The sequence below is a fragment of the Pelecanus crispus genome, chromosome Z, assembly GCF_030463565.1.
Source record: "Pelecanus crispus isolate bPelCri1 chromosome Z, bPelCri1.pri, whole genome shotgun sequence".
Classification (NCBI taxonomy): Eukaryota; Metazoa; Chordata; class Aves; order Pelecaniformes; family Pelecanidae; genus Pelecanus; species Pelecanus crispus.
The window spans coordinates 36,642,672-36,786,272 of NC_134676.1; the positions used below are offsets into that span (position 1 = coordinate 36,642,672).

General features: G+C 40.7%; 2 protein-coding genes across 3 annotated transcripts; both read right to left on the minus strand.

The window, feature by feature from the left end:
• Positions 1-10,727: 10,727 nt before the first annotated feature.
• Positions 10,728-12,940, minus strand: CER1 (cerberus 1, DAN family BMP antagonist). The gene is made up of 2 exons (XM_009481191.2): positions 12,413-12,940; positions 10,728-11,021 (listed from the first exon to the last, which is right to left on the minus strand). The coding sequence occupies exons 1-2, from the start codon at positions 12,938-12,940 to the stop codon at positions 10,728-10,730; spliced, it is 822 nt and encodes a 273-aa protein (XP_009479466.1).
• Positions 12,941-22,284: 9,344 nt separating this feature from the next.
• On the minus strand, positions 22,285-82,508 carry FREM1 (FRAS1 related extracellular matrix 1). 2 transcript variants are annotated; one of them, XM_075726564.1, is made up of 36 exons: positions 82,278-82,508; positions 77,818-77,912; positions 76,938-77,239; positions 76,233-76,429; positions 75,260-75,583; positions 73,374-73,482; positions 72,148-72,279; positions 69,258-69,602; positions 68,451-68,593; positions 67,507-67,703; positions 66,211-66,301; positions 65,051-65,218; positions 64,303-64,511; positions 63,370-63,463; positions 62,640-62,892; positions 60,583-60,780; positions 59,126-59,311; positions 57,985-58,181; positions 56,939-57,167; positions 55,162-55,306; positions 52,267-52,412; positions 50,686-50,877; positions 49,659-49,923; positions 44,540-44,954; positions 43,043-43,244; positions 42,412-42,556; positions 39,711-39,840; positions 38,222-38,294; positions 34,523-34,672; positions 33,112-33,350; positions 32,330-32,377; positions 31,874-32,056; positions 31,476-31,601; positions 30,651-30,766; positions 23,775-23,860; positions 22,285-22,484 (listed from the first exon to the last, which is right to left on the minus strand). In XM_075726564.1, exons 1-36 carry the CDS (start codon positions 82,506-82,508, stop codon positions 22,285-22,287), a joined length of 6,561 nt encoding a protein of 2,186 aa, XP_075582679.1. The 2 variants fall into 2 exon arrangements, with proteins under 2 accessions (XP_075582679.1, XP_075582680.1); XM_075726565.1 differs by lacking the exon at positions 31,476-31,601.
• Positions 82,509-143,601: the final 61,093 nt, after the last annotated feature.

A 143,601-nucleotide genomic window follows, 5' to 3' on the forward strand; every position in this document is an offset into this window, starting at 1 on the left:
AAGCAAAGCGAGCTTTTTCCCCTCTCCCTCTTGGTTTTTGTACCATATACAAATATGTGTTGGGGGGGTGGTAGAATTCTGATGATTAGATAGAATGTACTAAATTCCAATTTGACTCACAGACAAGGTGAATTTATAGGCTTCTCTTTTTAAACATACTTGAAAAAAAAAATCTGTATTTACACTTTCAAATACAATGTCAAAAGAAAGGAAGACTGATCTCAAATAATTCTGTTCTTTAGGATGCGTCATTTCTAACAAGAATAACTACACGTAGAGGAGAAAAGTCTATGAGCAGGTTTACAACAAATCAGTTGAAAAGAAACAATTAAGTGATTTATATCTGTATACACCCAGTATTCATACATACCACACCTAAAAATTTTCCAGCAAAATAATTTAGGATAAAATACACAACACTAATGTTTGAGGTTTTGTGGTTTTCTTCTCTCTTACCCTAATTTATAGCTATTTTTTCTAAATAAACATCTCAAACACAAAGCATTTGAAAGCAAACAGTAGCTGTGCCTGTGAAAAGCTTCAGATTTACCAAAATGGTACTGCGTCTTTCCTACATAATCAAAAATAGTTCTTGTCTTTCAAAAAAAATACTTTTACTATGGAATGCCTGGACAGCATTTTTTCCTAACCCTTTTCTTTCTGCCCAATTAATGGTACAATAAACTCAGTATTTGTTCACTACAATCACCTCCACTACAACTCCTCATGTGACGTCCACTGAATAATAAGACCGCAGAATGAGCTAGGCAGGCAGAAAGTCACTTGCAAGAAATAAGAAAGCTTTCCACTAACCAGAAATGTTAACATGAAATAAAGATTGTTTTAATAGCCAAACTTCAAAAAAAGTATACAATTTTGCATCATGACTGTCCCAAAACACTTAGAAAATTCTGTTTCCTAAATAAACCCAATACAAGCACTACTCAATTTCTCATCCTAAGAAGCATGACAACCAGCTTTGGTGACACCCTGCTCCTTGCACTTTAATGGCTGTTGCATTGATACACAACTAGAAACCAAGATCCTATATATTCTGTCTCACTTTAGCCCTGGACTTCTACTTCAGTAAGAAAAGTAAAACTTGTGAAATCTGACTGCCAGAACTTTTTTCACAAATACTTAAACAAGTCCAGAATGACACAGATCAATAATTCATAGTACTGTTCACTGTGAAAAACAATTTTAAGACCCCACACAAACTGAGTAACACTATGCTCTAGTAAATACACTTCTAGAGTGAGAAAAACACCACTTTCTAAAAAGGCTGTATTCTTAGCAGTTCAGACAGAAAAAGGAACAGAGAGTAGAAACATGAGAGATACACTTCCTGTAATATTTGTCATAGCTGAGGCAAGGCCATGACAATCAACAATCTCTGTCAATTTCTGGATCCAGCTGTGGTTTTAGATCTGTGACTTTCCTGAAATCTTAAGAATTGCTGCCAAAAATTACTGATACAAAACTAAAAATACACTTCACCAGGAAAAAAAAAAAAGAAGTGGACTTGAACCAAACAACTAAATTACTTTCAACTACGTTTCAAAGAAGTCACTTATCTGTTATCAAGTGGCAGAATGGAATTACCATTATGCCTTTCGCAGCTCTTCCGTTTAACAAAACTAGTATCTGAATAACCAGTTGATACAAGCAGCACCATATTTTTGCCATGACAAAACCCCTTGTACCTGTCATTGCCCATTTTTATACAACGGATGGTTGCTGGTAGAGACCTTGGCACTACACAGTTGTCAGGTGGCTGCTGACAGGTTGGTTTAGGCAAGACATTTCCACCCAGTTCTTTTGTTACAGCTCGGCTCCTGCAAGGCATACCTGTAAACATCTGCTGCATTTATGAAAGATGCCACACAGGCTTGGGCTGGGATGTGGCTTGATATTAAGGTACACGCACTATCTCCTCGTTGATCACAAATGCATGAAAACTATCTTCACCTACTGCTGACCAAAGAGCCACTAGTAGACAGGCAATATATGCTACTGAAGCACCTCACTGCTTGGCGAAGGCAACGAAGACCTACAATTTCATTTCACTAACTACTGGAGCTGGAAAATTAAAGCGTGAAACTAGGAAAGGTCCGAGGGCATTGGACGTCCTTGTGCTGGAGAGCAACTGGAGCCTGTAGATGGCAAAACCCACACACCTCTTCTACTACCACCTCAAAAGCAGCAAATGCCCTCCTCCTCGTTCAGCAAGGAGAGCAGCATTGCCGAGCTTCGTGGAAGTGACAACAGCGTTTATTTCGCAGGCAAGGAGATACTCATCAAGTCCGCTAAGGTTTTCCCTCCCTCAACTCTCCATACAGAACACAGCATTCCGGAAGTTAATGCAGGTAAAGCAGACATCCAGGGCTGGCAACGCAGACTTTGCACAGGCAAAGCTGGCGCCCGAGCCCGGCAACACGGAGGCCCCCAGCGCACCCTGGAGAAAGCCTGCTTCCCCCAGGGCCCCGCCAAAACCCGCCCCCCCATCGCCACAGGAGGGGCGGCAGCGGCCCCTCCGCCGACCCGCCGGCTCCAGAGCAGCGCCCGGGCACCGGCGAGGCCCGGCCTGCGGGACACCCCTCCGGGACACCCTCGGGGCCCCCGCAGCCCCCCCCCACCCCCGCCGCGGCGCCCCCTCCCCCCCCCCCCCCGCCGGCCGCCCAGCCCCTCCCCCCGCCGCCCCCTCCCCGGGGCGCGAGGCGGAACCAACCGTTGGGCGAGGCCAGGAGGAGAAGGGAGGGGCCGCGGTCACGCGCCCCCCTCTCCCCCGCTCTCCATGGCAACGGGCGCCCGCACGCCCCCCACCAACCAACCCCGGCCGCCGCCCTCTCCTCGCGCCGCGCGTGCGCGCTGGCAGGACGCGGGCGGGGCCCGGGCGGGGCGCGGGCGGGCGGCGTGGCGGGGGGCCCCCCGTCCCTTCCCCTCAGCGCCGGGCCGCGCCGCCCCGCACCGCGGGCGGCCCCCGGGAGCCGGGTCCGCCCGGCCCTGCCTCCTGCTGTTAGAGTCGCCCGCACAGCGGGTGCGGCAGGCCTTCGCGCCTCGCCTTCCCCGCGCGGGCCGGAGGAGCCGCACGGGAGGGACGGTGCCCCCTGCCCGGCGGGAGGCCGCTGAGGGCGTTTTGCCCGGCCGGCCGTTGCGCCTGCGGCCGTTTTTCTGCGGTGTGGGAGCGCAGCGGCGCAGGCCCCTTCCCGAGCACAGGCGTTAGGCACGATGAGCCCTTGTCTCCCCTTCGTCTCCCTTTGCAATTCTGAGGAAACGTAAGCGCTGCAGATGAGGCCTGTGCCTGGCTCTCCAGGCTTATGTTAGGAGAATCTTGTTCCCTAACTGTTGTACCAATTAGTCTTTATAGTGTGAAATTGCATGAACTTTCTTCGTAGTATGAAATCGTATTAGCTTTCTTAAGAGATAGACATTTTACCTGGTATACTGCATAACCGTTAAGTCAGAATAACTGAAGGGCCCCAGCTCACTGCAAGGAGGAGGAGGAGGACAGCGCCCACCTTGAAGATACGGACCTTTTGTTTCTCGGAGCCTTAAAGCCATCCAGGAAGAAGAACAGATATCCCTGGACTAGCAGGGTAGCACCAGCATCCTAGCCTGTCTAGCACCTCTCTGAAACCCTGCCGTTATCTGGCATCATAGATACATAACTGTAGCAAGACCAACCCCAGGGACACCTAGATGAAGAAGGAAGCGGATGATGGCACCATAGAATTATAGTTGTTTTTCAAAATAGTAGTATGTGTGGGTTAAGTAGCGAGGGGTCAAATCATGTTGTAGCTGAACTCTTGAAAGGTATAAGAACCATGTGTAAAACTGCATTCGGTGTTCCCCGTTTTGAATGGGACACCTCATACACATGAATAAAGAATTACTGCTGTAATTCTATGTTTCACATCCTAGCCTGTCCTCAGTCAGCAGAGGCCAGTTGCAAAATTTTCGCGACACTCAGATCCCCTGCTGTGCTGTGCCTGCCCCTGCTGTGCTGTGCCGTGCCCCAAGGGATTAGCAGTGGCTAAGAGCCACAGACAGCTTGTAACGGACGGCATTTTCAGCGTTCCCAGCTGGGAATCGTGCCTTGAGCACCCATTGCTGATGCACATACATGATCTTTTGGCTACCTAAAGCTATCCCCATCTGTCTGAGTGGCATGGTTCCCACTGTAAATTGATGGGCTCTTGCCCTGGAGCATTTTTCCTACACAATGATGGATGACATGGATGAAGAGTAATATGGTGATCACCACCGATAAGAAAACTCTTCTTTATTACTGATAACGTTCTTCCTAAAACTTAAGCGTAATACGATTATTTTGAAAAGAGAGTGCCCAAAAAGTCAGTTTAGGTGGATTTCAAGCTTTTGTCAAGACTTTTGGACCTTGTGCTAATTTATTTTTCACTGTCCACAGTCTTCTGTTATACAGGGCAATTGTTAACATTTCAAGCTAATGTTGCTTTGACCTGAAAATACATACTGTTAGCAGGAACTGGAGCTTGTCTGGAAAGAGAATGAAGCATGTTCCAGGTAAACCAGAAGATAGCACTTTCTCAAGAACAGCCTACATACATCCCTACGAACAGGTGACACTGAAAATAATAGACATATTAATTGGACTATCAAAAAACGTGGGGAAAAGAAAGAATGGGAAGGTTGTAACAAAAAACAGCATCTGCCTCTGTTCTGTGACAAATCTCACATATGAATTTATGCCTATAGGTAAGAGACATAGTAAGCTGTGAAAACTTCTAACTAATTTGAAGAGTAAATGTAGATGAGGAGAAAAAAAACCAAACCAAGCATTGGAAAAGAAACCAAGGACTTGGGATATAAAGTGGAAAGATAAACAAAGAGGGATCGATGAAGGTTTCTTGTAGAAAGGAAAAGAATCAGTCAATAATGTCACCTTCTAGTCAAATACCAGGTGTTTGCATTTCTGTAGTCAGTCGTACACTGATAATGGCCAGTCATTAGATCTGTAGTCTTGTCAAACAGTTTGTATTTTACTCTTTTCTACTCATGGATGTGCAGAGTAAATGCAGGTTGTGGAACAAGGGCAGTAGCCTGTTCTGGCTCAGTCATCAGCACACCAGTTCCCATTTGTTAATATTTCTTATGGGGAAGCATAGTGCAAGAAGAAAAGCAGGCAATCATGTGTTGGACTTCCCAACTGAACTTGCAAAGGCCTGGACTATAGAAATTACTTGACACTTTTGCCAGTGTCAAATCCAGATGGATAGATAACGAGTCTTTGTGGTGAACTCCATTCTGAAGAAAAAAACATACCTAGGGGAAATACTAACTTTGCATAATATGGACTTTATGTAAAGTCCAATATGGATGTAATTACACAAAGATTATTAAAAGTCTGCAAAATTAGAAAAAGACCCACATTCTTCAGTGCTGAATATTGCACAATGGTGTAGAATTCCTCTTGGAGTTTCTGATGCTGGTGTTGTGTTGTTGTTGCTGTTTATAAATTACCACAGGAGCCACCAGCTGTCATCATATAAATTTTATTGGCACTCTGTAAATATTAAATCAGCATGCTAAAATCGAGCCATGTGCAGTGGCAGCTGATGCTCTGTTATGGAGAGCACATGCGAGAGAGAGGTATGCACTGTGACTCCCGCCATTCTCACTGCTTACAAGCCCCTTGCTTTATGAGACTGTTTTCCAGGATTCATTTTGAGCCCAATTGTGCTCCTTGACCGATGTGCAGAAGGGGCACTGTCTGTGCACAGGTGTCTCTTGGGTTGAGCAATCAGCCTTCTCAACAGTACTCATCTTCCTGGGTTATTCTAAATGGTGCTGTTTGTTACTGCCACTTGTTTTCTGCAGCACTGTTGCATTGCTCACTTCCTTGTAAACCTTGCTGATGTACATAGGAGACACTTCTTAACCCTAGAATGGCAGCAAAATTCTTCATGTTGTGAAGATCCATGTCATGAAGATGGAGGTCTGTGTTAATGACCTGCTGTGCTGAAACAAAACCTGTCCTGGCCCGGAAGTTTTGTTAGGCACAATGTCCCATACAGAGGATGAGGCAATAGATGGTAAAGGAAAATGTCTCTCGGGCTCTATTTTCTCTCTGACCTAATCTCCAGAAAAATGAAAGGCAAGATATATTTTCTGATTTGTCCACCCCAGTAGCAGGCAGAGTGAAATCTACTGATCCCCCAGCCCAGATATGTTACATGGGGGCTAAGCTAGACCAGGCAGTAGTCTAATTTAGGGAGTTAATTTTCATCTAAGCACTTCAGTGGTGTGAGGAGCTCTGCTCAGCTGCAGATGTCCTAGCGTTAGCTCTTCTAATGCCTCTCTTCTTCGAGGAGTTGCTGTCTAAAGTCCAGGCAGGGCAACAGCCTGCTTGAGTGCTTCCATGTCTATTGCAGCATGAGGTGAGTTTGAACCAGCTTCAGCAGAGGGTTAAGCTGAGATGCTGCCTTGTTCAGAAAGGCAGCTTAGGTACATGCCTGCTCTGCTTGGACACCCTGACTGCAGGCTGCAGCCACCAGCAGAACATCAGGCTAAATGGCTGGTACTTGGCAATACCCTAAACCAGCAAAATGGAAATGCCTCATAAAAGGCCTTAGAGAAACATAAGGCTGTCCCTGACTACTACTACTATTATTATTATCATTATTATTATTATTATTATTATTCAGTGTAGCTTTTGGTCCATTTTTTGTTTTTCAAGTTGAAGTGCGTTTTGCTGGTGCCATGGAGCACGAGGCACTGTAAACAGGATGATTTTGTTCTCAGTGTGGGCCATTAAAATTTTTATCAGTATTGCAGCAGGCCAACCACAGGCTCTTCTCATCCCCATTCTTTCTCATCTGAGCAGAGGGAGTGTGTGCAGCTGTCGGAGAGATTTCAGAGGAACTGAAATTGGTGGCTGCATACCAGATATTCAAGGAGTTAGGTTTAGCAAAACAGCAAATGGAAAATATTTATAATTCACTCTTAGTATTTCCTGTTTCCACTGGCAAGCTGCATGAGGGAGGACCTGAGGTGGCCTCAACCCCACACCCCTTCATATGCACCATCTTGCGCAGCACATGCTCCCAGACATGATGTGATTATGCAGCTGTACTGACTGGCAGGGAGCTTCTCTCCGAGTAGGGAATCTCGTCATCCTACTATTGCAGCGAGGAGATAGTGCATTTAGGAGAAAGTACCACAAGAGATTTCACCACCTGTCAGTAAAACATGCTAAAGCTTGTTAGCCAACAGCCATGAGGTTAGCTGTGAATATTTCATAAATGCTGAACAAAGTACCAAGCACAGCGTGGAGTACTGAGTGCAACGTCAGAGACGTTTCCCTGGAATACATGGTTTGCGCAGAATTCGCTAGGAGTTTGAAGTAAATCTGGTGTTTGATGTAATTACAGACATTACAGCCAGTTGCATAAAATCCTTACTTAAGAGAGTAGCCTGTAATGAAGATTTGTTTTGCTTATACAATTAGAATAAACAGCACTTCAGTTATTTTCAAGGTAAAGCACACCCATTTGGAAAAGAGGCAGTAGGTCAAATAAAATGGCAGAAGTGTACAAACCCCACTTGGGATTGAGCTGAATTTTCAGCGAGCTCTGCAACTGTGGCTCAGTCTTGTTCTTTAAGATACGTTTGCACAAGGAGTGCTCTGAAATAGAAGAGATCACATTAACAGCACTTCCATTGTAAGCATAGTTACATTGGAAAAGCTTTCATTACGGAAAGCATGCAACCTCTGAATGGACACAACTGAATTAAAGGCATGCAGGTTTGCTGCTATAATGGCATTACTACTGGAAGTATCCATACAGTGATATGGATCACACCCCACACCTTTCTGACCTGCGTCATTATACTAGTAGAGGCTATCATAGTTGTGCTGAGAGAGCAAAATCCTGTTAGCCCCTAGGCAAAACTTATCCCTAATACGGCATTTTTAAAGGCTGAGAAATCTGATCCAATTAACACATTCTTGATTTTGCAGAATACTGTGCTAATTACATGCAACCAGTCATTGCTGGGTTAATTAAACATTCATCCAAAAAACCTACAGCACTAATCTAATTAGCAATTACTACAGCTGTCATTACCTCTTTTCACCTACTTTTAAGCTGTGCAAATTCACACTAAGAGTCTGGTCCTGCAGCCTCCTTACATGAATAGCTTTCTTTGAGTGCAATAATGCTTCAGCACACAGAAGGAGCTTTAAAAATTAGGCTGAATACTTTACAGTCCACAATATATCTTCAGTTCTGCCATCCTTATGTGCAAAAGTCACAGTTTAGCAGTCAGTCATGTCAAAATTACAAGACTGGAAGATTTTTTCTTTTTAATTGACTTGTGATCTTACTGGAGTGTATGTAGGTCCTACCTTCAAGTGGTTTTCTGCAAGTATCAAACCTAAAACATACTTGCATTTCAGAAAAAAAGAAAATGCAGACAAACATTCTTGTATATTCACGCAGCTTTAAAACATAAGTGGTTAGAAGCCTCCGAAGATTTAGCTTTTTCAGATTAAAAAATAAAGTTGGGAATAAAGAGAAAAAAGTTGGGAACTTTGATGCTTTGTGTGCTTTTCTTCCTTAGGCTTCGTTAAAAATGAGCACTAACAATCACACACAATAACTCACAGAGGTTTGAACCTTATGCTAAGGCAGGGAGTTGTTTCTTAGCTTTTCCACTTGCGTGCAGCATACTTTAACAAAGCACCAGTCGTTAGGGCTGGCTGTGCAATTGGACATGCCCAGTGAGGAGGAATCCTTACTGAAAAAAGCATGAGCCATGAAGAATTACTTTGTTCTCTGAAACTATACAGTTGCTAGCTGGTGCTACTTTGCCTGTTAGAAAAGCTTTTCTTTCTTTGTTCATAACCTGAGCCTATTCCTGCTCAGTGCAGCCTGACGTGAAGGTAAATTTCTGAATCTGGGTGCTAGTTCATTGCACTAGCATCCTGAGAATATTGATCAGCATTATAAAGCTAAAATAAACATTAAGTGAAAATAAGTATTTCCTTTATTGCATTCAATGACAGGGATGATAAGACCTGGACAGCTTGTTACTTGGAATGACATCATATATCATGCCATAACATACAAACAGCCATACACAGTTTGCACATCAGTCCTTACTGTGAAAGGATAGAGAGAAGGCTTTCTTCAGTTCTGGTATACAATTTTTATTATTTAAAAACAGGTTTATATATCATGAAAGATAACAATATACTGATCTTCAGTGTGCTCGCTGTAAGTGATCTGCAGAAGCAAACAGCTATTGCAGCAGTTCAGATCCAGTATCAGAATATCATTTAGATGCAATTTTCAGTAAATATTAAATGTGGGCCTTGCACTCCAAAGCCATGCTGTAGATATTTTTTGACAGGAAGATGCTTCTGATCACAGTGCTGTTCAAATACAAGGAATCATTTACCCAACCCTTGAATTGACCAGCTGTATCAATACTGATTTCCAATACGCCAAAAAGAGCTGTGGATAGTTTAACAACAGGGGCCCAGGTCTGAGAGTTTGGCAATAGCAGTGGAGCAGATTCCCAGAGGCCTGAAGGAGCTGGGTTAGAAGTAGGCTGAAGTCTACTTGCTGGAAGCTGATCACTGTCTCGTGTGCCACGGTCACAAGACAAATCCAGAGAGAAACAGCTGGAGAGAGCAGAGAAGCCTGCAGTTTGGCTAAGAGCCACTGGTGCTGTGTTGGCTAGCAGTAGACTCAGACCTTTCCTGACAAAGAGTTTTCTGTTGTTCCTATAAAGCTATACAGGTATTGCCATGCTGATAAAACTCTTCTGCAGATTTTCTAGCACACGAATACCTTTTCTGCTTTAGCTCAGGTGTTGAGAACAGCACTTAAACTTTATCTTGGTGTCACTGACAATGTTAAAATTCATCAGACTGGGTAAAATGTGTATTGTCTTTCCCTGGTGAATTTAAATAATAATAATAATAACAATCCATTCATTTATGACGTTTTCTGTGGGAGTATACCATTTTTTATATTTTTTTTTCTCCTGCCACTATGTAACACTTTCAATTAAAAAAACATGCAGGGCAAATGCAGGTGCGTAGAAAGAGGGTAAGTGGTTTCTACAGCCAAATAAACTTTGCAACCAGTATCTAAGTTGGTAAATTGTGAGGTGCATCAGTTTTCATGGGGAACTGAACTCCAGCTGGGAGCAATCAGAATGACCTTAACTAGTCACAGTTCTCTATCTGCCTTATGTCTATTTGTATTTTACACTCTCCATCCACTATCTCGATGTAAAAGTAGACCTGTTTTTGACGGGACTAAAGCCTCCCCTACGTTGCCGATAGAGCTATATTGGCAGTCTCTGCAAGCAAAGGCAGTGTAAACTAGCTAATACATTAGGGTTTTGCACAGATAAGTCATGCTAGTTCTTCAGCTGTTGTTTACTAACATCCTATAAACAGTGATAGGAAGGGTGGAAAATTTTTTAAAGTTTTCCCTTGTTAAAGTAAGAACTGTACACATAAGCCCAGTACTCTCATCTCCATTTCTTTAACAGCTGCAAGGAAACATCTGTTACATTTCAGGTAGAGTTATTGTTGAAGCAAAGAAGCAGTTCAAGTAGAAAGTCTACATTTTTAATATTTTTGTGTACCAGTGTGATGGAAGCTTTAGTTCTTTGAGTTTTTTCATTAGAAAATACTTATGATGGAGTTAAGAAGTACTTTGCACAGGTTAATGGTGCTCATGTACATTTGCATGCAAGTCTGACCGTAGAGATCCAATTGCAGGGTCTTTAATCTTCTGAGTCTCACACTTACACTCTTCTACAATCATGACTTCTTTGACCACTGGGACAGAACTGGTGCAGTTGAGATCCAGACGCTTCATGGAGAACTTGCTGGGCAAGCAATGAGAACAAAAGGTGTAAAGACGATCTTCCAGACCAGGAACATGAAAGGAACTACATTTTCCAAAACACAGATTATTCTGTACCATCACCTTCTCACAGCTCTCATGAGTAACACCCTGAAACAGAAAGCAGTTTGAAGTTCCTGGTACATGAATGGCCCGCAGACTTTGCTAGAAGGCATGCAGGCAAAAAACACCCCCAAAATACTATATTTTTTTCTTTTTTTTTTTGTGTCAAGCAAGCAGTAAAACATAAGAGCTTTTAAAAAGCAAGCTTTAGCACTCCTATGGGCAATTCTTAGATTGAATAACAAAGGCAAAATCTGCTTCAATCAGAGGCTTTGTGAGCAGATAGGGAAAAATCCAGTAGGTGGGTTTGTCATATTTACCTCTTAATTGCTCCTTGAGTTCCACATTTCTGACATGGTTAAGCAGTCTTACCCACTTAGCAGGGCTTAAAACATCATTTTGGCCCAACATTCTTGTATATAAACCACAACCTAGACTCAACTGTAATCTTGAAGATTTGTCTCCATGGAGAAGAGGCATAATGTTCTTTAGCAGGTGGTTTTTTTAATGAAAATCTTAAAAGTGCAATGGAAGTTCTGTAATCTCTTTGTTTGCAGGAGTAACAGTTCCTTGTATCAGGAGAGCCTATGTCAACGCCCAAGCCATAAAAAGCTAGACTGAAGTTAGCAGTTTTATATTGGCATAACTGCAGCAATCCTGGAGCAAGTTTGCCATATTACATGGCACAAAAAGTAAAATGATACAAGTTTCTAGGCCATATCTATATTTACATATGCCTGCCAGTGAAATAAATTTAGTGAGGAATGTGAAAAAGCACGGTCCTTGATGGACTGTGATTATAGGAACACTGAGAATAGATGTTGCATTGTGAGGAATATAGCACTTTTATCTGTACTGTTTGCTTGTCTTGATGTTACAATATGACAGAATGGCTTCATCTGTGCATGGGACAATTTACCAGTTCTCCAGCATTCTTAGCACAGAATTAGATGTATGCATCAGTCTTCTGATTAATACAGCAGAAAGGGATCCTTGCTTAGCTGTAAGAAAACAATCAGCTTCTCCTGTAAATACTTGCCCCGGGACTCTTTTTGTATATACCCATATGTGTGTATGTATATACATATATATAGGTAATTCATGTATACAAACTGCTTAGATGTATATTCATGGAATAGATAATTACTCACCACTGCCCTGCTTGCTCAGCCTAGGTCAGAACATCTTTGCATACAAAGAATACATAACACACTGAAAATTTAATCTGTGGCTTTCCAGTACTGCAATTTAGCAGTTTGCCTTATCAGATTAAAGCTTTTTCAGCCTTTTTCAGTGGTGTTTTTCAGTTACTTATAATGTGTGAGCATTCTGAAGTAGCCCTGTGACTTACCAAATGAACTAACCTGTGTGTCTTTAGGTGCTGATTACAAGACGCAGGGGAAAGGACATGTTTATTGATCTTGAACAGCTGTTCTTACCTGGGAAAAAGGCAGGGTTCTGCAGTTTTCTTGGTGCATTTCATTGGTCTTGATTGGCAGGACAACCTCTTCAGACGCCGAATTTTTCTTTAACATGAAGTGGTCCCAAAATTTCTTGGCATCTTTTCTATAGGGAGGTTCAGCCTCCCTGTTGCTGGAATAGTGTGATGGGGAGAAGTTTTCCACAGGAGAGATCTCTCTGGGTGCTGCCCACGTTCTCAGGGCTTGGTCTGCATGGAGTTCTACATTGGGGAGGATGAATCTGGACGTTTTTTTCTCCTCTTGCTTCTCACTTTCAGATGCCATCTGTGGAATTGCTACAAAAAAACTTGGTTCTCCCAGGCTTTCCTCAACACCTAGTGGTTTTTCCCCAACCAGCTCATGAAAACTCTGACTTCCAAGCAGATTTTTGTCCAGATAGAAAAGGTGTTGAAATGGCCTTCTGCTTTTCCTTTGCGGTGAATCTCCCTGTAGCTCTGTACCTCCAAGACATGAGAGCACTAACAGCTGAAGGAGAAGCAGTGACATGATCCTGTAAAGTGCAACCCTGTAGACCTGCTGCTCTTGCAGTGAACGCAGTGTGCTAGCTTTATATGAGAGCCTGGTGTCAGCTTATGGCTGCTGTCTGTGTGCAGAGGAGGGGAGGGCTGAGGGGAGACCCTGGTGTGGCTAATTGCATTCATTTGCTGTAGATTACAATTATGATAGGGGAGTTTGTGCTAATGAAACTCTGCTTTCAATCTGGATTATGTGTATTAGAAGTTCCTATCTAAAATCTAGTGACCCGGGATAGTGTGGGGGATAGAAGGATTCAACAGGAGGAAATGTTTGGATAAGCTGTCTAGTTTAGGCCTAGGAATTAAGGAAACATTTGAGGTTGTGTATTAGCATGTTCATTGTGGTCTTCATTGTTTGTTTTGACTTCCCATTCCACAAAGCCAGAGACTGTCAAAACAGGGAGTGTTATTTCATCGCAACAGGAAAGGGCAAGCTGATTAAAATTTGCTAAAACATGAAGCTGGATCTGGAGACATCAAATCAGCCCATGTTTTCAAAAGTTCAGTCTAATTTTGGTCTTTCAGATTTGGGATATGACACAAGGCCTGCAACAGCACCTCTGCAAACTGGCAGACTGGTGCTCACACACCCAGAGGAATCTGGCAGAGAGCACTAGCTCTTGCTTCACCTCCTTCACAGCAGGTTCGCAGCTGCTGGAGTGCAGACGTATCACTAGCACGGAATAAAAGGTCCCAGGGTGAGGAAACTCTGCACCCCAGATTTTCAAAGATTAACTAACACTGCTGCATCCTGTTCAGGCACCAAAGCCACTGCAGCATCCTATAAAATTGGTAAACAAAATGAGGATTTAAGCAAAACATGTTAGAACTGACATATTTTATGATTCTAGACATCAATGTCTTAACAGAAATATCTAAAGACTACTAGACCCTAAACCAGAGGTGTCTTCTGCAAAATTATCATGCTATGCAACGTGTAAGAAAAAAAAATCTGATAGAACATCATACAGAGGGAAGTTTTGGGAGAAGGAAAAGGTATTTTTGATAAACATCACAGACATCGATCTTAATCTGAAAATACTAAAAAGAAATTCTGCTTCAGGTAATTTGCCATTTAGGTACTCTAATCTCTACATACTCCTGTTTCTACCAGAAAGAGTCTATCAATGGACTCTTAAGTTTGTAGCTAATCTGTTTGTTAGTCTTGAAAACTTAGGTTGTCTGTATTACATGTACAGAGTTATTTGACTTTCATTTCCAGGGAATTAGTTTATTGCCTGATAAAGTAAGCTAATTGCCTAGCAACATCCTTTTGAGGCACTGACTTTTATAGCTTTAGCAGATAGTGTAGATCTAGAGTTTTTCCTTACTGCATAATCCACTTGAGTTAAAATTTGTTTTAATCCTGAGGTCCATCCTGAGACAGAAGTGCGTGGCACTCCAGCAAGAGCGAGGGTCACACACCAACATTAAAGTGTATTTGTGCCTTGACCTCAGTGGGAAGCACAGCCATCGAGCACAAGCTTTATTGCTCTGTAATTTCATCCGAGAGTAATTTAATTCCACCACTGGTTTGGTGCCTTCCTGAAGTGTCAAATGTGTCCTGGGAGGGCAGATTCTCCCACAGTTACGAGGAGTGAAATCATAGAAAATACTGGCATCTGCAACAAGATTGGCTCTGAGGTGTGCCTGCAAAAAGTACCTGCATCATATTTACACAAGGATGTGTGGCATTAGGATGGAGCAGCAATGAGTCAAGAGGATTAATTTCATGGTAGATAGCTAATTAAGTAGTCTAAAAGTGCAATTTGAATCCTCACATCCTATTTTTATTGGGTAACAAGTTGAACTGAAGCAGCTGACCTTTGGAACTAAAATTCCTTGTATCAGGTGCATGTTGGTACTAGTAATTCAAAATTATTCAGCAAAGATAAGGACATTACATTTTGAATTTTCCTTCTTTTTTTCTTCTTTATTTTAGTTGCTTAGAGAGTTACAAGACTGGGCTGATACTCAGACCTATGTATTATATTGTATTATATTGACACAGAAGGGTCTGACTCATTTGGCAATGTCTTTCAAACATGAGATTTGACTGTTTGAAGCAACATATTTTTGCAGCTCTTTGCTTCAGAATTTAAAAATACGATATTAACTTAAACAATTTAAAGATTATTCCTTCTGGATTATAGCAACACAACAGAAGTGTCATTTTTATTTGCTTTTATCTGTTTCAGCTATTTTTTCCTTCCTTTGCCAGGAAATGCCTTTTCTCTGAGTCTAGACCAGTGGTATACCAGCTCTTTCTGCTTAGAAGTTCCAGCTGTGGTCTTGATCCTGTAATGTCTGTATTTAACTTTATCCATATAAGCGAAATTGCATTAAATTACTCGTATGTATGTTTATAGAATTGAAAACTAAGTGCCTGAAAGGCCCAATTTACCTCCCTTCAAAGCCTGCTTAAAAAATCCCACCACCTTCAAGGTAGAAGAAAAAAGGCTTTTAAGTCTCAGTCACATTTTACCCCAGTCTGCCCTGAAAGAAAGAAACTTACCTGTATAGGTGAAGGTGTATTCTGCCTTTCTTATCTGATGTGGCTGAAACATGATTTGGTGCCCAGATAACATCTTAGTTTCTAGTGGAGGGTTCTCTTCTTTGTAGCAAGAATATAAGCAAAATCATTTTATTACTGCTGTTTACAGAGGGTTCTTTCTGCAGCTCTTCACAAAGAATAAATCATGTTGCAAGCAGCAAATATGGTGCAAATGATTTAAGGATGTCTGTGTCAACGCACAGATAAAAATTAAGTAAATGGTAGTACTGGAATGGTAGGGCTGTGCAGACACTTCCTGTCTAATCTCTAATCTAAACTGGTCTGGGTTATTGGTACAATGCAAGTATTAACAAAGAATGTATAAAAACCTTAGTATTGGCATATATGTATGCCAGTGTAAGCTGCTAGTGTTATATTTGCAGTGCAATGGCACTGAAAAAAAACATGTTCAAGATCAGTATCCATTCATGGTACATACCGCTCTATCCTGTAACATACAGCAAGAAAGAAGGCCTGCTTTAGAGGGCTTCAGATGTAAAAGCACCAAATATTATTTACAGAAGGGTAGGAAAGAAGGCTGAAGCAAAGCAGTGTCAGCAAGTCACTTCACAACCCAAAGGCAGAAAACAGGGCTCTCTTCTCCTCTAGGTCAAGCCAGTTCTAGTTCCTGGGTTTTCTTGGATGGTTTTACCTAAGATCTGCTGAAAGCCACAAGCAGCATGCCAGCTCTGGTTCTCCCAGGCCAGTCTAACGCTGTTCCTTCATGCCTACAACAGTAAGCTGTGGCTGCTTTCCAAGAGACAAAGTTGGTAAGAAATGGGACCTGGTGCATCTGAGCACAGTTTCTTCTATATTTACACCCGGTCTAAATCTGTTTTGGAGTCAGCTGCCTGTATAGCTGTGCACAGGTAGCAGATCTATCCTCAGGCTCTCAGCTCAGCCAGCAGCCTGCCTGCATTACAGCTCAGACAGTGAGTTTGGAGAATCATTCTGAAGTTAAAAATAGTAAGTATTTGTAAATCTCTTTACGGCGACATCAGCTGCATAGACTAGTAATTGACAACAGAGGTTGGACTGGGCATGTTATCATTATGTTCCAAATACAGCTAATCTCAGATTTCTACAAAAAGCAATGCTGTATCTTTTATAAAAACTTGTTTTCCTGCCTGATTACCCTTTCATATAAGCATAGCACATGTTGTCACTGTATTTTGGTTGTTAAATCTTGTGGCTAAATGCAGCGGTGTCTTTCAAGCAGGCTTTGATTTGCCTTCATAGTAGCAATTTATTTGGGACATTCTGTTTTCACTAGAAATAGTCACCGTGAATGTTTGCCCATCCTTTTAAAACTGTAAGGTCTATAGATGACAAGTGCTATGCAAATGCAAAGTGGTATTATTCATTTGTTCCAGAGCCGTAGTTTATTCAGTCATTATGGACATAAACTCAGTAATTAGTTACACTGCCAGTTGATGCCTAAAAATAATTCTTAGGCAGTGTTTGAATTACTTGCCTTCTGTTGAGCTAAATAGTCTCATCATAGCATTATTGATGATTAAATCATTAAAATTGATTTTATATATTATAGCCCAATTCAATATCCTATCATTTTTGAAACACATCCTATGTAGACAAACTTGTATCCAGATATATATTTTACAGAACCCATATGAAGACCTCAGAACTAATGAGTTAGCACTATGCAGTTTATTCTCCAATTATTGTACTTATCAAAGAAAGCCATCTGTGGTCTTTGTTTTACTGAGTTTCAGGGAAACAGATCACATACAGGCCTCATGGGAAAGTTATAATTATGAAACCGAAAGGCTTTTTACAAGGTATGATATGAAAGAACAGACAATAAATCTCTTCAGTTTCGTACCTTCAACCTTAGATACTGTACATCATGAATTCCCCCCTTTGCTATTCAGTTTCAAGTCCTCTGTTGCATTGTTTCTTTCTTCACTCATTTATACCTTCCTGTTCACAGTTCTCTGTTTCTTTTCTCTGTACTGCAGCAACAGAACTGGAGTCTTAAGTTTCAAACTGCTGCCAAAATGCAGATACTCACACTTGAAAATATTTGCGTGTGCGTCCAGCAGGGCTAGGGTAAGTGTGCTTTCATGTGTATTGGCCCATGTTCTCATGGCTGTAGGCACATACACATGATGCAGTGGATGTCTTTCCCTCTATTATAATTCTCAGGCTGGTAGATTTTGGACAGGTGTCCGCCTCCTGAAGCATCTCTTGAATGGTACTGGCACATACATACTGCCTAATTTAGAGTGAACCCAATTCCAAACCCAGCCCAAGGAGATATGCTGGTTATGTGCTTGATTGCTTCAGCTTGTTAAGCTGTGGGACAGTAAGCCACAGGAGAAAGAGACTGGGCAAAGAGACATTTCAGTCTTCAGGAAGACACATCTTTCTTAGATTGACATGAATAATTTGAGAGGGCAGTGGTGATTCACTGAAGAGTTTGACAACGCCAATAAAATGTTTGTAGCGTAATCCAAGGAAGAAGATGCAGATAAGGTTTCTTTAATTAAAGTAAAAATATATTTAGACTTACCTGAAAATTTCATCTGTATGAATAACATTATATTCTTTTTCTTACTGTGCTTATATCCAGTACTTCAGATACCAGATTCCTATTCATTAGGACTACTTCTGACCAAAAAAAATACATTATCTCAACACTATAAAAATAAACAAACAAACCCTATTGGTTTCTTGTCTTCTAACCTTACACTGCTTGTGTACTGATGTAGAGGTTAGTAGTTAAGCAATGGAATTAGAGTAGCAGAGTTCTCCATATTACAAGCAGCATAGCTACTTAAAGGGTAATAAGAGAGGAGAAGTGACATCTGCATCTCTTCCATGAAGATGATTGAGGTTACTGAGGGATGATGAGGGTTTTTTTCTCATTCTCCTTTAAATCAAGTATCATATTAAAATTCAATTTTATGGACTGACACTCTTTCTTGAATTCATTCTTCCTCTTGTGTATCTGTTTGCAGATCTGCAACTCTTCTTAAATTTACTTCTCAAAGTAAACAGCATTTTCTCTTTTAAAAATGGTTTGCTCACAATACAAATGTCCTTTGAATATTAATTCAGGAATAGACTCATGCATAAGAAGAAACAGAATTCAGAAACTGCATAAGAGTAACCAGCAGGTATATTATGCTTAACTATAAGTACATTTCTACTATGCCCAACGCTATGGGTTTTATCACTAGATAAAAAGCTTTTGTGAGATTATGAAACTGAAGAAATACATATTCACCAAAATATGTTTCCATTTTGTATTAACACACATTACAAAGTTAAACATAACAATATCTATAGTGTTCTGAATACAGGAATTACAATAGCACCAGTCTTGCGATGTAAATAATCTAGAATCACAGTATTCAGTGAATTATATATATAATTCTCTCAAAGCTATTATTATAATTTTAGAATGAGTGAATAAAGACTTGAAGGCATTCCTTTAAGTTGCAGTGTATACAAAAGCGATCTGGAAAACTTTTCTGATTTTTTTCAGATTAAAAACTTGATCTTCATGAGGTTAATAACAACACAAATGGTTTAGAATATTTTGGTTTGGAAGAAGTGCTTGTGTGGCCAATTGCCTATCAATTTTTTTCAAAGCCATTGTCTTTGAGTTGACTGCTTCTCTGTAAAATTTGTTTGAATTTGGTCAACCGATTTAAAAGATACTTGACAGGGAGAGAAGGTGGTTAAAAGTGACAGGCACACAAAGAACTCGCATTGCCCATCCCTTTATAGAAATCTAGGCTAACCGCTGGGTCTTTTCACTGAGCTGCTGCGTCTTGGTTCTGTTGCTCTTAAAAGGCATTTGGATAATTCTGGTGAAAAAAATCCTCTGTTTATCCAGAAAGTGTGGCATCCGTAGGTGAACACCAGAATTTACATGCTCCTTGTTCCTACTTTCAGCCTCTTGAAATTCCCCTGCTGATGCTGTTCCTCTGAATACTGTTTTTCCCCTGAGTTTACTCAGAGTCTAATTCAAAAATATTGAAGACTGGAAAAATTCCCCATGACTTCTCAGGATTTTAGGCCCTTTCTTTACTAAAGCCCTTAGAGACAACAACTTCCTATGGCAACGGAAGAAGTGATTTATTTGTGCTTTCTCTGATCTGAGCGTGTCCTATTCTTTGAACTCCGGTATTTTAACAAAAGCTGTAAAAATCTGTGAAAAAATACTTCATTTTTAAGGACAGACAGATTAAAAATTATGAATAAATCTTTGGAATGGTTCATTGTTTTGAAAAATAATTCAGCAGCCTTTCAGGGCAGAAATATCCGTGTACTGCAATAATGAGAATTTTAGCTTCATTAGTGTATTGTATTAGATCTAATGAAACCAATAAACACATACAGTTGGCACGACTAACAGTCTGTTGTGTACTGAAATCTTCATACTCTTCAATTACTTTAAAGTAGCTCAAATGAAATACAGAAAAGGGAAATTCTCCCCTCTTCTCACAAAAGCAAGCCTCCGAGATCACTGTTGTCTCAGACTAGGTATGAGTCATTTATTAGTTACTGGTCAAGTAACAAGGACTTTGGTCAAAATTCCCTCTCTGTTCATGTCATTCATTTATTAAATAATTAGGAGAGGTATTTAAATAATCTTGACAGGTTTTGTCAAGATAGCACCAATAAACACAGCAGTTTTTATAAAAAGAAGGCCCTAAAGAAATAAAAGTTTATGTTTATATCTAACCAAGCTCTCTTAGTCAATTTTCCCTGGAATTCCAGAACGCAACAGCAAGTGCTTTTTTAGATCCTGATTTTTTTTTTCAGTGAAAACTGTCAGAAATAAAAGCAGGTCTAGATGGGTACACAGAGGTACTTAGTTTGGGGAATTCTTGAAACAATTAACCTACCTATGTTGATCTAGAAAACTCCTTAAGCAAAATTGTTAGTGTCTAGAAGTTTGGCTTAAAGATTAGCATGACAAAAAAGAAAAAATCCTGGAGGTATTTTTGTCTGTATCTGTTGATACCAACAATAAGGGTAATGAGGTTCTGTCCACAGTATTTTTCCTCCAATTTTGCCATGCACTCGTGCTTATCTGCAACAGTCCTTTCAGAAAAGTTCTCTCCTATATATACTGTTCAGCTGCTGACATGCATATTCATTTAACATGTCACAGGCAAGGGGGAAGGATAAATAACCCACACATGCCAAAGGCGAGGAAGAGGGATAAAAAAATCCCTGGAAAAGCATCCCTCAGTCTTCATCAGCAGAGGTGATTCTGCTGCATCTGTCCCTCACAGGACTGAGAAATTGCTGTGAGGAACCCCAGAAGGAGGTTTTGCACCTCTGGTATAGATGCAATTGATCCAGAGGCTGGCCGAATAGACAAGCTGACAGGGGACAAGGGGAGAATCAACTGCTGGCAGCAGGCAGGCAGGCAGATGGGAAGGATGAGAGTTAGTAAGGTACAGGGCAAATTCACCCTACTCAGTGCCACACCAACTGTCACACATGCATCATGGGCAGAAGGAGGGTGTGAGACGAGCTTTAAATTTTTTTAGAAAGCTTATGATTTGTTCCTTTTTTTAATTTTAAGGGTGGCAGTAAGATGGTCCTAAAGCAAGATTTTTGACAGGTCAAATATAAATTTTCTATAATGTTACAAAATGGTAACACTGCAACTGCATGTATTTAAAATAAGTTAAAATTAAGTTATGGACAGCTGTTTTTTCCTATTAAATGCTGATTTTTACGCCTTTCTCAGAACTAAATCTGGATTTTTTTATTATTATTTTTAAAAACCTCAGATCCCTAATAAGGACTTAGAGTAATACTTTTCAAAAGCCATAGCTGCTTTAGTACAAAATATGTCTCACGATTACATTGGTTTATACACACATATAAATCCTATTGATGTACATGTATCTCTGCATATCCCAAGATAATATTCTAGGATTAAGCTTCAGTATTAATTTTTTTGTGTAATCGTCCTTTGATATAGCATTAAATTTACAGAGGTCCCATTATTTAATTACACTAAAAATTACAGCACCATCCTGCAACTCCAAAAAACATTGAACAATTTTGGTTAGGAATGTGAAAAAATATGCAGCTCTGTGTGAGCAGATCTACTAGGATCTGAAGCCGGCTTTGGGAGGTAGAAAAAGAAACAGAAGGCTTTGCCTCTGTTGGTACTCTATCACTAAATCTTGCTGTTGGTATTTTCATAAGGCATTGTACTAGGCCATCCACCAAAGCAGCCCCAGTCTCCTGACATAATGTCCCTCCCCTCATCACCCAAGAGGATCTGTTTTTAGCCAGCACAGCCCGCCTTCATTTCCACCCCAAGCAGTCTTCCTCATTTTGTAACTGCAGGGTAAAAATAGTTTTTATTGCAAACGAATTAAAACAACAGCCAATTCACAGCCCTTCCTTAAGAGTGAAGCAAATCAACTGATGTACTACTTTCTTTTTTTAAAAAAAAAGTAGGTATTTTTACACAGAAATGTGATTGAAGCCTTCAGGCCTAGCTCTTTGGTGTAAAAATACATATAAGTGACAGAACAAAGTCTTTGGGGAGAGTTCACAACCTTAACCTGGACTTAATCTCTGCAACTGACCTCTATTCCGTAGTTAGGGTCCAATGCATCTGCACCTCTGGCAGCATATAAAATAAACCTTGCTGATAATTAGGACAGTTTTGTAACTGCATACTCTCACATGTCTGCAGATAAAGAAAACTGAAACAACATGAATGTCCACATGCTTTCACAGGGATCCTCCATTCTTTACAGCTTTCTTGAACATATATAGCTGTTCCGTTTGACCTTCCTGCAGTCAGTTGCTTGCCATTTTCCTCGCTTCTGCACCAATGCACAGTTTCTTCCTCTCTTTGGAAAGTGGTAGGAGCCTCTTCTCCAGTTTACGTATGTTACAGGTTCTCCTCCGTTCCACTCCCAATGTCCAGGATTGACTTGGTCATTCAAGCCTGTGTGAAATTGGTAAGGCCAAATCAGTGATGTTTATAATTTCTGTAGCCTGATGCCAACAGAAGCATATTGTTCTATCCCTTTGTTAAAAAATGCGTACAATATTGTCCTGAGAGAGAAAAAAAACATCTGGAAGAATACAAGTAAAATAAAATCTAGTATTTCATAAGGCAATTAGTACCATCTGAATAAGGGAAATGTACTTTTCCTTATTATTGCCTATCTAAAATGTTTTCTCTGTTTCCATCTATCACCTCCCAGGTTTCTCTTTTGATACTTAAGATGCCAAGCAGAATGTTGTACTCAAGTTTGCGCAGCCTCAGAAGCCTTTGGATGCCTCCTGAAAATAAAATCCTACAGATCTTTTTCGACCTTGTTTACACTGTTGAAATTAACAGTTGTAAAATTAGGTTGTGCTAATTAACACAGAGTAAAACATGTCTTTTCACTTAGCCTCTGAGTTACTAAGACCACCATGGGTGGCATATTTTCAGACATGACCTGTCAGAATCATGATACTATTAAACATAATCCCAAACTAACTGTAGTTTTTAAAGTTAATTTAGTATAGCTAATAAATCAATCTCAGAAAATTACTAAGAGCTGAAAATGGCAGTTCACAATTGGAAAAAAGAACATAAAATGTGGACAGTATACCAGAAGCAAGACAGGTTAGAAGGCGGCAATAGCACTGGTCCATGCGCTAAGGCAGTTGTTCACAGAAAGGGATCAGGAGGTAGAGAAAGCCCATCTCAGTTCTTCCCATTTCTCATTAAATGAAAGTTGCATAGTAAGAAATAGACAGCTAAATCTAAAATGATGTGATGAAATCTTATTTAATTGATCATCTAATTAATTCACAAGATTTCTGATACAAGATGACACCACTGAATTAGCAGTAAGATAAGTAATTATTTAAAGCAAAGTTAAAAAAAAGGTAAATTAGAGATAAATAAAGTAACAGTCAAAAGAAAGGTGAGAGAAACAAAAGAGTAGGAGCTCCACTAGAACTTATTTTCCCAGCTATTATTAAAATGGGAAAAGTTTCAAGGCAAAAACAACCCAGCAATAGATAACATGATAAACTCTTCTTTTTGATAAAGACTTATAAAATTGGCCAGGTAAATTTTGGCTTTCAGTTTAATGCCTTGCTCTGAAATAATAAAAGCAGCAGAAAGTTGAGGACAATGCAACATTTGAAAACTGGGCTGGATCTGACGCAGCAGTTTCTGCTTTCCAAGGTGCACAGGAACTGTAATGCTCGGATGCATGAATCCTGATGTACTTGCCTATCCAAAAGGGCTTCCTCCCACTGAAGTCCCACAGCCACTGCATGTGTTGTTCATTAGCCACACTTGCTAGACTCCCCAGGTATCTAGGCTCAAGGAGAGAGGACAGAGTAATTAGCATTCCACAGAGTGACAGACATCTCCCGTCAACTTATCAACAAGGGGCACTGATTCTAGTATAAAGCATATAACTAATGTTTCACAGGAAAACCACTACTTACTGGCATGAAAGAATAATTACACGAAGATAAAGTCTTAAAATTCTGGATTACTTGGAGAGGGACCAAAGTCCTAGTCTGATATTTCTAACAGAAAAATTAAATCAGCTGGGCAACTGAAAGAAGTGTATACAGGAAATGTGTACCTCATACTCATAAACTGTGTTTTAAACCATTGACACAATCGTTGATACATTCCTTTGTTTAAAATAACAATCTGCCCACACTAAAATCCAAGCCAGTGAAAGATACAGCTTCACCCATTTGGTAGTAAGGCAGACTATATCTTTTTAAAATCTTGTTCTGACAAAATGAAAGCTTTGAATAACACAGTTAAAATCTTGGCCATGTTTCAAAACAGAACTAAGTGCCTGTAATTTAGGGGTCTGGCTTAGAGTGGTTCTGAGAGGTAATGTTGGGTTGTCTGCAATGAGTACGCATTTAGTTCAAACCAGAGAGCAGTTGTGTGTATTAACCAGACTATTTCAGAATGAAGCCAATGCATAAGCTCTGCTCTGTGTTTGTATTTAAAGTATGCCAACCCCAAAGGAGGACTTCCAAACCCTAGCCACTGAGTGGCCTTGCCACTGTGAAGTTTTCCAACTAGTACCAAGCATGCAAAGCACCAGCAGGCTGTTCTCAAGCCATTTAGAGATCAGGCTAAATCCTGAAGCATCAGGAGACAAATGGCATCCTTCACATTTACCAGGAACTGCTAGCCATCAGTGGCTCCGCTTTCTTAGTTACCCATCTTTTTGCCTGCCTTGATATCATGTCACCATTCTGTCACATCTGCTGTTGCCTTCCTTCCGATGCTGAGCCTCTGCCATTTCTGTTGTCCCATATTTCTGACTGCAACTCAGTCTAACAGTGATGCCAACCCCTTTAGCCTCCGAGAACATCCTGGGTGATGCTTGATAGGGCCCAAGCAAACAACACAGCTCATCAAAACGTGTTTAAGAGAGCCAAAAACTTTTCTAGCAGCAGAAAAAGTCAATGGCATTATGACGATTTTGCTAATTTCATGACTGTTGCCAGGTAACAGAAACAGAAGGTCAGTATTGCTCCAAAGGAGGTAAAGACTCTCTTCTTTAAGAGCTGGGACAAGAAGCAGACCTCAGGGGTGGCGTGGCAGACTTACATCCACTATGGAGGCCATGAACAGATCTTGGGGTGCAAGCCCACCAAGCCTGCTGCCCAGTTAGAGACCCATGCCTGGAGCTCCATTCCTGTTTGCTGCCTTATATCTCTTCTAAGAGTACTGATCGCGTGGACGCCATGTTATAACGCCACACAAGACAGGCAACTTATACATTAGGAGGAATTCAAAGTAGTAGCCCACAATATTCTGCACAGTCCCTACTGCACAAAATCTGGGCCATTCCTTTATCTGGGCATACAGGGGCATGGTATGGAACAAATTCATTGTCATGCTGATGGGATGCTCCTGCTGCAAAGGCCTTCTCCATTATCCCTGCAGCAACCAAAGCAGCAGGGGATTTGCCCTCTGCTCGGCTTTGCACGGTGGATCCACCAAGGCCTGCAGGACAGCTGAGTGTTAGCCCTCACAGTCTGTGTAATCATGGCTGCCCTAGACCAAGCACCGCACAGTAACGTGAGTCCCATCAAGGGCCCCTTAAGTTCAGGGTCTGCCAGAGAAAGTGTAAAGGATCTCGTTGGCATCTGTGTACAGTCTCCTCAGGTAGAGGTGTGGCAGGATGGCCTCAGAAACGTTGATCGTGACTTTGAGAATGGCAGACTGTACCAGCACACAGTGGTTAGCAGCTGTCTGGTAGGGGTCAGAATTGTGCACCCACTTCTGGTACAGGCTACCAAAACTTCACCCAGTGAAGCTCCCACAGAGGCTTTGACTGTGCTTCTCATCATCGTAAAGTTTCATGCATGGTGTGTCCCCAGGGTGACATACTTCCACACCTCTGGGCCCATCTGCCAGGCACCGAATCTGCAGTGAACCAGGAACAAAGTTGTTACACTGACAAAAGCTCTTGGAAAGTTTTGTACTCCGTCTCCATCCTCAGAAAAAAGGTCCAGGAAAGCAAGCTCAGTTAATTCAGGGTGTCCTCCCAAGGTAACTGATTCAGCGGCAGGATGCCATTCCCCCTCACAGTCACTGTGGTTGGCCAGTGACCAAACTTGGGGCTAAGAAGAGATTTGGGCAGCAGTCTCTGTGGTATTGCTACTAGCTGAGCAAGAACAAACCCACAGCATTTTATCTGGCTTCTGCTTAAGGACAATCAAAGCCCTGGAACTACATCATTTACTTTAAGTAAGCATAGCTTACTCCTGTTGTTTTAATTGTTTTAGAACATGTGAAAACAAAAAGCATCGAAGTGTATCAGTAACTGCTATATCATTTATGACATACAGGGGTGGTCTGAGCAATAACAGTTTCAGACTTTTACTTCAATCTGAGTACCAGGGAGAGACTTCAGCACTGTGAAAGGAAAGCACTGCAATAATTATAACGTTATCTAATCTTTTCTCCATAGGAGTGCTTTCTAAATACAGCCTGAGAAACACACATGACTGAAGACAGAACAACCGTTCTAATTGTTACACCTAGTCAGGGGGTTTGATGTATTGTAGGGAAATGAGAACAGTCCTGAAGGAACATACCACTTACGATAATATTACTAATGGTACCTCTAGGCAGAGCGCCAGACACAGGAAATGACAAGATAATGTTATTTATGGAGTTATGTAAATCTAACACTTCCTAATTTAAATTACTCTAGAGAAGAGGTCATAATGCCGTATTGGGGAAAAAAAAAAAAAAACCAAACAACCCACACCCCACACATCACTGGTTTCTGTGCTAAACAAGTCCATTTGAACTTATTCCTGTGTGCTTTAAAATTTTTGCTATCAAGTCAAGAGCATCTGTCATCTTAGAGCAGTTGCCCAAACTAAAGAAATATTTTGGGGAGCCATTGATCTTGAAGTATTATATGCAAAACAGCACAAAGACTTTGCTGATTTTACATTAAATTATCCAATGCATTTAAAGGAGCTTTGTACCATTGTGATAAATTTAACTTCAGCAAAAGCACACTTGACTAGCTATGAAGGTCTCCACAGCACAGACATTTAAGTTGAACTGCTGTAGTAAATCCATGTCCTATACTGACAGGGAAGGTGGGGAGTGAATGAGAGGCTCTGCTTATCCCAGGCTTTCATTTGATCACCTAGGGAGTAATCCTGGTGCCTTGAAGTAGGTGTCCAGTGTTGCTTATGATGCAGTCACTTACAGAACTAGCACCGCATTAGGAGAGGAGGGCAGCAGGGTCCATCCTGCTTTGCACTAGGCAACACTGAGCCATCATGAAGGATCTAAGCTATTATTTTAGATGTGGTTCTGTGTTTGGTTTATGTATTTTAGATCTGGTTCTGTGTCCTGGTTTTGGCTGGGATAGAGTTAATTTTCTTCCTAGTAGCTGACATAGTGCTGTGTTTTGGATTTAGTATGACAATAATGCTGATAACACACTGATGTTTTAGTTGTTGCTCAGTACCGCTTATGTTAGTCAAGGACTTTTCAGCTTCCCATGCTCTGCCAGGTGCGCAAGAAGCTGGGAGGAGGCACAGCCAAGACAGTTGATCCAAACTGGCCAAGGGGCTATTCCATACCATGTGACATCATGCTCAGTATATAAACTAGGGGGAGTTGGCCAGGGGACAGCGATTGCTGCTCAGGGACTGGTTGAGTGTTGGTCAGTGGGTGGTGAGAAATTGCATTGTGCGTCACTTGTTTTGTATATTATTATTATTATCATCCCTTCCTTTTCTGTCCTATTAAACTGCCTTTATCTCAACCCACGAATTTTACTCTTTTTTTCCCCAATTCTCTCCCCCATCCCACTGGGAAGGGGGGAGGAGTGAGCAAATGTCTGTGTGGTGTTTAGCTGCCTGCCAGGTTAAACCACAACACTGTGATTCCCGAGGACTGAGGCCACATGCTGCTAATATACAAACACCGAACAAAATAACAGCCCCTGCCTTACAAAGCTGGCAGAAAAGGATGTGAAATCTGACCATATTTAGGCTTTAAGAAAACATTCACCTCCAAGAAGATGAAGGTGTAATCTGACTAACACAGCAAAACACGCAACTGTGGTTCTGTCTATCCAGTGGAGAGTCCCTTCAATGGCAGCAGTGAAACCATCTCACACACGAGTCAGCCTGGCTGCACTGACCCTTGGGGAGGACATGTTCCTATGGGATAAACAAGAACTGTAACATAAATCACCGAAATTGCTGCTAAATCAGGCTGCTGGGGGATCACTCAGCCGTAATATCCCCCAGATGCTTCTCTTCATGTTGCCAGGGGCCTCTTCATGCATACAAAGCAAAGCTAGGGAAAAGAGTTCTTAAACAAACTTCTCTCCAATGTATTGGAGAAGAGTTAGAAATGGTGCAAGATTTTCATGGCAATTAGCTGAGATTTTTTCCACCCACACTATCACCGTGGCATACGGCAACTTGCGTCAAGTCAAGCACATTTTTGTGTCTGCTTCTATCCCTGCACATGGAAACTGAAGAAAAGGTTGGTAGGCCACCTGCAACAAATGGATGCAATGTAAGTCATAGCTCATTAGAAGCCCAAATAGGTTTGCATAAGCCCATGTACATGTAGTTACAACCAGACAGCAATTGCTTCTGCAACAAATTGATAGCATTGCTTTGATGGAATAGATTGGTCTCAAGTCCATTGTCTCAGGATAACAGTGTTTTCTCTAAGAGATCAGGAGGTTGGTTAGTTGGAGACTGTTACTGAAACAACTTTAAAAATGCTTCTGCTTTTTTCGTGTTCTATATAATAGAAAACATGTAGCAAGAAAATTGAATAGAAGTTTAAAATGGTGCCATTTTTTGTCATAATAAAATTATTATTTTTCAGTGAAATTGGCTGATTTATTGAAAGTCAGTTCTAGTATTTTCATTTAATGTCTAATGTTAATGATTCCTTAAAAAACTGAGGATTGACCTCCATGCTGATTTTGTTTGTTTGTTGGAAATATCAGCTATTTAAATGTCAACAGTAGAAGTATTAATAACAGAAATACCACAATTGGTGGCAGTGGTGATTGCCAGTGGGGAGCTGGGCAAAAGCACAAAATAAAATTTATTAAGCTATCTTCTTGTACCACTTTTAAGCATGTGCCTGGGGTCTTACTTTTGTAAATCAGTTCCAGATGGAAGCCAGGAGTACTCCATTTACAAGGATAAAGCTTCCTTAGTCTGTGGTAGTCTGACATTAATTGAATCATCACTGCCCTAGGATTCATTTGCTTGTGGATTCAGCGATATGCCTTGAGTTTTTGTGTAGGTGTTTAACATTGTCATTAATTTACTGTTATTCAGTTTAGCTTCTATATTGTACACTATAGCCTTCAGCAAGAAGTTACCACCTACAAATAACGTGGGTCACCAGGAGCACACTTTTTTAGGAAATGGGGAACACCTCCCAGAAGAGTGGCATGTGTTCCCAAGGGATCAATTAAATGTTGAAGCCTTTGGGCGGGGGGGGGGAATTCACAACTTGCATCTTGCTTTGAATAAATAAGAGAATAAAAGCAGGTGGTAGAAAACCATTTCAGGAGCTGAAATTTTAAGTAAACCAATTAGCAATGTGCAATTTGTGGTGAGCTCACAAGAGCAGGTAACATTTACATTTTAGGAAAGTAACTTCCATCAGCTGGGAGGTATTAGAACTAAGATTTCCCTTTTTTGTGTTGCCAAGATGACATAATCTGGCATGACTGAGTAGAATGAATCAGGGTTTGTTATGCATGCTTGTCCATGTTTCCTGCATGTCCTTCAACCACTTACTGAATATATTCTGTTTCTTTCATCTCCAACTCATCCCTGTTTCAGTTTTCATTTCGTGGAGTAAAGGGGAGGTCTGTTAAAGCCCATCCTATTGTTCACCTTCGTCTTCAACCTGGTGCTCACAATTCAACACAAGGTACAGAATATGTGTGATCCCAGGGCAAGCTCCATGTTACCATGGCTAGCATTTCTTCCAGTCCTAAGCTATCACTCCTAAAACCAAAATCGCAAAGCAGGCCTCCAAGGAGGAAAAGTGGTGGATTTTCTATTAGTCTCCTACTTTGGGACAACTATTATTATTATTTATTAGCTTTTATTTATCCTTAGAAGTCAGACATTTACTGTTAAATTGAACATTAAAGTTTTCAAGTAGTTACAGAATCTGAAGAGCTGCATCTTCAGAAGAATATGGTGAGGCACACAGGAGGTGGCAATGTTGCACTGTTGCTATATCAAGTGAAGGTAGAGCCAAGGAAGTGGTGGGTCAGAGAGGATGAAAGACTGAGTCTTTGCTGTATTTCTCTTCTCCCAGACTAACTTTCCCATTAGGAAAGCATCCTCACTGCATATGGACAGCTTTGGGAATTCATGTTGTGAATAAGGTAGCATCACCACCTGAAACTTTATGAGACTAATAATACTTCTATTGTTCACTGGGTCTGAATCCCAGGGCTTGTTCTATTTTTGGGGGAGTTGTGCAGCACAACCAAAGTGGGGCTTATCCGAATGAACTCTGCCTTGAGAGCAGCATTCAGCTCAGGGCAACGGCAATGCACAGCAAACACATTCAGTTGGAGAAGTCTCTTACTGTTCTCTGCAAGCCCGAGCAGCAGTGTTCCAGGTGACCTTGTGATTCACTACTAGGAGGTAGCAGCTGCCCTCATGACGACTCCATCCGGAGGGACATTTCTTCATGCTTACCTCCTAAAATAAAAGAGGAAAAGGCAAGACACACTCCTGCTTACAATGATCTAGGTCTGTGTTCTAATCCTCACACTGAAGGCTGGAGGTACTGCATATGGCCTCCCCAGAATTAAATTGAACTTTGGTGTGTATCAATAAAGCTACAGCATTGCTTAAAGACGTAAGGAAATAAATGCCTGCTAGCAGAGCCTACAATTTATAGTAAGTAGCTTTAAAGGTGACATGAGGTTTCAGTTCCAAAAACCCTCTTAAGAGACCACAGTAGTTTGGATACCATTTATTGTCTGCTGCAGTCTCTATAGGGAATACAGTGCAATAAAATTCAGCATGACATCTTATGTGGTGGAGGGGTTGTATGTTTACAGAATACCAAAGTGAGCTAATTTTACTAACTCCAGCTCATTCTTTCAGAGATTTCATTCACTGACTGTCTCTTGCCCACGTCCCCACAAGCACCAAGACATCAGGGCTCGCAGGGTTCGTCCAGGAGCACCTATGGGTGACAGAGAGGAAAGACAACCCCAGGAATCAGGCCCCCACCATGTCTCTGGGATTCTTTTTTTCTAGTGACAGTAAACTTGACTCTGGACAACTCTTTTATTCCCTGTACAAGTCAATAGTTGTTACAGGAAGGTCCTTTGCTTGAGAATCTCACTCATCATAGACTCCATGCTCTGATTTAGATGCATGCTCATGGCAACATTCTTACCTTGCTTTGGGAATTCCAAAATTTCCATATTATCCCATCACACTGAAATAACGTTTGAGTGCTTTCTTCATAATGCAAGAGACCCTTTAAATCTGGTGTACAGGCTTTTGGAAAAGAGTAAAAGTCCTGGAAAGAGAAATGTCATTTGAACATTTGAAGGAAAATAATTACACAAAACAAACAAGCTATGTGAAACAGATTAAACAAATCTTATATTAAAACTTTATGACATGAAAACTCTTCAAGGGCTGAGTTGTTAATTTATCTGTGTATTGGTTAAACTCAGCTTTGGAGTGGGAAGGGTTAGGCTGCAGATCTCAGAGGTGTTAAATCATTTTGGAAAACAGCATGACTGAAAACAGATGGTGAAAATGCCTGTGAAACAAAAGGTTTCATACCTGATGTCTTGAGCTTGGTTCAGATGCCAGTTCTGTCTTATCAGCTTGTGGGATTTCTGTGTTCTTGGAGGAGACAACATTTATCTGTGGCTGTGCTTGGTTAATTACTGACACTTGAGCTTTCTTGTTTGCTTTAGCTGATGAGGTGTCATCCTCTATTTTGAGTGATACCATCCCATGATACTTCATTTTACAGTATCACACACACACAAGCAGAACAGGAGAGAAAAGAGAGTGTTAGCACATACAAGCAACTCTTAAACTCCACCAAAAAAAAAAAAAAAAGGCATTATAATACAAATTGTTGCAAATCAAGGGGAAGTGACACTAAAGAAAAAGATACATAGAAAAATAAAGTATTAGTCATAATGAATTATTAGCAGTGATAAAGCCTGCAAAGAACACAATCAGAAAGAAATCACAGAAATGTCTGAGCGATATGCATAATACTCTTACTTTGAAAACCACATCCGTTCCATTTTTAAATACAGATGAAGGATGAACCTGGAAAAGGTAGAAGAGCAGAATGAGATGGGCATATTCATGCATTATAGAAACAAAAAGACTTTATTCAGGATTTACTACAAGATCTAGGTTACAAATCATGCAGAAGATATCTTGGGGTTAGTTCTTTCTCTTTCAGAATGGAAACTGATCACGTCTGAAAACAGCCATTAAAAATCACACATTACAAGTGTGTTTATAAACAGATTCCATTAACTTGTAAGATCACAATAGTGTAATGTTACTAAACCACCTAGTTAAACTAATGTAGCTTAAGCAGGAAAAGCAATGGGCAAGTTTTAAGTAACTGTTCCCTGTTTAAGCTGACGGTATTTTCAGCTTTACAACTTCAGGAGCAGATGCACAGCTTCTATACCTTGGCCTGGCTCCAGTGACTTCTTTCTTCTAGCTGACCCATAATTTATACAAGATTAGAAGCTGCATAATTGCTCAAGTTGCTTGATGCATGTTTCCTCCCCCAACTGTTTTTCCTTGTCTCTTGCATACACAGATTTTCAAAATCAGGATTTTTTTTAACACACACACACACACACACACCAAACACACCCCGTATTTTTAAATAACTCTTAGGTCTGACTCAAAGCAAACTGAAGTAGTTTATGGTTATTGTATGGTCAGGTAGGATCACTACAAAAATACGACAACTAAATGAAGATATCAAATCCCAATGAATTCACAAATCAGTCCATCCCTGCACTATAGAAGTGTCTTACTATTCTGCCATTTCCAGTCACTCTCAGCCTGGTTCTTGACTGATTTGCCAAGCTGTGTTCCCACCACCGGTCCTCTCCGTGCTCTCTCATCCCTTTGGAAGGAGGCAGTGGGATCCCTTCCAAGGGAGCATTGCCAGGCTTGGGAGGTGATGAGGAGCCCGGGGAAACTGGAAACAGCATGCCTCTCCCCCTGAAGTCGTGCTTGCTTTGGCCAGAAGAATGGGAATAGCTGCACTGACCTGAAAGCATAAAAAATGGCAGATGGTCAGTCGTAACTGCATGAGCAGATAACTGGTCACATTGACATGGGCCCATAAACAGCTTGTCCATAGAAGTTAGATGATTCTTTCACTTGATGTGGTTGATTTGCTGTTTGTTCACTCATCTTCGTTTGTGGGGTTTGGTGCGACTACTACCTGTATATGTATGTTTTTATACGTAATGCATCTGTCTACCCACAGATCAGAATTTCAACCAAGCATCTGCTGAAAATACCTGTTTTCATGCATAGATTGGGGTTTGGAATGCTGGTTTTTTGGTCATGGATAGACAGATATCTTTAACTAATATTGGTGGTACTTCCATCATGCCCAGACAATTTTCTCTACAGAAATCCAGGACACTATTGTTCCTACAAACTAGTTGTGTCAATTAACTCATGATTTACATTATGAATGTCAAAGAGAAAACAGATCTGAAATTTTAAAAGGATTTTTTGTAAAATGAAGCCTAATTCATTGCAACATAGGTATTTAAGATATTGTTTCACTAAGCACCAGAACAAAAAACACTCTTCAGCTTTCAGAGGACTCAGCTGTTTTGCTAGTTATTTGTATTTTTCTACAGTTGCTTCTTTTTTGGTGCGATTTTAGGCACACCACATTTGATCACTGAAAAACACAATAATAATGCAGACATAAAAGCCTAAACTGTGTAATGATCATTGCTACATGCTGTAACATTGTGGACTGTGTTTGTTAAGCATTAGAAAATGTATTTCTAAGAGCTGGGTTTAGTTGTTAGGTTTCTTTCTGAGAGGAAAATAAATCTTTTTTATAGGTGTATAGCAACTGTTACACAATAACTGGAAAAAATGCTAATGGACCTAAAAAACATTTTTTCCCACTTTAATAAATGAGAACTGAACTCGTGTTATTATGAAAAGTGGTTTCTTTCCTTGCACCCTTCTCATTTTGTACTTGTTGCTTTCTCCATGCTGTGTTTCCCAAGAGGATGAATATGATTGTGTGAGAGGATAAAGGGTATGCAACTGTCAAGCCTGTTTTCTCTAAAAAGAAATTAAGCATTTTGATCTGAAGGTGAGTGTTAGGAACAACTTGTGGTTGAAAATAAGTAGCTACTCAGCCAAGATTGTCCCACCTTCTTAATGATGAAGATCAAAAGAGAATACCTCCTTTTGAGTCCAAAATTTTCACTACAGCTTTTGTCCGGGTGCCAAGAACAGCATTCACAGGGGAGTTCAGAACTACTTCAAAGACTTCATCATCTTCCTCTAATCCATCATAGGTAATTGCTATATTCCACATCTTGGTTGACATTCCTAACAGAAATAAACATTTTAATTACTCTTTAAGTGCTATTTCAATCAATCAGGGTGTCAAAGAAATATATTAATTAACATGTCTACAGCTAGAATGGAGTAGCTGGTGTATGCTATTGTGCTCCTACTAACTGACTGGACTCCTGCTGTTCTCCCAAACAACATTAAGTTCGAATTTGTTCCTGGGTAATGATGATTCAGTTCAAGTGCATACACTGTAACAAAAAGCTGCTGTAGATGTGGGAAATTACATTACAATACCTAGATTTAGGACTTCCACTGAAATTTTCAAGACAAAATAGATCATGTGCTGTTTATCTGGAAAGCTTGATTTTAAAGATGGAACAGTTATTTAAAATACCTGCAATGGATCAAAGACTATGTTAGATTCAAGTACAACCTTTTAGGCAGATTCTATACTTGGTTACAAAATTTTTACTTGGTTGCCTGCCTTTACTGGGTAACTTCAGGCTTGCATTATGGGAATGAGAAAAGATCATTCCAAGATAAAGGATTAGGCTGCTTATTACCTGAAAGGCTACAAAATTTGTTGAGGAAAAGTCCGAGGCAGCAGGACAGAAACAGATCTCAATGTACACACTGCTGTCAACAAAACATCTTGGGAACTGTTTCTGCATCACTGTCCTGTTTCAGCTGGGATAGAATTAATTTTCTTCCTAGTAGCTGACATAGTGCTGTGTTTTGGATTTAGTATGAGAGTAATATTGATAGCACACTGATGTTTTAGTTGTTGCTAAGTAGTGTTTACACTAGTCAAGGACTTTTGCAGCTTCCTATGCTCTGCCAGGTACAGAAGAAACTGGGAGGGGGCACAGCCAAGACAGTTGATCCAAACAGGCCAAAGGGCTATTCCATACCATATGACATCATGCTCAGTATATAAACTGGGGGGAGTTGGCTGGGGGCAGTGATTGTTGCTCAGGGGCTGGCTCAGTCAACAGGTGGTGAGCAATTGCATTGTGCATCATGTGTTTTGTATATTCTATTATTATTATTATTATTATCATTATTATCATTATTATTATTATTATTACTACTACTACTACTACTACTTTCTCTTCCTCTGCTGTCATATTAAACTGCCTGTATCTCAACCCACAGGTTTTACTTTTTTTCCAATTCTCTCCCCCATCCCACTTTGGGGGGGAGCACGAGCAAATGGCTGTCTGGTGCTTAGTTGCCGACTGGGGTTAAATCACGACAATCAAAAAATCAGTGCTAACATACAAAATGAATATCAAAGATACATATGCAACATTGTCAAAAAAAATGTCTACACCCTTATGACACTTTGCATAACCCCTATTTCCTTGCTCCTTTCCAGTATGAATCCTCTAGCCAAGAGAAGCTGTCAGTACAAACAGACCCATAAACTTGGATACAGTCTTCTTCTGCTCCTTTCCATTACAATTTTGTTGATTGTAGTCTAATGTGCCAATCAGTCCAGTCAATTAACGTAGTCAGCCTTACAAAAACATAGCATATCAGCCTTACTAATTAATAAATACTACTAATTAATACTTACCAAACAATTTGAATTTAGAACTGAGAAACTGATGCCTTGAACATAATAGTTTGGAGGGTCCTTCCCTAAGGTTAAGCCTAAGCAATGGGCTTTTGAAGAGAGCCACCCAAAAAAGACTGTGTGAGGTAGCTCAGCTGGCTTAACTGAGAAACTAGCCAGAAAAGGGAAACAGTGTGCATCTCTCCTGTCCATGTTCACTAGTTAATTTTCATGTGGCTTACCACCATATTCAGAAAGACAGTAGCAGAAACTCCAAACTGTCCCATGCTTGGAGAATCTGCACGGACCAGCAGAAAAGGAATATGGTAGTAAAGGGCCTTGCACTGAAAAATCTCTTTGCAACAATTTCTAGCCATTTCAGTCCAGAGGCTGGTAAGTTTGACTGCATAGTACGTTAGAGGAGAGCTGGAATCCTGGGCAGCACAGTATGAAGGGCTTTTTACGCTGATATCTCAAATCTTTCTTCCATCTTCTAATTTAAAACAAACAAACAAACAAAAATCTAATGATAAAGGATCTCAGAGAGTGGCTCGTTGGTTTCAGAGGTTTCATGTGTGTTCCAGAAACACTGGAAATTAGGGCACAATTCCACCTTTCTGCCTAGTTTTTTTTTTTTTTTTTTTTTACTGCTGTCTGCTGGGTGTCCTCCCTTATCCATCTCGGAAAACTAACTAGCCATTGCTCATTCTACACCTTTACATAAAATTTGCCTTTCTCAAAATGGGCTGTAGTGGCACATTTCCAAAATAGATTTGTGACTCTAACTGAACTTAAAGCTACAAGTTTTCCTGTGGGATAGCCAAGCAAGCCTGGTGTATATATGAGTTAATCCGTGGGATGCAGTGCTACGTAATCTCTGTAGCATGCAATGCTTTGTTTTCAAAAGAAAAAGCTTAAGTCCTAAAGTAAAAATCCTCAGGCTTCAGCTGGAACTGACTTATTACATTCCCCATATCTGTTTTTCAAATGCAGGCAAGCACTTAGACTAATTTTTACCATCAAACACATGCCATCTATTTCAGCCTTTCACAGATGATATATTTTGTCTCTTCTGTAGTCACTGTGACTTTCTGCCATTGAAATCTTACTGCTGGCAGTCTTGGGATAACCTCTGCTGGCATTGCAGGCAACATCCTGGGAGGCCTATGTGGACTCCATTTCCTAAACTCAAATAAATCCTGGACTATGCCAACAGGATGTGTTCCAAAAAACCTCGGATTTGCGTATGCAAAGGAGGTGATTATGATAGCAAATGGGTTTTCATTCCCAGAAAATCTACTTATATGGGCAAACCCAAGTTTTTCAGGTGAAGCTAAGTTTCTGAATGGTAGATTGTGAAACTCTCACCTGGACTGTTTTTTCGCTAGACCCAGGGAGATACCCAAAGCATAATACTAATAAATTGTGCAGAACAGAGGAAGCTTTTTTCCGTATCTTCATATTTGTATTCACTTTTACTATTGATTCTCCCCCAGGAAAAAAAAAAGTCAAGCTCCTCTTGATAATACAGTTACTATAATTTCTTTCTATTTACAGCCTCAGCCAAGGTCAGACTGCTGTTATGATTACAGTGCAAGCAGAGATGAGGTTTGACAATTTTCAGGTTCTTTTGCACCTTTCTGGTCATGGATACCTTGCATAACTTAAGTTGTACTCAATTTTGTCTAAATTTGACCAGCATCCTGGTCAAATCTTTAATCTCACAGCTCAGCTCAGGGTGGGTCCTCCCCAGCCTAGCTGTGAGGAGATTAGGAGACATCATTTCAGTACTTTTGATATTTTAACTGATGTAAAGGGACCATACGCCATTTTGTCCTAAGTAATAAGGATACTGATTCACAAAGCAAGCCCACTGCACTTCCAGAAAATGAGCCCAAGTGTCTTTAATCTTGTTCAGCTCCTCTAGTTACACATACATAATAGATTTCACTCTCCAAAATGAGAGTTTGCACTTTCAAAATCAGTGAAATAATTTCACAATTATTCAGTACACTGGTCCATACCTGGATCAAACTGAACAAGCTTGGAGGGATTCACTGTAAAGTCCTTTCCCAGCAGAGCAGATATTTCATTGACCTGAGAAGAAATCAAATAGTAAATGCCGTGCTGTGACCTATTTAACCAAACCACTGTATTCTGCTGTGTGCTGAAGCTACTGTGTGCCTTTCTATGGAATCTCAAAAAGACATGCCAACTCATACATGTGCTTAGGCTGAAAAAAAAAGGTAAAGGCCTAAAGAATAAACGTTGTGATGTGCAACTGTCATTCTGTCTTTGCTTATGGTTTAAATCTCATAATCAAAGAAATCTGCTCATCTTAAACTTTTGCCTTGTCCCCTCTCAAATTGCTACTTGACAGCACCAGATAACGCTGCTGTTTACCATGCCTGGGGACCCGGCCATACCTGGCTCCCGGACAGGCACATCATGACATCCTGGAAAAGCAGCAGCAACCTGGCCATGTTTGCCCATGTAGCCCTCTGTGAGGTCTTGGAAGAAGTGTTTGCATGCAGAGTTCTCTTTCAGCCCCAAAGACTTGTTGGGATAGGCGTGAACACGTACATGCATAAGTATGGGGACTCCAGTGACTCCCTGAATTTTTACAGGACACCAGCAGAGGACACCAGCTTCCACACTGTGTTCTTGATGCTGGGGTCAGCTTCACTGGTCTTTTTACCCGAGTGACAACCAGAGTAGAGGCACTGGAGTCCGTGAAGGATAGGGCAGGATGGCCCCTGGTGAAGTCAATAGCAAAATTCCCACTGGCTTCAGTGGAAGAAAAATCAAAACTATGTTTCCAATTAGGGCTATAATCCTGAGAAACTGTGAGGGAAACTTCTAGTATTTTTCTAGGAAGGGGAGCTGGTAAAATCCTGGAATTCCCCTTTTACAAGGAAAAATAAAATTTGTGAAGGCAAGTTGCACAAAACCTGTTTTACAAAATTATAACCTACAGCTTTCAGTTTAATTTTTCTGACATAAGACAGAGGCTGTTACTGAAAATACAGGGGGTTCCTTGGGCTACTTCCAAGGCTGATGGCAGTGGGGGGAGAAAAGGGGGAGGCTGCCATGACTGTGGAGTTGAAGCTCCCATACCTCCTGGGCTCCTCCAGCCTGAGCAGGGAAATGAGAAGTCCCAAGGCTCCAGGTTGTCCAAAGCCTAGATTTTAAAGTGTCAGATCCTGGAAACCCAGCTTCTGAGTACAGTGACAGAGGAAACTGCCTGCTCTGTCACAGAAGGTCATCAAAACTGAAATGCTGCTCCAAAACATTCCAGTTTTGGTTAATCAGCATTTCTACTTAAAAATCAGACAGTTTTGTCAGAAATTTTTCAGCCATCTGGACTAGCAAGGACAATGTCCCGGCAAGTCTGATTTGAATTGCATGGCCTCTTTGCTGATCACTGAAATACCTTTCAAATCTGAGGAAGAAATAACAAGCTCCACTACTTCCTACTAAGTTTCCAGTTAGGAGCTTTGCTTTTAGCTTTACCTTCACCGCGATAAAGGCAGAATCTGCAGAGTGTCCTGCCCTGGTGATTTTCAGAGACACCACTCCCACGCTCTCACACACTTCATATTCAGTCTGTTGCATTTCAATGCGAGACCACCGTAGCTCCAGCCTGTGGGAGAGGAGGGAAAGCCGGTGTGAAGCAGAGCCATCTCCCCTGCTGCCCCCACCCCCTGCTGCTCCGAGGTTCAGCGAGGAGCCATTTCTCTCCTGACTGCTGATTTAGCCAATACACATACTGAGTCTTTGTTTCCAAATCCACACATCTGTGTGATTTGGCTGATTAGAAAGAGTGAGAGGCCGTTAATACATCTTCCAGTCGAGCCCTGGTCTACCCCAAACCAAGCCTGAACCTTCTTTCAGAACCAGAGGGGTTCTGCAACAGCTTTGAAGAGCAGAGTGTGACCATAACAACAAATAGGCCAAGACAAGCTATCAGTGTTCCTTCCTGGTTCCCTTTATCCCTGTAGTTTTATTTTACTCTCACTCCCTGGTGTTTTCTCTGCAATATCCTCCTTTCTTCCCACCTTCCTTCATCTATCCTCTAACTCTCCTCCTCTTAGAGTATAGAATCATAGAATCATAGAATCATAGAATCGTTAGGTTGGAAAAGACCTTTAAGATCATCCAGTCCAACCATTAACCTACACTACCAAGTCTACTCTAAGCCAATTAAGGGTAGACTAGACTAAACCATATCCCAAAGTGCCACATCTACCTGTTTTTTGAACACTTCCAGGGATGGTGACTCCACCACCTCTCTGGGCAGCCTGTTCCAATGCTTGACCACCCTTTCCGTAAGGAAATTTTTCCTAATTTCCAACCTAAACCTCCCCTGGCGCAGCTTAAGCCCATTTCCTCTCGTCCTATCACTAACTAAATGTAGGGCATGCTCCAGGACTTCGCCTCTGTGTGACTGACCTCCCCACTCCCTTTACTTGAATACTCTGTGTACTTCGTTCTTCAGCCAGAGAAGTGGCTGAGTCCAGGCATCTCATCCGCTGAATTTTAGAATTGTTTATAAGGGATGTGATCAAACCTCAGAGGATCGCATGCTGCACCAGGTAGCCAGTAAAGATCTCACCTTTTTAAAAGCTTTGATAAAGATTAGTGAGGGTCAGAGAGGAATGAAAGAATAAAAAGAAGGTAAATGAGCTGCGCTACTTACAAAACAATTTGAACTTCTCTAAAACAAACTTCCAGACCTTTCATGGTTGACAAGCTCTAACACAGTGGAAATTTCCTCATGTCTTCCTATATCCTCTGATACTCATGGTATTGGCAACCCGTTTAGAAGCTGATTTGCTTTCTTTTTGCTAAAGAGATGCATGTGCCAGATGTAGTACAGCAGCATTCAGATAAAAGCTGGACTCAATTTTAATAATACCAACATGCAAATCAAACTTGTATTTTGAACCAGTGACCATCAGGTGATAAATAGTTTAAAAAAAAAAAATCTCACAAGCTTTTCAATCCAATATTAAAAATGTTATTTTGTCCTTAAAAGCCAAATTCCCCTTTGTTCTGAGGTCCAGCACAGCTAAAAGATAAATTCTCCTTCTCTGAAACTCCTATTTTCTGTACAAAAAGTGGCTTCTCTTTGCTCTCTTCGTAAAGCTATGATGTTATGCATTGCTATTTATATACAAGAACCCACACTTTCCCACGAGGAGTGGCAGCATTTTGGCGGTGGTGTTAGTATCAGTGCACCTGTGAGCCAGCTCAGCGCAGCTGGGAAGTGCTCAGGCTGGCTGTGTTCGGATGTGTTTGTGTATGGGGACATCTTTTGGCACAGCGCTTAACTGCCGAAATGCTGTCTCCGGCGCTGCTCACGTCCCCATCTCTAGCATGCAGGGAAGTGCTCTGCAGAGGAGCCTGGCCCTTGGAGCCAGCTCTCTGCTCCTTTTCCCTCACCATGAGCTCTGGTTTGTGAGTAGCCAGTTTAGTCGAGGAAAATCACGTTAGTTATTTTTCTCAGTTACTTCTGATCAAATAAATTGGTTAAACATTCAGCTCTGTTTTCAGAAAGAAAGAGAAACATTGTCCATGCTGTAGAGCTACTCCTACTTTTGGTCTTTATCATCAAAGCACAGTTCAGATGATACCCTCATCTCTAATTTTTGTACATGAGGCTTATCATATGTCACAAGTAAATTTTGATAATATGCTTAATATGAATTTTGGCAGCGGATGACAAGATGCTGTGTGCCCTCTACCTTCTTTCAGTGATCTTTTGCAGAGGTACAGCTCTCAGCTTTTGCTGCTTGAGAGCATCCCCTCCATTGTGATCTCAAGCTTGTGAAAAAAGCGTTGCCATCAGCACAGGGCAAGAGTGACCTCCAGCTGCAGGACCGTATACATGAAGCAGGAGTGTGGCCCCTCAGCGCCCAGTATCCCAGATCTCCAAATGCCCAACTGCCATTTAGACTAAACTCCATTATCTTTTTCTGTGAGGCCCCAAAGGCCCTTGAGAACTGTGCCCCAGTCTAACCTGGAGCTAGCCCTTTGTATTTCACCTCCCTGAGGGGAAGAAACTTTCTCTACTCTTCGACAAAAGAAATGGCAGCTAGAGTCATAGCGACGTTCACGCCTGCATGGCTACAAAGCCCAGCACGAGTTCATTCGCCCTGGGGGCCAGCGCGCACCGTGCACCGCAGCACACGCCACTGAGGGTTGGAGCTACCTTTGGGGCACTGCGGAGTTTCCACTGGCATCCGTGACTTGAAACTCCAAGTTGTCTGAATTCACTTCCCGTGATGGGTTGATGACATAAAGTATGATTTTGCTGTTTAAATCCTTTTGGCTAAACCCTTCCTGAATAAATCCACCTGAGAAAGAAGAGAAACATTCAGGTGAATCAAAAGCCTGTTAACAAGAACCATGTAGCTCATATAGACTGTTTTCAACTTTTCTTTTTGTTTTGAACACTTAGAAAATTTGAACTTACAGAACCCTGGTTTTATAGCTAAACAGCAACATCCCAGCTACTTATAAGCCACAACTAATTTCTTCCCATGTGACATGTTTATCAAATGGCCAAGTTCAATATTAAACTTTTTTTTTTCTTGACGCAAACAAAAAACAGTTTCTCAATAGCGGCTAGTAACAATCATCTCAAACTCTCTGAGGATTCCTGAGGAACATAAGTGTAGTTTTAGTGAACGTTTTAGTGTAAAAGCTTTCTTACTACATTCAAACCTTGCCCAAAGTTTGCTAAGAAATTTTGATTTCATCTATCAGGCAAACATTAACCAGGTAGGTTTTGGAATCTGGTCTGGTATGTCCCAAAATACAGAAATTATAGAAGACAGCACCTGTTGTTATATTTTCCAGGTAGCCATAATGAGGACCTCGTAAAATCTTAAAAATTATTTTGTCGTCTTCTGTATTGGGGTCAGATGCCTTCAGGGACCTGGCAGTAATATAGATTCCATAATTGCCATTCTTCAGCAGTTCCACATCAGAAAGGCAATGGAGATGAATAATTTTTGGTGCCATTTTGTCCAAATGATCCACCTAAATCAAAGATAGACAAATGTGTATTAATTTTACAGTATCAGGATGTTCTCTGTCCTGCTTTTGCTAAAAGCACAGTAGCCTGCTCAAAGTGGCAATAGCCACTTTGACTCACAGTCTGCTCCAGAAGAAGTCTGATCTCCAGTTAAGTACTACTTGCTATTAGAGGTTTCCAGTCCCAGACTGCCCAGTCACTTGCTGCATGCAGCGGGATACAACACACACTGGGGAGGGCAACACAAATTCTGTGTACCTCTACCCTAATGTGCCACACTCCCCATAGTCCTTCTCCTTTTTGATGTAATTTTCTTCATAGCAAATGAAAAGTCCAGCAAAGGTTTCTCTCCTCAGTTTTACAATAACAAGCACGGAAACCTAAGGATTATGATAACCACAGTCATAGACCTGGCCAACATGTCTCCTTGAATCTGTGCCACCTTTCACAACTTCTGGTGAAACTTCTAGCACTCCGCAACAGTTGTTGCTTTTTCCATATCTCATCTTCTGCTGAAATGGCACTCATTGCTCATCATATAACTTCAGACTTTGTCATCAGGAAAAGTTAGGAGCCTCTTTGTCAGCATCAGTGTTTTGAAACATACACAATTTTGACATACAATGCAACCAGGCCTGCTTTGCATACTGAAACATGTCAGAGAGATAGATACCACAAGTCATAGCAAAGGCATCTGAGCCTGTGACACAGTGGGAAGAACTTGAAAATGAGGGAAATGGGAAGTGAACAGAAAGATCCTAGTAAAGGAGGGAAGAATGAGAGCAGGCATCTTACAAAGACTCCCAGAAGGAAGACACACTGTCCAGTTGTGGGAGCAAAGTGGCTCTAATTCAAGATTTCTGTGACATGAAGATCAACAGTCATCCTAGTGTCCCTCATATGCAAATCAGTGGGTCAGGTACCAAGTGGAGAAGTAGAGCAGGAGGAAGTTCGTACCTCCCCATAGCTGGGCTCAACTTTACGGTTGAGATTTCTATGTAAAATATTTTAGCAAGTCTAAGTATGTAAGTATATGTGCTTGCTTATATTTATATAAGCATGACGTCTCTTTTCTCTTAAATGCAGTCTCTGTCTTTGCACTCTATAAAATTCTTTGTGTTGCATTGTGGCAAGTTCTCCAGGTTATTTATTCATAGAGCACATAAAGCAAACATTTTAGCTCATAAAAACCTCAGTTAAATCACAGACTGCAGCAAGTACCAGTTCTCATCAAAATTACTACATTTCCCACCTTATCATGCTATATATCTCTTTTAAGTAGGCCTGTGGTCACACTTGCCTGAATGGTGAATGCCACTGGCTCGCTCTGCACCCTCCCATTCACGATGAAGCCTTGATTAGTCCTATCTGTTGCAACAAATGTAAATCTGTCAATCTGGGAATCCCCACCTCGGTGCTTGTATGCAACATCCCTGTTGTCCACATCTTGCTGGGTGAAATTGTACTGCAGTAGCATAGCCCCTTGATAATAGAGATGACCATACCGGGGGAGCTGAGCCAAGAGGAAGGTAAGGTTTTCTTTGGCAGTGTCTGGGTCTGAAAGCTGCAGGACATCAGGAGAAAGGACTGCCATAGCACCTTCCACTAATCTTAACCCCGTGTTCCTAGCCAGTGTGGGCAAAACTTGGTCGACTGCCTCCAACGAGATCATGAATGTCCCATGCTTAGTCCTCAGTCCATTGCTGATGATGAATCTGGCAAAGAGAGGCAAGGCAGTCTTCAGCATGTGTTCTTGATTCACCATGTACTGAAATGAAATGATAATACACACCTTTACTACAGGACTTGCCTGTGTTGATACTGCAAAAGTAGTAGAGCTGGATTGAGCTCAAACCCAGACTGTGCGTGGGATGGATGTATAACTTAAAAACATGAAAGCTGAAAGCATATGGCCAGGTATATGGCAAGAGTTACAATGCATGTGCAGGAATCTGAGCAGATGCCAGAGGAATGGCATTGAGGATGTACACATCAGTCTCAGCAGCCATAACAGAGCTGATGTAATCTTCTAGCTCAGATACGGATGGAGCAGATCTAAAATGGTGGGCTGGCTGGGGGCGGTTATTGCACCATCTGGCATGCATACCCATTTGTACACATCCTTAACTATAGCTTCATTTGGTGACCTGGCAGTGGCAACTGCCAGTGAAAGTGCTGGTTTTGTCTACAACTTACAGAAAGAGGTGTGTAAAGTACATGGACTGCCTGGACAATGGGTTTTTTTCTGTTCACTGTTACAAGCCTTTTGTACCCAATAGCCCCAAAACTATCTGAAAAAGCAAGCTGGAAAAAGATCCAACCTCGTCTCACTTTATGGGTTTGTTTAGGCACTGACTGTGTCTGTAAATTTCTGTATATTCAGAGGAACTGATTTATGTTTCTTTACAAAACTCAAGTAAGGTTCACTGAAATACTAACATTCTGTAGGAGATATTGGGCAGAACTATACAAGTTGCTAGGGTAACTTTAAAAATGTAGATGTCCATAGCATGTATTTATCAAAGGGTCAGGTCTGCAAAGTTCTTATTTCATGCTGGGAATTTCTGGTAATAGCAGCATAGTTCCTTATAGTTCGCAGTCAAGCAGTAATATTTCTTTAGATATACTAAAGATTTGATTTTTCTCTATAATTAATTTTCCCTTCCTAAACAAGAGAAAGATAAATGTGCCCAAGGCTGGAGAGAAAATCTGTTGGAAGCCTACCAGCTGGGTATGGGCTTTTGCCATACAAGTGATAGTAGGTTCTGCAGAAATTTATTATCAAATTCAGTTGTCAGTAAAAATAAAGAGAAAACCAATCTTTTAGCTTTCAAAATTCACCCTAGATTTCATTGTTAGGTTTTTACTTACATATTTTTTCTGAAAGCAATTACATTGCACATTGTCATGCCTATAATAAAAACTTTTGAGGGTATTTGAAACTAAAAATTGCTTTGAAAATGTCTCATGATCCTTCATGTCCCATCACGATATAGTATGTAAGAGTTACCTTTCTTTCTACAGAAGTTTCTGTAGTTATGCTGCATAGTACATGCAAAAGCATTTTGGAGAGTGGTTTTCACCACCCAGTTTGTTCTGCCTGTGCCAGAACAGGGTCTGCTTTGCAAAGAAATTTGCTTGTGGTAGACTATTCGTATTCCCCGACATTCCTTTTTCTCCCACCCTCAGTGGGTGGAGCCCAGTGCTTTGAATGCACCTACAGTTACACTTATGCTGTTGATCTTGTATGGGACAGTATCATGGGATGGTTGTTTCGGACAATATGAGGGCCAGCCTAGCTGGTTGCTTTCCACCTAGCATGCTTCATACATAAATTAAATGGGGACTGGTTGACATTTAGATTATCTGCCTCCTCTTGCTCTCTTGACTGCAGACCTCAAAGAAGTATTTAAATAATTACAGGGTCAGAACCTGGCCTATTGTTGCGTGCCTTGAATGTAAGTGACCTTCAGTAGGTCATGGAGTAGCTTACTGGGTCACACAGACTATCCATCTAAAACTCCTCACTGTCTTCACCAGTGCTGGATGATTAGGGCTTGATCAACTTGTAAGCTGGCACTATGCCATGAAACAGATGGGAATGAGCATAGGCAGACCAGGGACTATATAGCTGTTAGAAATATGTTTACTGAGGATGGTATTCCCAGCTGGGAACCTAGAGACATCTGTCTGCACTGACCTAATGCTATTGTGCCAATCGTAAAAGGGTTGTGCTATTAGTAATCTAGCTGAAATAAAATACAGAACTAGAATAATGATGATAAATACTATGCTAAGGTTTAAAAAAAAGGCAAAACATGGTCAGTCAAGACCTTAACTATCTCTCAAAAACTCTGGAAGATTGCAGCCAAAGTGAGTTTCTTCTGGGTCCTTTGATGGCTGTAAAATCATTTGGATGATGTCTCAAACAATATTTAAGTTGAAGACTTAGATAATTCAGTTCATCAAACTGAGGATTCATCCAGTCTTCTACAGAATACCAGACAGGAGCAAACCTCCTGTTTATACACATCAGACTGAAATTTACGATGCAAATGTCGTATGCCACTTGATTTCACAGGTGATGAAGCTGCCTGTGTCCAAGACATCCTTTTTTCTGCATTTTGGGAGATTTTGTTTGTTTATTTCTGGTTTATGGCTGCTTCATCTTTTCCTTGAGAATGGAAAGCAGCCAATATTCTCCTTACTCTGATGAAATTTAGGGGACAACTCTCAGGCACAGTTAGGAGGACATGTTGCATGGTTTGATTTCACCATTACCAACATTTCATGCTTTCTGCAGTTTGATGGCAACAGAGTTGGCTGTAGGACCTAGCATCTGTCATGGCATTTAAAAGATAAAAATGGAATCATAAATAGTGCCAGCTCATTACAAAATCGAGCCAGCGTGTCAAAATGGAGGACATTAGCATGTTCCTTTAGTATCCTGCTGCCAGCATCTGATGTCAGGTTGCTAATCACTTCAAGTCATCTGTCCAAACAAACACTGCCAAATCTTTCTTCCAGGCCAGCAGCACCAAACAATACAGGCAAATTTGTGTCTGAAGGAAGTACTTCAGTGGAAAGTAAAAATCTGATCAGTTAATCCGCCCCCCCCCCCCCCAATTACCCATATAATTAATGTAACGATTCCTTGTTTAAATAATAATAATATTCTGCCACAATATTTATATGTCAACACAAAACCAAGTTATTTTCCAAATGATAACATCAAGGAACATCAATTATTGTGATTAAAATAGTTATTGAATATCAATATTTATTAAAGCATCATAACCTTACTTTTATAAGGCTGATTTTCTAGTTTGGTTCTTAGCCATTGGCCTAAACAGAAGACATTGGGTTTATCCACATGCAGAGTTTTCCTAGAATTGTTTGGTCTGCTTTCATTAGTGTGGTATAGAAGTCATATTGATGAAAGCCACTCCTACACTGCCCAGCCTAGGGTTGGCATCACCGTAACCTTATTTGTCTAAGCTAATTCTAGTTTTGGTTATAGTGTTTCACAATAGAGAAACATAAAGCTAGAGAATATTTGTTCACCTTTTCTGTTATGATTACAAGTGGATCAGACAAATCTCCTAACTAGAATTTCCATCACAGTGAATTTAGTGAAAGGGATAGTTTAAAATGTTTCAGCTAAGGAAAGTCCCAAAATTACTTTTGGCTTAACTCTACATAAAGCTGCCTGAGCTGCCCCAGTGTCATAGGGAAGTTTATTTGATGTCTCCATGCCCCACTTGCTTGACTTCCCTGCAAAAAAGCTCTCAAATTGGATGACAGAGTATGTCCTTGAATCTACATCATGCATTATGGAAAATGCCATTCAGATGAGGAGTCTGTTAATAAGAGAGTGTAAAACAGGGTCTTTCCTGAATTGCAATTCTTAGGAGCTAAATCCTTCCTTTTTCTTAGTCACAAATGAAAAAACAATAAGCTCTTATTTTTATGTCTAAAATTTGAATTTTACAGAAAGTCCATTTCCTGTCAAAAGCTGCTTTCAGAGGAAATTGCCAGTGCTAACAAGAAGTTAGTGTTCTTCCTTTACAAACATTGTCCTTATTTCTCCACCTTTTTTTTTCCCCTGGATTTTCTCTCTTGTACAAAACTGTCCCCAAGACTTTAAGCAACAATACATCTACTCTGTCTTTACCTGATGATAACTCATTACATCATTCCACTCCATAACCAAGAGAGGTTCATTTAAGAACAAAATAAGGAAATATTCACTTTAGGCGTGTACCTAGTCTAAGCTGGTCTAAGGGGAAGGTTAAGAAGCAGCTGAAAGTAAACTTAAGTATCACTAGGCTGCTGAAGTGAACCTATAGGTAACCCTGTTTTCCCCAAAAATCCAATTGTCTGCACGAATTTCTGAGCTATTGTGGTGTCATAATAGGTAAGTGGACTGGTTTTCACTATGTCCAAGAACTAGTTATGGATTCAAAAAGCCTGGAACTGAATGAATATGATAAATAAGAACAGACAAGCAAGCAGTTATTTAATACTGGGATGGACCAGTTTTGCCACATCCAGCTGTAGCAAGAAACCAAAGGAAAATTCCACAAAGTATGTTCTTAGTCCTTCTCCCCCACTGAAATCATAACAGCTGTGTATGTTTGGGTGCTATAATAATATTGAAGCTAGTATCATTGAGTGAATGTGGCTCTGGCTACAGTTTCAGGATCAATTAGAAAATGCATTTATTACTAAAGCAGTCACAAGTATTTGTATTATAGTAGAAATATCTTTGCTATATAAATAATGAGAATACCCACAGAGCTTCCACCTCTTTTTAATAACTAGTTTGGGGTTTTTTTTGTTTGGTTTGTGTTGTGGGTTTTTTTAAATACCCAAGAAATCCAAGGTGAAAAGCTTGTGGGTGGGGTGTTATGCCTTACCTGAATGTATCTTCAGGAACAACTGCCTTTGTGTTCTGAACATAGCAGACTATCTGTCTTGCTACATCCATTTGACTGAAGCTCGTAATGGGGATGGCAGGATAGCCGACATACTCTATTTGTCCATACTGGGGTGGGGAGGTTATGACATAAAGGAGCTCCTCTGGCTTGCCAGTACCATCCAGTGCAAGGAGAACATCAGTTGTAATGTAGCCCCGATCCCCTTTCGGCACTCGGAGAGATTTTATGAAAACAGCAATGTCTCCTGCAGGACAGATAAAACAACACCTGAATAGTCATATTGAATTGTAAGTTGATCTCTTATGCATTATTTAGCCACATGCGAGCCATCACCAGTAGAAAAATCACAGGACTGTAGGCTTATGGGGAAATTCAGGCTGGAAGGGACTTCAGGGTGTCTCTAGTCCAATATTCTGCTCAAAGCAGGGTCAGCCATGAGATCAGCCATAACAGGTTGCTCAGGGTTTTATCCCATCAGGGCCTGAAAACTGCCAAGGATGGAGACATTGCAACTTCTCTGAACCCTTGTTCCAGTCTTAGGAGTGTCAAGCTAACTTAGTCTAATTTAGGTTTCTAATAGGGGTGCAATAAAGGAAGAGAGACCATAAGACTAGAGCATAAACCTGGGAGACAGAGCTGTTCTTGAACAGTGTTTTGCCTACCTTATTACATTCTTGCCATTTTTCTGTGCTTTGATTTACTCAGACATAAAGCTAGTTTCAGAAGGATATTTTCAACTCTATTTGAAAGTAGCTGGGCATCCTGGGAGGCAAGGTGCAACACATTGCCTTAGGCAGAGCCTTTTCAAATCCCAGGACCACTTCTTCACCAGCAGGAACATCAGGGCTCTGGCCAGCAGTGAAATCCAAGCAGACAGACTTTCGGAATCTGCAGTGAGACTTGCCAAGAGCCTATATAGTGCTCAGGGAAGGATCAGGACATGTACTCAGATCATCTTTGTTTCAGAAACAGGCACTGTAAAACGTCAAGTCTGGCAGATCTTTACCCTTTTCCATGTCCTTGATATTTATGTAGAAGTCCACAGCTGGGGATCTGTTGTACCCATCCCACAGATAAAATGTGAAGCTGTCTTGGTTCTTGGTCCCTATAGCTCCTGTATGGACATATCTCACAAGGTTCATATCCAGTTCTTCCTGAGTGCACTTCATTCCAGTTTGGAGAGTCATCCAGCCTTGGCCTCCCTAGAAAGAATAAACATCCTTCATTAAACAGAGAGTCTCCCATGCATCCTCCCCAGTTAACTGTGTTTCTTTGCAGTTATGCAGACTGTTAGTGGCAGCTACCTGGCTCCCCTTCTAAGCTATAGACTCTTTCCTCATAGTATGTTTTGAAGGGCAGTAAATAGCTGGAGTTGTTCCCAAGCAGCTGTAAGGGTGGAGAAGATAGAGTGATCATGAATAAAATGGAGTAAAGACACTTTCACTCCAGCAAATGCATTTCTGCACACTTCTCAATGAGACACCAACAAGATGAAAATGAAATGGTTCCCGATGAAGCTTATGTTTTCTGTTTCTTAATTTCACACAGCTGCTCTTGGTTCTATCTGAAACCATACCTAAAGGGATATCAGAAGTGAACCTATGGGGAACTTCAGGGAAGCAGAGAAATTTAGAGACCCAGAGGTCCTCTGATGGAAAAATGTGAATTGCCCAATAAGATTTCCTGCTCTCCTGAAGACAGCATAGTACCCTATATTGGCCTGATCTGTGTATTTGACATTTAGCCTGCAGTAACAGTGTCAATAGCTTTGGAGCAAAGATTATCAAGGACAGAGAGCTCAAATACATGGCAGGTACCCTATATGTTCAAACTGTCAGATTCCAGTCAGTAGCTATCTCTTGCCCCAGTGTATGGGACCCCTTTAATTCAGAAGTCTCACATGATCCACAGATTCTTGCAGGGATCCAGCATCAAAATACTTTACAGGATTGCAGGTCTTAGAAACTGATTTTTTTATATTATATATCTATGCAGTTAAAAAGAGGCATTTTTTCTGTCTTTGTTCCTGTAGCTTATCTTTGGTCAATAGATGGTCATCTTTCCTTCCATTTCTAATCTTATTTTCTGCCTTTCCTCTTGCTATATCCTTTCCATCTTCTTCCTTTTTTCCCTTCCTTCTTCCCATACTTTTCTTCTAACTCATTATGTATTCCTCACTCTTTCACACACTTCTCCCTCCATTCTTTCTGAACGCTGAAGTAACTGAAGTAACAGCTTACTTGTCACTTTTTTTGATCAAGGACTTCCCCACACCCCCCTCCCAGTGTTGACACTTGGTTTTCCCCCTCCATGGGCTGATTCTCCCAGCGTCTCTCTCCATTGTTACCCCAGATGATCTGCCATGCTTTTCACCCTCCCTCTCCTCCTGTTGAGGATCTGGTCTTTAGTGCCAAAGCCTCTGGGACAGCATCATTGTTTGGTTCAAACACTCTTTCAACAATCAAACTGGCCACAGCCATCTACTTCAAAACATGACAGACATTTGGGAGAAATGGAGGATGAACTTCATTCTACCCTAAAAAGAGAGAGTTCTTTGCATGCCTGCTTTTTGTTTAAGTACAAAGACTAACCTTGAGCTGAAGCTGACCATTTTCTGGAAGTCTTTCAAATAAGTAGTAAATTCTCTCTCTGGGGGTATCTTTATCTTCTGCCGACAGAACAGCACTAGAAATTATTCGAGTTTCACCCATGTTCACCTCTATATCATTCTTCCTGCAAAAATTAAAAGTCATGTATTGATGCAATACAAGAAAAGTAACCTTTCCAACACATCATTTCTGTGCCAGGAATATGGATTACCCAGATGCTGACAGAAATTACAATGGCAGAAAGAAAGGAAGGAGGGTGCCTATTTGAGTTCAGACCAGAAAAAAAGCAAACAGCATAGACCAGCTTCTCCTCACAATGGTGAAAAACAACAAAGCAGATACCTACAACAACCTGGGATTTACCACATCTGTCTTCTTCCCCTGGGCCCTATTCCACTTACCTTCATACAATTTATGAGAAGAGGACAATGTAAACAAATAGGCTGTAGTATATGTTACTGCTACTATAGATCACAGCAATATGGGCTGTAATGAACTGATTGTTCGTTAGAGAAAAGACTGTCTTTCAAATTACTAATCTGTCACTGCTCACCTTAATCTTTAAGAGACACTACAAAGACCTAACTGGCTTCTTCTCTGTGCTCGCCCTTGCAGAATTTTCCTGGGTTCTTGATTCAGAAAAGTAGGTCAAGGCCACCTGTTCCTTGGTAGAAATGACCATCACTAGCCACAAATAAAATTTCAGGCAGCTCTGGGGAAACAAATCCCACATAGTTTGAAATTCATGCAGAGTCTTGCTCCAGGATGATTCTCAGATTGCGCCTCCTCTGTTTCCATTCTCTAGCTGAGAATCCATCCTCCAGTTTGCCTCTGCACACCCTGCTTTATCATTTTGCTGTTAGTTATCTCACATTTTCACAATGTAGCACCCAAACAGTACTATTAGACTATAAAAAAGTTTCAAGGAGGTTGGAGGGGATTCAGCATATTCAGTCACCCCAGGGATGGGGCGTGCTCAAGCTAATCTGCCCAGGAGCCATGGAGCAGGTTGGAAAAGGACAAACTCCTTAGGCGTTTGGGCAGCTAAGCTCTGGCTGGATACAACTGAGCATGTGCAAGCCATGCTATTTTGAAGGCCAAATACAGATAGATTTTTACAAGAATTGCTAAAGACACGTTCTTCATATAACAGCCCTTTCCTCTGCCAAGCTGCAAGTGCCTGCTCCAAACCAGAGTGACAGCTGAGATTTCCAAAGAAGAAGTTGTCACAGTTATTTAGTGATTTTGGAAAATACATTTATTATTCTCAGAAAGAGTGGAGATTTTTTTCCTGAAGTTTCATATTCAAACTGACAGGAATATGAGGCACAGAAATTTCATGTTTAGCAAAATGAGAAGCAAAGAAAATGGAGTCATGACAAAGTATATCAAGCCATACTAATGACCGATCAAGCAACCTTTATGATTTGCTCATACCAGCAATAAACACAGTGGGACCATGCAAACATAAAGACCAGGTGTCTGACCCAAAGACTGTATGAGCCAGAAAGAGAAGATTCAAACAAAAAAAATAAGTGAAGATAAACACGTTTAGCTGCACCCTGAATACTGTCTCACCCCAAATAATTTTTCTGCGTAGCAGTTAGTTGGTTAAGTCCTTCTAGTACCCGCATGTCTCATCTTGAGAAGAAGCTTTCAAGGGGAATGTGTGAGAGCCTTACATTCCCCAAGGGCACTCCTCACTACGGGATGCAATCCAAGAGGTGACAGATTGAGTTTTTGGCAACCACTGTGAATAAGAGCCACTGTTTGTGAGCCAAAAACATCCCATCCCAGATTCTTCAGTCTGCTGACCATAGCTAATGGAGATGAGAGCTGAAACTCCCTGGGGTGGAAAGGTGCCCCCAGATTAAAAGGTAAGAAGAAGCTTACAGGTATTGTCAAATGTTCACCTGTAAAACAGTGCAGTGGCATAAGGCAGCTCCTACCCCACAGCAAAGATGTGGTGACATTCGTGGCAGCTAAACCACTTCAATGCCAAACTGAACGTTTCCTTAAAGCCCAACTGCTTAACTGAAATGCAAACTTTAGAGGTTCAGAGATATACCCCCAAAGCCTTCGGGCCCCCAGCTCCCCATCTGCCTGCCTGGGCCTGGAAAGCAGCCAGGATTATGGAGGCCCTGATGCTCTGTGGCTAAAAAACTGGGATCCCAAGGGACGAGCTACTTGTTAAAATGTCCAGGAGGTTCGGTTGTCTCGCAGCCAGCTGCCTATCTGCAAATGGTCTGCCAGGCAATTTATGACCACGTCTAATTCATTTATGACTCCTAATTTTGAACTGTAAAGAAAGCTAGCATGTACCTTGTCAGAAGTTGAATTATGGCTAAACAATAGATTTTTGTAATAGAAAAGAAGAGAATCCTTAAGGTGAAAGGTTTTCCCCCGTGAGGCAAGGAGGCATCAATTTTGTGGATTCTCTCATGCCAAAATCCAGAGCTACTTTTAGAAAGGTGTTTTAGACAGGTGGTTGCCCCAGGAAAGGGGAAAGCAAAGTAACTGCAGTCAATACCATGGTGGCCAGTGGCCAGCAGAGGTGCGCAAAGATCAGGGCTCTCTGGCAACCATCTTGAAGTAAGTTGTGAAAGACAAAACAAGCATGTTCCACCCCCCACCCCCCTTTTTTTTCTCTATTCTTTTAATATTGAGCAACATTAAAGCATGACCTTCTTTCACTAAAAATGTTTTTGTTAAACAAGCTGATAGAGACCCACATGGAAACATCTGTATTGACGTTAGTCTGTGACTAGTTATGGCATCCTCTCCCCATCAGTCACCAATTTGCTGGTTTGATCACTTTTGGATCATGTTGTCTGAACTCATCCCTCTGTCAGAGACAGGAACATGTGGCTTACTTGCTCAGCACTGGTTTCTCATCATTAACTGGAATGACCTTTACTGAAATGGTTCTGAGGACTTTATGTTTCCCATCTGATAGCTGGATTTTAAAGCTGTCCGTGAGGTTTTCGGAATTGTCATGCATGTACATCAGCTTCATTCCTATGCAGGGAGCAGGGGGAAGAAAAAGAAGGGGCAGGGAGGGGGGGAGCGGAGAGAGAGAGAGAGAAATTGAAAGAACAAATAAATCTGACTCCTGCAAAATCTCTCACATCATTTCACTCTGCTTCCATCACCCTTCTTCCATCTCCCCTCCCTACATGCCCCGGTCACAGCAAGCTTGTTTCAGCTACCAGAAGATGAGCTTGGCGAGCCACTGCTGGTCATTAACCTACAACATATTATTGACTCAAAGACACCAGCCTGACCTGAGTAAGGAGTGCCTCCCTTCACAAAAAGGTCTCCGTTGGTCTGAAAAAGGCACATTTCTTCTCCTCTCCACATTCCAATTAATTTTAACATGGACCATAGAAAGTGTGAGACTATCAGGCAACGCTTTTCTGTGCCTTAAATAATCCTCAGGGAGCTTTAAACCAGCCTTGGGGAGGACAGCTGGCCTTGTGGCTATGGCCATGGACAATCAGAAGATCTGGGCTTGGTCACCATTGTGGACAGGAAAAGAGAGAAGCCAAGCAATTGGAAGAGAGTCAAAAACAGGACTTGGGAAGGCTGAGGAATTTGGGGTGCAGGCATGATATTTCTGAAGGTTCACATTAGACAGGCAGAGAGAAGAAAAATCTTTCCTCGGGTTTTGAGGGCATAACTGTAACCTGAGCAGCAGGATTGAATTCATATCTCTCTTTATATTGATAGATTCCATATTTCACTAAATGGCCACAGTTTGGAAGAATCCACCATCTTGTCAATGTTAAAGATACTTTTTGATTACATGTACTAGAAAGAGCTTTGCTGCTTCAAAGCAAGTTAACTGATCATACTAAGCTACAGAGCTTCAGTTCATACCTTTATTGTTAGGTATATGAAGGTGTGATGAAGGTGTATTTTGTGGCCTTTCAATATGTAAAGGAGGCTTATAGGAAGGATGGAGAGAGGCTTTTCACCAGTGCCTGTAGTGACAGGGCAATGGGGCAAGGGTTTTAAACTGAAAGAGGGTAGGTTTAGATTGGACATAAGGAAAAACTGTTTTACAATAAGTGTGGTGAGACACTGGAACAGGTTGCCCAGAGAAGTTGTGGATGCCCCATTCCTGGGAGTGTTCAAGGTCAGGTTGAACAGGGCTTTGAGCAACCTGATGTAGTGAAAGATATCCCGGCCCATGGCAGGGGAGTTGGACTAGATGATCCCTAAAGGTCCCTTCCAACCCAAACCGTTCTAGGATTCTATGATTCTGTGATCATTTAAAGCAATATTTAACCCCATGATCAGTTAATGTGGTTTTAAGTCAGTGCCCTTGTCTCTATTCTAGGTGCTGTCAAACATTTTGAAATCTGTTTGCTGATATGTTACAATATTCCCTTTATTTTTTCAGGGCAGATGGCCTCCCTAGTCATATTACTACCCTTTCTGATATGTAGGCCTCTCGAGGTGATTTTATTGACAGTTCCTAAAATCAATAGACAACGTTAGCATTAAATAGGTTAACTTCTGTTCCCAAACATTGTCTTGGAAATACACATAAGGCAAGTAAATAAATAAGTGGCGAAGGTTTCTTACTGTGCCACCTTGCCTCATTAAAGGAATGAAAGACCAATGTCAGAAGAATGCTGCACCTACCGCTCTTCAGTAGCTCCATGGAAAAGTCATGAACAAGCAGCCCATGGCTGTGGTGGTTGTGGTTAATTAACTGTTTATAGTGTAGAATATCATTGCCGTGAACTCCATTAATAAGGAACCCGTACCAGGGCCTCTGCACAACTCCAAATACCAAACGGTCTTGAGGCACATCCAGATCAACTGCGTTGATAACAGAGAGATCCAGCTCTTTCATCTCCCCCTCTTGAACCTGAACATGAAAGAAGAAATTGTCCAATTCTTTTAAATGAAAAGAAATAATAGAATTTTAGCATGGTTTCCTAAGTAGGGTATTTTTGTGTATGAGTGTATCTCTTTTGTTTCCTCCACCCCTTTTCCAGTAGCTTTTGAACCAGCTATTGATTTCAAACAGTTTAAGAGACATAGAGTAGTAAATAGTTACAGTGATGAAAAGAGATGGTGAGATAAGGAGTTCATATCTACCCCAATTAATAGAAAAGCTGTTAGGTAAGTAAACTTCGTATTAAGTGCAAGGGAATGGACAGAGGAGAAAGACTTTAAATACATAAATATACATAAAAATATGGATGCATATAAACTTATACACATACATGCACTTCTTACTTTACAGTAAGATAAGCTTCCACTGCCCTAGCATGGTGGTCACAGAATTATTATTTATATTAAAAGCAGTCTTCAGAGCGGGGAGAGGCTATGCCAGGAACATAAAAACACTCTACAAAAAATTACAAAATCTCTTGAGAAACCAGAAGAAGCATAAAGATCTTTCTGCTTTCTAGATGACTTATTTGTTTAAAGATTTGAGCCTTTTTTTTTCACTTAACTGCAAGTTACCAAACAGACCTGTGCACTGCTCCAGTCCCACAAAACTCTGTCTTACAGGTTTAGATGAAATTTAACTGGGCTGTTTCCTGAACTAGGCTGAACTACACAAAGTAAGGGAAAAATGCAGAGGAACATGTGTCAGAACAATGTTCTTATTTATATTAAAGTGTGTTTTCTAATATAAAATAATTCTATGACAGGCATTTTGATTCTTTCCTTACGGTAATATTCCTTGCTATGAATTCTGGGACTTCATCATTGGTTGGGTTGATCAGCACGGAAAATGGAGTCTCTGCTGAGCGATGCAACCCATCAGTAACATAAAGTATAAAGTGATCTGCTGTTGGCTCCATTCGCATGTGCCTGGCTTGTACATAGTTTATGTTCAGGGCTTTCAGGTGCTTCAGCTGAAACGAAGCTAGAGATTTTAAAGAGATGATGAGTTAGCACAATCTTTTCCTGCCTTCTGGTCTTACGTATCATAAAAAAATGTGAAACTATGTCTTTCTTCAAAGAACAAATAACTTCGATTTTGTAAGTACTCTGTCATTTTTTGGCTGAAATAGTTACACTGCACATGTTACTGTAGGACACATGTCTTTCCCCTGAAACAAAAGTGCATTCTTCTGCTTTTTGTGGGATGGTGCAACTTCATACTTCTCAGTTCAGTCTGCAGAACTGAGCCCAAATAAAAAGACCCAAATAATAGGTAGGAAAAGATCTGAGGTCTAAGTAATTACATTGATTGTTATTTGACTGGCAGACCAGGAAAATGGGGACCAAAAGGCTCAACGGTTCTGGGTGTCCAGCTGGAGACACTTGTAAAAGCTGATAGCATTACAGACCATGCCACAATCTGTTCTGCTGAGGATGAAACTGCCTTACAATGTTTGAAGGGGGACAAGGGAAGAGACCCAAGTCAACCACCATCTCTATCACTTTTGTAACTTTACCTTGGAAACTAACATGGGACCCAGGCTTTTCAAATTCTCAGCTACAGCATTGAATTGACAGAAGGGCAAAGGGAAGCACAGGAGCCTTGCATGGGAGAGTGCAGGGGGAGGCAGAGAGAGCAGATTAATGTCTCATATCGCCGCTTCTAATAGAGTGCAGCTGGAATGCATAAAACAAGGATTGGCTTGTTTACTTCAAGTGCCAATTCTTCACATTTGCAAAGCTGCAGTTTCCCTTTGAACTCCTTCCACACAGTCCCCCTGCTCTTCATTTGCCAGCACCTGCCTTCCTCAATAAGCCCATATTAATGCACACACCTGCAACTACTTCACCAGAACCCACCTCACAGTCCCTCCACAAGACCTCTGTATTTCATCTGCTTGATTACCATAAGTCGTTAAGACTTACCTATACTTATACCAATGTTGCTCTTCTCAAACCCAGGAGAAGGCAGTATATTTTCAATGTAACCAAACTGGGGAGGAGAAACCAAGACAAACTCTAAGTCATCTGCAGTGGTGTCAGGGTCAGTGGCAAACAAATGGTTGGTGGTAAGGACTGCTGAGGAGCCCTCCTCCACCACAAACCTTGCACCTGCACACAAACAATATGATAAACATTACTGCTTATTTAGCTCATTTTACTGTTGTTGTTGTTAATAAGAATGGAAATAATAACTAAGGGGGAAAAGACAACAAATACTGAATTACTGAGGTATTTTGGTTTAGGTTTATTTTCTCTGCTCACACTGTCAACTCTACTTTTGCCATCGTGTAAGTAGAGAGGAAGGTGATCATGAAATTATTTTACTGGTAAGTTATTAGGTATGGTTTATGTGTTGCTCAAAATCAGTTGTTACCTCTGTCTGTCAGAGCATTAATTACATGAGAGCTGTTACGAATTGCTCATAATGAACAATTTTTCATGCATCACTGCTTAATTTCCCTGCTGGGACAATGCTTCATTTCCAGAACATTACTTGGGTGAGAGCCTGCAAATTACAAAACTACTCATACATATGCTTAAATATTCTCTGAGATACATAACATATACGTGATGCTTACAAACAAATGACATTGAAAACTACAAGCATACAGAAAGCATACCTTTAGTATGTGTACTACAGGCCTCATCCAAAGCTCGGGAAGTCAATGAAAATTTCACACAATGGGTTGTTGTTGGACTAAATGTACATTACCAACACTATTTCCATTTTAACTGAGTATTTTTGATCCTGAAGAGTGAAAATGTGGCTTCATATCTATTAATTCGATCCATTACATATGTAGCCTAGATGTGTCTTGATTCACTCACAGAATTAAACATAGGTAGTAAAAGTTTCTCTCCCTTCATATAAGGGCCAGAGCCTAAATTTCTGTTGTATACTTTACATGCAAAGGTAGATAGATACTTACGTTTATGTTTTTGTATTGTATAAACCTGACAATTTTCTGGACCTAAGTTCAGTTCAGGGACAAGATATCGATCACTTTTACTCAGACATAGCTTACATATACAGCAATGGACATGTATAGATGGAGGGGAGCAGATCTGAGCACTCTCATCTCTAACCACATGATTTAAACATGTGTCTCTTCAGAGCCACAGGCAGTTACTCATACTTGCACCTGCAGCTTCATTTGGTGGTTGCATTGTACTAGCAAAAGAAAAAAAAATTGGTGGAAATTCTGATCCAAAACTTTTGTATGCTGATCTCAGCTGACTCTTTCTGATGCTAAAAACAAACAAACAAAACAAACACACACACACACACACCCTCCCCCCCCCCCCCCCCCCCCGAGTCTTTAGCCATTACAGTACTGCATAGTCCACATTATAATGCTATAGTGAGAGGAAGCTTTCACCAGTTGCAATTGATGGAGGCTGGTTGTCCACTGGAAGTATGGTGATGTTAAGGTCATATACTGGAAATGAATCATGAAGTGGAACTGGAGGAGGAAGAGGTCCATCATAACAGCAGTCTTTCACATCTAGGCCAGCCTCATCGTCAGAGACAACGAAGGTTAAGATCTCAATGGAAGGAGCCAGGCCAATTTCCCCACCTGGAAAAAATGTTGCAGTTCAGAAGAAATGTTTTACCATAACTTCATGGAGAATAATTTTGTATCCTGCAAGGACAGTCTGCAGTATTCAAAGTCAGAAGAAGAAGAGGAAGAAGAAAACAACAGCAAAATTAGTAGAATTCTTAATTCTGGCTGGTGGGGGTGCTGTTTGGTTAGGGATTTGGTTTGTTGCTTGTACTTCATTTTAACCAGCTGACTTCTATTCTAGAACAAGAGGGTGTACAAAAGCACATAACTAAGTTAGTATTACTAATAGTTATAATATTATTATTGCAATGTTATAGTATTATATTGTAATTGATATAAAATTTCTAATAGTCCTCATGATTCTGTTCTTTTTGCACTAAGGCATGTGCAAAACGTACATTTGTGCAGAGATTTTTTTTTCTGCATTCCTTCTCAAACAATGTAGGAAAAGATCTTTCTTTTTTATATATAGTCTCTCTATGACAAGTGGTAATATCAATGCACTTCCAGAAGAAAACATTTTTGCACACCAAGAAATGCATGTATTCCTATACACCTCTTATCCCTACAAAATGGACTGTAACAAGGGCTGTGCTTTGTTACTATACTGTATATTATGCCTGTCACATTCAAAATCATATTCAAAATGTGGGCTGATACAGCACAGGATTCAGAACTGTTACGCCTTGCAAGAAGCATCTGTGGCTGAGTGTATTCCAGTTCTCAGCACTTCTGGCAGCCTATGTCTTGCATTGCTGCAAGATATTGCTAATAAGCTGCCTGCAAAGGAAAGGCAGTGTCTCCCACCCTCTCTTGTGGTATCTACTGGCAGCACATTTAACATGTAGAAATTTGGGAATGAAAACACAGGCACTGCACCCTTGAAGGTCAGCTTCCACCCTTCATTGCCTCTGCAAAACACTGCCATTGAAATAATGTTCCTGATATCTTTAGGATGCTGAAGAAAAGTTTGTCATGGGTGGCCAGAATCAAGTACTTCCTTCTCTTCTCAAATACCAGCTGTTCATTTTAGGCAGTGCCAAGCCTGACAATATCACATATATTCTCCATGCTAGCATAAAATTACAGACTAATTACACAGAAAACCAGAGCCTTTGGAAAAAAGAGACTAAAGCTGTCATCAGAGATGCAGAAAAGAGAACCCCTTTAATGCTAATGAAAGGACGAAATTAAGTAGGAAAGGGGGTTAACCAGCCCTTGATTTCTGTGAGTAATTAAAAAAAAGTATTTTCGGATTTTAAAGATATAACCACAATATAACATCTTTTTAGCACTGTGGTTCTCTTGAAGAAAACCTGAACATCGTTTATCTTGTGGTACAGAAAGACTATAAACTGTCCAAAAGTGGATATCCATCTAGATTGGAGAGGCAAGCAAGAAGTACCTCAGGTTGTAAGCAGTTTTCTATTAAAACTTGGCATCCTCATTTACAGCATTACATTATTTTATCTAAACACAACTATGGAAAAAGGTCAAAGGGGTTTTTTTAATTCATGAAACAAATAAAAATACTCTATTTTGTATCTAAGTTAATAGTAATTTTGCCCAAAAAGCCCAAGATATTTTGTCAGCAAGAGTGAAAGCCTCCAGTATTATGATGATTTCGTGTACTTGTTCTAATATAATTTTCAGTTCAAACAGGGATTTGGAGAACACATTAAAACATTTGGTAGTCGTATATCCTCAGCCCTCTTTCGAAGCCAGCTTACCTTTTTCTCTAGTCACAACACATGTAGTTTCTCAGCAGTTCCTGCTGAGCTTCTGCAAAGGTTATATGGATTCAGGTTAAGATTTTCTGCCAAAACCCCTCTGACCACTTTCCAGTCTAATTCTGTCCTTAACTCACTTACCAGTGTGCTTATATGTGACTAAACCAGAGATGACATCAGCTTGGGAGAAACGATCCACAGCAATGCCAGATTTCCTCACTACCCCGTGGTAGGGCTGGCGAGCCAGCATAAACATCAGTTTCATGTCATCACTGTCTGCATCTGTGGCATAAATGTACTCTGAGGAGAGGACCACTTCTTTGCCTTCCAGGCAGTGGAGCACAGGAACAAGGCCTGTTCGCATAACAGGTGGCTCGTCATTCACAGGCAACACCTAATCAGAAAAATAATTTAAGATCTTTTATTCTTCATTTCAGTGGAAACCTGTTGTTTTAATACATTGCTTTCCAACCCAAACCAGCAGCATAGTGTCAGTGTCAGAGCGCATTGAGCTCTCTCTGTGAACAAAATGAAACCAGCTGAATTAGGGTCACTCTTAAAATTCAAAGATAAAAGTAAACCAAACTAGATAGTTACAGCTTGAGAAAGAAAACTCACATCCCATATTTAAGTAGAGAGAGAATAATTCCAGACAGAAGAGCCCAAGCTAGAGCAAGCACAAATGCCTTTCAGCTAGCACAAGCTAAGTATCCTCTCAAATTTGCCACATAAACCTGAAAGCTAGGGTTGAAATGAAAGCCTAGCAAGTCCATTATCTTCCATCTTCCAAGCAAATATGAAGACTTTCAGAAGTCAAGCTTTGCATTCTTCTACACAGGCAATTGCTCTCAGAAATATGCAACACACTGACCTTGACCTGCAGGATGAACTCTACAAAGTGGATGCCATCTGTGGCTGCAAAGAGGACATCATCAGTGAGAGTCTCAGAGCCATCATGCCGATACCTGTGGGGGGAAAAAAAAAAAAAAAAGAGCTACACAGATTTCACACAGACAAAGAAGCTGTGCTTCCTGGACATGCCAGACAATGTGGATCCCTCCCAGTACAAAAAGCCAATCCCTGTGCAAGGGTGTCCATCTAAGACTGCTGACTCTGCATCAGAGTGTCTTCAGAGGGCTTGTGGAGTCTCCTACAAGAAGAAAACCCCCAAGATAAACCAGACATCAGCTGGAAAAAAGGTTTCACTGAGGCTTTGTCATCTACGTTCTGGCTGCTTGTGAGGTGTCTACCAAACATGTTATGTCCTCGCTGTGGTAGGTGCCCTCTTTGACTAACAGATGGGAACAGAGTCAGGGAGCTCTAATTCTGCATGCATGTGGAAAGTTGAGTCTTGTTCTTGACACAAATATAGCAGCAAAATTTTAATCTCTAGGTTAATCAGTGTTAATACAAGTTTTCTTGTAAAGTAACCAAGTTTAATAAACACACAACTTCCTTGAAAAAAGCTGGCAACCATTGCCTTCTTCACAGGAACTGCATGGCTGAATGCAGAATTTGCCTCCTCGTCTGCATGGGGCAGTGCTTTATGGAGAAACCAATCTACATCAGACATGGTCGCTAGCTCTCGCTTCCTGGCCACACAACAGCTCAGTTTCCACAGTGACTGTTGTGGTCCTGAGGCTCAGCCAGCAACCTTGGCCTGGAGCAGCTCTGCCAGGGCCGTGCTATGGTGAGCATAGCTAGCTGTAGCTTCTGCACCTCACGCCACTTCACTGCAGGGCTTTCACTCATCTGACTGATAGACTCAGCCACTCTAAGAGGAGAAGACAGCCACTCTTCTAACCTGACTGCCAGGGTACGCAGGTCCCCACAGGAAAGCCTGTCACCTTCACTCATGGGAATGCCATCCAGCTCCACCGCCCCGTGCTGAGGCTGTCTCTTCAGGAGGAGGAGGAGATGCTCCTGTTTCGTGTCCACATCAGAGAGGAGAATGTGTCCCTCTGTGACAGGGCTTAGGCCACCCTCTTCCACTCTCAAATGGCTTGTAAAAACCTGCATGGAGGAGAAATGCTGAACTCTCTTTTCTACTGCATCTCCAAACACACACTGAACAGGGCAATTTCAATTTGCTTTGGTATGAGGACGTGTGACACCTTGAAAAACAAAATGCCAAAGGCTGTCCTCTTTTCTGCTACATTAAGAAAACCTAAGGAATTAGTAATAAGGCCCTAATACATGTAGCCCCATCCTGATCCCATTCACGAGGCTTCTGACCTTCATAGGCAATAGGCAACACAAAGAAGAGGGATGCGGTTTTGCTAACCATGGTGTGATATATGTATTTTTGTACAGCCACCACTCAGACGCTGAAGGTAGCCTTCAGCTCATTTAGCACAAAAAATGACCTTACAAACTCACCAGACTTCACCTTCCACTTCAGTCCCAATGCAGGCTACGTGCAAGACACTGAAACCCTGATCCCATGGAAGATTTATTTTTTATTTCAGTCAAATCAGGATATCTCTCGGCATTTCTGTTTCTACCCAAAGCCATTTCCAAGTCCTTCCCTCTTGCCTTCACTACCACCCTACCTCAGGGGCTTGATTGTCCACAGGAATAATTGTAATATTGAAGCAGATCCCATACAAAGTGCCACCATGCTGGTTGCTGACAGAAAAAACAAACTGGACTTGCTGAGGTTCAGGCCCGATGTCCTGCAGCGGCGGCATGTAGGCAACTTTCATATAGTTCACAGCATGCTGCAAAAAGAGAAGAGGGGTACATATAAGAAGAGATAATGGGAGTAGCCATAGTTCAGTACATTAGGAACATTTCTCATCCCCTGATGTCATCCAAACTGGCAAAATGAATTCCAGAAACTTTGCATGTACTCTTTAGCTACTGGCAATACCTTGACTAAATGCATCTTTAGCTACAAATCAGGTGAGTACAGGTTCAAATACTCAAACCTGTAGCAAAAAATCCAGACACGGTTTATAAGTGATAACAGAGGCAATGGCCTTACCTTCTTGATGGAGCCCTTTAAGAATGCTGGTCCCAGGGCCTTTTCTAACTGTGACTTTAAAATAAACAATTCATCAAAGCATAGCTTTTAATGTAACATCTCCCATGGCAGCTGAATTTGCCCTCACCAGTATGAATAAACTGCACAGGCTGCCTCCCCAGCTGAGGGCAGGCCGGCATAAAGGCTAAAATAATCACCAAAATCTTGCATCCAGACACCCATATTAGGCAGGTGATTAAGGTATTGTAGGCTCAGAGCTCTTATTATGGTACTGCAATGATCACCATTATGCAACTTTAACCATACAGCAGGCTATAAAACAGAGCGCTTTACTGATATTCACAAGACATTGGCCAAACTACAGAAGCATGAAAACTGAAAAACAAAATCCTGAAAAGGGCCTGTTCCAGCCTGTACCATATCTATTGGTGGAGACACTGAGAAGCAGCAAACTGTCAAGGCCTCATTTCCACATTTTGTGTGTTTTTTCGTTCCTCTTAACATCATGCTGGAGCCAAATTCAGCCTACCCTAAGCAACTGCAGCCCCTACTGATTTCAGAAGGAGAGCTGTATTTACGTATTGCAGAACTGGAATTTTGTTTTAAAAGTTGGACTTGAATTAGCAAAGTTTTGAGCTTCTTAAGCAGAGCTTGTGATAGTACTGCCCCTCATTTTTCACCTAAAATTGTTTAGAACTGGTTATGGTATCAAGTAACATAACAAACCTGAGTAAATGACTGCAGTGCAAGAGCAGCAGGATCCTTGACCAGCTTGGGGATGGTGTCCACCATAAACAGCTTCCCAGCATCTGCGTGGCTATAAAAAAATACGTATGCTGTACATGGTTAGCAATACCAAAGAGCAGGAACAACAACAGTCACATAGCTCAATCTTGCATTTCAGACTAACTTCCCACTCCCAACTGCATTGAAAGGAAAAACATTTTTCTTTCTTCTATCCTTGTTATTCATTTAAACATTATCACAGAAAACTGACCACAAGAAATACTTTTCAGGATGGTCATGAAAAATCATTGCATACCTTATAAGCAAGCTCTGTGTTTGCTACAAGTGTGTCTCTGCACACTGCAGATGCCATTTACACCACCTGCAAGTCTAGGCCATCACATTCTTGTTACTTACACACCTGCATTTATCGTTACATAGAAAAATAAGTTATTTCTGGGTTTTGTGCATCTTATTAACTTCTGAAATGAACCAGTTTCGAGCAAGCCAGCTTTCCAACAGCAGTAATCAGCAAACTGGATAACCATGTGGCTATTTGACTGAATAGGGGAATAGCCTTAACATCCTTCTCCCCCAGCTGTGCACTGATCATCTGTTGCTTGAGGTCAAAATTGGAAGTGTTGATCTTCAGCTTAAAGGATACAATGGCTGGATTTTAAACTTTTCTATTTAGCAAATTGTTGTCAATGCTGTCATGAATTTACCAAATGGTGAAACAGCATCAGTGACATATAAACTGCTGCTACACCCATTCATCCCATACCACTATTGCCCCCATAACCTGTTCTGCCTGCATTCTGCTCCACAGGTTCCTGGTCCAGGACCAGGAGTCCTTCACAGTGCCATGGTAATAACACCTATCCTAGAAAAAGCTGTAGCACCTCATCTTCTCAGGTTTGGGGAGGCCCAGGTCAGCCCCACTCTATCAGTTAGGAGAGATCCTGTGACTTGTGCTCAAGGGTGTACAGGATCCCACAGGCCAGTGTAAAATGCAAGTCCAACAAAAGGAAAGAAAAGATTTCAGGTGCTTTGCTCCTTTTTATTTCTTGCTAAACTATGCTCTTTTTTTTTATTACTCTGTGTATTATTCTGTTACTTTCAGCTCTAGCTCACCCTTAATGATCAATAGGAGTGCTGCACCCAGCTATTGTCACGTGCACTTTAAGCAAACAGAGGAAGAACCTGAGACAAAAGCATAGTACTGCCACTGAGGCTGCTCCCTTTACGTGGGTCATTGCCCTGTCCCACCTGAAAGGTAGGGAAAGTCACGCTTACCTGTGCGTGCAAGAGAAAAATGGGGAAGTAGTTATGGTGTATGTGAGTTCCCTGTCCTGCTCTTCCACATCTATGAAGTGGAGGTGTTTCTTAGTTAGGTGAGCAATCTCAGTCTCCTTAACAACCAGGTGACGGGTCACTCCTGGGGCTTCTCTGGGTAGTTGATCATCCACAGGGATAATGTGCACCATCATCACCTGAAATCAGGAAGACAACAAAATCAGCAACCATTCCTCTCAGTAAAAGAGTGTCCAAGCAGCTGTTTACAAACGTGCACACACAGAAGTGGATCACTGGAATATGAGATAGAGGATGTGGCTGTCATGCCATATCACAAACACACGAGTAAAGGAGATAGAATCATAGAATCATAGAATCATTTAGGTTGGAAAAGACCTTTAAGATCATCCAGTCCAACCATTAACCTACACTACCAAGTCCACACTAAACCAATATACCACAGTTAAATGCAAAGTCTATGAATCTTAGTGGTTTCCCTTTAAATTAAAAGAAAAGTTAAATTCAGTATGTTGGACTCCAAAGTCTATGAATCTTAGTGGTTTCCCTTTAAATTAAAAGAAAAGTTAAATTCAGTATGTTGGACTCCTGGGTGAAATAGTCTCTTCTCAGTTAACTTCAGGAGGGCTGTGTAGTTTGTTTCTACCATCTCTAAATCTCATTTTTTTTCAACATTTCATTTTACAGTGTAGGAAAAGTCTTTGCAATGGACTTGTCTCTCTGTGGCCAGACAGAGAGAGTTACCCCATAGAAAGAAAGAACAAGAGCTACCTCTGAAGAACACTATTTGTGGTCATAACCGTGGTGGGGGCAAACAGAAAAAAGATCTATACCAGTTTGATTTGCAAGTCTGTCAGAAGGTGTAAAATCATCAGCCATTTGAAAGAAAAATGCAGGACTCTGCCAAAGATGCTTCAGTTTCATACCTGTGGCTCTGAGAGATTGGGAGGGTCATGGCTATCACACAGCACAAACTCAAGGGAATCTTCAAATACTTCTCCTCCCAAATGATGATAATAAATTATTCCATTAAATAGATCCCTTTGAAGAAAACTGCTGATGGAATACCCTGTTGAATTGAAGAATATATCTTCTATTGAACAGCGCATGATTTTAGTAACTCATAAGAATTATCCATTAGCTGTGAAGTAACTGGTGAAGCATAACGTCCTCTTTCTCACCCTAACTAGGGCAAGCGTTTTGAAATGTTGTCTCATTGTCTTCCATGTTTCCTGAAGATCATCAACTTCTTTTCTATGTCACTTAAAAGAATTCAAAAAATGAAGCAACACAGTAAATGGGCCTAAAGCCCTGTTCAGAGGACAAAAGAAAATTTGCAGGACTAGCAGCCTCTGCAGTCTAGCACAGGAATTTCTGAGTTCAGTTAAATGGAAGGAGAGCTTTCTTCCTCTTTTAGCATCATTAGCATCATCTAATAGGTTTGAACTTGTCAGGGATCCTTGCAGATAAAGTAACTCCTGACTAGCCCAACTTTTCTGGAGGAGAAAATAGACTCAGAATGGAAGAATTATGGGATAAATTGTGTTCACAGGTATAGTTATCCTGGTGCAGAGACCAGCATTAATTGATGATGGGGATTTACAGAATAATGAAAGAAGTCCAAATTTGCCATGATTTGTCCTGAGCCAAAATAAGTTGTCTAATTGTAACATTTAATGTAGTTTAAAAAGGAAGGGACAAAGAAAAGTGTGCTATTGTGGATGTTTCATTACCTATCAAGTTTGGTCCTGGTTTCTTCATGATTTCTCCAGCATGTGGTGGCTTGGTAATATTGAAGAGTATGTAATCATCACTGGAATCCATGTCAGAAGCATGAAGCATGGAGCTCTGAATCAGGATCGTCTCTCCCTCATGAGCTTCAATGACCACATTGCTGATAAGAAATGGAGGGCTGTCATCTTTAGGAAGGATATTGATTGGAAACTTATGGCGAATACTGTGGGGGCCATCAAAAATCCTAAATACCACAAAGTCCTTAGTAGAATCACTGTCATCATGGTGGTAGTGAACAAATCCAGCCTGAATGTCAGAGACTGTGAACAGGAATCCTTTCCCTCCTGTCAAAACAGTGGAAGAAAATGCATCAAAAATGTGCAGTTCAGCCCAGAGGAGAATCCTTCCACCAATATGAATATTATTAGGGGAAAGAGAAGGAGAATGCATTTCTAAGTAGAAAAATCAAACGTAACTTCACCTACTGGAAACAAGTTTGTAGAAGTTGGAATAGTTAATAAGAATGCAGAATTTGCAACTGTGATAACAGAGAAAATCCTCCAAATGTCCATTGCACTAAAGATAACTGGAGATATGAAGGATTTTTAACTGCTACTGTTTCCACTTTAATTTCAACCTCTACTTTCTTATCAGAACATTTTATATATATTTTAAGCATCAAAGAGAATATGCTTTATAATTACAGCTCAGCATTTCATTGCAAGTAAAAAATAACATTTGTGGGTCTTGTTTTTTTCTGCATATTGAGGTTACTGTCTATAATAAGACAATTTTACACCTCTGCTTTTCTAGACATGTTATGCACATACACAAACATTCAGGCAGGTTAAAGGTTTTGAGAACTGCAAGCCGGTGCTGGAAGAGATGATCTCCCCAGGGCCTCCAAGGAAAATATTTTTGTGCCCTCCATGCTGTGTAACATCTGTAGAGACACCCACGCACTCCCTTTGCTCCTTCCTTGAAGAGAATTATGGGCAAACTTTAGGATGGAGAAATAACTGCCTCACCACCAAACAAAAACCTGTTAGAAGTGACAGAAGGCAGGGAGCAACACCATACATAACTCTTTCTTTCAGGGCTTTCCTTTAGCTCCAGGACTGGCATTACCAAACCCAACAACAGAGCATTCAAAACATTGGGTTGATTCAGTGTTCCCTGCAGTTAATGGGAATCCCTCCACTGACTCAGTGGGCAGTGGCTCAGACCATTGCCAGCAGCATCGAAGTTACACTGCAGCTGGAGGGCTAAATGTGAGCTTTCCTTTAAAGTTTGAGCATCAGCTTGTGCTTGCTAGACAAAAAAGGCAGTTGTCAAAAATTGCGGTGATGGCTTCCTTTGCATATGCCTATGCAGACACATAAAAGAGAATAAGGCGCTGTCACTGGAGAAGAAATATCCACCCCTGGCTGGCCCACAGGAGGCTGAGAAAACCATGGGGGCTGCATGCAAGGATGGGACTGCCACAACGACATAACACCGTCGTTGGGGCTGAGCCTATCTAATGCTGCTGACAACACAGAGTGCCTCTTTGTAGCATCGCAGGAGGATGATCATGCCCACACTGAGCTCCTTGGCAGTAGTTTCCTGAGATGAAACATACTTCCGAATAGTTTCTGTTTCCTCTAAATTCCAAATACCACTTTCCCCTTTTCTTTAAATACTTGCTTTATGTCTCTAGGCTATGCATTTTACATGAATACATTTAACTATCAAAAAATCCAGCATTGATAGTGGCAGCATCTTTCCACCCTGCCAACAGCAGAGTGACTGTTGTTTACCTAACCATTTTCCCAAAGAAAGCAGCACTGTGCTGACTCAGGAGATTGCAAAGCAAAATTGGTAATATTGACCATGCAGAAGGTTAATGACTTAGAAGTCTAATTTAATTGCCACTTTTTGAAATAAACCTTAAAGCTGACAGTAAATAACAACCATATCCAAATGTTGTCTGTATTTGCCAACAGATCAAAACCACTCAGCATCCCTTAGCATCTTCAAGCAAAAATGTAAGTGAAAATACAGTGACTGCATTTCACCTAGGTCATGCCTGCTCAATGAAAGCATAACTGATTTCTTTACAATTTCAGCTTTGGGATGTAAAAGTACATTAAGAAAGAAAAAGTTTAAATACTGAATTTTTTCAATACTCTTGTTCTAATCCCCGTGTCTAGCATGGTTGTAGCAGGGGAAGCCGGTCAGCAGAGGGAGCAGAGCTCTCTGGCAAGCCTGCTTCGCTTCCCTTGGCGTGGGTCTTGCTCTTCGCTCTGGAGGGCAAACCTGCAGAAGATGCATTCTCATGCCGCGGGGTTTCTTGTTTCCTTTGAGCGACAGAAAGCAATGTACGGCTATGCTGGCGTTTCTCTGTTTTTGCAGCAGCAGCAGCAGCGTCGCAGCACTGTCTCTTGGGGAGTTACCCATCCTTATTTAGCCTTGGTGAGACAGGGTAGCATCAGGCCTGCTGCACGCCGTTATGAGCTGCATTAGCTCCCTTGGGCTGAATTCACCTCCAGTGAAGAAACTAAGAACCAATTTTATTTTCAAATGAATGTGGTGGGTAGGCAAAATGCCAGACTTACAAGTATCTCCCATTTAAGGATGTGGACAGCATAAATACACTATTTGCAAAATTGTCCAAGCTATGCAACTGGCTTTCTTTATGTGCTTGTGATTTTTTTTAAATTTCTTGCTGTGCATCCAGGTATTTCCTTCCACACCTTCATTCCCTTGTAAATCCGTCTCTTATGCTGGCAGCCCTCAGCAGGGAGTGACATATGACAGACTCTATCAACATCTTATTGACTGTCACATTTTTGTAGCCAGTTGTCACTAGAGAACATGTTTCCAGGCCCTCAAGTTGAAATTATTTACCTCTCACTGTGAGCCGCCCATGCTGTAAGCCATCAACTGTGACCAAGCGAACATTTTGGATGTCATCATTGTCTACAATTTGGAAGTGTTGCCATGTTATTGGTCGGGATTGCCCTTCCAGGAGGTTGAGGCCTGCAAAGAGTGGAGAGTTATTTCACCAAAGTGTCTGCGACATTCAAGGCTGTCAGCATCTAACCTTTCTAAAGGTTTTTGCAGTCAGGAAAAAAAAAGCATGTTTAATTCCAACTACATACGGACCTGTGACAGACATTTCAAGGCCAGCTTCAAAGCTTGATATCACCTTTTATTCTGACATACTTGCCTTAGTCAGCTGTCTTTAAGGAATTCTGTTCAGAGAAATAACACATTCTGGTTCCCAATGATCTGATAGACTAGCAGTTTCTCGACATTTGCACAAACTGGGGTATTGCATTTGCAATCTCACGTCGTCTGTAACCAGGCACTCAGCTTACTTAGAGAGTCTACATTTCAAAATATATGTTGATTTTCATGATGGAGGACAGTATCTCTTCTTTTTACTCAGTCATTTCAGTGGGGCTTCTCTGGGAGACACGAGGCCCCTCTTTCTCAGCTCCTTCCCTTTTCTGCTGTGAGGAGACTGGTCTTTCTCTGGTGTTAACTTCAAGACTTGTTTAATCTTATACCTTTGCCTTTTGATGATTAAATATCAATGTACATTTCACTCTAGATGGAAGAGCCTGTCCCCTCTCCAGTGCAGGCATTATAAATCTGTTTGAATTAGTTTTAACCCTGTAAGGTTTCCAGGCTTCAAATGGCTGGTGGTGTATCATGCCCTCTTTTTCTAGTTGTTCATTTTTGCAGACTTTCACGTTAAACAATACAAACAAGCCTTGGTCTTTATCACACACCACCCTGCTACTACTGTTCCATCACGTATTTGTCTTTACTATTTTTACTCTTTTATGTCCAGTTCGTTCTTGAAGAAAATGCTATATACAGAAATCCTGATTTTCCTGTAACTCCATTTTTCTTTATTTTTTATTCCAGTTAAAACTTAAGACTTTTTCAAGTTGTCATAACATGTTCCCCCCAAAATGGATAAAGGGAAAAAACATATTTACACTCCCTCAGTTTAATGATCCTTAAACTTCAGGTGTAAATCTGAATTTTAGAGCTTTGTCAAATGTTTGTGTCAAAGTGTTATAAATTCTGTAGCAAAATAAACTGAGGAAAAGAGATCTCACCTGTATTCCATGAAACCCGAGGAGCGTTTGTATCTGTTGTTCTGATAGAAAGATGCACAGTGATTGGTAAACTCCTTTCAAAGTAGAAGTCATGAACCTCAAATTCTACCTGTTGTGGAAACAGACAAACTATTTATTGAAAAAAAAAGAGCCTGAAAACCAGCTGTACCTCAAAACACATACTGTGTGTTCTTACCTGAGAGATCTTAAAGTCTTCTGATAATATGCTGACAAATGAAACTTGATTTAGCTGCTAAAAAGAGCCTTTGAGGTTCTGCACTAAATTAAGTATTTGCCTTCTGTGGTCTTCTCCATGAATACTGGGAAAGTTAGCTTGCAATGTGTGTAAAGTAATGGGGAAGATAAGCATTTTCACTGTTGTTTGGGGTACAACTGAGTGATTAACATAGAGCTTTTTTAATAGTAATAATAAGAGGGGAAGAGGCATTTCCCACTCTTAACATATGTAGGACCAAAAAAATTAAGAAAGAGAAGATATGGACTGGCACAGAAAAAAAAAAAAAATTAAATGTCAAACTCTTGAACTCTGAAACTCTTGAATTGTCAAATTCTTGAACCTGTGATCAAACAATGCTGGAAGCAGAACAGAGACAAGGAGCACTTAAGGAGCAAGCAGTTTGGTAGGATGACTGATCCTCATACCAACAAAACAGAAAGAAAGGGGGTTCCTGTGACAGCCAAGGTTGAAGAAAGACAAGCCTTGTCAGCATCAGGTGCCAAAGTTACTGTTACTGTTCCTCTGCTTTCCAGTTCACCATTTCCCCAGCTTACCTTGCTCTGATTCTCTCTCTTCAGTTTCATTACTTTAGTACCAACCATTTTGTCTTGTTTGCATTATTACTTAACTATCTTATCAAATAGTTATTTTATAATTATCAGCATATTTATATACTCCTTTACCCCATTTCTCTTCCTCTTACATCTCCTTTTTAAGACTATTGCTTATTTCTCAGAATGCTGGCACACTCTGAATTACACAAAATATCTAGCAGTACTGGTTACTGAAAAACTGAAGTAACACTATACCCAAAATAAGAGACATTCACCGTCAGCACTCTGTGGCAGATCTGGAGGGAGAAACATCGCTAGCAGCCAACATGGAAAAGGTGGAAGTGGTGCTCTGTTCGCTCCCATTAAACACAAACATATTCCTGCAGTCTTGGTCTCATAGATCAATGCTTTTTATTTACTCACTTATTCCACACCCTGAAGATACCAGCCTGCTCTCATCATTTGCATCATGTTCTCTGTGTTAGTGACATGCTTTCACTCCTCCCAGCAGGAACTGTTGGGAGTCCCTTTTTGTTATCCCTATACCACCATTGCCACAGTAGGTAGAGTGCAAGATCAAATGGCAATCCTGACATTTAGCTGGTCCATCTTTCATGGTTTTAAGTCAGTCACCTGTCCGCAGGTCACAGAGATCAGTACTGTCACATAGAGATAAAAGCTATTTGGAAAAGGCACCACTGATCCTTCCAAAGGCTCTTGGTTAGATCTACAGGTAGAGTTATTCCCCTATTCCCTTCATAAAAAAATAATTTAAAAAAAAACCCCAAACAACAACAACAAAAAAAAAAACCAAAATTCTGTTTAGACATTCTCAGTCAGATGGGATAAAAATCTTTCAGTGCAAAAAAATTCTTAAGTAGTGAGCAAAAAATACGTGATTTGTGTTAGACAGTTAAGCTGATGAGTCATAGGAGAAAGTGGTAAAAGATTTTACCTCTGTTCCTGCATTGCATATGGTTAGAGAAACTTTTTTTTTTTTGAAAGATATCCATTACAAATGAATACATTTATTTACAGCTTACTGAATCTTAAGGAGGTGAAAAACAGCAAATGCTCATACATTATATTGTTACCTCATAATTCCTCCTTTCTGTGTGGCTGTTATTTGGAGGCTGATAAGCAATGAGCATGTCACTAAGATCTTTCCAGGTGAAGGAGCCAACAGCTTTTGTATGGTCAGATAGATGAGTGATGAAGCCCTGTGGAGGTGGCTTGGTAATGTTGAATACAAGCAGGGACTTTGGAGTTTCGTCGTCTCCAGCATCAATGGCTGTGGTTGTTACGGGGGTTAAAATAAACTGATCTACTTCCACAATGAACTTTGCCACTGGGGCAGCTTTGGGTATTTGATTGGGAACAGCACCTTTAATCTGAACAGGGAGCCATGCATACTCAGTCTACAACAGGAAAAAATGAGACAACTGAAAGGACGAAGTGAAGCAAACAAAGCAAATTCAATTTCTATTACCTTCATATAACTAATTGGGGTACATGTTAAAGCAATAATTATTATGAGAAGAAAAATTGAGACATTTTAATGAGCAAACGCCTAAAGTAAATATTTAGAAATCATGAAAAGGTCTTCCAGGTTCACTATTTGTGTCCTTAATTTTGGGTGAAACAACTTGCTTAATTTGATGTGAGTTTAATGAATATCTTTACCTGACAGAAACATGCATGAGCCATTAATTATTATTAACTGAATATGTTCACACAGCTCTTAATTCATTAATTACTATATATGTTGAAGTCAGTGCAGCTCATGCTCTATAAAAAAGGTGGAGTTATGCCAGAATTAATTTTGCTTTTAGGCTAAACTACTTATGCTGCCAGTAAACAACCAGAGGTGTTTTTCTGTAGCCGTAATGGTCTAAGCATAGAGGCAGGGAGACAATGCTTTTCATTTGCCCAGCTGGCAACATTGTAAGAACTTGAACAAACTTTCAGGATTGCTACCTCTCTTCAAATGTGAAAAGGAGCAATGAATTTAATTTTTTTGAAAACCAGGAAAACAATCAGACATTGTAAGGTTGTGTAAAAATCTACCTTGTGCAGAGTTTTGCTTCTGCTGTCTGTGAGATCCAACCTCACAGGAATATAATCGGTGTCAGGTGAGGGAGGGTCAAGGTGCTGATATCGAATCCCCATCCTCAGAAATTCTTCACAGCTCATTTTTGTGTTGTGAATGACCCCCAGCCCCAGCATGCAGCTCCCATTTCTGCACTGCTGGCCCAGGCTGTGCTCTGTAACCCAACAGAAGCAACAGTGAAACAGTTACTGGAGCAGAAACCAACATGGGAAGCCTGTCCGTATAGCTAAACTAACCCTGATAAAAAGCCAGTGTGATGAGAATTAGGACTCCTTTCCTGACTTAACTTTTTCTACAGGGTTTTGTTTTCAACTGACATCTTCCAACTCCAACCTCCCTTGGTCTCTTGGGTAGGTGCTGCCTCCAATAACTCCCTGGGCTGTTTCTACTGACTCCTGGTACTCCCAAAGCCATCACATTGGTCCACGTGTCTAGGAGCCAAAAAAAGATTCCAGTCGGCAGATTACTGACCCAGATCTGTGATCTGCATTGTGTCCTACACAAACTTCATGTCCCTTTCAGTTTCCATGATAGCTCAAGCTGTTCATTAAACTTCACATGACCCACCCTTACCCAGCACATCTAAAGCAACCCACTGCGGCAGACTTAATCTGCTGGGTGTCTTTGAACCTGCTAATGCAAACAACTAAAGCACATCGTACTAGGGCCAGGGAAGAAGCTCTGTGGCTGATCCCCACGAAGCTGTTCTTGCTGCACTTCCCCCGTGATGAGCTGGCCATAAGCAGGCAGGTGGGTTTCTGAAGAGACTATGGAAATGGTGCAATCCAGATTTATCTTCCTGTCATAGTCAAAAGTGAGGACGTTCTTGTCAATCACCCTGGACAGCCCATAGTACTCAGGGACTTCCAGGGCACGGGAGCGCATTTTGATGATGTTACAGTCTGGCTCAAGTAACTGCACGTGGAGGGTGAATGTTTCTACAAATGTTTCAGTTTCTGTAAACCTGCAGGTGATAGAAGGAAATTAATTATGTGTCATCCCATCTTCTGTCGCTCTGTGAGTTTGGCATTGGCCTCACCTTCTAAATTTAATTACTTGAACCCTTTTCTCTCGTGTGCCCTCAAACCCCACATCACCAGAGACCAGTGAGGTACCAGACACTGCTGCCCACCTCCTCATACTTGTAAAAAGGGTGTTTGTGTGAAGGAAGAGGTTACTTGCTGTGTATATGCAAGGGTCTGTGTCCCTATCAGCAGGACAGCACATAACATAAAATGCTCTGAAAGTACTGTTGTCACTTTCAATAATAAAAAGAAAAATCACTGGATTTCTGTAATAAACAAGCAATACATAATATGTATTAATACTAGCAAACACATTATTTGAGTGTATCTGAAATACATTGTAACAAATGTTTCTGTAAACAGATGGTCACTTGTTGACTAATGATGTTGCTATTGGATCTTAGTTACAATATGCACAGCAGAACGTGCTTTTACCATGAGAAATGGACAGCTTGCTCTTCCTGAGGGCAGCTGTTCTCCTGGTAACAACGAAGTGTGATCTTCCGCTGCTGCTTACCTGTACAGCCTAAGCATGACTGTGTCTTCATCTAAAATCGGACAGCCGTTGTGGGTGTATTTGACTTCATTAGGAAGGAAGTGACAGTCAAAAACCTATGAAGGAGAAAGAACAGATAATTACAACACTGTCAAGGATGTTAACGTCACAGCTTCTGTTCCACTTCTCTCTGACTGTCAGGAATGCATGAGACTAAGGAAATTTTCAATCTGTAGTTTATTTCTATGAATAGGTATTCACCCGTTCTGTGGTCTCCCAGTGAGAGCCAGAGTAACCCCTTTATGTGGGGCTGCTGGCACTCTGCAAGGGAATGAGCATACAAATGTGATTGTTTCAGGCTGCCACGTCCCTCTTGCAGTGCAACAAATAGTTTGAGCACACACTTCTGTCGACTTATGGATGCAGCTGTATTCAGTGGGACAACCGCAGTGGATCTGAAAAGCCAGCAGTTCCTGCAGTATAATCTTAGATTTATTAGCTTTTAAAGTTGCTTGTGGCGGTAGCTTGATTATACAGTAAATCCTGCTTTACAGCCGCTACCATTGGACTACAAAAGTATGAACCTGTGAAACTCGTCTGTTGGAAACTTTGCTAGCTCAGATTTGTTACATGTGTTTGGAACATTGACTTTGTACCAGTAGCCTTTTACTAGATCAGATGTCATCTCTGTGCAATACCAACACCCATCCCCAATGTCAGTGTAATCCCACAGCATAAAAGCAAGCAGAATTTCCTTATGACAACAGGGAGCCCCTACATAGCCCATGTGTAGGTGGAGGATACTCATGTTTCTTATTTACGGAGAGATAGGGCATAGTCTTGTCAGCAAGAAGGCAAAAGCTAATCATTGCATTTCCTGAGTGTCTCACTATGAAACTAAATGTGGTTTTGATTCAGTTTTTATGGGCACTATTCACACATGATCAGTTCTTCTATGGACTAGAGTAAAATCTGTTCAGCATTCACTAATAGACCTGATGAGGCCATAACTAATAAGGATTAACATACATATGCAGCTGATTGACCAACCACATCTTTTTGCACATCTTACAACCAGTCATTTCTTAAAACACACCAAAAGAATTATGAAAATGAAGTGGCTTGCCTGAATTACCTACATCCCACTTTGGAGGATGGTGAAATGGATGGGGGATTTTAGTGAGGTTCTGAAATGCTGACTGGAAGTGCAATGTATAGAGAAAGTCTTTGGATGCTCAGACTTTCAGTGTAAAAAATAAAGTAATACTTTAATTCCTAAATTAGTTATTAATCCATAGTTAACTGCAGTGCATCATGACCATTTCATGGATTTACATTAAAGGATATAATAACTAGTGACCTTTGTTTCTTTCTAGCCATTACACAGAATTAGAACTTGCATCTTTCTATAATGGAAAAAAAAATTAGAGTTTATCAGCTTTCATTATTACTGGTCATGTCCACTTCCACTGAAGTTATTCTCAGACGCTCAAGCTATGTGGTAATTGTTCTATATTCCTATTGATTTTAAAATATATTGCCTGCTTTTAACATTCATCAAGAAGCACATTGTACAAAATCTTTTTTTTTTTTTTAAATAATGAGTTAGCTGACTACCAGATACATATACACGGATTTACCACTCTTCCTATTGGCTAAAAGAATCTTGGAATAATCCCTAATATATGGTGTTATGGAAAGTATGATTGATTTTATTTGTTGGGACTGCTTAGAAAGGAAGAACAGTTTGTGAAAAACAAAATTGCTCTCATATAATGAAGGTTTTGACTATGTTGTGGCTGTTCTGTTGTGTATTGTTTTCAAATGTCACAGAAATATGTGTTTTGTTTTTTCAGTACTTAGCAAACAACAAATATGTCTTTTTTTTACTTAATGTCTTTTCTTTCTTATTATAAGCTAACATAAAGGAAGGTGATTAATTAATTAGATAGTCCTAAGTGATATCCTACAAAAAAGAAAAAAAAAATTGAGAGAAGTAGTTAGGTGGTGTGTAACCTTAAGTACATTATATACAAAAGCCACTCATATTACAGCTTCCAGTATTTTAATGTTGTACACTGAAGATGAGATTCTTCACAGATGTACATCAATGTAGAGCCCTCAAAGTCAGTAGGGTTTTTGGTAACATGTAGGTCTCATTTGCACCTGACAATGAGGTACTGCTCAGATGATGCATCCCTGTTCATATCAGAGGGGATTGCCTACAGCAGAGGAGATGGTTTATCATATCAAAGAATTAATTTCTTTCTTTCTAAGACCTCATTAGTTCCATCTCTTAATTGATAACAAGGGGATGGAAAATGAACGACCTTTCCACAAAGGTCTGGTACCACTGACTGACAGTCATTTTATGTATGTACAAGACACAATCTGCTTTGCAAAAAGAAACATCTGTTTTATGTTTCCTAATATGCTTTCCTTTTATATGAACAGGCAACTCTAATTGTCTATAAATTCGCTCGGTAAGACAAAGGAGATCTAAATCTTTTCCTAATTACTGTCGAGCTTTGTTTTTTTCTACTTCAACTGCTTTTCAATTACAATTTATAATTAAATTGTTATACATTCCTAGGACATTACTCACTTTAATGGCAGTAAAACAGATCAGACCAGAGGCATTTTCTGGCTGCAGAATTTCCTGGTAGAAAGAGGCACTCGGAGGGCTGGACTCTGGCACCTTTTTTTTCAGGAACAGTGGAAGCTCAGGCAGCACTTTTCAGTGTCTGGCTCATAATTTTGATTCATTTAAAACAGAAGCCCTCAACTTACAAATGCCATCTCATTCTTTCCCAGCAAGGAAATATGACTTGAGATAACCAGACTGCCTACTCACTGGCGTTCTCCCTGGGGGACCCTGCATGGTGGTGTGTCTCTGGCACTCCCACATCCCCACAGCTGCGGAGAGGAGGAGAAGGCACCTTTCCTAACAGGATGGCACTCAGGCCAGGAGCCATCCAGGGGAGGTATCCCAAGCACCATCAGCAGCCACAGTCCCTCTCCAGCCTGGTACCCCAGGGCCACCTGCCCAGCAGAGCTCACCCCTCCAGATGAGGTGTGCCTGCAGCCTCCAAGACCCACACTCGGCTGCCTGGGCTCACATCAGGGCCATGAAAGGACGGGCGCTTAATAGAGGTGGGGTTGGGAGTGGGAAAATGCAAGGACCCTAGATATTTTGGAGAATAAGGTATGGTGAGTACACATCTCCTCGGGTCTGTGGAAAACTACCTCTGACCCTGTGCTTGAAGCATGTCAGGTGACACAGGACAAAGTGGCTTTTTCAAAATACCTGGGTCCAGCTGCAGAAACTCAGCCAGCCAGCTTGCCTACAGAAAAGGTTTGCCCACAGTAGGACATATAAGTCTCTCTTTTTCTCCTCATGGGCCAAACTAGACTGGGGAAGTAGGGAGGGGGGAACTATGGAGAACAAGCCCTGGGGAAGTCTCAGCAGAGGCACTGCACATCTTGGGGCCAGTCTCAACAGAAGATCACTCACTGCCCTGTTTATTGCCTCCTGTTTTCCCTGGTGTGTTTCTGCTCCTTCCAGGTGTTGGTTCAGCTGAAGGACTTGTCAGTAGTCCACAAAAATAACGATGATGACCAAGCCAGAAGCTTTGAAAAATCTGCTGGGACTGGTGCTCCTGCCTCCACCTTCACAGAGACCACCAGAAAGCTCAAAGAGGATGTTAAAAAAATATACATATACAAACACTTAGAAGTGTATGCTGCATGGTACAATTAACAAAACTTTTGGAAAATAGACGAAAACTGTGATTATGGTTCATTTTAAAACCATTGATCTTCTATCTCTACTGTTACATCTTCATGTCAATTACTTCCAGCTCCTTTTGGCTATGACTCAGGTGGGGAGATTTGTGAGGCAAATGAGTAGCACAACGGTGATATGTGAAATATAGTTCATTATTCCTACAAGCTTGAAATTTTAACAGAAAACATTTTTTTTATGTATTTGCCATCTGCTAGCAATTTAGCTATTGCAGAGCAGAGCAAACAACGGTGTACACAATGTGCTTATTGTATGTGATGGTTTTTTTCTTAATTGCTCACTAAGTAGTGGCTGCGTGACTAAAATGCAAAATGCTCTAGTGGGCTATGCATTACCCGAGGGGCACTGGTTACTCTCATGGTAGAAGAACAAGCAGCTGAGAGATGGGAGGATATGTCCTAATGAAAATGTCTGAAATATCCATTCTCCGCTTGTGAAAGGAGACTGGCAGAACTCCCTTTAATGCACACTGAGCTCAGCTTTTGGATTTCAGGGGTGCAGTTCTTTATCAGCTGGCCACTTTTAGCAAAAGACTGAATCTCAGAGGCCATTCAGTTTCATGCATCTTAGTCACAACCCAAAAAAAAAAAAAAAAAGCAATGAAGCAGCTCTTCCTAGTTTCTCCCACACCTGCACACACGTGGACACTCAGAACAGCACAACGGACCCCAAATACCTGCGGAGTTAGTTTCCCAACCCGCTGTGTTATTGGCTCATTAGTCACAACTTCTACTTTGCAGATATCCTTCTCTCTGGGGATGGAAAATTTGAGGTCATCTTCTGACAGGAAGACAGATTGTCCCTTCATCACTTTCACCCCAAGGTTGACACTAATAAAGGAGGAGCATACAACTCTTAGTATAACAGGCAGCAGTAGGAACAACCAGCTTTTCTCAAAGGGCTTCATATTATAAGGGGATGCCAGCTCCTTTCCACCAGTGAAAATGTTCTTAACAAAAGAAGTCTTCTCTTCCTCCGCCAGAAGATTTTCACCATACAATGAAGGACCAAAATACTAGTTGCAGGTAAAAATGTACCACGTTTTCTATTCAGATGCACCCCTTGGCTGAAATTTGGACAGGGGCCTTTCAAAATATCCTTGGGTTTTTATAAAATTCATTGGTTGAGCCTGACAAAATGATGAATGTGTTCACAGAGTACTTTTAAGGTTTGTTAATCCTGAAAAAAAAAAAGAAAGAAAATTGATATAAGGCATTGAGCAACTATTGGGGAAAAAATAACCACACAAAAAACTTCCACCATTTCTTACAATCACAGTTCATTTCAAGCAGCAACTTAACTTCACCTTTGAATACTATTAAATGCACACAGAGTCAGAAAACTAACTACGTACCAATGAGACTTCTCCCTCAATGGATCAGCTCTCAATATGAATTCGAGGCACCTTTGATCCTCATACAAACACTTGCTGTGTAGGATCCTTTGTTACTGGCCTTTTTTACTGCTGGACTGAGTAGATATTAAAAGTGTATGAGCATCCAAGTAATTTTAAAGTGCCAGAGTAGGCATTCGTCCAGATTAAACATACCTGAAAGTGAGATAAAGTGAGAGTGGCCTTTTGTTAAATCTTTTTTTGTTTTGCCATTGAATGTGGGGGGAAGAATTCAAACTTTAGTTGAAAACACCTTGCCAGTGCCTCTCTACTCTTCCTGCTATAGTGAGTAACTATGCCAGGATGTCAACATAGAAACATATGATACAGCACAACAAAGCTTAATTTTTTTTCTTTTTCACAAAAAAAAAAAAAAAGTAATCATTCTGAGGCAAATTCAGTGGAAATAAGAAACAAAAGATAATATGGGAAAAAAAAAAAAGATTACCCAAGATCCTCATGCCCCCAGTTACAGTGAATCTTTGTTTTTCATGCTTATAAACTCATAAGAAAAGCATAGCTCTTCTGGTATTGAACAAGCACTACTGAAATCCTTATAAGACCCTAATTTCTACAACCCTCCAAAGTAACTGTATCTATGGCCCAAAGAATAGGCAATGGTACTGATTTAATTACATTTGTTAAGAACACAAGAATTTCAAGCTGGTAAAGCATCAACATTCCTTCAGTTTCTTGTAAATTTTTAGTGGCCTGACTACTTATTTGCACAGACTAATTTAACCAAAACCCTACCACCAACAATGAGCTTTCCTGAAAGTGAATAAAAAAACAAATCCATGTATGTCTTTATTTTCTTCATTATTGTTATCAGATAAGTGTTCACTCTACTGTTTCCAGCAGGATGACATTCTGAACAGCCTGCAACTGTATGCACATATCCACCCAGTTTTACATTTCAATGAAAAATTATCAGCAGTTGAGAATGTCTTTTAAATTATTCACTTCCTAAATTAACACAAGACAGATCCACTCCAGCTCAGATTCAAGACTGAAGAAATTCAGACTAACATATATTTAAACCTAGATGTATGTTGACTATGTAGTCTGGTTCGCAAATCTTAACTCTGGTTTTCTAGCTTTTTAGCTGAAAATCTTTCAATTTGGTCTAAAATTATGCAGCCAGATCAACCTGAGAAAAAATGTGGAATTCTAGCCAGAGGAAAGGCAATGAAATTAATGGTTGAAAGTTTTTTTAATGTGTTCCAGAAACAAACCAAAATCTCAATTAATTTTAAAAAAGTTTACTTACCCAGACAGCTTTTAGTAAAATGCAGATATGTAAATGTGCCCAAAGTACTTGCTAATTTTTGTTTCTTTCTAATGAGATGAGTATACATAGCACTTCATTGAAATAAGCACCTCTGAGACAGCACTCCACTTCCTAAAATTCACAGTTTTGAAACACAGTCTGCAATCCTATAAAGGACAACTTGAAAAGAGGGAGAGGAAAACAGATTACACTTCAGCCTCCAAGTGAGAAAGTATGGTTTGCAGCAAGTGTACCCTTTTACCTGAATATCTGACTGGCATCTATCACATCGTACACAGGTTGCTAGCATTTATCAAATACAATCTGTGTTTCCTTAAAATACCAGCTGCAAAGTATGGAGAGATGTTCTGAGTGAAAACCTTCTCTATTGCTATCCCCTCTTCCTACTTTCTGCATTGAATAAAGTGAAGATAGGGCTGAGGGAAGTGAAATAACTTATTTGTCATATGTCTCAGGGAGATTCTCTGCCTAACAACTCTTCTGACTTCAGGCATGCCGGGATCCTTGGCCAGCAGGAAGCAATGCATGAGTAAGTCTCAGCTAGTTTCAGAGAAGACCCTGTTTCTTAAGCCATAGAGGGGCTCAAATAAGAAGAAAGTAATTAGGAATTTTAGACTCTGACTAGGACCTGGCAAAGTTCTAAGAGGCAGTCAATGACTCTGAAGCATAGACGTGGTGGTTTACAGCTCATGACAATGCCAGTAACTTTGGGCTCCATAATACCAGGCTGGGGTGTTCATTTATGGTGCAAAATGCCTTTATTAACAGGGCACTAGGTACCTTATAAGAAATGATAAAATTAAAGCCTGGACAGTTTTGACTTTTTGACCTTGACAGTTTTGACAGTTTTGGGCCCCTCAATACAAGAAAGACATTGAGGTGCTGGAGCGTGTTCAGAAAAGGGCAACAAGGCTGGTGAAGGGTCTGGAGCACAGGCCTTATGAGGAGCGGCTGAGGGAACTGGGACTGTTTAGCCTGGAGAAGAGGAGGCTGAGGGGAGACCTTATTGCTCCCTACAACTACCTGAAAGGAGGTTGTAGTGAGGTGGGTGTTGGTCTCTTCTCCCAAGTAGCTAGCGATAGGACGAGAGGAAATGGGCTCAAGCTGCGCCAGGGGAGGTTTAGGCTGGAAATTAGGAAAAATTTCCTTACGGAAAGGGTGGTCAAGCATTGGAACAGGCTGCCCAGAGAGGTGGTGGAGTCACCATCCCTGGAAGTGTTCAAAAAACAGGTAGATGTGGCACTTCGGGATATGGTTTAGTCTAGTCTACCCTTGATTGGTTTAGGTGGGCTTGGTAGTGTAGGTTAATGGTTGGACTGGATGATCTTAAAGGTCTTTTCCAACCTAGACGATTCTATGATTCTATGATTCTATGATTCTATGACTTTCTCCACTCCCACCTGGATAGCTACCACAAAAACACATTATAGTTCAGAGACAGCCTAATCACCAGTTCAGAAATCGCACCGGTTGGGAAGCGTATTGTTCTCTTTACACCTTACATACATGTTTACAAGATGGGAAAAACAGCTGTCTGTCTCCAGCAGGCACTGCCACAGTCATTCATGCAGAGCCATCTGCTCCTTGACTCTGACGAAGCCCAGGTCAACCTGTTTCTGGTCCCTGACCCATAAACATCAGCGCTGGGTGCAGGTATGAACCTTAGGCACAGGCAGTGGTCTCCTTGCTGTCTTTTCTTACCCCCCATCAAACACTAAGAGCGGAAAGGCTCCAAAAGGAGCCAAGATCATTTTGGCCAGTTTTGTGGTGGTTGTGTGAGCCGTTCTCTGCTACAAAATTGGTCCTATGTTGTCACTGTGTATTACAGTCTTGCTTTGACTGCTTTTGCTTGCAGGCACTGCTCCTGTATCACTATGCACATGTTTGCCCCGTATGTTCCAGCAATGGGCCCCTACTTGTCAGCTGCAGAGCTGTCTCCTTATGTGGCCAAGTGAAGATCTTGAGAAGTATAACCTCATTTTCTCAATCAGTTATCCAATGATAGCAAAATGAAATGGCAAGAGATTCTTTCAGCACATAATGGCAATAAAATGAGAAGGTTTTGGAGTGAATGCCATGAGATTAGCATTCTCCGCTCTGTGGAAGAAGGCCATTGCTTCAACAAAGTCATGTGTGTGCTACACGGTACTCATGATGATCCACAGTGACAGTTCATTGCTCTCTGGCAGCTCTACAACCTCTGGTGATGCGACTGACATAATTTGTGACTGGTTTGGATTTCATTACAGTGTCCTTACTTCTCTGCTCTTAGTATCACAGCTGAGCCTCATTCATCCCTGCTATTCCTGAACATGTCACCTGTGTATCCAGAATGAACAAATGACTGAGGCACTATTTAATTCCAAATGCACCACAGTATTTCAGATATACTTAGAGGCTTAATGAAATAATTATGTTCATGAACAACACCTTAGGAGAATTGGTATTTTTAAATTAAGTTGTTTCCTCATTGACTTTCTAAGAGTCTGTCTATATGGCAAAACACCTGAACCAGCTCCAGGTGCGCTGTGTGCCTATAAGCTCACAGAAAGCTACCGGCTTCAGTCCCAGAAGTAAAACAGCCATGTCAATTCAGTGGTATGTCATATATTAGTTGCTATCCCTCAGTGGGGATGGAGCACATGATTTATGAGGAGAGGCCAAGACAGCTGGATTTGTTCAGTCTGCAAAAGAGAGGGCTTATTGCTGGTTTTAGACATCTAACAGAAGAGTGCAAAGAACCTGGAGGTGCACAGCAAAGGGACAAGATGCAACCCACAAAATTTGCAACAAGGGAAATTCACATTAGATATTAGGGAAAAAAAAGCCACAGTGAGCATGGTCAGTGGAACAGGTTTTCCAGAGGGGCTCTGGAGTCTCCATCCTCAGAGATATTTAAAAAACAAGTAATCATGGCCTGAGTAGCCTGATGTAACTTTGAAGCTGGACTTGCCATAAAAGCTGGTTGTGCTGAGAGCAAGTGGTGGGAACAGTTACCTGCAGAGGTCTTTTACACCCTAAATCATATGATGACTGTAAGCTGAAATGACAGAGCTGTCTGGCTTCCAGGACCCAAGTAAATTACCTTGTGTATTTTTGCAAAACACTGTGTTGTATCCCGCAAACTGTCCAGTAATTCCCATGAGATCCAATATAAAACCATACTGGTATAAAAAATGTGGTGACAAAGAAGAAGACCTGCTTTCCCATAATTAGAGGTAGACTGGCCAAGCCAACCCTGAGATTTGGGAGCCTGGAAAAGGAGTCCAAAGATGCGTCCAAGGCATTGTGCAAGGGACGCTCAGCAAGGGGAACTCTGAGGAGATCCTCATCTGCTGGCAGACCCCTGCCCTGCTCTGCCAATGAGCCCAGGGGAAAAGGCAGAGGGAGAAGGGGCCTCTGAAGAGGCAGTGGATGTGACTCTGTAGAGTTAACAGACAGAACAGACTGGGGACAACGTAGGGGAGGATTACTGAAAACCAGATGTGGTTTGTTAAAAATTTCCTCCAAATACCAGAAGAACTAGTTTTCCCTCAGGGCTGCTGGTGCACATGTGAGAAATGATGTAATGGCTAATTACAAACATTAGCATTCTCACCAAATACAACTGATTTTCAAGATTCTAAAAAAAGAAGAGGAAAGAAACACTGCAAAAAAGGAACTCAAAGACTGCTGTGGAGTTACCATCATCACAAAATATCTGACAAAACTTCCCAATTTGTCAAGTGTTCATTGGCTTCAAGAATCTGGAGAACTGTGTTAAGTCCATGAACATCCATGAGTTATTGAAAGCTAGATGCCCTTCCAATGGCGGACTCTGGAGAAAACACACATCTGTGCAGGACCCATCCAGAGGGACACGTAGAAACTCTCAGTTGTGTGTTTCTAGATCCATGTCAAGTAGATCTGCTATTTTAGATAATTTTTTTACCTTTTTTTTTTTGTCATTACAACTCCTGCATAAATGAAATTTACATCAAAGAATGCAAATATTAATACATTGGTAGGAAGGTTTCCAGCACTTCTTTATTTAGAAGTTATAAAGGTACAGATTCCTGAGTCTGATTCTAAGGAGGGATAATGTGATGCAAATACGGACTAATCCCAATTATTTCAGTAGCTATCTACCAGTGCAAAACAACTGAAAATAAAATCAGAAACACCACCAATAACTCTCACTTGTAATACCTAAAACCTGACTAAAAAATCTGTAATCACTAGTGACCTTGAGCCAACTCTCAATGACACCCAAAGTCTTCAATGGGATTCTGACAAGACCTTAAGAGGTTCTCTGTGTGTGACAAAATCTCTGGTTGCATGGGAGATTTCACTAAACAATTGGATCCAAAATTGCCACCTTTCTTTGCAAAGCTTGAAGAGGATTAAGGAGGATGATTGTTGTGGGCTGGGAGTTTGACTGATTTATTTTAATTAACACCAGAAGAAGTTTACAAGAAACAGAAAGAACCTAGGTTTTTTTGGTTTTTTTTTTTTTGGAGGATGGGATTAAAGAAAACAAATAGCAGCCTTCCATGATTTCTAGGAAACAAGATGAATATTATTACAGCAATTAAAACTTAGCCCAGGGCAATGAAAGGATCCTGAGCTATTAAATTAGGGGGTTGTCACTTCAGAATGTGCAATTAACACACGCACCCCTTGGACTGTTTGCTATTTAATGTTTTTGTTCCATGCACTACAAACAAGGATTATAGGTCACACAGAAACTCAAGTATTCAGCAAGGTATTTGCTGAGTTAAGGAAGGGTAGACAACAGTTCCCTTCTTTATTTCTTTCTCAGATTTGGTCTGTGAATGGAAGTCCTGTGCACTTTTTGGCAATTCCTGTACACTTTCTAGCAAGGTAAGGAAACAAGTATTGTTTCATGGCATGGTCAATGAATAGACCTCTCTTCATCAGGGAAAACAGCTGAAGGATGTGAAGCACATCAAATATCTCCAGATTATTAACACTTCTTTTTTCCTTTTTTTTCTGTGTTGTATTAAAGCAGAGTACTATAAGGTAGAAAAAAATCTGGGTTTCTTCATTATACCCTCTTTCACATTATAGATATCGTACCAGTGATTATCAGATTAAGACCTAATACAGTTTCAATTTACAGAGATTACTGCTGATTTCAATGTTCATTCTCAGCATGATATTGTCACTGTTGTACACTAAGTTATGATTCACCCAAGCTTAGGCTATTAGGTAGTAGAAACTGAGTGTAGAAGTATCCCCCTTATGCTGACGGGCCAATATAAGACTGAAAGCATATTTGATATTACACAAAGGCAGACAAGTAGTAGAGGAGAAAAATCTGAATATAACACTATAAACCTTATTGCACTGTAATGCCAAGTATTGCAGCTTAATGCAGGGCTGAAAACTGGATTATTCTTTTCCACAGGGTTCCTTTGTAGCCCTTGCTGAACCCTTTTAATTTCCACTCCTTATGAGACCTCCTTCTGTATCAACCAGAAGTTGTAAGGCCAGAGCAGTTTCTACCTAAGGAGCAGTGCTCCACTCTTTCCCACTGAACAGAACTAAGCCGTAGGGGAGCAGGTGGAGGGGCTCAGACAGAAAACAAAGGGAAAGAGAAACGCTGAGAGGAAGACTTTCAACCAGTCAAGAGGAGGGATCCTTAACAGTTTGGTCTTCAACCGCTACACAACATACTTTTTTAAAAGGCAGAGCAGGTCAGAGTCCCAGACTGAGACTAAAAAAAAGGAGCTACTGATTGTGGTTGCACCTTAAACACCATCTTGAAGACAATGCATTGTTCCCTTTTAAGTATTAAATAGATCTGCTTATCTTGTTAGAAGTACTTTAAATTTTGAGATAGAGATTGAGATCGTATTGTTAGCAGATGCCTATTATACTGAAGACAACTGCAAAAGCAAATAAAATCAAGTCTTGGCTTTTGTTTTAATACAGATAAGAGACTAACAGCTAAACTGCATTTTCTGAACAGGTAAATATTTTCTCCTCAAAAGACCAATGAAAATGTCTTTGCCCTCTACTTTTTTAAGCCCAGGAAACTGTCTCACATAACAGCAGTTGAGAAGATGAAGATGAAGTGATTTTTTTTTTTTTCCCTCTTAGTTGCCTTTATGTGTTTTTGAGATCATTAGACAAATAGGAACTGCCACCCTCTGACTACCCATTTTCCATGAGACGTGAACGCTGAATCAGAACAGAGTGCAATGCAGAAATGACTCTGAAAAAGAAATAATTATATCTTTTTGACAGCTGTCTGAGGAAGTCCATAAAACACTCCAGCTTCCAGTGAGGTTCTTCCACTGATGCTACCCATAGGTTACTATCCTGCATATGACCCTCATCCTCCTGGATCTCAGTACTCACTGATTTCCCATCTTCCCTTTTGGAGTATAAAGCTACAGGGGATAGCTATTTGCAGGAAAAGTCAAGCCAGCCCGAAACACAGACTGAACCAACCCCCTTCCCATTTCCAGGACTAATTAACTTTTCAGAAGGTTTGAATATTTCCACTTAAAATTTTCATTTGACCCTTCAAATAAAGCAAAAGGATTTTGGTTGGGGTTTTGGCAGTCAAAGGGAGTAGGCTACTTCTCAGTGTAAACGTTACCGCAAACCACTGTATTTTTTCACTGTCATTGTTTTGTAGTTTAATGTAATACTCATACTCTTCTAAGAGCATGACACAATTGTAAAGATCAGGAGCATATTTAATGTCTCTTCCCCTTTACCTGTACAAGAAGGGAGACAGGGATCCTGGAGATTCCCAGTTATGGGGTGGCAGGGGGAGGGGAGGATATAAACTAGGGGAAAACTAGTGAAAACAGTAAAGTAAAAGGACTAAATTAGCCATCCTTTTTATTTCATGTATAATCATACACACTGCAGAGAGGGAATAAGACCTACTCTTCTTAAGAGTGGAGCAGCCTATAACAACATGCAGGTAGCAGAATGGCTTCCCCTAAATCTACCCAGAGAATGACTTAAAAATAAAAATGAAAACTACCCCTAATAAGGGAAACTGTGGATGGGTAAAGAGAGTGTGGTGGATAGAGGAAATCTCCCAAGACCATTGACTTTGCAAAGGCATTTCATTTTAGCAAGTAGCTAGTAATGGATAGAAAAGAAATTAATGAAACTCAGCAAGCAGCCTAGGATCAGTCAGTGACCACCGTGCTTGTGTTACAAGGACAAAATCACCTTTGATCTATAACTTTGGCAAGTGAAGACAGAAATGACAGCATTGCATTCAGTACCTAACATGACAACACAAGGCTTCCAGCTCTGGAGCCCCATGCTTTTCCATGACCTTTGCAAGCTATGGTCGGATCTCATGCATGAGGTGCTAGACGAGCTTAACTTGGCAGAGCAGCTCTACCATCTCTGTCCCACAAGTGTGAGGGTGTCAAAACCCATAGAAAAGGAGCAGTAAAAGCCTCCTGCACAAGGAATAGCAAGGTGAGGAAGCAAGGACAAAGAACCTGTAACCAGCTGTCCAACAATCACATTGTTTCATTACACCATGAACTGCAAGGTCTGATACTTCTGCAAAACAGTCGTCGGGCAGTGGCAGTGAAATGTAGTACCACTTTGACATATTGCACCTCTCCATAGTGTTACGCATCTGCTCATGTACTCAGTAAGTTGTATGTGATAACACCCAACCCTGATCTACCTGGAAGTACAGAGCAATGAAATGGCGGTGGACCCCCATCTCTGGCAGGCTCCCCCTGACAGGTAGAAACCTACCTGAAGTGCATCATGTGGTTTTGGTGTCTTTAGAATAATTTCTTTATGCACTGCTATTGGTTAGCTGGTTAACTGCGTGTGGGCAAGAAGGCTGAGCTTTGAGCTGATGAGCCTTGAGGGCAAAGGTTTTGAATTTTTGAGAAGGAAGACCTTGCAGACTGTTAAAAAACAAGCTCATTGAAGGGTGTGCTGCATCTCATAGTGCTAAACAAAAGAAGATTTACAATCTGCTGCATGTACTATACAGAGGATTTTTTTGAATGCTTAAATTTTAACAGCTGGTAAATGGTATGGTTTACACTTTCCCAGAAACACACTGGCTTGGTTCATTTCTTTGTGCCTTAGATATGTGAAACTTTGATGCTCATTTGAGCTTTTTGCCAGGATTACTACTACATTCCGGGAGCAAAAGATGTGCCTCCAAAAAGGTGTTCCTTCCTGTTTATATAGCCATCTAAGGGAAAGAGGATAGATTTAGTCTAGACACAAATTTAGGTTTCCAAAGGTATGTAAGGGGACTCCACTGGGAGTTTGATGTTCCCTACATACAAATCAAAAGTGATTTGAGGTTCTTCTGTGAGATCTGTAAGTTACTTATATGTGGTATGACTGCCTTCAAATTATGGTTGATAAACAAAGAGTATACACTACATTAAATAGTTACACATCTCATAAAAATTAATCTAGATCCACTAAAAAAAGCCCCGAAACCATAGTTCCTCACTTGTTAACAATTTTCATTGATAAATGTATATCCTTACACATTCAGGATGCCTTCACAGTGCAGCTACAAACTGTCAGCTCATGTAGTTGCATAATGGTTTTAGGCAACATTTGTCAGAAAATCAAACACAATCCAGCTACAGATTCTCTTCACAGCCAGCTATTAAGAGTTGAAATACTGTTGCAGGCTTCACAATGATAGCAACTAGAGTCAGAAATAACACATTTCACTATGGAGTGTTTAACAACTTCCCAAATGTAGTCTATTCAGGATTTTTTATCCAACTGCACAAAAGGCAGCTGAATCATCCTGAGGATCTCATGCTGCAAGTTATGAAAGCATGAAGTTGTGCACAGACACCTTAGCTGCAGTAATTGTAGCCCACACAGCCAGTAGCATGAGATAAATTAATCTGTGTCCTCAGCTGACTGCCACACAATCTCAAAAAAACAGAGAAGCAAAGTTTAAGTATTGATGACAAATGATCTGCTCAGTCTCCCTCTATGCTCAACAGGTACAGTCAAGCAGACTCTACTTTTAATGCATCATTATTTGATTAGCGTGTGTTCTTTTACCATGATGTTTTTACCACACATACTGTTGTTGCTATCTAAATTCAGTTAGATTGATGAAGTCAGTGATCATTTCTTTTCCGCATGAATAAATTAATTCCTGTTGTACTGTAACTAATAGTATCATAGATGTGTATTATCAAGACCACTTGTACTGTAACTAATATTGTCATAGACTAATATTATCAAGACTATGTCAAGGACTGCAGAAAATGATCGTAATGAATGAACAGGCATGAGGTACTTCTATTTAAGAAACCAAGTCATTGTCCAGGGACTTGGTTAATCATTTGTCCTTATACTTGCCTAATTCTTCTCAGAGCAGGGATCTATGCTGGAAAAAATGTTCAAAATCTAAAGGTGCCCAGATCCAAACCACCTCATGATTTGCTAGCTCAAAACAATCTGCATGCAGTCATGTTGCATGCAAAATAAACCCTAGGGAAGAATTACGAAGAAAATGCTGGCAGGCCCACAGCAGAAACATCCAAGTAAAAGAAAAGAGATGGGACAACTTCTGCAGATGTGTCTGCTCTTTTATTGTGAAAGCAACTGGTGATTTACAGTGCCAATGCATCCCACAGACATCGTGGACACATGTCAACAGCAGAGATGCATTTTGCCTAAGGTAACATGCAGTCCTCAGTTAGCTGAGATGACAAACTAGTAGAATTCTCTAACTAGCAAAAATGTAACTTGCAAAATCCCCTTTTAATAATCGTTTCAAGAAACTGTGTATAATTATCTACAGGATTTGTTGAAGTGTCTCAGCACAACACAGAGTGACAGCAACTAATCTCTAAAAGGTGATGTTTTAGAGTTTGGTTCTAGATAAACGCATAGAAATCAGCAGGAAATGTAAAAGCTGTGCAAGCATGTATGTGTGTGTTCAGAAACATATACATATGACCAATGAACATCTGTCTAATTCACTTGAATGAAGGCAGCTGTCTGAGTGTACATGAAAATGTGAAAACTCTCACAGATCCCTACTGCAAAATAAAAGTCTACAATTTTAAAACATACATTTAAAAAACTAGTTCTCCCAGCTAAATGAAATATACCTAGAAAGACTTACTAATATTGAAAGTTTTCATGATGTTTTTCAGTGTTTTTTATCACATTTCTCTCTCCCAGTGTGTTTTGCTAAAAAGACAATTTTAAGAAAAGAAATCTTGCTTAGTGCTTCCAAGCTTTTACAAAAGATAAAACCACGAATTTTTATTAGACCTGATGGAAGAAAGCCAGCATAGCTGACAAATCTATCAGCTGGAACATTAGGATAAACTCAGTCGCTTGGAATCCTTAACTTCCAAGTTAACTTCTACTAAACAGCTGGCAAGAAACAGTGCCTGTTTTCCTCCAAAGTTAGAACTGAGCTTTCATCCATCCTGAGCACAGAAATTACTGTCCGACTGCTTTGCTGCAACATTCAGCAGCCAACTGAATGTTGCAAGCTGTTGAACACTCTTACAACCGCAAACACACCACCATTCAGCGCATACAACAAACTTGAAGCAGATACTTACAGGTAGCAGTGTTACTCCAGGAGGCTGAGCACGAGATCATACTAGAATAAAAGGAATAATGAATGTCACTGACCCAGTAATCTCTGGTTTAAAAGCCTGGCAGAGGAAGAAATCCAATGAGTGGGTGACAGAGAGAAAGGCGGGGGGGGGGGGGGGGGGGGATAGGGGGGGGTGGCGGGGGGGCGGGGAGGATAGATGAAATTCCAGTCTTTCTGGTCAGCTTGGCTGTAGTTTTCTCCGTACTAAAAATCCACAATAAACACTCTTTGCTTGCAAGACTGCTCCTGACTGCAGATTCCCAGAGTACAAACACTTTCAGGCTCCCTACGATAAGGGCATTCTGAGATGCCTTGGAGTGTTTACACTCAGCAATGCTTCTCTGGCAGCCAGCCCCAGATCTTCCTTTCCCCTTCTGCTAGTTAAGTCTGTCGGGACTAAAAACTGAGCTCCTGTTAGTAAGGTTTGCTCATTTTTTCTCTCCACTTCTGCTAGTTTATTTCCTTCAACACACACACACACATATATTAATGTATTAAAGATTCATAGACAAAGAGGTGACCTAAAACCTTTTCAGATCAATCAGTTTTCCCCTACAAGAAGGGAAAGAGGTTTTATTGAAATACAGACATGATGAATTTCCTCCATAAGATAATAGCAAAGCAGTTTCAATCTTATTTCAAGGTAGCTGATAAAATTAAAATAAAGTGAATTATCATTTTAATAGCAAAGCATATTGCCTATTTATAAATGTGACACTTTTCATGAGTTGAAATGTTCAGTTGACTGCTGTTCAAAATCCTGTTGCATGTTAAAGTATTAAGTATTCAAATTAACATATTCATTTTACTGACTAATTGCAGTTGCAACAAAGGAAAATCCAAGAGTATTTTTTTTTTTCCATTCAGAACAGCAGGAAATAGGAATGGTATATGCCAAATCCCACCAATTATTCAATACCTCATAGAATTTTCCAGCCTTTTGTCATGATATCCACATCAGATTTGCAGATTTGACTGGCTGGTGGGTTTGTAAAGTAAAAAGTAAAATTTGCCACCACACAGTGGCTCGTTGGTGCATCCTGAAGAGTAAACATGAAAGCCCACATTTGCAGAACCTAGAGACTGTATGGCAAAGTCATAATACAGCAACAGAATTACCAGAGACAGACCACTCTATGCCCATCTCAGCACAGGGACCAAAAACGCTTTCAAGCATAGGAGACAAACAGATTTTCAGCCCAGCCACAGGGCATTGTTACAAGTGGAACAGGGACAGCATGGGGAAGAGCTACTGACTCTCAGGTTCCCTGTGTAAGCTGGGGGCAAATCCAGCATGACTGTAACTCTGTAGCATGTTCCCTCCCCTTGCCCCTTTTTGAACAACCAAGCTGACTTTGACGCTCATATGGAAACAAAACCACGCTATAAAAATGCAAAACTGAAGTCAACAGTATGAAAGAAAAGAACCAGCAGATGTTCCTGTGGCATGACTTAAAGGCAGATGAAGAAAACAGATGACTGTTAAAAATTAACTCAGAGCTACACCATGTGTACTATATACAATCTGGGCTATATTTTCTTATGAAAAAACACTAGGCAAAAGAAAAAAAAATTCCTTGAGGTACTATACTATTATCAGAGTGGTATACTATCCTACTACAGCCTGTAGTAATCCTCAGATTTTATCAAGTTTCAGAAAAACTTGGAATGAGTATTTATGCCCTCTGAGTCATGTAGATGGCTGTGGTTTAGCTTGTGTGTTTGTGTTTGTGCTTGCTGGAACGTAGCTTCTAATTCACCGTGATGAATGGACTGTTTGTATTGTACAGTGGTCTGGTTAGGATCATCAACATAACTGTACTTACAGGCTGATTAAAAAAGTAGTGGCTTATTTTAAAGTATAATGTCTCTGACCCATTAATCCATAACATAATTGCAGAAGCTCTTTTCAAACCAGTTTGATTACTCCAGCAATGAACTTGGTATCTCATTTCTTATAGTAGTCCTTAACTACAATTAATTTTTGCGATCTATCAAGGTCACATTATCTAAAAGCTAGACTAAAATTACCAAAGATTTTCTTGAGAAATGCCAGAGCACTGAAGAGAAGACATGCCTTTTGTACACATACTCACTTTTTTTATTTCAATGTTTGTCTGCACAGGAAAGAGAATAATTCAGTTTCCTGAGAACAAAACTTAAGGACAGTATATAATTCCTTAATTACTAGCTAAAATTGTGCAGCCCGGACTGTTGATATGAAAGTAATCAGTCTACTGTTTTCTGTAAGCTTTCTTTAACAAGGTATAAACATAAGCAGTCCCTTTCTTTCCAGGCTTTTATTTGGAAAGAGAAAAAGTGTACCTGAGGCACAAACATGCAAAACCACACACCCACACATACCCACACACCCTTCACACCCTCCATGCCCCCCCCCCCCCAATGTCTTCTTTTTCATTTTGACTTGCATTGATAGGCAATGGCCTAAACTGCACATCATCTGTCATCTGCACATTCAGTCGACACTCCTGTAAGGAGGATGAGGTTCTCAAAGTAACAAAAGACTTGTGCTCATCCCAAATGTGAAGGCTGTACACAGGAAGATCTGCTGAACTGTGGAGGAAAAAAGATACAATTATTTCCCAGGTATTTACTACATGGCAGAAATTTTATTTTGTGAGCAACAGTACCTGGCTGCAGCAGTCCACTCTTCAGTCTCTAATGCAGGTTGAGGAGAACAGGGTGAAAGATCATGTTTAAAAGGGGAAGCATTAAATCTACCTTCTTCTCCTTCCCCAGCCTGTATATATTCTGTCCACAAAGATTCACTGTCCTCCTGGCTACCACAAATGTGGGAAGGCCCCTGAGTGCGCTAAGCTGTGTTCTTCCTAAACATAAAAATGCGAGATCAGCAACACAAGGTCAGAGAGCGAACAAGAAAATAAGGATAGATATTTTGACAGAGAGCTGTTCCTGCGAGGGGCTGTCCCTTGGCCTGCATGGAGACTCACCTAGTGGTACCCACAATCATAAGAATATGACAATCGTGTTCAAAAAACGGGTAGATGTGGCACTTTGGGACATGGTTTAGTCTAGTCTACCCTTGATTGGTTTAGTGTGGACTTGGTAGTGTAGGTTAATGGTTGGACTGGATGATCTTAAAGGTCTTTTCCAACCTAAACGATTCTATGATTCTATGTTCATGTCATCAAAAAAACAGCACACTTTCTATAAAAGAAATAAGGATAATCTGGGACTACTGCATGCTTGTAGCTGGAGTCACTGGCTGGGGCTTCTTTGCAGAGCTGTGCACCAACACCACAACAAGGAGGGTAATGCTGCTGCTCCAGCCTGTCATCTTCATCCACAATAACCCAGAGTTTACAAGCAAGAAGTTAATAACAAAATTCACAACGAAAGGGTCTGCTGGTTATTTCCCCTCTTTATCCAAAAGTATTTTCTGGAGCGTTACCAAGCAAGTACTATACAAGATATTCCTTTGAGTTGTCTCATAGGACACTGAGGATCTGTTGGTTATCAGGTACAGCCAAGAAAGAAACATGCTTAATTTTCATGGTACAAAGCAATTAACATATATAACACAACAGAGGAGACAGTCCTTGCTGCAGGGAGTACACCCATTTCTTCTTCCAATTCTGAGGCACTGAAAAGCTCATCCAAGACCAAGACACCAGAAAAAGCTGGTTAAACCCTCACTCACCCACAGTCACTGAGCGGCAGTGATGCTCTGGACAGGTTGCTGCAGTAGCAAACTGAATAGAGAGATATGCCTACGCAGAGACATTACAGCCTACAGACTCCTTGTAACACATGCCCTATATATCCTCATAGTTTGGAACATAGACCTGGGTGGTTTTGGTGACTTTCATAAAAAACCCAATGGTTTGTGGCCTGGCAGTCAGAAGATCTGGATTCAGATGACACTTACGCCCTTACAAGTGTGGACACACGAGGAAGAAGCCCTTGAGATTTAGCACTACAGCTGGGTGAGTGAAGAGGATTGGTTGTGGCTGTATTCCACAAAACCATTCTTGTCCTTGGGAAACAAAAAGACTGGAAATTACATTTTATCAGTGCTACTGAGTTTTTTGTGACATAAGTTTATGTCTACCTGTAATCAACAATAGGAACGTCAAGTGACATGCCAAACAGTATGGCAAAGGTTTCTATGCTAATGAGTCCAAAACGATAACACATTTTGGCATTCACACTTGACATTTCTTCCCTGATAAGTATCAGAAAACATTCTTTTCAAAGGACCATTGTCATAGAAACTTGCCAGCATTTTAAAGAATCTCTCAGAGGCCAAACCTTTAGGGAGGTATTTTCAGCTCCAGTGACAAACAATTGACCTCTTAATTCATGAACCATGACATTGCTGTGTTGTCTGAAAAAAGAAGCTGTGACCTAAAGAGAGTTTTAACCTGCATACACTTCCACTAAAGTGATAGAAAGGCAAGCTGTTAATCTTCAGGGAATGAGGGACGTTACTCAGATCCAATCCACTGACATCAGCCACTTACTGAATATAAGGAAGTCTGTATTTACCCTACTGCAAAGCCTCAAACCAGCAGAAAAATTACTGTTACTTACTTCAGATTGCATTTAGATGTTTAGTTTGGGTTAAGCAGCAGAGAGAATCTCTCTGTAAGCACAGCTGCCCTTCAGCTTACTTCTAACAGGTAACAAACATAACAGAGACATGCCAGCACGTCAAAATGCTCACCAGACTGAGCATAACATCTAAAGTTAGAAATTCTGGATACTGCTCAAAAGCTCAAAAGCTTCAGTCCAGCTTCCTGGAAAGCATTTTTTGTCTCAGTTTTCCTATCAAATGCAAACTCCACTCACCTCAGTCATGTTAAATGACCTGATCCATTGATGCCCAGGTTGTATCAATGCTATTTGAAGGCATGATTGCTCTTAAGGAGTCAAGGTGTATGCTTATAAAACACTGAGATTTTCAACAGGAATATATTGTAGAGAATTACAATGCTATTTATGTTTATTTAAAATAAAATAAAACTGTTTATTTATGTTTATTAAGATCACTCTCTAAAATAGTGTAGTATTTTGATTAAAACAGTGTAGTCTTATGGAAAAAAAAACAAAGGAGAGGAAGGGAGCCAAGGTGCTATTTTTGCCTTTGTTACAGCAAATAAAAGGTGTCTTTTTCATAAAGCTGGAAATCTAGATGAATCATTCTTTGGTTAAAGCCAGCATTTCTACAAAATTTGACTTATACCTGCAAGGCCTTCCTCTCCCAAACTGTCTATAGCTGTGTCCTTAACATCTGAGATTATTACAGGAAGCCTGGTACAGCACATAACTCATCTCTACAGTAAGCCCTGCATGATCAAATGAAGACACATCACTTGCTTTTGTGGAGTTTCTTCTAAAATTATATGCCATATATCCTGGCACAACTAACATTTCTCCTAATTTGGTGCAGATAGGCTCATTAGGAGCTCTTTCTGTATTTGTTTAAAATCACAGAATCACAGAATGGTTTGGGTTGGAAGGGACCTTCAAAGATCACCAAGTCCAACCCAATAGTCACAGCAATAATGTAAATGCTCATCAAGAGTGTTAAGTCCCACAGACAGTCGCTCCATTAGAGTCTTCTACAGGATACATCCCTGTTTTCAAATTCTCAGCAATGCAAATTTGAAAACATTACTGTGTGGTTCCCTTTGCTTCTCCATAAGAAAAATGGAGCCCAGCTCTATAATGCTGTCATGCAGGCAAGAGGGCTGGGAATTGTGATTGCTCATTAGGTATTCAGATACAATAGGAAAGGGCATGAGGAATAAAAATCAAGTGCATGCTGAATCTGTAGTCAGTAATTCACATAATTTTTTAAAATTGTCTTTATTTTTACTAATAGCAACTCAATATATGCACTATGTATTTGTAAAAAAGAGTTGTCTGACATTTCAATTAAAAGTAAACAAAGCATTATGTCACAGATGATAAATAAAGGAAATAACTATTAATTGAGCCTCATGTAATGTCAAGCAACGAGTCCAAAAGTAATCCACTTTGGGTTTGGATACAGCTCCAGGGAGTAAACCCCTGTATTACAATGCAACGAGTGTTAGCATTATAGTATTTATTAATGTCACACAACCTTTAAAGAAATTAGTCCAATGCATTAATGTCTTACATGGAGCACAGCTGTCAGGAGATCAGATGCACTGTGTCACTGCCAGCTGCTTCACTGGAAAATACACGCAGAGTATGAGTAATAGCAAAGCCTTTGATCACAAAGACAAACTATTCAAGTTTTTAACTGCAGAAGAGGCACTAAACATAAAGTTAAGAATGGAATTCTGGAAAATCAAACAAATAAAAAGTCCTACAACAAGGCAGCACAAAAATATTTGCTTTGTGTCAAGCAGATCCAAAAATCAGAATGTTGTCTGAAATGGAAGTTTGAGGCAAAGGTGAGTAGCAGTTTGCGCAAAATGAGTAGCCTCATTGAAAAATCCATACTGGATGCTATTCTCTCTATTTTTAAACAGTGTGATTTTTCTCAAAATTCTTTGTATCTTGGACTAGACCCTCAGTTATTGCAGGGGAACAGTGAATGGACATCTTTAAGGACTTCAGCATCGTGGCAGGCCCTGCAGTCCTTGGCCTGAATACACCTAGGCTTCAGAATGCATGTTCATAATGCCCGTGTTTTTCCTCCCTTTCTTTAAAGTCTGTTGTTCCTGCTCCAATCATTCCACCAAAAACCACAGACCACATGGCCCCATTAATGCAGATGGGGAATTGTTCTCATTGTTAAACAACTATCCAATTTACTACAAACCAAAAGCCTTTTAGGAATATTACGTTATTGTCATTAAAATAATATCAGTGCACTCAAAAAAGGTTCCCTAGTTGTTTTAACTGAGATCAATCAAAGTGAACTTAATGAAGCTCTGAACATTTTTACCCAGAGTCTTTGAAAATGGAGCCTTTTGAAGGGCAGGGCCTTTATTTTGGCTTACATGGATTTAGACCACAGCTGGCACAACTGTATTTTCATCTCAGTTAATGCTTCTAAAGTTTTGCTGACTTTCCTTGTTTAGCTCACGCTGCCACTGACTATGAAAGATCTACAAAAAAAGTTTTCCCGACAATATTTATTTTATTTCATTTTCTGCAGAAAGTTGCAAGTTCTGCAAAAGCAGAATGCTTCTTGGAAGCATAATCAGGTAGGACTAATATATAACTGATACCACTCCCGACTTCAAACAGTAGCTCCAGTAAACCCATACATTTTAGTATATTGAAATCATCCTGTGCCTATCCTTGCATGTGCTACACACAGCATCCAGACTGAAAAGTGAGAATGCTAATCTTCATAAAGGATTTCCTTTCCCTCTGAAGTCTACATTTTTAATTACAGCAATGTTTTAATAAGTGTGACAACATATTCTGAAACCATTGCAATCCCTAACTGTTCAGAAGGTATGCTGAAGTCTTTAAGCAAAGGACGGTGCTTTAATCTGCTATAATCATCTGAAAAGATTATTTTCTGGAGAATTTTCATATCTTGGCATTCAGCCAAGGTATTATTAAGGTGACAGTTTAATTAGAGAACATTGAAGGAGCCTTCTGAGATACAGGAATTTAAAAATACCCATTTATATGCACCTAGAGAGGGCTGGGGGAAATCTAGGAAGGTGTGCTATTTTAATAACAACAGTGTCATATCTGATCCTTGCTCACAAAGAATGAATTTATCAAGTGGAAAAGTGAAGTTCAGACTTGTCCAGAAAATCCCACTTCACATGCAGGTATTCCTGTGATCTTTCTACACCAAAGCCCAGCCATGGCCCAAGCAGTATCCACTGTTGTCTGGGCAGATACAGACTCGAGGATAGGAAGTATGCAGGAAGGTAGGAGAGGATGGGCAACCTGGGAGGTTTGAAAGATAAAGCCAAAAAGAAAAGCAGAGGAGTGCAGAAGAAAGGCTACATTAGAAAAGGAGAGCCTGAAACCCAGGCACCAGGTATGGCCTACAGCTTCATCTCATACAGCCCATGGCACACTGTTGTTTTGGTATTCTTACTGAATAACATGCTAGTGTTAAGCTATGATCTATTGAGGCCAAAGAAACACTTCCCCAGCCTGACACAGACATACAGACAGATAAAACCCAGCAAGAATTTGATAAAAAATTATGCAAGTAATGCAATTAAGTCAGGTCAGTGGAAGCAAGGAATGATTTTTTTCCTCTTTTATTTTTAGAGTAGGCCTTAGGATGACAGTGGATAATACAAGGAGAAGGAGAAAGTTCTCAAGCAAGAACTTCTTCATGCCTGAGAAAGGGTCTTGAGTAAGTGTTTTGAGTTCCATTAGCTTCATGATATTCCATCTCTAGGAAAGGAAATTGTAACACACACATCACAAAACACCTAGACATGTTATCAAGAGCAGAGACTTTTCTAAAAATTTAGCATGTAGTCACATCTGTAGCTGGTAGCTTTTTTTTTTTTTTTAAATAAACCAAACTCTTCCTTCTGTTCTTCTTTCATTGCTTTTTTCAAGTCTTTGTTTTTCCATGTCTTTAAATGACCAGATGTAGCTCCATTTAAGTTTCTCCTGGAAGTGCATAATTTCTATTCTCAGTATCTGTTTCTCACTTGAGCCATTCCTGGATTTTTACTTTGTAAACTGGTTAGCTAATATCTTGGTTTCCTAAACCTCTGTGCTAAAATTTGGATGCTCAGATGCTTTCTCCTTCAGTTGGATCAACATCTACTACTAGTTCTGGTTTCTTTTGTAGTTCCTCTTTTTCAAAATTCCAACTACACAAGGAGTCAAAAGTCATTCAGCTTCCTCCCTGCACTGGCCAGAGTGTGAGGCCAGTAAAAAAAAAAAAAAAAAACTAAAGGAAATAAATCAACTTCATTTAAAACCTATTTCAGCTGAGGTTCTTTACAGAGTACCAGTGAATGACAACGTGAGGTGTCTTTTCACCTGGATGTTTGTCCAAACAAAATTTCAAATTAGCCAGACTAGGTCTGAGTAAAAAAAGCACAGGGGAAGTCTCTTGAGGACTGCAGTGTGTTGGCCAGAAACAGTGATGTTTCCAGAGAGAGCTGGGTGTTGTGGAAGCACAAAAAATTGACAAAGTGTGACAAAGAAAATTCTCCCATTTTCTGACCTTCCCCTCCCAAAGGTCAAGGTTATATTCAAATAGCAAGAGCACTAGATCACAGAAATTGAGCCAGCTGTGAAATTTCAAGGCCACCAACAAACTTCATGGAATCATAGAATCGTAGAACAGTTTCAGTTGGAAGGGACCTTTAAAGATCATCTAACTGAACCCCCCTGCCATGGGCAGGGACATCTTTTACTAGATCAGGTTGCTCAAAGTCTCAGCCGACCTCATCTTGGTATGGATGTCACAGGATAGTTTGGGGGCACATCTCAAGTGTTGGTGTTAGACTGAAATATCCAATTACTTTATTCATCCATCCATCCAGACAGCGTGAAGAGGAAGCGTCTCCCCCAGAGTCTGGGCAGGGCAGTTAGAGACCTACTCAGCCTTAACAGTGGTAGTGTGCAGGGACACAACTATGAAAGTAAAGGGTGTATGCACCTAAATTTGAATTGCCCGTCTCAGTCCCTCACAGCTTTTGCAAATGGCACTTTCCAGACTGAGTTCAGAGTCAAACTGAATGATCTCAAAAAAAAAAAAAAACAAAACCAAACCTGCCTGAAGGTCAAAGCTGTTCAGTTATTTGGAGGCATCTGTGTCCACAAGCCCAAAGGAAACTTCACCTGCAGCTAGTGCTGAGCAAACACTCCCTGGCTGGTGCTGAATGAATTCACTGGGCACCTGCTGATGAGCAGCCATGTCAGCATGGAGCTTTGCCCTGGAGGATACACACTGCTTTAAGCAGAAGTAATGAGCTCAGGAATTACACTAACACTCACTGAGAGCTGCAGTGGCATCCTTTTGTCCCCACCTTCCAACAGCTTGTGACCACCCTTGTCCAGAAGTCACTGGCGCTCAAGCAGGGTCAGCAGAGGAGATGGTGTCAGTGCTCCTCAACAACTTCAGTACAAGAACTGAGATAGCCAGCAGGCTATTTTCGGGATGCAGCCAAAACAGCTGGGGGTTTAGAACTGAAAACCAGCATGAATTGAGCTTTTATTCAAAGCAGGCAGCTCTACTTTAATCCACAAAAACAGGGCTTTGATCTGACATGATTAAAATCTTTACCAAAAAACCCAAAAGTTTTATTGTGAGGATATATAGAGTTTTCCAGTGGTTGATTGTTGGCTCATTTCCAGCAAGATTTGCCCTTTAGCCATCCAGACCAAAGACAGTGCCCAGTGTGGTGGGAGTTCCGTAAAACTCAACTTTTTAGGTTTTGAAGAGAGAGAATCCTTTCCTCTGCAAACATCAGAATTGACAACTCTTACTTCCTAACAGTTTAGCCTGTTATCACCCACAGCAACATCACTGGATATTTAAGACTTCAAAAACTGAAAAAGACATTTTGTTAAATACCCTTTTGATTTAAAAAGAAAAAAAAAAGAGTTTTAATATCTGAAAGGTGTAAGCTGCCCTTGAAATTGTTTGGCAAGAGCAGAAATTTATATATGCATCATAGGATGACCGTTATAAAGTCTACCAAACTCCTCTTCACTAATGTTCAAAGCTTGAACCAAAACAAGCCAAAAGCTTTACCAGTGGAATTTACTGAACTTGCAGCCAGTAGCTTTATTAAAACCAACCAATGCAGACAACAACAAAAACCCTATTAAGAGCGTAGCCAAAAACTGTCGTTTGATCCTTTTAAATCACAGACTCAGGTCACATATGTAATTACACGGAATGAAATTACACAGGCAGTATCAAAGGCCTCTTACCTGTGGTGATGGATATGATCTTGGCTCATGGTCTTTATAACATACTGAATTTCACTACTTCGAGGCTCTTGTATTCTGCTAATTGCTCTTTCATCCTAAGAAAAGGTAGAAAGAACGGTTTCTAAAAAAGTAATTGAAGTAAATGAGATTGAAAGCATAACCCAAAGAAGTTTGCCCTTTCTTTTTTTTTTTTTTAAAAAAACCTCTCCTTCTCTGTATTTCCATGCATGCCACATGAGAGATTTGAGCATGGCTACTGTGTGGGTGTGTGGGGAGATACGTTCGCAAGTCAGGAATCCCACAGTTGGGGCCAATTAAATGGGAACCAAGTTTACAGGAAAAGCCACCCAAACATTGCTCAAGCATCCTTCTCTTACTGTTAGACCAAATGCATGCATCCATAGCGTATGTCCTCCCAGTATCAACTTCAGAAGGAAGTAACACTGTTGGGTGCCACTGTTGGAAGACACTTCGTGCACTGCGTATATCCTGGGAAAGGTCAGATTATGGCTGCTAGGGCAGCACTCAGCTCACGCAAACCAGCATTGGACAGACCTACTCTCCCCATGTGCACTGCGTTGGCCCCAGACCATGTGTCCTTACAACACCATGGTGTGAAACTCTGGACCTCAACTTGGGTGCGCCAGCTTAGGTGCGTAAGGAACTGAAGCCCGTGGTAAATATGGGCATGGTGGGAGCTGGGTGGGACCTTGGGGAACTTGAGGCTGAGGAGCAGGCTGCCAGCAGGAATCCCAGCCTTAGCAGACCTGGCCGCTGTGAACGTCTGCAAACAGCACCCCTTCCTCAGGCACAGCCTGGGCTGGGCTGGCTTCCCATGAGAGGAAACTGGTCTCCTGTGAACTTATAGGACTGACTGGGGTGGGGGTGGAGGGTAAGGAAACAGATGCCAGCGTGTGTTTCTTTCCTTTTACCAAGCCTGCTCCCTTCATTCATAACCCTGCCATAGCACTTTCACAGAGAATTAAGGTGTCAGCTAAACCTCATCCTTCAAACACTTAGCTCAGATGTACAAGCAAGCATATGGCATTTTGCTTGAAGCTGAAGAAGGCAATGACTTACATATGCTGTTATCTTACTTATGCATCTGGTCTGAACAAAAATAATGTAAAACTTTGTGGCATTTAGGACAGGAAAAAAAAAACTATTGGAGGGAGAGGAGGGTCATTTAGTACACATGAGAGAAACAACAATAACACGGTAATTACTGTACATTGGCAAATTTGGGATGGTTTTGGTGTTTTTAACAAAAATGCATCCTTTACACCCTTGATCTCTCCCTTCTGTACCTCCCCAATATAGCTGACTTCTTCCCCAGAAGGGGGCTTGCAGAAGCCAGGAACTGCTTAGTCAAACTTTTCTAGCCTTCAGGGAAGTACAGCCAATTACACATATAAGCCTCATCTAAAGTTTAAGGGCAAGTTCGTAACCAGACCTTAATGTTCAATGTAAACTAGATGTTGACCTTAGTATTCAATATAAGCTAGAGTTGGCTAGAAAATCCCCTTCACCTGCCTTTTCCTCTTTTCTCCAGCACTGTGCGGGAGGGATACTGACCAACAAGATACCAGAAAAAAGAAATGAAAACGCTGAAGTGAAAATGAGTTGTCTGAGTGAAAACACTATTTTTTTTTCTCTCTAATACTCTGCCTTTATTTCCAAAACTGACCATAGGTAACATGCAGGACAGCTGAGACACATAAGAGGAATTCTAAACAGGGATGCAGGCAAGCCACAAAAACACAGAGCTCTGGTCAGGTTTGGGGTGGAAGACAACCTCCACTAAAGCCAGCAAGAGCTGTGACAATTACATTAGTGGTTTTACCCTTTAGGATCAGGCTTTACCCCTTAGATTTCATACATTTTTATTGAATACAGAGGAGACAACATATCAAATAGATAAAAGACCCTTTAGTTTAACCACTGTTTTTTTAAAATCTATGTATAAAACAGTAGTCTCAGCCAAAATACATTTTAGACTTCCATTTCCAAAGTTTTTATTTTGAGTAGCTCAAACAGGTTGTACCAATAACAGAAAGTTACTGTGTTTCAAGCAAAAAGGAGAGGGGGAAGGTCTCACTGAAGTTATAATAAAAAAAAATACCTAACTCAAACTAATGTCCAGTCTGTTCTGTATTAGTATGTTCAGCTCACATTTTCTCATTCCCAGTCTTCTCAGAAGTCATAGATGTAATCTTCCAGTGTCTCATTTCTATCCCTTCTGAACCCATCTCCTGACAAATCACAGCACCTTCCTCTTTGCAGCAGTCTCACACAGCGAATCCCGCTCAGTCTTGTCAGTATCAGACAGGGCCATGAAACTCCTCTGTATGGAAATTTGCAGTCCTGCATTTGGATGTCATCATGAGATACTCTGATTTGCAGAGCTGATGAGCATCTGGCATCTCCAAACTGCTGGCACCAGGTGTTAAGGGTTTCAAGGGACAAAGTCACACCAAGAGAGATTTGACAACAAGATCAGAGTCAGTATTTTAAAAGTCTGTAAATCTCAAATAATTTGCTGGCAATGTGCCTTAAAACTAAAATATTTCTGTTTAGAAAACTTCAGTTAGCTTCATTTTAAGCTGCCTATCCTGCCGGCCAAGTGTCCAACCTGTAGTCCTGCAATGAATTAACATTGTCTAGGTGGATCTTTGCACTTGCATGGATTGTCACTGAAATAAAGTGAGCCTATTCAGAGTTTACCAAGGGATCCAAGCCTTGTCATTTATCGACAATTCAATAGAAATATTATTAGCAGTACCTTGTTTTGCAAACAAAGCAGAAATCCTGCCAGGGCCACAAACCCTGCCAAACAGATTGTTAATTGCATTAAAAAATTAGGTGCAGCTGCACAGTACTGTCAAACAGAAATGCCTACTTTCACTTTGCACTGCATGTTGAGGGGCCCCCCCTATGCTATCTAGCGTTCAGCCAGGACCCAGCAACACAACAGTGTTTCCACTGCTCTCTCATTTTGCTAGGCTGAGCTCTGGCAGGCAAGAACTAGAAACCAGAAAGGTCAGCCCTTTCTGGGTCTGTTTTAGGACAGATGGTTACAATCAGCTTTTACCAGTAGACACAAATGAACAGTGATGTTTAAATTCTTAGCATCCTCTAGATAACATCTCATGTAAACAGAAGTAAATTGCATATAAGAAATGTCTTTAAATGTACTTAAAGGGACCACCTCTATTTCAGCATTCCTCTCTGAAACTGGGAACATGACTTCTTGAATATCCACAGTTCAAGGGGCCCCAAGTTTGCATCCTGCTGGATTAACCAAGCCAGTTCTTGCTAAGAGCACTGCCAAATACTGGAGATGATAGGACATGGAGCATGTATATCACCCTCCATAAACAAAGAAACTGCCAGAGTAACTATTCATGCTGGCTTTGCACAATATATTTTGATTCTATAATGAGAACAATCTCTCTTCACTCCCTGTAGTAAATATAAGATTAGGAGGCCTGTGTTACCATACATATGACTAATTAGCATGCCATTCTCAGCCTTGCTAAAACAAGATAACTAGTATACTGAAAAGTGTATTTCTGAAAGGAGGGAGGGAGGGAGGGAGGGAGGAGCAGGACAGGAAAGTTCCCTAAAAAACCAAACTGCTAATAACTGCAAGTGTTAACAGAGTTGACACCTGTTGCATCATTTACAGTTTAACAGCAAAAGAAATTAATTGTTTAGGAAATCAAACTTAACACTGCTTACTGAAAAGAAACACATTTCTTTTGCTAACATTGCTTCATAATGCTTTGCTGAAGCATTTGCTTACTTTAGAAGAATTTTACCTCTTCCCCATGAGAAAAGTGTTTCCCATAATTTTTGCCATGAGCAGAGGGAGCTCAGGGGTCAGGGGCCAGACCAAAATATTTTTTGTAGGAATGCCAAAATAGTATTTTGTTTGGTAGCTTGCAGTCTTATTTTCCCTGCTTCTTTGTTCTCACCCTTCCACTCCCATTTCCTTTAGGGGGGTGTGAAAAAAAAGAAAAAGAATAGGAAGTTAATTTTTTTTTATTTCCTTTATAGAATTCTGCAAAGATGCAAGTGTACAAGAGAGACAGAAACTGGGAATGAAAGAGGTCTACTGCAGCAGAAACTCTTTTCCTCTTTGGTCAAAACATCAGGTCCTGGCTGCTACAAATTGCTTTAAGGTATAGAGAGAACTGGCAAAATGATTTTCTTACTAGAGTCAAGAAACTGAAAGCCCAGGGAAAAAGGATGTTAAAAACAGACTTTTTGGAACTTTTCAGCTTTTTTTTTTAAGCTTTTATTAACAGCTTTTTATGCTGATTTGTAATAATGGTTTGGCTAACAGTTTGAAAGGTCTTCCTGTCAATCAAAGAACACATGCTGACAACACAGGTGAGCCTTTTTCTGGGCCAGGAAATCCTTCACCAAAACAAACACAGGGCAGAGCAACTACTCCTGATAATTCTTAGGAAAGAAAACAATCAAAGACACTGTTCTTAAAAACAGAGAGGTGGGTTGAGAAGAAGAGGTTGGCTCTTTTTAAAAGCCAGGAAAGCTGAAAAATAGATTTAAAAGCTGATTTGAAAGATCTTTTATGGGTTATATTTCAGTCCATCACATAATATAATAATGATAGTATCAAAGTTTTGTTTCCTATGCAAAACAATTAAATATTTACTACTCAGATTTTACTGCATAAACTCCTTTCAGTTCATGGCTGCTCATGAACACACAAAAATTCACTCAACTGAAAGATGTTTGTTTTGGAGCAAGAATAATATAGGATGATAAAGTGACATGTTGATAACATGACATGATAAAGTGAACATGTTTATAGTCCTCCTTTGTGTTCCTGAGCGGTGGATGGATCTCTTCTCCCACGGAATAGGAAGGACAGTTCTGTTGATTCAACACAGATGCATAGGATTCTCCTGAAGAAAAAGCACTTGTTAATAGGATATCCACTTTAAGTTTCATGTGGACTAATCATCCCAACCATATTCTGCCTTTAAAAAACATTCAGCAAAGTACCTTCATGGTTTTGTCTCTTTTTTCAAAAACACTAGCAGATTTTTTTTTGCCAGAATTGAAGGAGTCACCACATTCAGTTAATTATTTCTACAGTAGCCCTGGAAGTTAGAGCAAAATAAGCAGGGGGACAAACCTAAATGTAGGCAGAAAAGCACATGCATTTCACTTGCAGCAATGCTATTAATCTTTGCATTTTTCTGAATCAGTTTCCTGTGACTGTAATGATAGTTTCCTGTTGTACAAAAAAAGTCCTCCCGTGTTTTCAAATCACACCCAGTTGGTGTGATGGCCATGCCTAGCCCTCTCCAGGACTGTAGTATCCACACACTGTACTGGTTGCAATATCCACCGCTTGGGAGATGTCATCTTAGAAAGGAAATCTAAATGTGTTACATGACTTACCTTGCCAGAAGATTAAACCACGAAAAGTCACATTATCTAGCCTGAGCTAATAAAACTACTGTGTGATTAGCACAGCCAGAGACAGCTAGATTTACACAAACTGCACTGAGACTTCCTCTCACCACAGACAGCTGGTAAAGTATAATTATAGTGTGTCCTAGACTATTCTGAAATCACAGATAACCATGAAATATCAGGCATGTCTCCCTTAGATCATATCTTAATATACTTTAATTGTTTTAGGCTTTAGCTTTAATTCTTTTAGAAAACTAGCACTTTTCGCAGGGTGACCAAATGTGCAGGTTCCCAAAGCATCCAGCATATGACTTCCCTCCGTCATTTTTACCACACTGCTCATTCACTATTTTCTCCAGCAGTAGATGCAAAGGCATGCATTTGGTAACAGTGACAAAGAAACAGTGTTAGGACCTCTGGTATACAGAGTATACCAGTATACCAGAGTACACCGGTATACCAGTATTCCAGAGTATACCTCTCAGTATACAGAGGCTTAGGAGAGTTAAAAAAAACCCCTAACTCCTGTGTTTCTTCTGACATATGCTTATGCCCCCAAGATAGCCAGCAAACATACCAAGTAAAGGATCCATTCATCATTTTCACTGCATTGCACTTTATTAATTAAAGTTTTGCCCTGGACAAGCATTTAAGTGCTTCAAAAACTTCCATGTTCTATAAGGCTTAACAATATTTATTCTGAGCTTTGTGTACAGAATAAAGTTAAAATAAGGCCCAACAGGTACTAAACTAAGCCACATTCTGTGCTCTCAGCTAGCCATTAAGCAGGCAGCATTAGTCTGATCTTTAATCCTACGTTAATGAAATACTGAAAGGAAAGACAAGCCAAGAGTGATTAAAATAACTACAAGTAAATATTTGGCAGACTTACAGAATACAATTAGGGACACATGTCTGTTAATATAGAACACATACCTGTGTATCCTGTTATTTATTAAAAGTAAGCCACAGGTAATGGGGAGACAAAGCTGCAACCTTAGAGTTGCCAGAAGCTGCTGTTCAATACATACTGAAAGCCAACACATGTGCTATTCAATACATGGTGCGATTGTATCGGTGCTTAGACACTCTCAGCAAGAGGATCCTTAGACTCCATCAGCCTACGTGGATGATTGTGTCTCTTCTCAAACCTCTCTCGCACTTAAATGGGAGTCTGGTATAATGGCTAGTGGGTTTTCTACTAAATCCACTGCTGTCTCCTTTCTGAAATGTTAGCATTTTTAGCATGCAGACATAACGATTATTTTTTTAGTCTTAGGACTTTGCTTCCATGGAAATAGCAGAGGTTCCTAGCAGTGACAGGTCCAAGTTACAGAGTTTGGATCTGAGTCTGGGGTTGGAGAAATGCAAAGCTCCTGCAGAAAAGCAATGTTCCTGGGGTGCTCCCTGCCAGTAGTCTCTGACTTACATGGCAGAGCTTCAGAAAGGTGTCAGAACAGGGAATGAATTGTCTGCTCTTCTCTCCTTGGAAGCATCACATCAATTCCAGAAGCAACAGCTGCTTTCCATGCCAATGGAGAAATCCATTCACATGCAAAGATTTGCTTTTAACGTCCATGCATCACATTTTTAGTCCACTAAAGCTTAAAAGGGGGAAAAAAGAAATGCAAGAAAAGCTTCTCACTCATCACTGGGAATGTATTGAAGACACTTCAAAATTTGTAAAATCAGAGAATATCAATACCACAGATGTGTTTTTTAAGTAGCTGATATGTTCCTGCCCTGAGGAGACTGCCATTCAGGAGCCAGCACAAAGGCCATGTTCTGCCATCAAAAGCTGCTAAGCTACTTTGCTCATGTGAGGTCTCATTGTCTTCAGTGGGTCTCCAGACCAAGGGTTTTATGTAGTACTACATCTAGTTTTTGTCAAATGGTTAGAGAAAGTTTCTGCATGTACAGAAATGCAGTTTTTCTTGAAACAAAAGTTGGGATGTTGCCAAAGAGTTTCAGTAGTCCAGTTCATTCTGACCCAGAATTACCTTCTTCTAAAATGGACAATAACAAATACTATCCACTCTAATACCAAAATTCATTACTGTTAAAAAAAAAAAAATCACACAGGTTTCTCATTAATAACAAAAAATCCTGAGTAAGCACCCTATATTCTCCATTTGATGATTCTGAAGGTCATTAAATAAGTCCTGTGAACTGATGCATTTCATTCCTCTTTTTCCCAAACTTAGAATAAACAAAACATTAAGAACACCACAGAGCAAACCCAACCTAGTAGTCGTAAAGTATCTTTAACAGCTGTCTTTTCTTCCCCATTCAGATGAATCTATATACTCAAGAGGTTTCAAGCATGGACCATGCAAGCGCATATCAGGTTTAGATTGCTGCCCACAGCTTGTCTGGTGCAGTGGTAAAGCAATTTGTTCTGTGTCACTAACAGCATTCATGGCATTGTGCAGATAAGGGGGCCTAGGATGTGATTTATTCCTAGAGCAGCTGAAGATGGAATTCCAGCTGTGTTACGTCCTCTTCGTTAAACCAGCTGTAGGTTACAGGCAGATCCCTGCAAAAGGCAGGGAGATACTGAAAAGATGGAAAAGGAAAACATCTCCAGACTCACAGCACCTTGGCTCCAGGGCACTTGGCAGTCATCTTGGCTTGCCTAATGGTCTTCTGTGTGACATGGAACACATGGCTTTCACAGTTTAAAAAGTTCTCGAAAAAGCATATCAGAGAAGGGAATATTAAACCTCAGGCAGCTTCATTCGACAAAGGGCAAAGGGAGGGAAAGGCAGTATCTTACCTGGCAACAGCTGAAACAACCCCAAAAGTTCTTACTGGATCTGGAAACTGAAAATTACAGCTAATGGAAAAAAATTGTTATAGTGGTGTGCCATCCCTGGAGAAATTCTTCCAGAGTCATACAGTTGACAGAAAGAAAAAAAAAAAACCAACCCTACCCCCAAAAAATACCCTTTGGTGTGTTTCCACACCTCCCCAGCCTGTTGAATCTGGGAAAAAAGGACTCCAGGGCATACAGTGGTTGCCTGTTTAGAAGCAGTACATGGCCACATTGCCTCTGGCAGCTGCTAGATACACAGCTGAATTCGCAATTGTCAATTGTCCACGTACAGCCTGCAAACAGATTCAGGTAGGAACCAGTCTCTGCTTCCTATCTGATGTTAAAGAAAGAAGCAGCATAGGCATTAAGTGAGTTTTAGTTCAAATGCAAGTGTCAGCCATAAGAAAACACACCACTGCAATATAAATCCATAACCAGTGTTTCAGCATACTGACAATTGCCCTCTTTATTGTTTTTTGCCCAAAGAAACAGATCAACTAGAGCCTCTCAAAGGAAGAAGCATTGCTAAAACAATGCACTTGACATAAACTCATAACCAGAAATGCCTAAGACACAGTGGATGGAGCTCACCACCCTAACAAATCTTTAGTCCAACTTAGGTAACATTTATTGAAAATTTCAAACTCAGCAGCTAAAATCTGACAAAGTTTTCAGCAAAAGATAACAAGGTCCTCTAAGTATTGCTAGCAGATATGTCTGTCATACACACATACCGCTTCACACAAACATAACATTCGGTTTGATCAGTAACGTTTTACGTGGTGAAATAATGATTCACCAGATACTAATAATACCAGTTTGTTCTAGACCTACATCTGAGAAGAAAGGTCAGCCCCTATCACCTTCAGAAAGAACCAGGGATCAGCAAACAAAGCTGGCAGGTGGGGGATTTGTGGCAAGCCCAGGTAGTTGCGCTGTGGAACTCCTTGCTGCAGGGCGATATGGACCATAACATTTTATATACATTGAAGGTCAGTCTGTGCAGGTTAATGGAGAAGAAATCCACTGACCTACAAAATACACAGAAGCCACTTCTGGCTCAGCAAGATGTGAATGGGAAAGACTAAAGGCTTGGGCAGCATGGAGGGCAGGAAGGGGAACAAAGAGGCTGACATGTCGCGTGGCCATCTCTCTTTCTACCCTCTTTCCTCAGCATCCACTTTTGGCACTGTGGGAGGCAGAGCCTGGGATGGAAACCCTGCACAGATCTAATGCAGGTCCATTATATTTTTGTAGACTTTTGAAAAATGTGGGTTTAAGATGAAAATAAGAAGAAAAAGTAGCTCCCCATAGAGCCATTAATAATAGTGTTTTAGTTCCTTTTTTAATTAGTGACAGTGTTTACTCTATTGTAGAAAGAGCAGCTTTAGCCAGTGCCTTTTCTCAATAAATCTTTCCATTTTTATGTGGACATTTTACATCTGGAGAGAGTAAAAAAAAAAAGTAAAGTCACATAAACATATCATTGTCCAGTTGCAGTAAATTTCCATCACAGCACTTAGGAACCTTCTCTACTCTCTGAAATTAAAAGATTAAAAAGAAAAAAAAAAAACCAAACGAAAGAAACCAACTCAAATAAATGACAGCTGGATTACTTAAGACAGAAAATATAGCTGCTTTTGGCAGTGTTCACCTAATCATCCCCATTTTCAAGTTGCTTTTAGAAAGAAACAACAGTTTCTTTCTCCATTTCTAATCTGCTTGTCTTCATTCTCCAGGTCCTATTTAGTTTCAAAAGACATCCACTAAAGATAATCATAAATTAAAACAAACTGATAGACAAAAATCACAGCTAAAAAATAACTACAGAAAGTTACGCTTTTGCATACCAACCAGCGTACCATCTTTTCTCTGCCCACCATATGACCTCTCTGAGGACGTACATCTGCCAGGGCCATGGACATCGGACCAAAAACATGAAGGAAGTAGGAAGCAACAGCAAGAGAAGATTCCTGGAATGTCAATGCCACCCCACTCGTGGTGTGTGTTTTGTGAGCAGGTCCACACTTGGCTGTAAATAGAGCTCAGTACTAGTTAAGGGTGGTATTCTCCTATAATAGATTCAAACAACCCCAATTTTTGTTTTAAGAAGAGATGTTGCTGCCTTAAATATTTCTGAACTTTTCCAGATGGGTATCACAGGCCAGGCTGTGAATAACAGGTAGTGCAGAAATATGTCCAAAAGCCCAATCTCAGGCTTGCTCAGAGACAATCAAGAAATTACCGCTGGAAATTGTGTTCTGGAAATTTCTGCATGACAATTCCAGTTGTCACATCATCTTCTTAAGTCATTAGTGCACAGTGAAAATATTTGCCATAAAAAGGGCACCTGTTTGTGACAGACCTTGAAATTTATGTGTTTTATTTGGCTTACAGGTACTATGAGTTTTGATAGACCCATAAGAATTTCTGCAAAATGTCTCTGTTGGAAGGCTAAGCTGCATTATACAGCACAGACCTGATGCTGAGGAACAAATCTAAACAAGATTACAGTGCAGTTGCAGCAATTGCTAGAGGCATGCGACGAACAAAGTGAGAACTCCCACAGAGAGGGCAGCAACTCCCAGCTAACACTGAAATTAGGAAAATGTGTGAGAGAATAACACCTGCACGCTCTAATAAAAGAACAATACTGATCAGACCTCCTCCTCCACTCTGCAGACCAAAAGGTATTTTGTTATCTAACCATCAAGGCCTCCAGACAGTGGGAGCTGAGGGAGTGAAAGCTGCAAGATGATGTTGCTAGTCTTCCTGGATGACTGATCTGTGATTGCTTAATAGAAAATGCAATCAAGAAACCGAAGACTGATGGGTGAACAGGACAAATTCTTGCTAAATACAGGGCTTGTAGGCTGTAAATTTTGTCTTTCATATCAGATCCCAGGAAGCGTTAAGGCAACACAACGGCAGGAGGTCAGAAAACTGTAAGCAGTCAAACCTTACAAAGTCATTATCCTGCATTTTAACTGTGGTTAGCTGGGTGCATGCTTTATCTCCATGGCAAATTTAGAGTAAAATACACTGGCCAAAATCAGGAAGATGAATAATACTGGAATCTCACCAAGGTGTACAAGTTAAAAGACCTCCAACGAAGACCTCATATATTGTGTTAATTTGTGAAACTCCAGTTGTGAAGTTGTTTCTTGCAATAAATTCCCAGAACTGAAAGTGAAGCAAGGTCAATCAAATTAATACCATAATGCACCAACACAAGTTTTGCAATTTCTCCCAGAAAAAGATCTGTACAAGTCTGCCTTTCAAGTAGTGACCCGTAATATACCTCTTGTTATAAATGTAACATCGACTCCATTCCTCAGGTGTTTCCATGAATAAATATATATATTTTGAAGACTTACTAATTATAAAATAATGATCTAAATAATGCTAAGAAAGGACATGAGAACTGAAGGGCAGAAGTCCCACAAAAGTGAACACAATGCAATGCACCTCAGCAGTGGAAAACTGAAGGTTTTTACAGAAACGGTGTTGAACAAAGTCATTCCAGAGAAATTAAAAACAGTTGTTAGAATGCCTCTTCCCGGTGGAGAAATTACTGCCATTCATGGGAATATAAACCTATTTAGTGACATTCCTTCTAAACCTATATAGGATTCCAGATTCCTCTACAGATTTTCTGGAAAGTGATCTTTTCTGGTCTTTGGAGGAGAGAATTCAATAATCAAATCCCTCAGGCAGCTAAAAATGTTGTTTGCCAGCCTTCCAGCTTATACATGACTTGTCAGGTGCCTTGTGAATAGTTTCATTACCTGAAAAATGCGTCTCTTACTACTAATAGGTGAAGAGCAGCCAATTGAGCCATGAATAATAACTACAAAGCACAAGAGAAATTACAACCAGACTAGCAATAAGTTGCTTGCAATTGTGCTTTTGTGCTTTAAATTCCAGCAACGTAGCCAGATCAGATATCCCAGAGAGAGAGAACAGGATTGTGAAATCCCAGGAATGCCACAGCTAAGGACAGGAGGCATACTAAATTTTCAGAAGAAAAATTGGCAATCAGTTGATTGCTACTCTGAATTTACAGAGATTGCACAGCTAACAGATAAACTGAAGGATGAGGATTATCCATTTAAAAAAAAAAAAAAAAAGGCACAATAAGCCAAAGAAAACATACCAGAGCTTCTGAAAGACATCTAAAATAAGAATGTTATTTTGACATATATTCAAACCAACAGCACAGGTGGTGAAAGGCAGTCACAGGTGAAGACTTATGAGAGTATTAACCTCAATTAATTCTCTCAGATAGTAACACATATTGCAGAAGAGAAAACTTAAATACCTGAGATATCACTGAGGCATACATGAAAATACTCTGTATTTGCACACAGTCAACGTTCAGATAACAGATGGAGCCACACCAGAGCAGGTCACTGTGACCACCATGGACCCACTCCACCCTGATTGTGGGTTTCTCATCCTGCTGCTGCCCCAGGTCTGTCCTCAATGATGAGATAACACTTGGTGCCATACTTGGCATTGCTGGTGCAGAAGATCACAGCACAGCAGCAAGATGAGCTCACTTAATTTCAAATTTTACATCTGCAAGCAGGTAGGGAATTAGGCCTGAGCTGAGGTCTATTAAGGGCTATCAAGACCTTTTTCCAGCCAGCTTTCATTTCTGAGGTCTCGCTGGCTTTTAGGGGGCCCTGATCACTAAGGGCTTGCCCTTTAAATTGTATTACTTGGCTCCCTGTGTGGTCTTCTGCTAGATGTTTGATTAAAAAAACATGGGCAGAATTAACTGTTAAAGAACATGCCATTGTAAAGCGGTTTAGTTCACGAAAGCTGTGGAACATATGGAGGAACACACAGAATAAGACTTTGTAACCTTTTCTGTAAGATTTAAAGTGATAAAGGCCAGATTTTTCCATAATTTTTAATGAATTTGCACTTATATTGTGCTGAAACAAAACAACTTGCAGGCAGTGGAGAAGCCTTGCTAAGGACCAGGTGCCTTCCTAATAGTTTCTGCAGGTTAGTGAGACACAGTAAATAAAAGCAAGGCTGTTTAGGAGGTAATTTTTTAGAAAATGAGATTGTAGCTCATTGCACATATCCTTTCATAGGGCACATTCCTGTCCCCATTGTTTTCCCTTTTACTCTAAATACTTACTGGGGGGAAAAAAGGTAAAGTTAGCCTCCTTGGACTCCCATACCAAGCTCTGAACAACTGTGTTATCACAACTCAGGACAACAAAGACAAAGTTTCCAGGTTTTTAGCACTCAGGAATGGCAGCAGAATCAGTCCCAAGAAAGAAATGAACAAAAATGTGTTTCAATACAGCAGCATTTGGGTTCATTTTTGCAGACTCTTACACCCTTCCTTGAAAGCTTTGGAGATGAGAAGGTGTTAGAGAGATTTTCTAGATGAAAGGGAAATATTCAGGTCTGAGAATGGGTGGTGCACATGTAGGATAACCATGCAGAAGCAAATGTCAACATCACAGGAATGTGAAACTGGGGGTTAAAAGCCCATGAAATGGACACACTAACTGGGGCACCAACCTGAGAGCTGCTCCATGCCCATGACTACCCCTGAATTGAGGATGAAGTGAAAGGTTTTTGCAAGGCCAAGCCCTTAAACACACTCTGGGTACATTAGAGCATTTAGTCCACACAGTTAATTCCACTGAAACACTGCAAGGGTTTGATGTGTGCAAGTACAGAGGTCTGTTTTCTATTGCACTAACATCAAGAACTGAAGATGCATTACAAGTCAGGAAATAAGATATTGTATATAAATGCACATATTACAAAAATGAAGGAACATAATCTGGTTTTATTAATAAAAAGCCATTATTTTCTCATACATACCAAAGGAGAAGCATTTAAAGAGGAATGTAGTGATGTAGCTCATTAGTAGTGAAAAGCAAAAGCTATACTCAAGCAGCAAGAAAATACATTTTGAAGAGGAGTCAGAATAATTAGTACCTTGTGGGACTGAAGCCCAAGGAATTATACAAAGTTAAAATCACAATGATGAACCAAAGAATAGAGCAAAATATTTTAAAATGTCTGGAACTGGGGCGTATTGCTCAGATGTTCCAGACAAAATGCTCCACAAAAATGCATCAGACAGTTTTCTATGAGCCTGCAGAGAGGATATTTGAGCTTTTTTCTACCCCTGAGACTAGGATCCTCTTACAGAGCAGACACATCACTTTTGTTATCAGATATTTTACAGTCCCCAAAAACTGAAACAGAATGGTCAGGGGGCAAGGATTGGAAGAGGGCCAAGCAAAAGCTGAAAAAGCACAGAGCAATTCAGTAGCCAAAGCAGAGAAAGACAGTGGGGGTTCCCTTAATGTTTTTTACCGCATTTTAATTTGTTTGTTAACTAAGGCAGGCAACGATATGTGACGGTATTCATCAGTGACCTTTTGGAGAATGAAGGGATAACTAAAAACTAAAGCAGGGAGGTGTTCTGTGTATAAGATTGGCATTATTAAGCATGCAGACAAAATTGTGGGGAAAAACCTACAAAACAGGTACTCAGACAAGCCTGTAGGCTCTGCTCAGGAGCTGATGGCATTGAAAGAAAGCCGATAGCACTGCTGGAGAGCCTTAGAATTGAGGGACATGCTTAAATTTGATGCAGTGAAAAGGAAACCCGGTGAAGACGAGAGATAAAAAGTACAGCAATGTTGTTAGGGTGAGAGGGGATAAGAAGGCAATATTTGCAGATGCCAGCATGGCCGAAGGCAAAGCTAGAGTGATCATGATGGTGGTGAAGGAGTCATGAATGACATTTGAGGTCCAGTCAGTACTTCGATATGCTGTGGAGCAAAAAAGAATGTAAAGGATAAATGAAGTCAGCAGCCCTCCCTAGTCTAGCAAGACAAAAGATGGTAGATGTTACCTTTCTGGGAGCAAAACTGATCTGAGAGAGCAAGCAGAGCCCACGATACAATGGCGTATTTACACGGCTGACTTCACTGACTGACAAGCCACAGGCATGCCAAGGGAGCATGGCATTGGAAAGGACCGAACCGGCGGCTGCTCTTCCTGCCTTTGAGCCACCAGCTTTTGTACATAGCTAAGAGCTTCAAGGGGAGCAAGAGCTATGACTTGTAAATACTAACTCGATTTTAGGGTCAGAAATAGATACCAGAAGATAAAACAGAGCAGACAATGGCTGCAAGATAAGCTGTCAAAGGCATCAATTAGATGGGAAGAGTGGGCAGTTTTTCTGAAGTACAAGTCAGCAGTTTAGAGGGGAGTTCTCAGCGAAGCAGAGTGAGCGTGCGCTTTCCGCCTCACTGGCGCCGAGAGTCACAGATGTGATCAGAAGGTGTGAAACACCCACTCATTGTTACCACAAGGGAAGATTTATGTGGAGGAAAGACTGATACAATCAAGAATAATTTCAGGAATCTGAGGAGGCACCTAAGTATGTAAACAATCCAGGTCATTTTCTACAGATTCCCTTTCTAGTGCATTGAAGTGAGAAATAAATTATTAGAAAAAAGGTTAATTCTGGAGCTACAACAGGGGGAAAGGTGATGAGTTAAAGGGTGGGAGCCCAAGTTCCTACAAGGATCTTCTTAAGGAGATCATTCTTACTACTTTATTACCATAGAGCAAATTGGAAACTGGTCCATCCTCCGACAATTACTTCACAGCACGAGGGCTTTTCTCCATTCTGTATTAGGCAACATTTTATGAAGGATTTACACCATGAAAAGAAAGAGCAGATTACATTTCTTTGAGAGGAATCAGTGGCTTTGAATAATATAGTGGTTCACTCTGATTTTAGTGATGAGAGCTCAGGACAGGAGTAGACCTCTTGATGCAGGTATGGTTGGCCTAAACCAAGAAAATATGTCTTTAGTTTGTGTAAAATATTACAACAAGTAACACCACAGATGGATTACATTTATCCTCATTTAGAGACACACAGGAACAGAAAGGTGAGCACTGACTTGCCCAAGTTCAAACAGTATGTATAGAGAGGTGGAAGACTTCTGTCTCCAATCATGTGTTTTCTAACTTCCGGATTCTTTTAGATCTATGATTTTTATTCCAGTCCCTGGAATATCTGTGGTGAGATTCCACACATAGTGCGCTGTGTACCTTCTCATCTTAATCTCTGCATTTCAGACAAATCAGAACAAAGCTCTTTTTCTGTCTTTTCACTTGTTTTCATGCAGGTTTTTCTGTTCCTGCCATGCCTGCATGTACTGACTGGTGGAAGTAATGAGCTAAACATCACAAGAAGTTATCAACAGTTTGCTTTCATCTCACAGATAGGCATTCACTAGCAGTAAAATTCCCTGCCTGACACTGGGATTTCAGAGTCTTTCAGAACAAAACTTTATGCAATTTCTACTGCACTTTGCACAGAGCTGCGAGAGGGGCCTCCTTGTGGGTACTGCAAACTCAGAATTTGTCCACAATCTTCAAATGCATTGCTCAAATGCAGCCTCTGGAAAATTCATGATTCTGCACAGAAAAGCAACAAAATGCTTCAGCTTCAGATAAATTTCAATCTCAGCTGTGCTGTGCAGAAGAACTGCACAGGGATCAGGGACCTGATCCATCTACCTAGCAGGGCAGATTCCTTTGTGAAAAGAAGTCTTGGCAAGAGTGACCTTAGCAAGCTGGTTTTGCCCTCATTTCTTGTAAGACTGCAGGAGGCACTAATGTTTTGCCTGCTATTTTCATCTTTTCCATTTCATTCACCTCAATGCTGCACATCAGGAAGAAGGTGCGGGGATAGCTGGAATACTAGGCTATCCGCTGCCTCCAATACAATGCTTTTAAAAAGCCAACTGTCAAGTTTTCAGGACAGAAAACTAGAAATGTGAAATGCACTCTCCTTGGCTAAGCTACCTTCATTACTTCTATTCCTAGCTTGATTCTGTTCTTATTTTATCTAGTTCGCTGGTGTTGTGACACCTTAATTTTTCCCAAATTACAGTTGGTATTAGACCTTAACCTTTGTTTTTTACTTTGCCACAATTAACAATGAATAATCCTGGTATGGTAACTGCTACATTTCCTCTCACCAGCACTCAACAGCAATTCACAGATAGCATCCTCCACAGCAGAGCAACCACAACATGCGGGCCATCCCAAGAAAAGGCAATAGCTGAAAGTGGGGCCTGGGAGGTTTTGCACATACTATCAGAAGAGATTCTTGTCAACCTTGCTTAACTGTTGTATCCTGCAAAGATCCCAGTCAATGGGGAATTCATATGGCCATTGTGGCAGCAAAGTAGGTTCTTGCTCCAGAAGTTCTTTTAATTCACACAGATCACTGGTCCTAAGGAGGAACTGCAAATCCTAGATATTTTGAACAATTTGAAGCCCAAGTGACTGGATAAGTAAATAAACAAATAATCAGAAAAAATGACAGTTAAAAGAAAAGACAAAGCCTGATTTCGTATTGCATCTGTTTAAGGCCCTTTTTCTTATGCAAAGCTATACTGATAAAACAGTATAGCTGCTGCAAGCATGAGGCCGAGCAGATAGTGAAACAAGGGAAGAAGTGTTACAAGTTTTACACTTTCCCTTTTTGTGCCAAAACATGAATTTGTGAGCAATTTGATTCATCATAATTCCACTGAAAAGGACAGACATTGCCTTTAACAGCTTTTGTTTCTAACATTTCCAAGCATACAAACAAAACAAGTTGGTCACAGTAGGACTGTAAAGAGTTACAGGTAATGAAAATCACAAATGACAATTTGATATGCAGCTTCAGGAAAGGCACAAAGTAGAGTGGCTTTTGGTGGACTTTGCATTTTCCGCACGCAGGCTGAACAACATGTGTCAAACACAACATACACTTTTAACCTGGCCAACTGTTGTGAAAAAACATGTGTGCGCCAAAATCCAAAAAGATCACACAGCCTCAGTGTGGATTAGAGTATTTTTCAACTGTGTGTGACATTACATACTGCAAACCACATGGCCACAAAGAGGCAAAGGAAGTCTCCACTGCATTGCTACTTGCACTTTTTGTCTTCAGCCCCTGTGGAGCCCAGGCTAAGTTTTCTCCAGCAGGGAGCCCATCAGATTGCACAGGACATTGGTAACACCCATCTGTTTCTCTCAAACTTTCTTGCATTTGGTAAACAAGCTGGCTTAGTCAGGGAGGGATGCAAAGAAAGGAAGTCCTGACCTACCAGAGCAGTGCAGATTGTTTTGATTTGTTCCACCAACAGGCACAGGCTGGGGAGGTGGAGGAACTGCGCTATTGATGAGCTGTGAAAGTCAACCCAAAGCCTGTACAGCAGGAGATGGGAGGCCCAGCTGAGACAGCCCCTTGTGAACTACTGGTTGTCTCGGTCAGCAGAGCAGATGATGGTCTGTCTTCTTTTCCTTTTCACTGGTACTATATATCCCCGAGAAAGGTCCCTCAGTGAGACTTTGCACTTTCCTTAAATACTTACCCATGTTGAGGATTTTTGTTGTTGTGGTGTAGTTAAAATGAAACAAGGGGAAAAGTAATAATTTTCCTCCTGAGATGTTTTTGACACCATGTTGTCTCTTTAGGAATATTTAAAAGCCCTTTTCCTGAAGAGGCACTCATTAATCAGCTACTTCCTAAAAGCACAGAGTATGTGTGCTGCTCGAGAGCACAGGTGTCCAGGCTGTGTAACCACACAAAGATGTCTGAGCTGGACTCAGACCAGCCATTTGCCTGCTTCGCAGTAGCAGATGGAGAAAAAGTCATTCTCTCTACAGCAAAGGCAAGAAGAAACTACAACACTTTTAACACAAATCGTCTTCCAAGAGGATTTTTACTTTCTCTCCCCTTTTTTAGATGTTTAAGGTTGCTCAAGCAGCTGTAATGTGAGAGGAGGCAGACCTAAACCCTTGGAGCCAGATACTCCCTTACGGCAGGAGATACGGGACTCCGGCCGGGCGGGCTAATGTCTCCCACAGCTACAGTGCTATGCCGCAGGGAGCCGAAGCTGCAGCCTCTGCACCGTATGCCTCCCCTCATTCCTGCCCACTGCCCAGCAGTAAGTCCGTGTGCGGCCAGGTGTAGGCACACATGGTGATCGGGGCTGAGCTCAGGTGGCCAATGTGGTCCTTGGCTCAGCCATCTCAGAGAGACCCTGGGCCAGGCCTCGGGTTGTGCCAGCAAGGAGAGGAGAGGGAAAGAAAACAAGCACTTTTGGATGGACATCAATGGCCAGTTAAATATGTTTAATCTAAATCCTCAGGAAAATATTTTAAGCTATGTTCAGTCTCTCTCCCTCCCACCATCCCCACCGTCTCCTTCCACCCTATAAATCATACTGTACTTCCCAAGACACTCACTGCTTGGCTTCCCAAGGACATGGTTGTCCTCAGCATGAGGACCTTGGACATGCCTCCTTACCAGCTTCTTGCTCTGCACTCAGCTCAGCACATGTACCTCAATCTGCTTTCACCATTCCCTGAATTTCATCTGCAAAATTTTTGCAACTCTCTGGCTTTGATGTCCATTTTCCTCATGCCTTTTCAGTTTCCACTTCATCTTGCCTGACAACCTGACTGCATTAGCCAGGTTGGAGTGAGATGGCTTCCCTTTTTCTTTCTTCTTCCACAGCTGGCTGCAAGGGATCACCCTGAAAGGATGCAGTCTCCCTTCTGGCTTGGCGTCCTGGATGCTTGCAGACATGACAAACCATGATATCCAGGCACTGTCTTTGCTCTCCACTTTTCCCCCAGCTGGTGAGTTACAAAGTTCAAGCTTTTTCTTTCTTTCTATATGGACAGTCAGAAGCAGACCTTTCAAAACCTTTCTCCATTTCTGTGCTTTGAGCCAGCCCCTCTCATTGATTAGGAAAGGCACATTTTCCTCCCAGTGCGACACTAGACTTGTCTTCCCACATACAGTAATGTTTTTCCTTGCTGAAATGAGTCTTAATCTCCCGTTTTAGCCCAAATGGGGCTAAGATAAAAGTGCCTGTGCCTACTCGGGAAGGCTATGAGCTCCTATTGTTTTGCTTTGCTTTGTTGGGCACCTGTTTTCCCCCAGGAAAGATGGCTGCCACATTACAAACTGGGGGCATAGATGAGAAAATGAGGAGTAGACAACAGCGCCAGAGTACAGAGAGGAGATCTCACCTTAAACCTTGGGGAATAACAAGACTAAGAGGAACACACATTCACACAGGCTCAACAGGTTATATGAGCAACAAGCAGAGCAAGAGTAGAGGGGTAGCAGAAATAAGGACATAGAAAACAGGGCATTGTACTGTGAAAATGATCACACCAGGGGATTATGTTAACAGATTTACTGAGGATGCAGGTGAGAGGATGAAGAAATACAAGGGCACGGGGCAGGGGTTGCAAAGGAAAGACTTGACCCAAGGATGAGGTTCTCTGGGTTAGCTCAGGTGGTTAGAGCATGGTGCTAATAACGCCAAGTTCACAAGTTCAATCCCTGCTTACTGCAGGGGGGGGGTGGGCTCAATGATCTCTCAAGGTCCCTTCCAACCCAAAGCATTCTATGATTCTATGAGGAGAGGATTAACGGAGTTCTCCCACAGAAGGCAAATATGCTTTCCTCAGTTTATATGAACCCCACAGGATTGGGCCCTCCACCTCAAAAAGCAGATGTCAGATTTCAAAACAACCCTATTTATTGTTTCAGGACCTCATGGTTGGCAGTGCAAATAAACAGAGGCACAGAGTAATGAAACGACTTGCCCCTGGATGCACAGCTTGTCATCATGACCACTCAGAAGAGCAAAATTCCAGTTCAGACTACAGTACCTTACCAGTCCAACTGGTTTCAATCTTCCCCTCCAATACACTTCATTCTTGCTAATGATCAAGGAATTTCTCCTTCACAGACCCAGAAACATTCCCACAGACGACTTAGTTGCTGTGGAATAGAGGGGCTTTGTTCTTTGTCTAAATTCAGTTAAAAGTAAGCCTAACAGCTGCAACAACAGTTTCAACTGAACTGTCTTCCCAACTACTGAAGCTCTCCAGTTCTTTTCACATCTTATATTAAAATATCTCTGTTGCGCCTTATGTTTGTTTCTCAAGTTTTCTTCACTCTCTTCCTATTGTGAGAAACACTACAGAACAAGCATCTACACAAAATGTACGAATTAAGTGCACAGTCTTATACTGTAAATGTGATAACAAATACTTCTAGAGCTTCTGATGTCAGGCCAACCTGTCACAGCCCCTTATGCTTTAAACTCTTTTCTTAATGCCCTTGTGCATCTGACATCCGTTTTGTTTCCTTCCAAATGCCTCCTGAGACATCAGTTCCTCTGCAAAGCCCACCAATGCTTAGTAGAAATGCCACCAGTCCATGGGTGAAAAGAAAATCTGCTGGGATCCCAAGGCAGATCCTGTTCTCTGTACCACTCAGCTATTTACTCTGTATCACTACTTGAAATTAGATTATACAGTTGTGAAAACACGGGAGTCATTTTAGTTATATGATGGGGGGACCTCTTAAGTTTCTTGACGGTCACCTTTGTTTCTACAGTATGAAGAATGCCAGGTGCTCTCCCCACACTTAATAATGATACTAAACAAATGGTAGCACCAGAGGATATTTATTATACAGAAAGAAATAGCCATGCTTTTTCTTATTTTAACTCATGATTGTTTGACGTTATCAACAAAGCAGGCCTGGGTTTGATGCATGGAGTTGATGTGAGGTGTTTCGTTTCTAAATAGCAAAAAAGGGGCATTTTTCCTGTTGTTTACTCAACAGTCTCAAAGAGCGCTACACATATAAAGTAAATACTCCATTGCAGCAGCTATAGGCTTTTCACAGATCAGCCCAGAAAAGAAAATTATTGAATTAGGAGCAATAATGACTCCTTTTTTGCAAGTGAAAGAAAGCAAATATTATTTGGATGAGGTCCAAGAAAAGCTTTCCCAGCTCACGCTATTTTATTTGAGGTGTAAAGGCCTGCAAAAAAAATCCAGTCAGCTACAGCTTGTGAAGTTTGCCACCTACTGAGGAAAGCGCAGCACAACAATGCCAGAAAAAAAGGCAAAAAATTTAAAAATTGTGCTGAAGCTGTTATATGATATAGCCATATTTGCTCTTGGAGACTATGGCCGTAAAGATTTAGACACCTCTAGACAGCCAATAATGGATTGATTAAACAACAGAACTACTTCTTCTCCTCCTCCTTTATACATGAAGCCTTAGAGACAGTGTTTTATCCTGAATCAGTCCTAGATTTTGTCTTAGAAACCTACAAAATGACTGAAGAAGAAGACTCGCAGCTTCTGCAGGGATCCTAGAGATCCAAGGTGTTGAGATTTCCTAAGCCACAAACTGCTAGGTAATAAAAAGTCACACTGTACCGATTTCTAAAATTATATTGGTAATTTTTATTCACCTCCAAGGCCTGTAAGAAGTACTGTTAAGAAACTAAAAGTCTGTCTTTACAACAGGAGGCGTATGAGAAATGCTACCTGTTAAAGTCTAGAAATACCTGTTAAGCTTTAGAAAACCTCTCACAATGCTTTTGTGTGAAATGCACGGCATATACACAGCCTCAGAGCAAGGCATAGAGTCCTTACACTGACCATGGAGACATCACTGACCATGAAAGAGTTGCTCTCATTTCAAATTCACATAGGTGAAGTATGTATAAAACTGCAAACGCTATTAAAACCTTTAATAGAGCCACGGGGAAAAAAAAAACCAAACCCAAACAAAGTTCACAGGTTCAATCCCTGCTTACTGCAGGGGGGTTGGGCTCGATGATCTCTCAAGGTCCCTTCCAAGCCAAAGCATTTTATGATTCTATGATTCTATGAAAAAACCAAAACAGAATGTAAAATGTTCAGAAGACTTAGAGCCCAGCCTGGTATTCCTTTACATCTGGTCATCAGGATATAAGTAAAGCCTCATCAAAATAATACTTCCCATCTGCAGATGAGATTGCTGCCTGGCACAACAGAGAGCAACAGCTCTGCAGAGGAGCTCATCTCCCTCCCTTTGGAGTAGGAATCATCAGCCCTGGAACCCTGGCTGCTCCCAGGTGGGCTCCCATTTGAATTTAGAAATCCTAAGGACCATCAGAGCTATCAGGGGCATCTTGCACCAAAAGCAATCGCACAACATCTGCAGCAAAGTACCTCTTCCCGAGCATACGGCAGTGACCTCGCGGCCATCTGAGGGGAGGGACGCTCAGACTCCAGAGTCAGCTGTACGCCCCTCCTGCAATAAACCTCTCTGTGTTAGTGCCTGTGCCACAACTACAGAGCAAGCACTAATGGGGGAGAAGAATTGTTCTCCAAGCAGCCAGAAATTTACAATTCTAAGTTTGACATTGTTAAATGAAATTATGCCTAAGTGGAATAATTATTCATCTATTTTAAAGCGATGTTTAAATAGCATATAGACATACATATGCATACATATTCATATGTATGTAAATATCTGCATGAATGTATATATATATACACACCGTGGCAACTGATACCATATAAATACACATTAATACAGAGATGTACAGGAAATGCATGTACAACAAAGATGCTGAACAGTGACCCAAATTCTGGCAACTGGGTAATGTCATTCAAAAACATTACCTCTGACAGAAACGATTCTACAGACTATCACCCACATGGATATATATGCAGATATATTGCGTCTTACACAGACAGAAAATGCAGGTTTGACTGGCATAACCTAAAAACCAGAAATACTTCTTGGCAATAATTAGTATTTTTATTGCAAGGCACTGAGAATGGCATACGCTACTCTACCCAAATTACGGCATGCAGTGTACTTTTAGCTCTTCACAAAGGCATAATTCACTGCACACTGAGCTGGTGTCCACTGCTATGAACTGCTGTGTCAGCAATTTCAGAGCCCCACACCAGCATTCATCAAGGCTGTGCAGAGCCCATGGGGCCAGCAGTGCAACGTGCCAGGCAGCTCTGACACATGCAAGACAAGTGTGCTCTGCTTCCCAGAGCAGCAGTGAAAAAGGGCAGTCGCTGCTCTTCCAATATATTTGTTGAGAGAGTGACTGGCTGAGTGGCTTCCTTTTTAGGAGGTAAACTGAATCCCCTGCTAAGATACTCCTGGTCGATCACATTGTAATGCTACAGAAAAGTTGATGTACTCACTTTATGCTGTGATTAAGAGAGCAGTGGCTTCTAGTAAACTTGTCCTGAGAAAATCTTATAACATTGGCCCCTAATCTAATAGCAATGGCTTTTAAAATTATCGCAGTCAATGCAAGATAATGAAATAGATTTGTACACTCTACACTTCTTTGGCTTTCTTCCTGGTGGGCTAAATTAAGTTAAGGGAAAACATTTTGTTTCTTAAGTGCATTAACAAACTTAATTTACAATTGGAAGTAATTTTTCTCAGAATGTCCCATAAAATCAGCTGCATACCCATCTGGTCCTGGTGCTTTATTACATAATATTTCTTGCAGGTCTTCTTTATTTCTTCCACATCACACAGTTCTGTTAACTCTTTTGGCTCTCGTGCAAGGTAGCAAGCACAACAAGATGCTTGTCAGGAGATGTAGCCTCTGTAGGTTCTGCTATGCTGCACTCCGTGGTCACAGCATGCACAGCTATTTTCTCAGTAGCCCCTGTTTTACATTTCTTTCTCATTTTGGGCACCTACCTGGAATCCTCGGTAGGAAAATGACAGATTTTCAGAGTTTTGCAACACTTTCTTTCTCTCCTGAGGGTGGAGAGGGACATCAATGCATCAGGACCCTAAGCCCAGTCCTGGCATCAGGCTCAGTGTCTATGGGCCCACCTCAGCTCTGCTCCTGCTCTGCTCCAAAATGGGCACAGGCTCCAGGTGTGAATTGCATGAGATCCAAATAAGCAATGCACAAGGCAGTCTGAGAAGTTTGAAAACAATTAATCTCCATCTCAGCCACGCCCTCTGATGTAATTCCAGATACGTCGTTACCCTTCACACCCTAGATGTTCAAAGAAGTTTGTCTGGTCCTGTATGGCAGCTCTGTGCTTTGCATGTGCCAGATACCGTGTTTCCAGGTCTGCAGACCTCCATGTCAAAGTGTCCTCTGAGCTGGCATTTTGGCTGTCCCTCCCCATCACATCCTCGTTCATCTGCAGCCAATGCAGCCAACAAGGCAATGACCAGTATAGACCTGTGGAACCACGAACCCTGATACCAGTTTTTAAAGATGTTTTATCTTGGCAATACCGATAGGATTTTCATTATGCCTTTAGTCTCCCAATCTTGCTTTCTGCTTTTGAGACTGCTGTTTCCTCTGTGAATAGTGTTTCTCTATAACCTGCAGCTGTCTGCATTCAGTCCTCCAACTGCTTCTCCAGTGATCAGAACGTTGTCCTCAATAACATTGCACACATTCCTCAACTCCTGCTAATCTTCTTAGGGCTACAGCCATTTCTCCCATATCCTGAGAAATAACTCCCACAGCATCTTGTATTCCAAATTTCAATTAGTTCCTGTAAAGAGCAACCCCTTTTTTCTCTGCAATTTCGGAGTCCTTCTTTGTTGTTTGTGTTAATAAGGGTGAGGATAGCTCCTGGCAGCCATCGGTCTCCCTGAGGAGCAGAGTCTTTCCCTTCTGGGAAGTGCTGATCTGGTCACTTAGGTTATTTACTTAGCATGAGATAAGGATAGTAGAGGGGATGAACTTAGAAGAGGGAAAGGGAAAGAAAAAGCAAATGTGAGAGGTTGCAAATGATATGACTGGAGGTGTTCCAGGGTCCCTGCCCAGGAGCTGCTGCCTGGCCACTGCAGTTTGGGGCAGCACAATAAGCCTGCAGTTTCTGCTGTACTCATGTTGATCTTGCCTTTGCCATGGTCAGGCAGATTGGTGTGGTTTCCCTGGCATTGGTGAGGGAGCCTGGGCAGCACCCTTCCAGCCCTGGCAGGGGACCAGCTGGTGGGTACCACCTGGCACCACCTCTCCACCAGCATCCTGCAGCAGGAGCATCACTGGCAGCTCTTAGGGAGCTTATTCAGATTTTGTCTCACTGGTCGTAAAAGTGTCCTAAAGCCCCTCTGGATCAAAATACTTTCTTCCTTTTAGAAATATATTGTTCATGTGTTTTCTTCTCTCTGACCAATAATGATACACCACTTTTATAAAACTTAAAATAAATGATTCAACTGCTTTTTGAAGTTGTCTTCCCATGCAAGGCGTAACCTTTAGTAAAGATGCAATCATTCACACCCCCACGGTAGGAGACCAATCAACCTCCCTCGCCCCTGATTTCTTTCTGGTGACTGGTTGGAAGACAGAGCAGTTTCAAGACTAAGATCAAGCCTAATTACTAACCAGCCCAATTTCAACACCTGCCTCTGTCACTGGAAAAATGCCACATCACCCACAAGCCCTACCAGGAATGTGCTCTCACATGTTAAAAATAGTACTTGCTTTGCAGTTTCTTTAAGTAGGGCAGTTTAAAGCTGTACTTTTCTTTACATCGTCTCTCCTGTTTAATTTCCCTGTTCAGTAAGTGTAGGGTGGCATCCATACCATCTGTATGAAGAATGCCTGCAGCATGCTAAGAGGTCTGGAAATTTATGTAAGAGGCTCAAGGCCCTGTTTTTGCACAGTGAGTGTGCTTATTAATTTCACATGAAACTTCCTGATCACAACCAGCTCCACCTGCAAAGCTTGAGCAGGGAACAGCAAGAAGGAACATTGTGTTCTTGCTGGTCCTGGCCACTTTCTGGGACTGGGACACCCCCAGGCTGTACTGCTGGGTTTCCCTGCCCTGGACACAGAGGTGGGGGACCATGACTAGGTTATTCTCATTGGTGGTGGCCTTCCCCACATTCAGCAGAAAAGCTGGCTTTCTCTGCTGGCCCACTGGCTGGTTCTGGCCATCCTTTATCTCTTGCTCTGCAGCTGAGCAGCCTCACAATGTCACTTTTGTCTTGAGTCTTCATGGAGAAGAGAGAGAAGATAACTGGGTCTTGCTGAGGGTGGACAAAGGATGTAGAGGATGGAGGCAGGAAATTGTCAGTGAGCAAGACCACCCCACCACCCTTCCCAGCTTCTCTCTTCCAGATATGGACCCTGGGGTGGTCCAGATCCACAGAAGACATCAGTCCAAAAAGGAGGGCGAAGTCTACTAGTGAAGGGCCTCTTGTCTCCTACAGAGATTGGACAAGGTGCCTATTGAATAAGACTGAGGAAACAAAACTTGGTTCTGTAACTATTATTTTCCTGCCAGATACTACTGTCCCCTGTGCCTTCTGCCTGGATTGAATTGTATAGTGCTCAAACCCCTACCTCCAAGCCTCAAAAGAAATTATTTTAAGTGGCACATGTGCAGGGTCAGCTGTTAGCAAGATATCTTCATTTTGTAACTGTAAGTAAGAAGCAGTGAACACTCTTCCCCACTGCCGGGTGTTTTATCTTACTTTGTTTAGAACTAAGCCCTTTCCTGTTTCTTTAAGAGCCAATTTCACTGGTTTTGAAGGGACTGAAATGCAACTGGAATTTGGCCTTTAAAAGGCTCAGATACAGTATCGTGATTGTTAGCAAACAGCTGTTTTCATATCTCCTCTGAAATCACATGATGTAAAATACAGAAAATACAAATATTAAAGAACAAAGAAGGTGTAGGGAAAAGCAAAAAAAGTGAAGCTCTCTGGAATCCTAAGACCCTGGCTGACAAACAGGTACCTTCTTAAACAAAACAGAGATTAAACACAAGTTAAGAGAGTTGGGAATCTCAGTTAAAAAACTAGAAGCCAAATCTAAGGTGATATGAAAAGCTGCACTGTAAGTCTCATTCAGCAGAAGACTGGACCAGTGAGATCATTAACAAGAAATGCTTTTTATAGCAATGCTAAGTATCATTACAGGCCTAAAATCATATGCAGAAAATTTAGGTGCTTAAAGGACAAACACTTCCCTAAGCAAGTCTTCTACAGATTGAAGTCCACTCAAAAATGCATTTCAATAGATTTTCTTAAATCAAAATCTTATGAATAGCCACAGGAATATTACTGAATAAGGAAGGAAGGAAGGAAAAAAGGAAAAAAGGAAGGAAGGAAAGGAGAGAGGGAGGGAGGGAGGGAGGCAGGAAGGGAAGGAGGAAGGAAGGAAGGAAGGAAGGAAGGAAGGAAGGGAAATGCATCAGGAGAAGGAATAAGATTTTTTTTTTCCTAACTCAAAAAAATATTTCTTAGTTAAAGCTGCATTTTGTGTTACCTTTCTTTTAATTTTGCAGATTCACTGGTATGCTGCTTATACTCCTAGGAGTTCATCCTACTGCTTTGAACTGCTGTGATGGAACAAAGCAGCAAGGAACCTCACGTAAGCCAAGCGCATGTCAGCTTTTGTCACGAGAACAGGGAACAGTGTTCTCAGGTGTCCAGCCTCTAGGTTTTGTAGTCATGTTCTCCTCATCTTACACTCTCTAATGACATTGCAATTGAATAAAATGTAGCTTCTGCAAGCTACTAACAACATGAACTGAAAGGAATTAATATAGCTTAAATTGGCTGAATCTCCAGAAAATCAGCAAAATCTCATGCTGCAACAAAACAATCCATTTTCTTTCAAACAAAATACAGAGTTCAATGCCCTTCCATCTGGCTTTCCTAAAAAACTTATCCTTCGACAAATCAGCCACTTACTGAGTTACGAGATTGAACAGACCTTTCAAACAGCCTGAAGTATAAACACCCTTGGGCTCAGATAATCAGTTTCTGTTTGATTGTCAGCTGGTTTTGTACCATAAAATGTTTTCCTGATTATTCTCCAACATACAGACATCAGTATTTCAGGGTGGTTGTGGCTTCATATTTCTTAACTGGAATTGTCCCACAAGGCCTCCTGAACTTCTGAGAAGACAGCTTTATCCAGGCTCTGTAACAGAAACGTTCACAGCCCCTTCACAGCTCACAGAAACGTTACATGAAGTGCAGACTTTGATGAGAAAACACTTGAAACCGTTTGAAAATACTTCAAATTCTTGAACCACCACCAGCTTTTTATGCTTTAAAAAATTCAGCGCTTTCTGGATGAAACTGCCTCTGACGTCACCAGTTGCCAGCTCTCCTGGAAGCCCAGCTCCCCAGAAAGATTTGAGAGATGTTGGCGGGGGGGGTGGGGTGGGGATGTGTTTGTTTTTAAAAACAATACTGTTTGAGCTAACCTGATCTAAATAAGCTTTGGCTGATGATATATTGTTTTCTAGTGCTTGAGGTACGTGATGGTAGCCAACACGAGGTCCCTCAAAAACGTCAGCATGGTGCTAGCGGGAGGAAGAAAAAACTACCCCAAGAAACCCTGCTAAATGGCACAGCAGCATGGTGTTGAACTCCAGATGGTGCTGCTGCAGCACTGGAAGCTCCTGTTTTCTTCACAAGATGTTGCAAGATACTTCTAAGGCCTCTTCAGTAATGTAAACCACACAAGTGTTTCACAGTGCTACAGTAGTAGCTGGCCATAGGCGACCAATTAGTACGATCAGACAGCCAGGTCATACCAAGCACACTGGAATCTACGTGGAGGCACTGGGTGAATAATGGTGGATTATTTGGCATTTAAAGTGGGAGTTACAATGCAGTCTTTCTTGTGAGATCCAGCGGGGCTACTGCCCCAGGCTGCTGACGTGCAATTTGGGTAGCAGCTGCCAATACTGAGGTAGAACAGGACAGTTTAAATGAGTGTTCGCCCAGAAGTAACTAGGAGACAGAGCCTACAGCTACATTTATCTAAACAATTTATTTTCTGAGAAACAATGTTTTTAATTATAATAATTAACAATACAATGGATTCACGTCCAGGAAACTCCTGTATATGCCTACTGTAAACTACCCAGACATACCAGCTGAGTCTTTGCACTTTTGCAGTCAGCTTATTACAACTTTTACCTTGCCTAGCTGTATTGCAGCAGTAAAGGGGATTAACAAAGGCTAATACTGATCCTATTAACTTCTCACTCAAAAGTGTATTGGAACGTCATCTTTTTTTTTTTTTTTTTGTATTTGTGAAAACTCTTTGAACATAATTCTACATATAAAAATAGAAAGATGTGTTACATGACCTGTGCCTAGCTAAAACACTATTTAAGTACTCCATTCATCCAACATGCCTTAAGTGCATGTTTATGACAACCTTAGGCCAGTATGCAAGTTATCACATGCAGAATGTGCATGTGCGGGGGGAACAAGACGACAGAATAGGGTGTTGGAAACACGCTCGGTTTATGGATGAACACAGCTCACTCTTCAGGTGGTAGATCCGGTGTTCCATCCATCTCTCAGCATTGCTTCTGGTTCAGCACAGATATGACACAGCAGACTCTCTCTGGCAGAAGGAGTCCTGGACTAGAAATAGAACAGTCCAACCCCACTCACTCTTTTAATAGGAATCATCAGCTCCTTCGATGGTGTCACAGCAACACATTCCAGCATTTGCCCCCAATCTGTTATTTCAGTGTTACGACTGAACTGTATGCTTTAAGTTCATCAAAACAATGTTGTTCTATTCCAAATGAAATCCAGCTTCAGGCTTAAGATTTTGCTTGCAGGTTCTACTGTCTCTCCCTGGAAATAATCCTCTGTTAATGTAATACACTTATTCAGATCTTGCGACTGAAACTTGAGAAGTCTGAGAGTTAAAAAGTGTGCATGTAAACAGATAGCTCATGAAAGTCTAATGGATTTAATCATTGCTAAAAATTTTCATCTATTGGCAGAGCTGTCAGATCCACGCTACAAAAACAATCTTGCAATTTAATAAGTTTCAGATGAAAGAGCTAGACTTCTTACAAAAATACCACAAGCTACACTTAAAACTTAGAACAGGATGAGATTAATTTGTATACATCACGTTCTTAACAAAAACCTTCAAATTCCCACAGCAGTATGTTACTGAAACACATTTAGATTTGCTTGTGCCAGGATTACTAGTCAATACTATGGCTCTCCCCAGGGGTACTTCTTCGGGGATTTTTTTTTTTTTATCAATGCATTGCATTTTAAAATAGTTCTCAGAAGGGGCAGGGATTATGCTCCAAACAACTCAAAGAACTGCATAGAAAAAAAATTTTAGTAAGACTATGATTTTTCATGTTGCCATGATTTTTCATGTGGCAATTACTTCCACTAGCATTTTTTACTCTGCTCCGTATCAGTGTTTTCTTTATGATTTTGTTTGAAGAGATCTTGCAATATAAGACTTTCACATGGTCATTGCACTACTACATCTCATTTTTTATAGTGACTGTTGATCCATTAAATTGATCCAAGAGGCTCTCTTCCTTGAAAGAAGTATGTACTTTACTATGTAGCTAATTATTGACTGGATTGGAAAATATATTTCAGAAGTTGAAACTCACTCAAATTATTACATCACAAATTGACTAAATATGTATCAGCTTTCATTAAATGAATAGCAATGAAGAATAAAGCTTTCCCAGTTATTTCTGAAATTGTGTAATATCGTTGCTCATTCCAGGGTCCATGGTGCAAATTTTTTTGTTTTGGTTTTGTTTGGTTGGGTTTTTTTTTTAATGTACACCTAAAATAGGTAACACGGATGATACCTTTCTATCCGTAACTGTGTTAGTCCCTGCAAAGAACAAATTACTTAATGAACAGACAGAACTGGAAAGGAAGACCCCCAACTCCCCACTCCCCCAGCACACACATGCTGGCAAAACATCAGGCAAAGGAGAAAGAAAAAACTGTGGTCTGCCTTCTTCTCCACCCCCTTATGCCCCATCTAGAGAAACTAAGTAGGTCCCCCCCTTGGACGTACTCAACCCTGCCAGGTGCTGTCTTGACACAGCAGCATAAGGTGTTTGGGGAATTCAAAAGCTGAAGAATTCAAGTTAGCTTTATTTAGTAGTTGGACATGTAATATAACCATTGTGTCATTTATATTTGTATTGTCAGAAATGCTTAGAGATGTTCTTCCCTCCCGCAGTGTTGCACTGATGGTTTAAAAATCAAAGAACCCAGTTTGGAAATCATCCAGGTCACAGTAAGCGTGTTAGCATAAGCAGCTCTCATGAAGTCAACTGGTAAAATATAAACATCTTTATAAAAAGAGTTTGAGCTCTTTCTCAGTGGCTTATGGAAGGCATTCTGGTCTCCCAAAACTTTGACTACCAACCCAAGTCAGGAAACAACAAGGGATTAAAACTCCTCTTAACCTACAAAATGGACAGTCTCTTTTGTTGGATTGTACTGGTAAACCATCCCCCTCAAAGTACCAGATAATCACCTCCAAAGCACACATTTTTGGATAGAAACAATTTATTATGCAGTGAAAAATACAATTGTTGTAGTTGTATGAGCTTCTGTGTCCAAAAAAACCCACTAATCCACAGAACAGTTTCAAAATTAAGTGTAAAGGTCCACAAACATTACAGATTTCACAGGAAATTTAAAAGCAAGAGCTTATACAACAATTGACAGAACATTAACTAAAACAGCTGTTCAAAAATTTGGAATAAACTATTTTATTAGCATTCTGAAAAAAAGCTGTACTCTAATATAAACTAATTTCTAGCTTTTTCTACTAGGATGATTGGCTCTATCCTCTATATGCTCTACTCATATAGTTGGTGCTATTAATTCACTAAGTGATTTATTTATTTTTCTTATCCCCTCAAAATGAGCACAGGTATTAAACTGTGCTATAGTGGAGAATAGACAGTTGCTATGAAGTCTATATATATCCTGGTTTAAGAACAGTGCTCTTGGGAAAGCTGCTTATTCTAGGAAAATTGTGCACTGGCCCTGGCTACAGACTTGGCTGAGCATCGTTTCAGACTGTTAAGAATGTCTGTTGCTGCCAGCAACTCATTTATACTAGGATCCTTACCACACTTAATGTCAGTGAAGCGGAAGCATCTGAAAAGGGCATGGACAGGTGCTCCCTCAACCTCTAATTTTACACTGAAGACAACACAAGTAACAATTTAAGACCAACTATTTTCATATTAGTCAATTTAATTTAATCTAGTTTAGCCATTACGTCTGATCAGTATTGATCCTCATTTGAGACACCTGCCCTAAACTCTTCTCTCTGGAGGTCCTCTGAAGAAACCTACCTAGATGCCCAAAGTTCAGATGGATATATGAATCCCACTTCACATCTGTGTGTATATAATTCTGGGTTGAAACCAGAAAATTAACACAATGAATTTTAAATAAAGTATTGCCAAGTCAGTCAGATAAAAGATAAAAGCAAACTTTCTCAATTTAAGTTGGAAAAAAACATAAAACCATTAAATGTTTAAGATCTGGCATTACGAAACTTCCATGTTTTTTCCACAACTTAGTATGGTTTTTAGACATCTGTCATCCTAAGAAATGGCCATTAGTCATAGTTCTGCAAGGTTTTCACGCAGGCACAGAATCCTGTTCAGGCTGTACTGATGAGAGAGAAGAAAGCCTTCATACAGGAACTCAAAACACCGGTTCTCTGCAATTTTCAACAGGGAGCTCCAACTACATGAGATCAGCAGCTGTCTAGATTTCAGGAGTTAGAAGGATTTAAGGACTTCCAAATAACTGCTTTGTATCAACTTTGGTTTGCAATTTGTACAGTGTTTCTTTGAATATAGTCCCTGTAAGAGCAGAATTCGCTCTCCATAGCCCCCTCAGGAGCATAGCTCCTTCTCCCTGATTTGGCCTGATGGGAGGTCTATCCTCATCAGCTCTTTCCTTAAGCAGAAAAACCTGTTTTGTTCTCCATTACCTCTGGATCATATTGCCTCCTTTTAGCCAGCAAGTGATTACTGTGCACTATAATTTTTCTTACTTGACACCTATCACAATCACATTTGCTTATCCTTTCACATTATCCTCTTTGGTCCCACAGTCTAATGTGATATCAGTGGTTCAGGTGCTACAGAAATCCCTATCCAATATATCCCTACTTCTACCCCACTCTTATCCTTCACACCCAAATTTCTCCCACATTTTCTCCCTTGACCCTTTCCTAATGGCTATCCTCTTTCCCATCTGAATAGGGGCAACTGCTACAGCTAGCAAAGACAAGCAGGTATCTCGGTTCTGCATTATTCCAGGGAAGCACAGAGCACAGATACTAATAACAGACAAAATATTTTTCTTTGAAGGCTCTGCTACCAATTTCAGACAGTCAGGCAGACAGGTAAGAATAGGATTCCAACCCAGCTGTCCTAGGCAAGTAGTGAAAAATTCAAGGAGGAAAACAGCTGACAAACTTATCACCGTTCCAACTGGGTTTCACACACCAGAAACACTGGGCATATAACTGTTTTCAAAGTCCACCCAGACAAAATTTCCAGACAACATACTGGAGGGCATTCAGACTGGTAGACCTAATCTCATTTAGGTGCACAGGTAAGATTCCTGAAGTTAAGGGAACTTGCTTGTATCAGAAAGCAGGAATTAACTTTCCATTTTTGTCCTGCCAATGTCAGTCAGTAAAATCTAAATTCAGTTTTACAGTGGACCCCAAACCAACTGGTATCTCTATACTGCAACATACTATTTGACTAGAATATCAAATAACAACCACAGCAGTTTTAACAAGTTAACTGAAAAAGATAGAAAATGGAACATTCATAATAAAAGGTCCACTAATTTACCAAGTGGCACTGAACAGTATCCACTGAACTGTTTAGACCAGAAAAGATGTAATTTGATTTTAATTAGATTGCATGACTCCAGAAATCCCAGAGATATCATCAATGCAGTAACTTTTCACTTACAATATGTAACCAGAATATGAAGCTAGCTTATTTGGCTCTTCCTTAGATTTCCTTAAAAGAGGGTGACTTGTTCAATAAGCAGAACTGTTATTACTCCACAGCATACAGTATTTGTTTCAGATTCTAACTTTCAGGCAAGGTTTATTTTCTTCTGCTTAAACTATTAAAATTTTAGTTTGAAGAAAAACAAGTATATTCTCTAAGTCGTTTCATATTCACTAGAGGCTAAAACATATGGATTGTCCTTGGCCTCCAGAGTATACTGCATTTGAAGTAGCATCCTGTTTAACTGTTCATCTTCTATAGAGACCTTGAACTCTCCATAACACATTCCACTTTCAGCTCTCTTCCTTTTCTCTCAGCTCATGAGAATCTGATTGAAAGCAGCTACCACTTCAGAGAATCATTATGCAATAGACACAATGATTATCGTATTATCTGTATCATTGTCTGGAATACATGAAATAAATTGCTTCTACAGGATATGGACAGTCTAGTAAAATTAATGTAAAACAGAGGAGGAGCACTTTCTATTCGGGTTGTGAAAAGAAATCAATCTTGAACTTTATTTGTATTATACACAAAACAAGTGTAAACTTTTATTTCAATTAGTCTTCTATCCAAGTATATAAACCAATTAATAGTAGGTGAAAAAACACCTAACATTTTCTCATTGTCAGCAATGACGGGAAGTTTTGAATGTTCCTATGTAAAAACTAATGCAAATTGCTTTGAAGCAATTATATTAATGTGACTGTAAAGTTTGGAAAGAGATTTAAGGCAACCATCTTGTCAAAGTAAAGGTTGAGCATGCGCATTCTAAACCATATAAAATTTTTAATAACAGCTGGATTCCTTTGTAGAATATTATTTAAGTAGGTTCATCAAAGTGTAAAATACAGAACCACTCTTAAAAGAGATATAAATAATCTAATCAAGGTGGCTTGGGTGTTTTGGATGGAAGTTTTATAACTGTACCCCAGCATATTTAGACATTGTGTTTTGCCTGGACATAAGCTCTATCCCCTTGAATAAAACTGTATTAAAAATAAAGCCATACTTAAATTCATACTGCCCTCTTTTCTACATCAAGTTTAATTCTGAAGATCTCCTAATGCTCTGAAACAAGTTAAGCCTAACATAAGCTATATAAGTAGCATTAACCTAATTTTACATATCCCTCCACCCTGATTTTAGGTACTGAAGTAAGAGCAGGTCATTTAAGCATCTCAGAAAAGTTATCTTAATATAGTCTTACACCCATTTTACAGTAAGAAAATTAAGCTTTGAGATCCACATTTACTTGTTCAAGTATATAAGGAAAATAACCTCTCAAGTGGGATTTCAGGAAAACCTTTAACAGTTTTCCCACACAGTGGCATGTCATCAACACTGAATACTCTTCACCCTATGGCTTCAGATGAGGTAGGTATTGAACCTGGCCCACCCATCTTGGAGGCTCCAACTACAGTTTTTATGGTACAAAAGCATGGCACAGACAACAGACACCTCCTACTACTAATGCATTTGAAGAAGTTCTGTCTTTAAATGAGTGACTGAGTCTAGGAAGGTATTCCTAGCTGTGATTACTAGCTGACACGTGCTTCCCCACAGACTGGAACTGCATGCTTACGCTTCTACAAGAATAATATTTGATATTGCATTCATTAAACATTGAACTTGCTACGCTAACCACAGGCTCTGAGTTTTTCAGAGGCTACTCTTCCACAAACTGCAAAGTTCAGAGCCACAATGCTTAAATTTCTTTATCAAGCTGTCATACAGGATTTAATAATTAAAAAAAAAAAAAAGAGTAAATGACAAGACCAGATTTAAAAAAAAAAACAACCAAAAACCAAACAACAAAAAACCCCCACAATGACCAAACAGAGCTAAGGCTCCAGCACCACTGATACCCTTCCCCTGGCTGGAATACAGAAGTCCAGTTGCTGAGCTGATCAGATGACTATAGCTTAGGCTTACAAATGCAACATAACTGCTGCCAAATGCTTGCATGATCGCAGATGTAGTTCCTATTTTTGTGCTTGTATCTTTCTTCAGTATGTCTTCTTTTCCTTCTTCTATTCAATGTACTTCCTTTATTCAATACTCTGCAAGCACTCTAATCTAGCTACAAAGGTTTTGTTCTGGACTATGGTATGTCTAATAATTGAGAGTAAATTAGCATCTTACAGACAGCAACAAGTATACAGGCGCATCTCCATTCTTTTGCCTTTCTGTGAGCTAAGTTGCCTACTATCTCCATTCTTATGATAACCATAATCACCATTCTTATCATTCAAACCATGGTAATTAAGTTGACCTATTTGCTGGGAAGCATCAGGTAAAATTACATGCAACTGTGGAGACGTTTAACCATGCCACATTAAAAAAAAAAACTTTAAACATTTACTTCTCTAAATGTTACTAAAACCAAGACCCGCACACATGTAAAAAGATCATTTTCTCCCTGTTTTTAATGTCAGAATTTTACAAGAATCCCAGTAGTATATTACGTCTAGTTCTCACAGGAGTTAATGACATAACTGGTAACAGAATGAGTTAATTATTAATCGCTCCTGTATTTTATACCATTTAAAGGTATCATTTGATCTCTGGTGAGAAATTAAGACTGAAGTAGTTTAGTTTATATTTGCTATCTACATATCAAATTTATTCTCTCCTAGACCTTGATAGCTTTGTACAACCTCTCAGCCCAGATAGGTTGTATAAGAGGTATATGCCCAAGATAGCATGTTTAAACTTGAGATCGGGCCTTTTTTGTTGATATTGTTTTGATAAATCTCAGCTGAAGGTTCTTTATGCACAACTAGAATACAGTGCCAAATTCAGCACTTGGTAGCATAGCATAAAATGTGATTTATTCCTCTGA

What these genes read in the sequence shown, in the direction of transcription:
- CER1 (XM_009481191.2), bottom strand. Translation starts at nt 12,940, where the DNA reads ATGTCACTGCTTCTCCTTCAGCTGTTAGTGCTCTCATGTCTTGGAGGT. An exon ending in GAACCCTGCCTTTTTCCCAG is followed by an intron (nt 11,022 to 12,412) that starts GTAAGAACAGCT and finishes TTTCTGTTTCAG; the next exon opens with GGTGTTACTCATGAGAGCTG.
- FREM1 (XM_075726564.1), bottom strand. Translation starts at nt 82,508, where the DNA reads ATGAAGCCCTTTGAGAAAAGCTGGTTGTTCCTACTGCTGCCTGTTATA. An exon ending in TGGGCGGCTCACAGTGAGAG is followed by an intron (nt 69,603 to 72,147) that starts GTAAATAATTTC and finishes CTGTTTTGACAG; the next exon opens with GAGGGAAAGGATTCCTGTTC. An exon ending in CAACATTGGTATAAGTATAG is followed by an intron (nt 58,182 to 59,125) that starts GTAAGTCTTAAC and finishes TAAAATCTCTAG; the next exon opens with CTTCGTTTCAGCTGAAGCAC.